Genomic DNA, 144,077 nt, shown 5'->3' on the forward strand with positions numbered 1-144,077 from the left:
CTTTTCCCTCCCACGATAGCACATCTTTCAGCTTCTGAGATTGCTCCTGTCCTCAGAAAGCCTTGGACTGAGCAAGTGAGAGCTGTTAGTGTTGGCCTGAAGTCCTTCCTGGTGACCAGCCAACATTGTTCTGCTCCTTGCAGGGGTCCCACTGATCTTGTTTGCCTCTACAGAACTTCAGCCTTTCACCTGGAAGATGCCGAGATCCTGCTACAGTCGCTCAGGGACCCTGCTGCTGGCCTTGCTGCTTCAGACCTCCATGGAAGTGTGGGGCTGGTGCCTGGAGAGCAGGCAGTGCCAGGATCTCACCACGGAAAGCAACCTGCTGGTATGTGGACCTCGGGTACCACTTTGGTTTGGGTAGAAGATGGCTTTGGGCTTAGGACAGCTCAAAAGGAAAAGCAGTTGGGGGGGGGTGGAGATAGGGAAATTCAACTCCATTGATTGGAGTGACCCAGAGCAGCAATAGAACTTTTCCCATAAGGTTGGAAATAGACAAAGGAGAGAGAGGAGGTAGCTTAAGAGAAAAAGAGGTCTGGCCCGTGATTTCTGCCCCTATCGTCCTCACTCCCCACACTGTTTTCTGTGAAAACCCCTTGTCATATTTGTCATATTATATTTTAGACAGAGCCATATTAACCATGATTGTTCCCTTAATTGATTCTATATCTTTACCTTTTAGCTCCCAAATTAACTCCTCCTTTACATATAAGTGAAAACTTACAATTTTACTTCATATTTCTTTATTTTCTTCCAGTCACAAAGCCATTGCCAGTTAGGTATCTCCAAACACAGCGTCTCCAGAGGGAGAAGGAAAGACCAAGTACTTTTCGTGTGTGTGTAACGGTGCCAAATATCTCATGCTGTGTCTAGAAGGCAGGCTTCCTGCCAATTCCTTTCCAGTCATTCTAAAAAGAAAGTCAAAAGCCCTCTGGGACAGGCTGGAGCTCCTTCCAGGTCACCACAGGGCGTGCACATAAATGCCAGGTGCCTGTTACTACTATCAATAGACAGTTGAGGCTAGGTGGTGGGAGCAACCTCCTCAAGACAAAAGGGCAGTGTGTTTTAGACTCAGAGGGCCCAAGGAACACCTGGGAGAATCCAGTTCAGAAAAACCTAAGACTTGATTTTGAGACACACATTGCATCACCTCTTCTGAGATCTCACCAGAAAGAGGGGAGGGTGTGCTAAACAGGATCAGAGTCATAGATTCTATCCCCACCTCTGACACCTTGACCAGATCTTTTTCTCTTTCTGACACCCCTCCCCCATTTCATTATCTGTCCTGGGGGAAAGGTACTTAAATCACATTGCTTTTACCATCCATTGTTAATATTCTGCATTATTATAATTCTGAATCCCTGATGTAGAAAACCCTCAACTGGAAAGAGTGGGTAGGATCCGTCTGTTTTTCTCCTCAGCAACTTCCAAAGATTTAAAAGTCTTAAGGGTGCAACCTGCGGGTAAATAAAGCCCCCTAGTCGAATCATCTAGGGCCAGAGTGCCGAGGCACAAGCATTGCGTTTGCGGAGGTAGAAAATACCTGACCTTCCAACCTTCCAGTCAGAATGAGGTGGCAGGAAAACGAACTAATTTGTGTCAATTCTGATAGAGACGATGAATGATCAACTCAGAGTAAAGGGCCTAGTGGTTGCAGGGCCGGAGTAGACAGGAAACTCTAGATTACTGGGGTTAAGATTGAGGCATTGTTGAAAATTCAGGCCCCAAAAGCCAGACATCTATAACCAGGAAAGATTCTCTCCCAAATTCCAGTCCCATGCCCCTCCTGTACTGAAACGGAGCCACATTTTGCATCATTAAGTGACCCCCTTTTGGTGCATATGGTAGCAAGGCCCTCATAGTAAAAGCCAAGGAAACAAGGAATCGGTAGGGGTGCTTGCTGCCATCTAGGCAAGAACAACTTTGTGCAGGATGTCGGTGGGACCTGGGGGACCCGGTGCCGAAGTGCAGGTGTCCAGGTGCTGGGCGCGATGGCCTCGGGGCCGGAAGTGATTCCAGGAGCAGGAAAGGGGACGATGGCCACAGGGCCTGCTTGGTCTGGCTCACACCTCGGGCTCTCCCACAGGCTTGCATCCGGGCCTGCAAACTCGACCTCTCGGCGGAGACACCCGTGTTCCCAGGCAACGGGGACGAGCAGCCGCTGACCGAGAACCCCCGGAAGTACGTCATGGGTCACTTCCGCTGGGACCGCTTCGGCCCGAGGAACAGCAGCGGCACGGTACAGAGGCGCGCGGAGGAGGCGGAGGATGCTGCGGCGGGGGACGATGGTCGCGCTGAGCCCGGCCTGCGCGAGGGCAAGCGATCCTACTCCATGGAGCACTTCCGCTGGGGCAAGCCGGTGGGCAAGAAGCGGCGCCCAGTGAAGGTGTACCCCAACGTAGCCGAGAACGAGTCGGCAGAGGCCTTTCCTCTGGAGTTCAGGAGGGAGCTGGCGGGCGAGCGCCCCGACGGCTTGGAGCACATCCTGGAGCCCGACGCCGATGTCGCCGAGAAGGAAGATGGGCCCTACCGGATCGAGCGCTTCCGCTGGGGCAGCCCGCCCAAGGACAAGCGCTATGGCGGCTTCATGACCTCCGAGAAGAGCCAGACGCCCCTGGTGACACTCTTTAAGAACGCCATCGTCAAGAACGCTCACAAGAAGGGCCAGTGAGGGTGCAGGGGTCTTCTCACCCCGAGCCCCCTCCCTGCATGGGCGAGCTACTCGCCGCCGACCTCAAGCCTCCTAGTTAGCCTGTAGTTAGGAAATAAAACCTTTCAGATTTAACAGATGGCTCTGACCTTTAATATAGACCGCGTGAATAAAGTCAAAACACACAGCTGTCCAATGACACGACCACGTGATCAGGTGGTTGTTTAAAGAAAACATATCTCTACCCACTTGCCCGCAAATGACTCGGGGGTGGGGGTGGGACAGATAGTTTGGGTGGCTCAGGGTGGATTCTCTGTCCAACATTCTTGCGGTACCACCAAGGCCCACTCCCCATTGGGAAGGGCTTCTGTGTGTGACCTTAGGCAGGTCCCTGAAACCTCCCAGGATTTAGTTCTCACCTGCCCCTTCCTTCTTGGCATAAGGGCTGTGGCAAGAATAAAAGAGATGACATTATTTTATCAGGAGAATGTGAAAGTTGAGAGTTGACAGCAGTTTCAGTTTGGTTATTCACATATACTCAAGGCACACGACCTTGCCTTCTGTATACACGGTGGAGAGAGATGCTCGAGTCTTGAGGTGGTTTCCTATCTTGCTGTGTCTCCCCAGCTCCCCCATTGTCCAACTTCAGTCCTTCATTCCCAAGTTCTCCCTGAAGACCTCCACTATCCTAGTGCATTAACTCACTGGCCTCCAGCGGCTCTCCTGCCTATGCAAATTGCGTTAACACACATATTTAAAAAGCTTGTTGGTCTCATAGTCCCTGGCTTGCCAACCAAAACAGTATCCCCTCCCTCCCAATTTCCTAACAGTTGCAAACTTTTGAGGCAAAGTTTGTAGAGCCCATGTCAACCATGTCCACTCTCCTACCAAGCCTGCTAGCTCATGCTTCCTGGGATTAAGGTCCTGTTTCGTGTCTGTTGGTCTCATTGTTACCCTTCAATTCCTCACTGCACAGACCCCATCTCCACTGCCACCTTTGCCCACCTTTGCGCATCTTGCCTCTTCCAATGCAAGCCTAGGCTCAAGACCACCTCTACTAGGCCAGTTCTGCTCTCATGCAGTGGCCCTGTTCATTTTCGGGGCTTCTGTGGTCAGCTCCCTCTGTGCTGGAGGGCATGCTGTCTGGCCGGGAAGGCAAATTACTTGGTGTGTGTCTCTGCTGTCTGCTTCTCTGCAGGCGTGTGTTATACTGCTTCTGTGTCCTGTGTCGTCACAACACGGGCCAGAGTTTTGCAGTTCATTACCATTACAGGGAATGAACGTGTACCTATCGCTAAATTAGACATCCATGGACCACACACATCAAAGCCTGGTGTATTTGTTCATAACCCCTTATATTTGATAGGCGTTCACAAAACCACAATGAGCCCTGGAAGTTCTGGTGTGTGGGGAGTCAGAAATCTTGATTAAGCTCTCCCTAACATGGGTCGTGGGAAATGAGCTAGGATGAAGAATGGCCTGGGCCTTCCTGAGGATGCTCCCTTGCTGGGAATCCTTGCTTCAGGTTTCCATCTCTGTGACATCCTTGCCTCCCCCACCGTTCATTAGAGCCAGGTAAAGTGGGGGTGGTTAAATGCCAATGGCACTCTGCTGATTTTTTCAGATTCTAACTTTATCTAAAACAAAACAAAAAACCCCAGCCATTTCCTTTTAAGAATTTCAACAGACAGCCATATGGTGACAACATTAACATTTATTTGAAAAGGGCATTGTGCAGGCCCACTGGGAAACCACAGTTAATGTCTTAAAGAATGACTTTGGAATAGTCCTTCCAACATGGTTCTCCCCCGGCCCCCACCTCCCTGGAAGGAAAACTAATTAGATTCAACAAGTTTAAAATACAGGAAGCTGCCACAGGTGCCAATTCTGTACTCACATATAAATAAGTCGGCTATAATATATACAACGTTGGCAACTACAAACTACATTAAATACATGCACTGACATAGGCACTACACACTCAGCCAGGTCATGAAGGTCTAAAAGAACTCAGACACATTGAGATGGATGGGCTGGAGCATCTATGGGTGTTCAATTTTATATTCCATATACCAGATCCACAGCCATGAAGTGTTCAGAGGGCAAGTAAATCAGGTAGTGGCAGCCTACACCTTTAATCCCAGTACTCCGGGAGGCAGGGGTAGGCATATCTCAGAGTTCTCAGGCCAGCCTGGTCTACAGAGTGAGTTCCAGGACAGCCAGGGCTGTCACACAAATAAACCCTATCTTGAGCACCCCCTCCCCCCAAAAAAGAAGGCAAGTGCTGGGCTCAGGAGAAGCTATGCTCCCTGAAGGAGCCAGGCTGGTGCCAGAGGGCAACCAACATAGCCATGAAGTTTTTCCGTTTACCCCACAGTTCCTCCTCATCACTCCACCATGTAGCAAGGATCAAGAATAAGACCTCCCATGACGCCCCTTCTGCAGTGGCTAGATCTAGACCTAGCTTGGGTTACAGAGCCATAGACAGCAGACTTTTACACTAGAGAGATAATAGAGGCAACAGCTTTCCTTGAACCTTAGCCCAAGATTCCAGAGGACAAGACCCCTGTTTCAGTGCAATCTACTTGCCAGAGGTCAAGGGGAGCAGACACTACCTGATACGACCCTCCCCCACCTCGAAGTCTGCTTTCAAACACAACCTTCAGACTCACAACTAGGGCGTTCTCTCCCCCAGACCCCCAAACAGGGCCAGTCACCCCTTCTTAGCAGCATTCCATGAAGCAGGCTGGCAGCCCAGGACAATAGAAGAGCAGCTGGAGGACACTGGGCCCCCTGCCCCAAGAGTCCGGAGGAACCTTAGGGCTTTTCCAGATCCTACTCCCGCAGTATACAGGATGTGGCTGCTCAGACCACCGTCCTTGGTCCCAGGCCCATGATCCGTCCCCTCCTCCTGCTTTGTGTACTAATTTGAGGCCCGAACACAGGACGTTTTTAGGTTTTCTTATGAGGTTACTGAGGAGTCATGAAACCATTTATTTCTAGTGATCGAAGTAAAGAGGAAACAGGCTCAGTACAGGGAAACAGCAGCTGTTTCTGGAACGAAGGCATTTTCTGTTGATTTGCTTCTTACACTTGTTTATGATCTACCAAATTAACTTCTGAACCTCAAAACACACTCACACCTATTAGATTCTGTCAGCAGGATGCCACCCTTTGGCCCTGGCCTATGAAGCCAGAGCCCTGGGTGCTTTGGTGGGGTGGGGACCAGTTGGCCTTAGTGACTTTGCTGGCTCCTTCTGGCCCTGGTTTACAACAGAGAAGGTGAACAGAACAGGGCATGGACACACTGCTGTAGACACCAGAGGCTGGAAAGGCAAGAGTCACACTGGGTCCCCTCCCTCCAGCTCCCACCCACTCTGCTTTGCCTCCGTTCCCCAGCCTGGTGATGGAGTGACAGACTCTTGTGACCATCATCCAGACTTCCTGTGACTTGTCCAGGATCAGATTCCATTCCTTGTCAACAGGCAACCCAATAGTCTACTGAATATAAACTTCAATCTACTAAGAGGAGGGCACAGATGTGGCCCGCTCTCTAGAAGCAGCACATCCCTAATAAGCAGCCATGGTGTGGAGAAAAAGGAAGCTCAGAGGAGGATCGCAGAGCAGCCGAGTCTGCAGCATTGGAACTCTGTTCCCCCTTTTCTGTTTCCAAGGCTGGGTTGATGGACAGAGTATCTGAGTGGGGCCTGCGTAGGCCTCTGGTTCTGATGCCTGCCTCTAGAGAGACTCCAAGAAAGAGGCTCTCACAATTCACAAGGGTCAAACTACCTAGGGCGGGGCGGGGGACACTGATGTCACTTGGGAACAAGAAAAAAAATGGATGCGCTCTAATCCAAGCCAAGCCTGGTATAAAAGATGTGGCGGGCAGGTGAAGAAAGACACGTTTTTAGCTCAAGGCTTAGATTTTCTTAGTTTCTAAAGAGTTACTAGCCTTCATGCTTTTTTTTTTTTTTTTTGAAAAAAAAAAAAAAAAACCTGGCTTCTTAGTAAAGAGCTATTAAGGAGAAACCTAAGTCCATGCTTATAAAGTTGGATTGAGGGACAACCACATAGCTCCAAAGTCAGGGGCGGCCTCGTTCTCAGGGACATGAGATCATGTAGGCCACACAAGAGCCATGAGTCCACAGGCAGAGACCACGGGAAAGAGTTACATTAGAAGTGAAGAATCTATGGGGTTAGGGTCAGACAGGTCCCATCTGTGACATTTAATATATGTGCAATGGGGAAGTACATGAGTTCCAGTCCTGCCCTAGTAGGTGGGCAGGCTTTCACTATGCAGGATCACATCCAGGGCTGTGATCTAGAGTGTCCTGAGAAGCCCACACCCTCCTTAGCAGAAATGGCTCCTTTATGGTCCCGGGTCACACTGCCTAAAATTATACCCTAGAAAGGATTCCTGCAAGTCAACAGATCAACTCTCTTTTCCTAAAAAGCAAAATCTCTAGAAGCAGCATTGAGCCTGAGAGGAAAACAGCTCAGAAAACTTACAGGAAGTTTGGAAGGGAAAGAACTGTCCCGGACTGTGGGGGTGCTCCACTGGAAGAGGCCTGGGATGCTGCCAGAGGCATCCTGGGAGGTATGAAGACACCCAGAGGGCTTCAGGAAAGGGTCATCCACTCAGTCCTGGGTCAGTGCTCCCAGAATACATGAGCCACATGGACACAGGTAGGTGGTCCATAGGGGAAAAGGAAGCAAAGGTTTCTACTGCCTCTCCCCAGGCCACAAACAAGGCCAGTTATTCCCAATGTCTCAGACTTGGCCCAGAGAGGGAAAAATATCATTTCAATCCTAGCTGTTAAATCTCTTTCCTTGAATCCTAAAGTGCAACTTGTTCGATTAATCCCATCACACACACACACACACACACACACACACACACACACACACATTCCTGCTGCAAGCATCTTCCATGGGAAGTGATGTGGACAGGCCTCAAGGCCCCTGGCATTTCCTCCCCGCTTTCCAGTCATCTAGGACCAGCTAGCCTGCTCAGCTGTCTCTCAACCCAGAGGATGTGGAAACACGGCGGGATATTTGGAAGAAAGGTATCAGGGAACACACTTAACAACCCGGGAAAGATCCAGAAGAGAGAGAACCGCAGAAGATCTGTCACAGCTTCCTTGGGACAGAGGAGCTGAGAAGGTGCAACTTGCCACACTTGTGCTTTGCAGAGCTGCCACCCAGCCGGGGAAGAAGCAGTCCTTCTCTGTCCCAGCCCGCTGTTCTCCCGCCAGCCCCTCTACCCCAGCTTCTTCTGTAAGCACCCAGCAACCATTAATAGTGGAAAAAGAAACAGACAACTGAAAGTAGAGGCTCAGCCAGACACCCAAGACTAAGAGGTGGGGGCACACACCACCGTCCAGTTCCCACACTGTCACTTTCTGATGAGGGGGCTTTCCTCAGTTTCCCCCAGCACCATCTCTGGCTTTCTCAGACCATCCACGTCTTCATCAGGCTCCTTCCCCTGGGGGTGTCTGACACTCCCTCATGGACACATTCCCAATGGAAGCTTCCCAGGTCCCTCTTGCTTCTCAAGGGAGACACCCTCATGATTCTCTGTCCCTGGCTGATACGAAAGGGAAGACAGATGAGATGCTTAGCCCCAGCGGGCAGGAAACTGGATCTTCCTCACAGAAGACCAGAAGTGAGCAGGAGGGCCACGGAGGACCAGAGGCTCCATCTTTGCTCAGCTTGGGGAGAGCCACTGTCTGAGGTGACTTTCTCTGCTCTCCCAGTGTGATTTCCACACGGTGAGAGTGGGCAGAAGGGTGGTCCTCCCGGTGTCCTCTGAGGAGTTCCGTCTCTTGGAATTCAGTACACGCACAGGTCAGGAAACTTCATCTCATAGACAGGGATGGAATGGTTCTGTGGCTGGCCATATGCTGCAGTGATGGTCCCTGAAGGGCTTGGAGGGGGCCTGGGGACACATGGAAGAGAAAGGTATGAAGCAGGGACTGGGGTCCTACCCTTGTGCCACTGAACCTGGCAGTCGCTTTCCGGGCCTCTCTAAAACTCAGGCCGTTCCCCGAGTCCAAGCTTCCTGTAGGCTTCAGTGGCTCTCAACCTTAATGCTGTGACCCTTTAACACAGCTCCTCCTGCTGTGGTGACTCCCATCATAAAATTATTTTGTTGCTACATCATAACTGTAATTTTGCTACTGTTATGAATCATAAATACCTGATACTCAGGATATCTGATATGTGACTCCCAAATGGAGTCATGACCCACAGGTTGGGAACAGCTGCTTTTTGGTAACACAGGTGCTTGTCTGGGACACCATGACTCATGGCCTTTTCTAGACCTTACTAAGTCAGTTTCTTGCCCACGCTGTGGTGGCTGGAAATAGAGGTTGAGGGTGGAGGGAGGGCTGCAGGCAGATGTGAGAAGAGGATTTAGGATAACGGCCCTGACCTGTGATGCTGGACACAGAGGTAGGCTCCCCTGTCTGTGCTGCCACTTACCGGATGGTGATTTCAAAGATCTGGTTGAGTTTGCTCTGCAGCAGGGATGCCTAGACACAGACAGAAGGAAAGTGAACGTTGGGCTCCAAGAGAGCTGCCACCTCACTGGCCACCTGAGCAAAGGACACTACTGCCAAAGTTTCTGCGATAGCAACAGTGGGAGGGTAGCCAGGTAGATGATCTTAGCCCTGGCACCTGTCTATTGAATGTGCACATCCAGATCAGGGACGACCACCCTTCACAGGCTGGCTGGGGACCTGACAGTGGGCTAGGAAGACCAGAGAGGGCTTGGGCAGGCTTCTGCTCCTTAATATGGGGTAACAGGATCTGTTGGGCTTGGGATCAGGAGACTGGGGCATGGGGTCAGGAGACTAGGGCTGATGTTACTCTTTCTTGACATGAGTCCAGCACTTGGGCTTCCTCCTAGATCACAGAATGGGCAGCCAAACTCTCAAAGTGGGGTGGGAATAACTTAACAATAGGGAGCACAGGCTTGGGAGATATGTGTTTTTACACAGCTGCAAAATAATGTAGATCTTATATAAGCCACACGCCTGTAACCTCGGCACTCAGAAGGCTGAGGCAGGATGGTTGAATGCTGTGGTATGAGCCTGGGCTATATAGTGAGTTCAAGGCCAGCCCAGGATGCTACAGCGAGACCCTCATTTAAAAGAACCTGCTGGTTGGTGAGAGGGTTCAGTGAGCAAAGTGTGCACTGCATAAGCCTGGTAGCCTGAGTTCAAGCCCTGGAACCCACATAAAGGTGGAGGGAGAGAGCAAAAGCCCTTTGACCTCCATATACATACACATATACACACTGGATAATAATCCACCCTGGCTGGCCTGGGATTATCTATGACAACCAGTCTAACCTTGAATTCAGAGATCAATTGCCTCTACTTTCTGAGTGGTGGATTAAAGTATGAGCCACCACAACCAGCTGGCACCCTCTTACCCCTTCCCCCCCACTCCCTGCCTGTCTTTTTTGTTTTTTTTTTGAGGTCTCACCATGTAGCTCTGGCAGGCCTGAGATTATCTATGTAGACCATGCTGGCCTCAGATTTACAAAGATCTGCTTGCCTCTGCCTCCCAAGTGCTGGGATCAAAGGTCCAAGACAGTGGGTGATAAATAAAAGCCCAGTCCCTGGGCTCAGGGGAAGCAATGTAGTGGAAGGCACTGGGGGAAACGGCAGTGCACTGTATACTGGAACCAAAACCCTAATTTCTGCAGGACAAAGAGCTCATGTCTGAACTCAGTCCTACCCTGCCTGGATCCAAATCTGCTTTCTGATTGGTCAGGAAGGCACCCTCTGGTATGTTACTCACCCGGGCCCCACAGTGAGCTGCAATCTCCTCGAAGGGCGCCTTCTGGAATTTCTCTACCACCTGTCGTCGCCGCTCACGCTCCTGTTCCTCAACTGCCACACTGTCCACTGTGACACAGACAGCTGGGTTAGAGCTCGGGATGAGTTAGGGGAAGGAGCTCGAGGGAGATGGACGGGGTGGGCTCTTGGGATGAAAAGGGGGCGGAGGCACGGAAGGTGTAGAGACCCCGTGTGTCCTCACAGACTGACTCTTTCTGCTTCTCCCTGAGGCCCCGCCCTCTGAGAATCAGCTAAAAGAGCCCGCATCTGGGCTTTAAAGACCCACGTGGCTACACTCCTGCTGGGTCCCTCTTAGTACTGCCAGGGTAGTTTGAAAAAGCACCTGAGGCTCAGCGTTGGTGGTGCATGCCTTTAATCGCAGTACTTGGGAGGCAGAGACAGGAGGATCTCTGTGAGTTTGAGGCCAACCTGGTCTACAGAGTGACAGGACAGTCAGGGCTACACTGAGAAACTCTGTCTCGGAAAAAAAATTAAAAAAAGAAAGAAAAAGGACCTGAACAATGGAAAAGGCAGCTAGATGGTAAGAGTCAGCACAGCCCCTCAGCTGAGCAGTCTGAGGAAATTTCACTTAAGGCTTTACACAGTCTGCTTGCTACTCAAAGAGAGTTAGCACCAAATAAAGAAAAATAGGGACTGGGTCTGGAGGATAAATAAGGATCACTGTTAGGGGGTTAAGGAGGCAGGCGGCACACTCACTCACTCACTCACTCACTCACTTATTATTTATTCATTTATTTATTTATTTATTTATCCTGGCTGTTCTGGAGCTTACTACATAGTCAGGCTGGTCTTGAACTCACAGAGAACTCATAGTTGGCTACCTCTGCCTCCAAGGGCTGGGATTAAAGGCATGCACCACCACACCTGGCTGAATGCATTTATAATAACAAAATACTGAAGAGGCTTCACACAAAGTCCATTTAGTGGCTTTATTTGCCATCGGTTAGAAATAACTTCTTAATAGGGACACTTCATGAGCCAATCCTACATACAAAGAGGTGACTGGGGTTAAAAGTCTATGGCCCTTATTGAATGAACGTTAATACAATTTCTTCTCATGCCTTCCCCTGGACTTCTTGCCCTTTTGTGTCATCTTTCACACAGAATAAGTTTTTTTTTTTTTTTTTTTTTTTTTTTTTTGGTTTTTCGAGACAGAGTTTCTCTGTGGCTTTGGAGCCTGTCCTGGAACTAGCTCTTGTAGACCAGGCTGGTCTCGAACTCACAGAGTTCACAGAGTTCCGCCTGCCTCTGCCTCCCGAGTGCTGGGATTAAAGGCGTGCGCCACCACCGCCCGGCAATAAGTTTTATTTGTACAAACCAGCCACCTGGCTCTAGCCCTCGAGTGGAAACTTTCAGAGATAGTAGTCCTTAAAGGCAGAAAGGGGGTGCGTGACATGCAGTCATGACACGCAGTGATAGGCAGTCCCACCCCCACTTCAGGGAGTGGAGACTTCCAGCTGCAGCTTGGGGGCTGCTGAGTTTCAAGAAGACACCAGGTCCATGTCAGCCCCAACCTCCCCGCTCCTCAGTTTCCTGGGATGCTGTCTTACCAATGGCCTTCTTCAGTGTCTCATAGGTGATCTCCTCGGCAGGAACTCTCTGAAGAAGAAGGAACAGACATGTTCAGAAAGGTGAGGGAGAAAAGGCAGCCCCTTTGCTTCTTAGGGGAATGTCCCTAGGACACCCCCATTCCCAGAGGTGTTTCCAAGCATGTATGGAGAAAAGAAAATGAGGCCAGTTCCTCACCAGATTCCCTCAGAATAGAATTCTCTTCTCTTTCCCCTACTGTCCCGTCAAGCTCCATGGGAGGAAACCATCACGTGATTAAAAAAAAAGTCCTCAGAGAAACAACTGGATGTAAGAGGCAGTTGAGAAATACAATCTCCAAAATAAACTCCGAGAACTTCGTAACATTTTGAAGGTATTAAATTATACCCCGAAGTGATGAATCTTAATACAGTAAGTCATGGGAGGTTAGCAGTAATGGGACCTCTATTGATGAGATTGGTCCCAAGACTAGAGGCAAAGGATCTCAACTTCTGCAGAGTCTATGAAAGAGGGAGAAAAATAATAAAACTCAAAGAAGGGAATTCCATGGATGCATGGCCTCAGAGAAGATGCTGAAGATAATGAAGTTTGGACCAGAGTCCATGAACTTCGAACCAGACTATGAGCTTCTTGGTGTAACCCCCATGATAAATCACATGCCATCACAAAAAACAAGGGGGAAATGTAGACAGGAGAGAGTGATTTAATGGGACAAAGTTTCACAAAGAGACACAACTGTGCTAAATGGTTCCTTCGAGGGAGAGGGGCCCAGATAGGTCCCCGGGTGATGATTGTGTTTGACCGCCTGATCTGAATGTGATGGCATGGGCACACTCAGCTTGTGAAAATTCTGACAGTACAGTTCTTGATTAGTTTGCCATTTGGTAAGTGTCTGACTGGAAAGGACAGACACGAGATAAAGACATTGAGCAAATATTGTCTGGACATCAATAGCATGCAGAACTCTCAGTAGGTCAACAGAAGCTGCCAAATTTGTTAACAAAAGAATTACATGCCAATGTAATATATATAATGTAGATGAATAGAGGATTCATCCTATGCGCGCGCGTGCGCGCGCACACACACACACTCGCACGCATGCACGCACGCACGCATACATCATCCATCCATCCATCCTTCCATCCATGGTCAGTGAAGACCAATGCAGATAAACTCCAGGCATTAAGAAACCACAGGGTAAAGGAAAAGGAAAAGCAAGTTCTCCAAGTGAGAGCAGGCAGAGAGCTGTGTGTGGAGGAAATGGGACCTCGCTGGGCTTCAAGGAAGAAGACTTCATAGGTCCAAAGGTCCAAGCATCTACAATGGAGAAGAGGGCAGACTCTGGGAGGTTTTTGGCACCAGTGTACTTGTGCAAACAGATGAGTGAGTGTGGCGTGGAGGATACTGGCAGCAGTGCCACCAGCAGAAACGTATAGGGTGGCATGGAGGGTAAAATGAACACGGCTGGGCCAGCCCTGGGCACTAGGATTAAGGTTTGACCACATCAGCATTGATTCATCACTCACAGTGATGGCAGTCAGCCAGCACAGGATCCTGAACCAGGGCGCCATGGGCTGAAGCAGTGGAGCATAGGGAGGGCACAGCTCTGCATCAGTTGCCAGGATGCCCCTGGGCTAAGCTGAGCCAAGGAAAGAGCCAATATGAGTGTCCAGGAGGCCACCAGTGAGTAGGGTAGGCATTTCTCCTCCTTAGCTTCACGAAACTACTGAACTTTATGGGAAAGTCCCCTCTGCAGCGTGGGGAAGCAGTCAACGAACTCCAAGGCTGTGACACACTAGAAGTTCTGTACTGTGGGGCAATGGTCTTGTACCCTGTAAGGATTTGTCACTTGCATTGGTTTAGCAAAACGCTAATTGGCCAGTAGCCAGGAAGTATAGGCAGAGCAACCAGAATAGGAGAATTCTGGGAAGAGGAAAGGCTCAGTCTGCAGTTGTTACCCAGATGCAGAGAAAACAGGATAATGCCTCGCTGATAAAAAGTACCAAGCCATGTGACTAACACAGACAAGGATTATGGGTTAATGTAAGAATTAATTAATAAGAAGCCTGAGCTAATAGGCCAACCAGTTTATAATTAATGTAGACCTCTGTGTGTTTCTTTGAGACTGAACAGCTGTGGGACCAGATGGGACAGAAACCTCTGTCAACAGTCCTGTCTTTCATGACTGGAAGGGTCTCTGAGGGCCCCCACTTCCAGTTCCTCACTTTGCTTGACTAATTAGCCAGTGTCAGAGCTTCTTGTATTCCATGGGAATGTTCCAGAGCAGCTCTGAGTGTCCAGGCTTAGAGCTTGGCCTTACTTATAGGGATGCTTAAAACCTTTAAGGGCTTTTCTATGTTCTGATCATACCTGGGGAGAGATCCAGTGTTCTCCACAGCTGCCCTCAGACTCCCCATGAGTCTTCCTGTCCCATGAAAATGGATGTGCTCAAGAACTCCTTTCTGCAGATACTTTAATGCGCTGTAAAGGGCTCTGGAGTACTTTAGCATCCAGTGTACTGACAAAACACTCACCTCCTCTTTCTCTGGGCTGTTCCTCGATTCCACCTCTACCTGAAGGGAAATGGTCTCTCCAATGCTCTTCCTCTTGGACAAACGATCTTCATCTGGAAAAGAAGAGCCCAGAAGCTGGGTTTCCCAATCCTTGATAAGCCACTGGTCTCACCCTCTGTGCCTTTATATAGTCCTCAATGGCTTGGTACATACGTAGGCTACACACGGAGCTTCCAGAAGCTTCTATTTGCCATGGGTCTTTTTTACCCATCTTAGGGTGGCCAGGTTGCTTCTTTTGGTTAAGATTTTTGCAACCATGTGTGGAAACAAAGGAGCTGCTTAGGACCAGAAAGCATATCTTAACTAGCGTAAGCTGGCTGCATTACCCACTAGCAGCGCCAGTAATGGTCACACACACAGTGTTCCCTAAGTGCATTTGACTTCATTACCCTACAGACCACACAACCCTCTAATGTAGGAATCTGTAGTCCAGAGGCTTGCCCAACATGTTTTTAGAGAAGTAAGTAGCACAGACAGTCTTGAAATGGGTCCCTGGTTCTGTAACTCATGTGTGCTCTTTCCAATACTATAGACCAGCCCTCTACAAGTCAAGTTATTCTCATGGCCCAGTTGATTTCTGAGATCCCAGACTGAGGAGGAGGAGCATCGGAATAGCGATCTCACCATAAATTCTGCTATGTTTCTCAGCCCTTATATAACATCTAAGATGCCATCACAAGTGATTCAGGTGTCTTAACCCCCTTACCCAGGGCTCTTACATTGCAGGAAAGGCAGAGGTAGGGTGGAAGCCTTGCCCGGAGCGCATACCTGTCAGCTGAGGGATGTAGGGCAGGCAGAGCCTGTCCGAATTGTAGCCGCTGCCCCCCAGGACCTCACTGATTTTGCTCTGGCGGAAGAGAAACTCTATCACCACGCCATCTAGATTCTGAGACAGCCTGAAGGACAAAGAGGCAAAGTAGAACTGTGGGCAGCTAGAACAATCCCTGGATGACTATCACAATAGCAACACAGTCACTATGCAAAATGACAGAGAAATAGAAGGAAGTTCCCCTGGTCCCTGTTCCTCTGTGGACACCTACTATCCTACATTTTATGCAGAAAACTTCAGTTGCATACATTTATGCCCACACATGAATGTTCCCTTCCCTAGCACACTCTTCTGTGCTTAATTTTGGGTATGTATATCTGTGCGCAGGTGTATATGCATATGTGTCTGTGCAGATGTGTGGAGGAGACCAGAGGTCAATGTTGGGTGTTGTTCCTTAGGCAACATTTACATTTGCTTTGAGACAGGGTCTCTCACTGGCCTTGAGTTTACCAAGTAAGCTAGGCTGGCCGGCCAGTGAGCTCACACACCTGCATGTCTCCACCCCAGTAGGGGACGACAAGCATATGCTACCACACCTGACTTTTTTTTTTTTTTTTTTTTTTTTTTTTTTAGAACATTACAGTTAGCGAATGAGAGGCCACGGTTTAGAAGGTTAAGTCCTGCTGCTGGACACCTTGTTTTTCAGAATAGCTTTCCCCTGAGTTCATGCGGAAGCACAGTGGCCATTAGCACTGTCTGAAGGCAGGGTCCTGTCAGGGGCGACTCCTCTAGGATGCACCCTCCCTGGGTTTGACCAAAGCTCCTGGAGTCCACCTCACCTATGCAGTACAGTACTCCCTGCCCATCACGGCCTGCCTGAGGCCTGATGGTATGGCAGCTGTGAAAGGGGTGTGGTAATGTGATGGGGGCCAAACTCTGCCCAGGGTCAAAGTCCCCTGATGTGTGTCCTTGCCTGGCCTCATACTGCCCACTCTTGCGTGTTTGACCGCATCCCCGGTACTGTCTTTACCTGGGCCTTTCCACAAACACGTCTTCGGGAAGCATGTATGGTGCTTCTTTTTTCCTGGTCTCTATCACCTGGAGTTCGAAAGGAAACAAATGATGAGAGCTGGATCCAGCAGGGCCGGGCAGTTCAGAGCGCGAGCAAGGGAGAGCTGGATCGGGGAGGGGCAGGGCCGCGTGGCTCAGAGCAGGGTTGGGCTGCTCAGAGCAGAAGAGAGGGAGAGCTGGATCCAGCAGGGCCGGGTCGCTCAGCGCTGGAGCCAGGGAGAGCTGCAGCCTCACGTCAGTACCCTCCCGCACCCCCCTCCTCCGAGCCGCCTTGGAGATGCAAACACAGAGCTTCTCCAGGGAGAATCCAGATCCCCAGTCGTCGTCAGAGCTGCCCGGGGAGATGAGTCGTTGCTCAAGCTGTCGCCACTGATGACGCACATGTGTCAAGTGTCCTCCAGGTGCAGGGGACTTCATTCCTAAGAGGCTGAGCTTTCTTTTTTAGTCCGTGAGAGAAAGGGGGATGCAGGTGGCACCACGTGCTGAGACTGGCTGAGGGAAAAGCGGCTGATAGCAGTGGCGGCTTGAGATCTCCTCAATAGCCTTTGCAAGTGTTTCTGGAGGAGCTGTGAAAGTTACTGAAGTGTCGAGAAGCCAGAGATGGCTGGCGTGCGGGTGTGAGCATGTGACTTGGCAACAGCCACTGTTTCTAGTAAAGAGGACTTCTCGTCCGCCCTTATCAGCCCCAAGCCTGTGAAGGTCCAACTCGCTTGGGAAGTCTATGGTACAATGGTACAGTGTCTACCCTCATGGCCCCAGGCCAGTTTAGGCCAGCAGAGACCTGGAATTTTAAAGTTAATCCTAGACATCATGAGTCCACCTAAAATACTTAAGATTTTAAGTCAGGAAGAAATCCTTATGTATGTGACTATTTTGCCTGTATGCATGTATATGAACTATGTTCATATGTCCGGTATCTGTGAAGGCCAGAAGAGGGTGTCAGATCCCCTGAAACTGGTGCTATAGACAGTTGTAAGCTACCACGAGAGTGCTGGGAATGGACCCCAGGTCCTCTGCAAGAAAAGACAGTGTTCTTAATTGCTGAGCCATCTATCCAGCCACCTTCAGAAGGTTTAAAAAACCTTTATGCAACAACTGGGGTTGATTGACGAGATTGGCTACTAGGGAATGCCAAGGTTGGGGCAGATTCAAAATTTAATTAACTAGGCAACAACATGGTGGCATTGGAGGGAGATGCCACTGTTCATTCTCTTCCACTATTCATACTGATATAAGGGTTACATCCATGCAGAGGGAGCTGGAGTTTGTTTTAAAATATTTCAGCAAAGGAAAAGGATATGATCTTAATAAGCAAGTGTGAAGAATTTTCACAAGTATTTAATTGGCATGGCTGGGGTTCACAGTCCTACTTTTGCTTTTGTGGTACTGAAGGGTTCATGACAAAAATCTTGTCTTTTTGTTTTGAGACAGAGTTCTTTTCTGTTTAAATTACTTGGTGCATGTGTCCGTGTGTATGTCCGTGTCCATGTCTGTGTCCGTGTGTGTCAGGGGCGTGCACACACCATAGTTATGTGTGGCGGTTTTGGGAGTTGGCTTCTGCCTGCCACCTTGCTGTTGCCGGGTCTCTCCTGCTTTTGCCACTGCAGCTGGACCACGAGCTTCTGTCTCATTTTTGTCTCTGACTCCCATTTTGCCACAGGAGTGCTAGGATTTAGGTGCCGACGGCTGCATTTGGATTTCTCATGAGCTCCAGGATTGAACTCAGGTCCATGAGGCTTGCAGGGCAAGGGCTTTCACCTAAGAGTTTCAGTGTTGCCCGGACTGGCCTTACCATCAGCCCCCTAGATGGCTGAATTGCAGGTCTGTATCACCATGCTCAGCTTCCTAAAACTTTTTGTTGGTGGGGAGGGGGGCCTCATGTGGCCCAGTTTGGCCTTAGACTTGCTATGCCAAGGTTTCCCTATCACTGAGACTTGAGTGCTGGGATTATAGGCTTATGTCACTATACCCAGATTTATGTGGTCTGGGAATTGAACCCAGGAATTTATGTATGCTACGCAACCTCTTATTAAGTTGCTTCTGTTCACGTGGTTGGAGGACTGTGTGCCATGTGCTACCTTAGGACAGTGGGTAGGGGGCAGGTATAAGGGACCCTTTACTCAGGAGGCTGAGGACAGAGGAGCTTCCTCCAAAGCCTAAGTCTAATGCGCCGGGGCTCTGTGAGTTCTCAGGATCATGAGGACACCAACCTCATGGATGTGCTGGCAGAAGGCAGGCACCGTTGTGAGCTGACTGATGAGGTTCAGGTAGGCTGCACCCAGAGCATAGAGCGCACAGCGGTTATAGGCAGGCAGATTCTCTTCATTGACTTGGGCCACGTCCTGTGGTGACACAGACAGGCTTTCGGCGTTTTCCCGACAAGTCATATGAAAGTCCACACCCTCCCACCTGCCCTTTCCCCAATTTTATTAGAGATGGCTCATCTTTCTAGACTAAATCTTTGTCCCATAGCCTTCTGGGAGGGAGAAGTCATCCTTAAAAAGCTAGAGAGAATGGCCCCTAGGATAATCCATGGACTGGAGATTCGTTAATCCCTACTAGGCAGAAGCAAGAGCCTCGTCTCGGCACTCTGTGGTTTCAGCTGTAGTGACTGCCACTGTCCAAACCCTCCTCATTAGCACTGAGCCCACCATTTAGCCGCCATCTCCTTCAGCAGAGCTGAAGCTTAGCTGATCGGATTGTCTCATTGAACTGGGTCCATACGCTAAAAGCCGTGGGAATCACTGGGAGGCTGGGACTCAGAGAAGTGTCCCAAATTGCACCTCTTAGGGTAAACAAAGAAAATTATAACATCTAGTTAGCCTGCAGAATCTAGCATGGTCACAAAGCTGACCTAAGACACCTGTCACTAAGTTCAAGAATGTGATACATGCTTGGCTTCAGGACCCGGAGACTGCAGCCTTTGAGGTCTGAAGGACCCACCTTGACTTCCATGGCACTGCACTACTACCCTGGCAGACCTTCAGAGTCTCAGGTCCTACCTAGTACCACCCTGGCTGCCTATGAATCACAACAGAGACACAGGTTCCAGGCTTGGGACACTGGCTTTCCAGTTTGGGTAATGAGCCTCTTTGAACAAGCATCAGAGACAATTCTGAACAAGTAAATCTGAGAGGAAGAGGATTTTTAGATGAACACATTTGCTACCGGATCACTTGGGGCTTTTGAACGCCCCCTTTGAGAATTTTTGGGGTATCACTCATACCCCATGAGGGACTTGAAATGCTAGGGGTTCAGGGGTCATTCTGGGTGACCTTGTATTCTCTTTACCTCAATGATGAACAAGAGTCACAAATTAATTCATTTCTGGGGCTTCCCAGTCTAGACCACAGTTTGGGTTATCATGAAGGAGTGACCAACCAGAGTACAGTGTCCCCAGACACCAAAACAACTGTCACCACAGCAGAGTATCCCTATCTGTACCTGGCTAGACAGGCCCTTCCCATCTTTATCTGGTCCTCCCCACATCCAGCCCTACCTGAACGGCCAGCACCAGTCGGATGAGGTCCACCATCACCTCCTCATTGGCCAGCTCAATGCTGATGAGTGCCAGCAGGCCGTAGAGTGCCTCATAGTGCTTCTGGATGTTCGTCTCCTCCTTACAGCTTAGGTAGATGTGCCTGTATAGCTGCTGGGAGTGCTGGGGACAGGGGCAGGGGCAGAGGACAGCCGTGGTCAGTGGGGTGGGTCTGGGTGGATGGGGAGGAGAACTGGGGAGGAGGGTCCGTGTGATGGGGAGGTGATAGCTGTGTGCAGACACCTCCCCCCCCCCCCATCCTCAGCAACGGACAACTCTGGCCAACTGAAGAGGGAGGAGGCAGGCTCTGGGACCAGTGGTCACACAGTGGTTTAGATGCTGGAAGACTGGGACTAATAATCCTGACCTCCATGGGCTCGCTGTGTCTTCTGGTCATACTCACCTTCTTCATGAAGACAGTGTCCTGCCGGGAACACTTGTCCACTTTCAGCTTCAGGACCGAGATGTCACTGAGGGTGCTATGAAGGGACAGAGGAGCCTCTTAGCCCTCCGAGGCCAACCTGAGTCCACCTGATGTCACCAAGCTTTATTCCCTGGCTCTTAACCCAGTCTCCATTTTCCCACATTCCTGTTTCTTTCTCTTGAACTCTATGCTGATGCACACTATCTCCAGCCTCCAGCCCAGGCAGGACCACGCTCTGGCTCCCGCTGTCCTAGACTAAAGCCAGGGTCGGGCTCTAGTTGGTCTCACTGTACCCAAACTGCCCTCCCACCTGGGTGTGAAGTTGCTGGCCAAGAAGACAGTCGCACTGGGGGCTCCCCTATCATGCATCTACTGGAGGAGGGAACCTTGGGCTCACCTGATGGTAGAGAATTTGTGGCGGTTGCCGTGGCGATCAATGAAGCTGATGAGAATCTCTAGAACGAAGAGGCGGATTTCGGCATCCTCCATGAGGGCGGTGGAGAGCAGGCGGTCCAGGAAGTTGCTAGGCAGGGCTGACATCATGTTGCTGCACTGGAATCCTGTGGAGACCTGTGAGGAAGCCCGGGACAGGGGTGCTTAGGAACACCGTCACTCCGTGGACATGAGATGGAGAAGCAGCCAGGATTTGGTGTAGTGTCTATCCTCTGTATAGAGCCCCCTGATACCCACCTGGAAAATCTACTCAGTGCAGCTCAGCTGACATATAGGTGTATGAGAACAGTATGCAGGAGCAGTAAGAGCTAACAACGAGTAAGGATTAGCACCAGAGAAAGGCGAGAGTCAGGGTATCTGCAAGTCCTAGCTGGCCAGGGAACAACTGGTGAACACCCAGTTGTTCTGTTGCAGTGCTTTCTTAAGATCAGGAGTCACAAGAACTTAGAGGGCAGAGGAACTCACAGCTGGGCAGCAGGGTCCACTCACATACCCGACAGTCAGCATAGCACTGTGACAATGGGCCTTCCCACTCAAATCGGTCAGCACAGGTAGCCACGTCACACAGGACGCCAAATGCTCAACAACAGCAAGGGGCATTTTCTATTAAGTTCATATTGCAGAATGGTACCCCTGATGATTTGGAAGGTTTCCACGGAGCTGGTCCAGCCCAGAGCATCAAATGTTCTCTGAAGGGCACATGAGTGTTCCCCAGACTGTCACATAAGACACTGGGCACAAATTAACAAGGACCAACTAGGCAAAACCACAGGATTACAAAGACCAAGGGGAGAAAAGAGAACTAGATATGGGCAGAAGAACAACAAAGGGCTTCATGAGAGGACACTGCGTGGGGCTGGAGGTATACTCAGTGGAGGGGCAGTCCCCAGTACTACCAAAGCAAAGTGACCAAACAAACGCGTAGAAGGAAGAGGGTAGGAGACGAGGGAAGAGAAGCTTGCATGGAGTGAGGGGGTCTGGACAGACCAGTGTGTTGGGAACAGAGATTGGAGCCGGTTGGTACAATGAACAGTTTGGAGCAATGGCTCTTGACCTTCCTAATGCTGTGATCCTTTAATGCAGTTTCTCATGCTGTGATGACCCCAACCATAAAATTATTTTCATTGCTACTTCATAGCTGTGATTTTACTATTGTTATGAATCGTAATGTAAATATCTGTGTTTTCCAATGGTCCTAGGCGACCCCCGTGAAAGGGTCCTTCAACCCCCAAAGGGGTAACAACCGGCAGGTTGAGAACTGCTGGTCTAGAGAGAGGAGGAACCCCGGGAACTTTACTCTGAAGAGCCTGAAATTTAGATGTTCACATTAGAAATTGAGGTCTCCTCTGAGATAAGGAGCAAAACTGGAAATGGTATTTCTAGAAAATTCTCCTGGTGTTTATGATGGTTGAAGGTAGATATAGAAATACTGAGGAGAATAACCTAGTTGTAAGATGTCTGAAGTTTAGGCTAGGGCAGGAAGCTTGTTGCAAAACCAAATTTCAAAGCTGGGGATGGCAGTGCACGTATGCTTGTAATCCCAGCACTTAGTGGGTTGAGGCAGGAGGATCTTGAGTATGAAGTCAGCATAGGCTATGTAAAGTCCAAGGCCAGCCAGGGTCACAGAGGAAGGCCCTAAACAGATCATACAAATACATATTTGTGTTCATATTGCATACACAAACATAGATTTTAGAATCTCATAGGGGCTGACCACTCACACTCCCCGGGGAACCTACATATTGTAACCAGTTGGTCATAGGAATGGTGTTTGTGAACAACAGAGCTCGACTCCAGCAATGGAAGCTGGGGTTCAGAGATGCACAGAAGACACAGCAGAAGGAGAAGGTGGTGGCGGGAAGGTGAGAGAGATATCAATGGTGAAATGGGGGAACCAGAGGGACAGGACCTAAGGAAGGGCACTGGGTGGTCATAGGGGACCACAAGGTCAAGACCCACAAGGCTAGCTATAGCGACAGAGCCACCAGTAGCACATAGAATCACCATTTAAAAATAGCATTAAGCTGGGTGTGGTGCGGCACACCTGTAATCCCAGCACTCAGGAGGCAGAGGCAGGACAATAGCTGTGAGTTTGAGGCCAGCCTGGTCTACAGAGTGCCAGGGCTACACGGAGAAACCCTGTCTCAAACAACAACAACAACAACATCAACAACAACAAAGCGTTACATTTCCACCCCACTCTGAACAACTCAGTGGAGCTCAGGCTGGGTTTCGTTTCCTCCCTTATACCTTTAATAGCAGCGCATATCTGTGCAGTTTGTAACACACATTACTGCCCCATCTTGGTTCCCTGTAGGGGGCGCTCACCTGAAGGAGAGACTTCAGCAGCATGATCTGGGTCAGCCGGTTTCTATTCTCCCTGTGGAGGAGAGATGCGTGTGCTCTCCGCAAGATGGCAATAGGGTGCTCCCCCGTCCCCACTTTCCCCACGGATGAATTTTCTCACCAGGGGCTTATCTTTTTGGGTTACCCAGGAAGCCAGACTGGGGACCCATGATTTCCCTAATGTGAGGAGGGAACCTACTACCCTCCCCCCTGCCCCACTGCTGAGGGGGTCTTTGAGTCAAGGGAAGATCCACAGAAGTAAGAGTGGATAACCAGGAACTAGACAGTCTAGGCTGGGAGAAAGAAGGGAGTGGACTAACCCTGTCCTTCCTGTCTCCACTGGGTGGTGCAGGGAGGGTATGGGGACTTTGCTCATGATGAAGAGGATCACCTCCGAGCGCTGATAGGTGGGCAGCGTGCTGGCAAATGAGCCTATTAGGACGAGAACAGAGATTTAGAGACCCCCCCCACCCCAGGCTCAGCACATTTAGTTGAATGGGCGGAGAGTGAGGCTCACTGATGCCCAGGGACAGTGCTCAGGCAGAGGACTGAGACATTGCCTTCTGGGGGAAAGGGATAGTGGAGGATTCCGGAGGGCTCTTCTAGATGCCACTTGTTCTTCCCTTGTTACTGAGGTTGTGGTCACTGTCAGGGCTCCTTTACTGGGGGATAGGGCCTGGGGCGCAGGCAGCCCTACGGTTTCATGGCTCCACCTCTGAGAGTGAAGTCCATGGGAATTAGAGTTTCATATTTCTCCACATCCGGGGTACAAATAGCCTCCATAGCTTTCTTCATTCCTTCTTTTCTTCCTTAATCCCCACCTCCCGTCTAGTGGCCCCACCGTGGGGAAACACTACGCATGCCTAATGAGGACCGGGACACAGGAATAGTCCTGGCCTGAAGGCCTGGTGGAGGGACCAGCCAGACATGTGTATCATAGGCTGCTGTCTCCATTTCCCACGATGTTCCTAAATAACAAGATAGCGCTAACTGATCATACAGCAGATACTAAAGTGGAAACCTGTTGCCCTGATTCCTCCCCCTAGAACTCTTCCCTCTGCAAACTTTGTCAGGGTACTTCCTTTCAGCATAGTTCTGTCCCATAGGCCAATGCCCTAGGGCCCTGGCAACCTCTCCCCAGAGCCTCATCCGGCTCCGAGCCTCACCGGACCCCTCCCCATTTAGGTCCTTTCCCAAAGCCCCGCCCTTCTCCGAGCGTCACAGGGTCCGTCCCTCCCCCAGAGTTCGGCCCCTATCCAAGCCTCACCCACCACCTCCTCGGCCCCAAGCTAAGCCTTGGTTCATAGGCGCTTCTCCCTTAGCCCCGCCTCCAGATCTTTGCCCGTCCCACTTCTGAGCCCGCCCCCAAGCCTCAGTGGCCCCTCCCAGTCCACCCCAACCCTCCCCACCGATGGTCTTGATGACCGCCTCCTGGAACATGCGCTCCTCATGTTCCTTGATGATCTTGGTGCCCAGGCTGACAGCGCCGTCGTAGCTCCCTGTGAGCGCGTAGTCGATGCTGAGCCGCAGCTGCCGCAGCAGGGTGTTGAACATCTCCAGCACCGTGGGCCCTGGGCGCCAAGAGGGAGGGACCCGCAAGTCAGGACAGGCATCCCTCCTGCTCTCCCTTATACCTAAAGCCCGCTCAGCCAGTCGGTCCTAAATCCAACGCCTGCCCCTCTCTCCAGCTCCTGGCCGTTTGCTCTGGACCCCCTTACCGACAGAGCCGGTGGCGGCGATAACCGCAGCTTCCGATAGGACCTCCACGATGCCTGCGCGCACAGTCGCCGCGCTGCGGCTGTTGGCGTCTAGGTGGCTCAGGAGCTGCTGGATAACCAGGTGGGAGTGCTGCGGCTGTGGGGGAGGAAGACGTGATGGTCCCCCAAACAACCACCCCAAAGGCCCGGCAGCCCTCTGCGGGGACCCTGAGGCGGAGGGTGAACCAAAATGTCATCCCACAGCCAGTGGACGCTGCAGGTGGCACCCAGACCGCTCACTCTTACAGCACTCCCCAACCCCCATCCCGGCCCACATCCCGGAGCCAAATCCCAGGGAATCTGCGTTTGCACAGTTTTTTTCCTGGTTCCTTTTACTTCAAAGGGGACCAGAAACCCATTTCAAAATATTGTCTTTCATTTCTCCCTGTCCCCAGGTCTTACTGGCAAGGACCATGAGAAGCCACATGGTTCAGCTCCGTGCTGCACAGTGTGGCTGGGGGCCCAGTGCCAATTCAAGATCTGTCTGATAGATAACACCGCTGCGGAGATGAGGGCGGGCCAGAAGGAAGGCAAGGCTGTAGAAGTCGGGAACGCTCAGAGAACCAGCGGGTGCAGGCTGCTTGTCTTTTTGCGAGATGTAATTTTTCTCTAGGAATTCGTTTTCATTGTATTTCATAAAAAATGTTTGCCTAGGACGTACTAAACATTAAACTGGCCTTCCTTCACAGTCAGGTGACACAGCAGGATCTGTGGCAGCTAGGGCTTTTTTTTGGGGGGGGGGGAGTTAGAGAACACGTAGCTTCCTACTTTGTGTACTGTCCCGCACCTGGGAGTGCCCCGGGGGCAGTGGGGAGCGGTGACATTGGGAGGGGAAGGGGGTACAAGCTGGAGCAGGGAAGCTACCGCACCTGGATTGAGTACATGATGATTTTGAAGCAACGAGTGGCGAACACCTTGGGTTCCCAAAGAGAATGGTTATCCAGGTGGCTGCAAGGGAGAACACAAGGGGGGGGGGGGGGCGGTGACTAGGAAACTCAGAATGACCCAGGGAGTATTGCTGAGCTTGGAGGGCCAGGGGCACCTCCTGAGAGCCCCTTGCAGTTCTCAGTCAAGGAAGGGCTTACAGTATAGCTTGACACAAGGGATGAAGCTGGCCCTTTCGTTCAGTTTTGGGGACCCCTCTATTGCTCCTCACAAACAGCAGGTGCCCTTTGCGTGGTAGCCTTGCTGTGTGATGCAGGGTCTGCAGACACCAAAAAGGGGCTGACCTCACCACAGTATGACAGCTGTCCCATCTCCTTTCCTCTCACAGGGGCAGAGGGGACCAGGGGCAGTTGGCAAGGAGATATGGGCAGGGGACCTGGAATAGTCAACTCACATAAGAACAGGCTTGATCGCGTTTTTTATGTTGCCAAAGGCTGCCCGGCCCAGCAGCTCCCGCAGGCACCTCTCAGCCAGCTCTGCTGGGTTCTCCTTTTCCTTCTCCGGTGCTTGGAGGGGCGAGGGAGACCGGCTGTGGAAGCAGAGCCATGTGGATAAAGGATGGGGTGCAAAGTGGGGAGCCAGGACTGTATACCTTTGGGTTTCTCTTCAGGACAAGCAGGAATTTGAGATAAACTACAGCAGGTCATAGTCATGGCTGTCAGCAATTAAGCGGGGTAAGGAAGATGGGAGTAGAAGATTGGGGGAGCCTATAGAGTTATTTTCATGGGAACACTTCAGGGTGGGATGGATTGCCTCTGGAGGCCTGCAGATCACGAGGGTCAATATATACCTAAAGGTTGGCAAGGGGGGAATGGGAACTGAAGAGGAAAGTGGAGGAGACAGGCGGAAAGAAGGAAACAAATGGAAGGGAAGGGTGATTGGGTAGGGAGTGACCTAATGACATGCAAATCTGAGGGTACCTTCTCAGAACAGAATTCCCCATCTAAGAGACAACTCCAGATTGGTGAGCTGTTACATCAGAAAAAACCACCAGGGGGCACACTTTCCTCTGCTAGTTTAACATACCAGACCCTAAAGGAGAGCTTTTTTTACTGAGCATCTAAGCACAAAGCCAAGGTGGGGGAGAGTAGAGGGAACCTTCCTCTCCATCCCATTCTCCAGGAGAAAGTAAGGGTCACTGAACGGGATGAGTCTGATGTTTGGGAGCTCCGAGATTAAATTCCAGTATCTGCAGCTCTTAAGTGGCCATAGCTAATCAAGCAGTAATGTTTTAAGGTTTGCAACAGCATCAGGAAAGGAGACAGTAAGGTCCCAGGGAAAGTCTTTAGCATCTGGAACCTTGAAAGGCATTTACACCTCTTTAGCTTGCTGCTTCCGGAGGGGCACGAGGGTAGTCTGTCCCTCGTCCCCTTGTGTCCTGACCAGCTTACACGTATACCCAGGCAGCACAGACCCCTTGCTGCTCCTGCGTCCTTATTTGAGAATGGAAGGAGATCAGAGGCCGGCAGAAGCCAGACCCAAATGCAAGGAGAAACCAGCCTTGTGCTCACTGTGGAACAAGTCACAAAGCCAAGATTCCTGACCTCGCAGCTGGCTTTTACCTTCCAGCCCAAGCTAGCTCCGGGAGCCTGGGTGACGGTGGTGCTCTGAGAGGGGAACCCAGCCCCACTCACCTCTCCGCCTCTTCTACGTGCTGCAGATTGAAGAGCAACGACGGCACGATCTTGTCCATGTGCTGTGGGTCCCAGATGTTGGCCTGTAGCTCGTCATTCACCGTCTTCCTCACAACCCCTTGCAGGCCTTTGATGCCCGACATTCGGATTCTGTAAGGAAAGAGACCGAGGCATCTCCACATCCTGAGCATCTCCACGGCCCCGAGAGGAGCACGGTTCAAGCTCTAGGGACCTAACAGCTCAGAAGGCTCCTCTATCTGCTCCTCCTCACGGGCTTTAACATGGTTGGGACACATTAATGAGCAACTTGACTCTTGTCCTCTTGTAGCTTAGAAGCCAGTGGGGAGAGGCAGACAGAGTCAGCGATGTAAGAGAGGAACAATGAAACTTGTTAAAGGGGGGGCTGACAAGCACAGGAGGGGCAGAGCAGGATACAAAAGGATTGGGGGGAATGTGGGGACAGTCAGGCGGGTTTCACTGATGAGAGCAAAGTGAGCAAAGCCGTTGCAGAGGGGAAGCAGCGAGCTGAGATCCATGGAAGAAGTCTTCCATCACGGCACAGACCGTGCAGAAGTTCTGAGGCAAGAGTGTCCTAGACGGCATGCCAGGAGAATGGGTCAGTGGGAGGACCCAGAAGGTGAAGTGAGGAAAAGCCAGAGTGAGGACTTGGGCTCTGCTGATGGATGTAGATGCGGCTAAGCAGGTTGTTCCTGCAAGTGCACATTTCTATCTGTGAGTGGAGGGGTTGTGTGTATGCACACTTATGTGTTTTGCTCCTGGCCCTCAAGTTCAGCTCAGGAGACCTCCGTTATCTTATATTTTGCCCTATGTTCTGGCCCAAGATTTTTCCTCCAGAACCATTTGCCGGGAGCCGCCCCATTCTGATTGACACTCACCCATCCTGGCCACAGCAGGCCAGAAGGGGAGTCAAGGAAGACAGACTGGTCAGCCAGTGCTGAAGCCCTTCAAGGCCCCTTGATGGCTCTGCTGGGAGCCCCGTAGGCGCTTGGCCTCCCTCTACTCACTTAGTCTTGATTTCCAAGTCGTCATGGCTTGAGTGGCACATTTCACTAAATCGGGACACAAAGAAATCATAGCTCCGATGATAAGATGGGGTGTCCTCTTCAATGTTGGCGAACTTCACAAACTATCAGGGCAGAGGAAGAGAATGTGCATGAGGGCCAGTTGCTCCGCCCCTTGGGACATTCCCAAGCACCTATTATGGAAAAAGCCACAGACCCAGGCATCTGGGGACCAACTCCTGCCTGTAACAGCACACTTGGGAGACCTGAGTTCATAGGTGACTCAGCTTTCCTGTACACAAAAAGCTGGCAACTGTGACCTTTTCTGTTGAGGGGGACGGAGGAGGAAGGAGAAAGCGAATGATGGCTCCCCCTAAACATGGCTGCACAAACCCCTGGGGGATGAATGCACAGGGCACGGCAAATTAGGCACAATGCTGAGACTGAAGGAGAGCTGGGTCAATGCATGGAGCACCTCCTTGGCTGAATTCTGAGACAGGAGAGCAAATCCGAGCATTTGACTTCAAAACTGGAATCACATTTTACTGTTGGAATTTTGGGTGTCAAAAGCTTGTCATGCTGGTAGTCTCCTTCCCACCCCCTTTCTCTGTGGACAAGATCTCACGTAGCCGATATTAGCCTTGAACTTGATCCCTACCTTTACCTCCCAGTTGTTAGGATTAAAGGGGCCTGCCCTATGCTTAGCTTCAGCGCTAATCTCTGGCAGCATCCTCTGCTGCTGGATCATATTGCATTGTACACTTCCAGTTCTAAAGAGGGAATTCATTTCAATAACATCCCCCAGAGAAGCAAGCATTGCATACAAAATAAACCGCTTGAAACGAATATAATTTATTTTGCTCGATATTATGTTAGGTTAGTAGCCCCGAACAACTCTGAAAGAGGATTAGATTAATAGCTAGAGATACAGCTCAGTTGACAGATTGCTTCCTTAGCATGCACGAGTCCCAAGCTCGTGCTATCATTTCTCAAGGTATCTAATTGATTTACTTTCATAGTATTTGGTATTAATTGTTAATCTGTGTCTAGTTAACTACTTAAAAATTGCTAATTTAGGCTGGGCGGTGGTGGCGCACACCTTTAATCCTAGCACTTGGGAGACAGGCAGAGGCAGGCAGATCTCTGTGAGTTTGAGGCCAGACTGGTCTACAAGAGCTAGTTCCAGGACAGGCTCCAAAGCTACAGAGAAATCCTGTCTTGAAAAAACAAACAAACAAAAAACAAAAAACAAAAAAACCCAACCAACCAAACAAAAACCCCTAGATGCAACAGCTTCCATTAGTCTCCTCATTTATTACAGTTTTAATTTTTTTCTTTGAGAATTTAATATATCATACAATATTTTATCCTATTAACCCCCAACTCCTTCTCCCACTTCTTCCCAGATCCACTTGCTTCCCACCCACTCCCAACTTTGTGTCTTCTTTTTTTTTTTTTTTTAAACCTCACTAGGTCTGAATTGTGCTGCTCATGGGTATGGGGCTATCCACTGGACTATGGCCAACCTTCCAAGTGCTGGGGTGAAGGAGTGTGCCACCATGCCCGGCCTTTGAGTCTGGTTTTTAAATGCTGGCTTGACCTATATAGTCCAGAAGAGTAGCGGGTCCTCTGCCTAGCACCTGGCCCGTCTCATGCTTGTTTTTTTTCCCCATGGAACACATGGAGCTATTTAACTTTGAGCCTTTACTTCCTTAAGGTGGGCACAAGGAGTATCTTAACTACTTGGGACTTCCCTTAGCTTAAGCTATGCACACACTCTCTTCAAATAATGTAACTAGCAACCGGGACCTGTATCAAGCTGCCCCCATACCTGCTTTAAACAATGGAAACAATAAAATAATAAAAATAGCATCCCCCTGACAATGCCCCACGTTTATGGAACCAGGGTCAATGGTCCTAGCTGGCCTAGACTGTTTTGAGTGGCGGTGTAAAACAACTGTGCCTTCAAGTGAACTTCTAGGGTGAATCCCCTGCACAGCTATCTCGTGCCCACGAATTATTGAGCATGCATATGATTAAACTCAGCTGTATTATGGGAAGGAACATGTACAAGTGAGCAATGGCCTACCCAACCCAAGCCTGTCAACCAAAGAAGAGAAATACCCATACTTCACCTCCAAACTCCTCCTCTTAAACTTAGTAAAAGGAAGCCCACCAGGCCCCTGCTCTCTTGCTGTGGATTTTAACCTATTCTACTACTCTGCTTTAAATAAGTTTTCTGTGCTACTTTGCAATCTGCGTGGTCTTTATTCTCAAATAAGACAGCAACAATCTGGAAATACCCAACCCAGACCCTAACTCCTGGCAACAACCTTCTCTGTGAAGTGGATATAAGGTCGTCACGGCCATGACAGGACAGACATGCAGAAGACCTCAACACAACCAGGAAATGACTCCATGGCGGTCATGGTATTGTTTATTCTCAGCTCCATCAACTCTGGTGCATGTAGGTTTGATGCACTTTAACCTCTGTCCTCTCCTATGTCCACTCTAGCCTAGAGCCTAGATTAGGCAGCACGGACTAGCGAAGGTAACACCCTGAAAGTGTGAACTAGGAGCCGGGTGCAGTCATCCAGACCTGTATTCTCAGCACTTGGGAAGTGCAATTCTAAAGGATCAGGAGGCCATGGACAGTCCCCCCTACAAACTGAGCTGAGGCTATCCTTGGCTACACGGGACTCTGTCTCAAACACGCACAGAACCCAAAACACAACAAAAATTCATACCCAGAAGGCATAGAGAAATGGAAAGAGAGTCAGCTGCTTCTCCAGTGACCCAGTCCCCAAGGGTGGGTGTGGGCATGGAGCGAAGGATGGGAGCAAGAGTTCAGTGGTGACAGCCAAGCCCCCTGTGCAGAGGTCACCTGAAGCAGCAGGTTGGGACAGAACCCAAGGGACCTTCCGTGGACCACTTCCAGGGAGAGGGAAGGAAGCCGAGAAGGGTGGGGAAAGCAAATCCAAGACTGCTTGAATGCAATGTATATTTTCACCTCCTCTTGGGGACTTAAACTTTCCCAGCTTCTTCTGCAGGATCCAGCTCAGCGGTCACAGGGAGCGGCATTCTCGGGGATAACACATGGATATGTTCCACTCTCCCGCAGGAAAACGGCACTCCACATGCAACTCAGAAAACAGTGTTGCACTCGCGAAGTGCCCGGGCCTCTATGCATTGCCCCTCCCACTTGATCAGAAAAACCAACTTCAGGAAGATGCGTCCCAAAGCTTGTTTGCTTTGGCTTTAATGCACACCTCACTCGGCTGCAAGCTTTCAAGTATTCAAAAGGCACCAAGAAGTTAAGAGTCCTGAGGAAGCTGGGCAGGGGTGGGGCACGCCGTTAACGCCAGCATTTGGGAGGCAGAGGCAGGCCTGAGTTCGAGGCCAGCCTCGTCTACAGAGTGAGCTCCAGGACAGGCTCCAAAGCTACATAGAGGAATCCTGTCTCGAAAAAAAAAAAAAAAAAAAAAAAAACAATAAACAAGCAAACAAACAAATAAAAGGCTGGGTGTCGCTGGGGAGGCTATAGGCAAGAGTAGTTGGTGTCAGTGTGCTCTGAGAGACACATTAAATGGTCTGTACGCTTACACACTGTGCTTCTGAGGACCGTTATGCCTGCCTTGCCTTGCCTTCTCCTACGTTACATCTTCTACCTCCCTGTGTGATAGCATTCACAACTGCTTCAAACCCCAGCCCAGTCCAGATAATACAGCACAGAATCTCCAGACCCCTGAGTTACTCAAAGTTGTAGACGCCCTGTTTCCTTATAAAGTGACAGATTCTGAGGCTCTGGACAGAGACGTCCCAAGGGACACCATTTTCAGCCGACTCCCACACCCGTTATCTGATGTAATTTTCCATCAGTTAGCGAGCTTAGCAGGATCCATACTCACCCCATTACAAAGAAAAGGAGTGGAGTAATGGGAACACTCATCCATTGCTGGTGGGAATGCAAACTTGTGCAACCACTTTGGAAATCAGTGTGGCAGTTTCTCAGGAAATTCGGGATCAACCTACCCCAGGATCCAGCAATACCACTCCTGGGAATATACCCAAAAGATGCCCAATCATACTACAAAAGCATTTGTTCAACTATGTTCATAGCACCATTATTTGTAATAGCCAGAACCTGGAAACAACCTAGATGCCCCTCAATGGAAGAATGGATAAAGAAAGTGTGGAATATATACATATTAGAGTACTACTCAGTGGTAAAAAAACAATGACATCTTGAATTTTGCATGCAAATGGATGGAAATAGAAAACACCATCCTGAGTGAGGTAACCCAGACCCAAAAAGATGAATATGGTATGTACTCACTCATTAGTAGATTCTAGCCATAAATAAAGGATATTGAGCCTATAATTCATGATCCTAGAGAAGCTAGATAGGAAAGTGAACCCAAAGAAAAACATGTAGTTATCCTCTTGGATATTGGAAGTAGATAAGATTGCCAGGCAAAAATTGAGAGCTTGGGGGAGGGAATAGGATGGGGGTAAGGGGAGAGGGGGAGATAGAGAAGGGGAGGATGGGGAGAGCTTGGGGGAATGGGACAGTTGGGATGGAGGAAGAGTGGATATGGGAGCAGGGAAGTAAGGGAAGTATATATCTTAATTAAGGGAGCCATTTGAGGGCTGGCAAGAGACTGGACTCTAGAGGGGTTCCCAGGTGTCAAAGGAGATGTCCCCAGCTTGTTCCTCAAGCAGCTGAGGAGAGGGCGCCTAAACTGGCCCTATACTATAACCACACTGATGAATATCTTGCATATCACCCTAGAACTTTCATCTGGCGTTGGATGGAGATAGAGACAGAGACCCACATTGGAGCACTGGACTGAGCTCCCAAGGTCCAAATGAGGAGCAGAAGGAGGGAGAACATGAGCAAGGAAGTCAGGACAGCGAGGGGTGCGTCCACTCACAGAGACAATGGGACTGATCTAATGGGAGCTCACCAAGGCCAACTGGACTGGGACTGATGGAGCATGTGATCAAACTGGACTCTCTGAACGTGGCTGACAAGGAGCTCTGACTGAGAAGCCAAGGACGATGGCACTGGGTTTTGATTCTACTGCATGTACTGGCTTTGTGGGAACCTAGTCTGTTTGGATCCTCACCTTCCTAGACCTGGATGGAGGGGGGAGGACCTTGGACTTCCCACAGGGCAGGGAACCCTGACTGCTCCTTGGACTAGAGAGGGAGGGGGAGGGGGGAGGAAATGGGGGGAGGGAAGGAGGTGAAAATTTGTAAAAATTATATAATTTAATAAAAAAAAGAAAAAAAACAAAGAAAAGGAAACTAGGCCTTTACCAGTGACTGGATTACTGTAGGTTAGCTAACTTGTGAATGGGTCCCGCTGGGCCTCAAATTTGGGAATTCTGACTTTGCCCTTTGAATTTTTAAAAACACATTTTAAAAAAGATCAATTTGTAAATGGTGTGGCAGGGGGGGAGAGGAGAGAGAGCGTGAGAGCATGTTCTCTCTCTCTCTCTTACACACACACGCACACGCACTGATGGAGGAGAGTCAGTTAGATAGACATCCTTCATATCTTTCAAAGACTGCAGAATATGGCATTTAATGTTTTAATAACTTAAGGTTTTCATGATGAGACACATCTGCTCCTGGCAGCACCATCTACTTCAAGAGGAAGATGGGCATCGAAGAGGCTACTTATGGAGTTTGTTAGCCATTTGGGCAAGAAACTGCTCTTGCCTGGACTGTTGCATAAACTGGACATAGAGAACCCGCAGAGAGAGGACTGCTGAACTTGCCTAAAGGTGAGATGATCTTTCGGGGTTCCTGATTCATGAAAGAGTCTGCGAGACATTCTGCAGGACACAGCAGAAAGTGACTGAACTGTCTTTGGAATTTCCTGCTTCATGGAAATGTCTGCTGGACACTATGGGCCTGTAGGCTGAAGATGGATGCCCCTACGGTACAGAGGAACTTTGGGTGACTGTCCAGGCAGCGAGTTGTCTCTGTCACTTCTAGAGTTTAAAAGTTACTTATTTCTTGTTTACTTAGGTAGTATTATATCCTTCTGGAGTCTTTGATGGAGTTGAAGAATAAATAGGTAGTTATAGTTTTCCTTGGTTATTATAAAAGATAAAGTAGATATAAATATTGTAACTATAATTCTTGCTTGATAACTGTTATGCTATATGTAATTTTACTATGTTAAAGTTGAAGCCTTTCTTTTTTGTTTAAACAGAAAAAGGGGAAATGATGGAGGAGAGTTATCTGTCTATGTTACTTTCATTGGTTAATTAATAAAGAAACTGCCTTGGCCCTTTAAGAGACAGAAAATTAGGTAGGCGGAGTAAACAGAACAGAATGCTGGGTAGCAGGAGTGGGGAGAAGCTTCAGGCAGTCACCATATGCAGTCTCAATGCTTCTCCTCTCTGAGATGGACGCAGGTTAAGATCTCTCCTGGTAAGCCACCCCTTGTGGTACTATATAGATTACTAAATATGGGTTAGTCAAAATGTGAGAGTTAGCCAATAAGAGGCTGAAACTAATGGGCCAGGCAGTATTTAAAAGAATACAGTTTCCGTGTAATTATTTTGGGTAAAGCTAGCTGGGTGGCGGGTCGCAGCCCCACCTTTCATTCTACAATGCACACGCATGCACGCATGCGCACACACCCTCACAGACCAGAGGCTTTAGACACCCACTGGCACTGGAGTTACCCATGGTTGTGAGCCATCTATGTGGGAATCAAACTCGGCTCCTCAGCAATAGCAGTATGCACTCTTGACCACTGAGCCATCTCTCTAGTTCCCTGAATTTGCATAGAAACTACCTGGACAACTTGTCAATCTCTGCCATCTTCCCTCCCCAGGCTGACTGAACGATAGGGCTTAGGTACCTGCATTTCCAGGAGCCCTTCCCCTCCACTTACTACCCTGAGGAGTCTGAGCTGGGGACTCCTTTGCCCCAGAGTGAGCTAGTCCACAGCTATGACCATGCTTAAGGCTAGCTGCACAGGTCGCTGACCCACCTCCTCTGAAGGACAGAACTGCTGTGACTTGGAGTTTTGGACCGAAGGTTCAATGTGTGATCTTGCCACAGCTCTATCTCTGGAAGATAGTGCTCAACTCTCAAGTCCAGGACTGCCCAGGAGGCTCCAGTCACGAGGCTCAGGTTGTGCACAATTCTGTCTTCGTTCTTCCAGGACTCCAGCTGCTACAGGGAATGGCGCTAATGTCCTTCAGTCCCGACCTCCCACACAGAGAGCACGCGCTGTCTTTCTAACAGGAAGGCTAGCGTTGGGGCTAGCTAAGACAGAGGCACCTTCTCCACACCAGGCTCTGTGAGCAGCATCCCCAAGACTGTTTTGATAATATGATAGATGGAGTGTCCTCTCTGAGCCTGGAAACATGGTGACTCGGGCATGGTAATCCAGTTACTTACATGACCTGGTCAGAGAGTGCTGGCTTTTGGTGTCCCTGTGGGGGGCAGCTCTTAGCTCATTCCATGCTGCTCCTGAGTCCTTCAGGAGTTGACATGAGGGATCAAATGGGACATGCGAGGGGTCTCCATTCAAGTCTCACATGGGGTGCTTCATGGGGGCTGTGGACATGAGGCCATACCCATGTCCTGGAGGGCCCAAACCAGGCTAGGACAGAGTTAGAATTTGTCTTTGTTAGGGTTCCTGTTGCTGTGAAGGGATACCATGACCATGGCAACTCTTTTTTTGTTTGTTTGTTAGTTTATTTTTGTTTTTACTTTTTCAAGAAAGGGTTTCTCTGTGTAGCCCTGGTTGCCCTGGAACTTGCCTTATAGACCAGGCTGGCCTCCAACTTGGAGATCTGCCTGCCTCTGCCTCCAGGTGCTGGGTTAAAGATGTTTGCCACAGATGGGCAGTGGTGGTGGTGCATGACTTTAATCCCAGCCCTTGGGAGGCAGAGGCAGGCCGATCTCTGTGAGTTCGAGGCCAGCCTGATCTTCAAGAGCAAGTTCCAGAACAGGCTCCAAAGCTACACAGAAAAACCCTGTTTCAAAAAACAAAACAAAACAAAAAGATGTTCACCATCACTTCCTGGTGGACCATGGTAACTTTTAATAAGGAAAACGTTTAATTGGGGTTGGCTTATAGGTTCAGAGGTCTCTTCCACTATCGTCATGGTGGGAGGCATGGTGGTGTGCTGACAGACACAGTGCTGGAAGAAAGTGACACTGGGCCTGGCCCCCAGTGACACACTTCCTCCAACAAGGCCACATCCCCTAATAGTGCCACTTCCTGTGAGCCTGTGGGGCCATTTTCACAAACCACCACAGAATGGTCTAGTGGGACCTTTCCCTCTTCCTCCTCCTCCTCTTCTTTTTGCAGTGCTAGGGAACAAATGCTAGTCCTTCCGCTCACCAAACAAGCTCTCTCTACCGCTGACCCGTAGCCCAGTCTTGTGTGTGTGTGTGTGTGTGTGTGTGTTAAATTTGTTTGGCTTTTTTAAAAACAAGGTCTTGCTTTGCAGCTCAAGATGGCTTGAAATTAATGGTTCTCTTTCCTCTACCTCCTAAGTGCCAGCAGTACAAACATGTACCACTGTACCTGGCACCCTTATTAGTATTTTGAGGTTGGGTTTGCAGCCCAACTATACATTCAAATTCCAGCTCCACCAATTATCAGTAGGGTGACCTGCGGCAAGTTCCTTAAGCCTCCTTGGTCTCACCTGTCCCACCTATAAAATAGAGCTAATGAGAACTTTTCTTATATGCATGCTATGGCCAGAATGGCCACCCACCCTGCCTGTCACTTTTTAAAAATAAAAGATTTATCTTTATTTATTTATACGTTTGCATGTGTCTGTGTGTGTGGGGGGTGGGATAAACTCATGGATGCAGGTGCCTGAGGAGGCCAGCAGAGGGCATCAGGCTTGGTGCTGCAGTTATAAGAGATGATAAGGACCCTAGAGTGGGTCCTCTAGAAGAGCAATCAGTGCTCTTAACCACAGAGGTATCTCTCGAGTCCCAGACATGGCTTTTATTAATGCTAGTTATTTAATGCATGAAATCATAAAAGAATACATTTGAAATTTTGTTTCTTTTTCTTTTATAAGACATAGCCATGATGAAGAAGGTCTCCATAACAACAAACTGACAATTCTGAACACATGACATTCAAAGGCCAGAAGCACACTGTTAGGGCCACCCGTTCAAGATCAAAGTTCTGGCTCTTTCTATATAACAAAGGGTGCCAAGCTTGCTGGGGCGGATCACCAGCCCTCACAATGCCTCTCACAAATGTGTGGAAAACTGAGGGTGATTAAGAGCTTGGGTAACAAAGAAAGCGTCTACTCCAAATAGTGACATTGCTCAAACAGCTCTCCCTTGGCCTGACGAGGGAATCTGAGCCTTGCTGGGCTCACTCTGGCACCAACAAAGTGTCTCCAAGCAGAGTTAGCCCTTCCCCCTTCCACAGAAGGCGCCGAATAACTCGGTTGTCAAGAACAGGACAACAGAGAATTCGCTGGAGGGGGTAGAGGCAGGACTTCACCTCTCTTGCAGCCTGGGGGCTGCTAGTCTTTCTGTTTCACCCCCTCTTCTCTTCATCAAGCCCATCCTCGCTAGACAGCATCTCTTACAACCACTGGTGTGTTTTGACTTCCGCATCCTCTGCTCCTGTCTATAAATATATATATATATATATATATATATATATATATATATATATATATGTTGGATTGTTGTTCCATTTTGTCTTGTAAGCTCCCCCCATCGCACCCAGAGTGCTGTGACCACAGGTCCATCCTACTACATCTGATTTCTCTTTTCTTCTCCTGGCAGGAAAACCTCCTTACCTAAGATGAAAGTGCTTCGCTGACTATATAATACGCAGCTCAAAGGAACTGGATGCTGGGGAAAGAAGGAAGGCCCCACAGCCTCTCCTTCCTCTCCCTCCAGCTCCTCAGTTCTCACAAAGCTTCGGATTCTTGGGAAGACTATGTCGACATTCCTGGGCTAAATGTCCTAAGGCAGAGCAAGGCAGGCACGGGGTCCCTACGCATCTAAAATGATGTGAAACAAGGCTCTTCTAGGGATCCTTGTAATAGACACTGGCCAGAGCATCCGGATGAAGGACAATACTAGGACAGGCTGCCTCCAAGTAGGAATCCTAGCCCACCCTGCGCAGGTTCAGCTGCCACTTGCTGATTGTCATCACCACAGCACAGCCGCACGGCATTCCACAGCCTGCTCCCGGCTCCCGGCTAAGGTGTTGAATCACGGGGATGCTGAATTCAGAGAAGATGGCATTTTCAAGGCTGTAGATAATAAAGACCTGTCCTGGGCTAGGATTCTCTTTGAGAAAAATAAGAGCTGCCGGCCACCTGCTTCTGTGGCCCCCGTGGATCCAGGGTGACTAGTTTATTTTCCGTTCAGATGCTCTTTCCCAGACTATAGTTATCTTGAACAAGACAACTAAGACAGCAGTGCATGGAGCTGTTGCCGGAGCAACAGGACAAAGGGCTTCACCCTTTCCTGCTGTATATGTAATTTGTCAGTCAGCTGGTGGGAAGGGGAACAGAGGGAAGGCAAAGGGGATGGAAGGGGAGGGGAGAGGAAGGGGAGAGAAGGGGAAGGGAGAGGAGGGAGGGGAAGGGAGGGAAGGAAAGGGCTGTCACTTTGGGCTTGGCAAAATAAACTGAGATTTTATTCTAGTTAAAGCAACTCTTCCATAAAGCAAGAGAAAAGTCATAGCCTGTGTGATTAAAATTTCAGAAACAGTGCTGTGTTCAGTAGGTATAGGGGCTTGCTGCCAAACCTGATGACCTGAGTTCAATCCCCGGGAAACATGAAGATGTTAAGAAGAGAACTAACTTTCGTGAGTCGTCCTGACTCTGACGTGCTCACAATGGCAACCTCATGCCCACACACAGACACCAAGGAAACAATAAACATAATAAAAAATTAAAGAAATAGCCAGAAACATCTAGCTGGGAACACCAAGGAAAAAACTTCCTTTTCTATTCTCTCTGCAGAAAGATAATGGACTCACTAAAGTTATAAAATGGTTGCATCTGCCGGGTGGTGGTGGTGCACGCCTTTAAATCTCAGCACTCAGGAGGCAGAAGCAGTCCAATCTCTGCGAGTTTAAGGCCAGCCTGGTCTACAGAGCTAGTTCCAGGGTAGACCCCCAAAGCCACAAAGAACCCTGTCTTGAAAAAACAAAACAAAAAACCCAGAAAAACAAAAATTAAAAAAAAAGAGTTGCATCTAAGTTGTTTACAGACCTGGAGCTTTAAGTAAGTTAAGGGGAAGGACTAAGACAAATGGCAAGATATTAAAGAAAGCACCCATAACATTTGAGAACATTTAGACACACATTATAGTGGGACTTCTTAGCATGCCAACTTCTCTCATAAATTATAACATGTCATGGTAGCATCCGCCTGTTACTGTAACCAACAACAGAGCCAAGGGGACCCACACAGACCAAGTTCAATCACTGGAAATTTTGGTAGAAATGCCAAAGCCCACAAAAATCAGCCAGCTGGGAAAAGGCGGACCTAAATCCACAGCCCGTTTCGGCTTCCCCAGTCTTCCCACTTCTCTGGGGCTTTCGGTGCACTCTGCTCTCTAAAGGACATATAACTGAGCTCAGCTTCCAAATGGTGTTCCACACAAATGCTGAGTCTTAAGAGCCCTGGGCACCTATCTCCACTTTCCACAGAATGACCCAGGTTCAGTCCTGCCCTTTCTATTTCTTGGGCCCTCACTGAAAATTATTTGTGAGGACAATTTAATAGAGAAAACATTAGAGGTTACCAGTCTAAAGAGCATGACCTTATTTATTGAGAAGTGGGTTTTGTTATGTAGCCTTGGCTGGTCTTGAACTCACAGAGCTCTACCTGCCTTTGCCTCCCAGCGCTAGAATTAAAGATGTGTACCACCATACCTAGCCCACAAATTTTATTTTATTCTTGAGATTTATTATATCATATTTAATTATGTGCATATATGTGTGGTTCTGTGCACATGAGTGCTGGTGCCTGAGGAATCCAGAGATGTCGGGTCTCCCTAGAGCTGGAGGTACAGGTGGTTGTGAGCAACCCAAGATGGGCGCTGAGAACCAAACACAGGTTCTCTCTGCAAGAGCACTGTGCGCTCTTAGCTACTGAGCCATTTTTCCAGCTCCGGGAAGTTCTAGTTTTACACAGTATTTTCTTAAGTCCTTATGTAAATAGTGTATTTACTGAACTTAAAAACACAATGCCTCGTTGCTCACACAAAGAGACACACTAAAACACAAGAGGTAGTCTGTGCTTAGGGCAGCTGATCTTAACCTGTGGGTGAGACCCCCTTTGGGGGCCACATATCAGATATCCTGCATATCGGATATTTATTTACATTACGATTCATAACAATAGCAAAATTACAGTTATGAAGTAGCAACGCAATAAACTTGTGGTTGGGGGTCACCACAACGTGAGGCACTGTATTAAAGGGCCGCAGCCTTAGGAAGGTTGAGAACCACTGGCTTAGAATCAGAAGTCAAGTGATGACGGAACTGCCGGGCCCAGAGGTCTTCTAACCTATGCCACCCACCGCGCCCCTACCCCTTACCGAGTTGGTGCCGAGGATCTGCAGGTTGGGCTTCTCCGACTCCAGCAGCTTAGCCACCATCTTCAGGAAGCTTTCCACGAAGAGATTGATGCTCTGGCAGTGGCACGCCATGAGCAGCTGGTCCAGCGCCTCCATGGCGATACACACGTACCTGAGGACCGAGGCATAATGGCTTCACTTGGTCTCGCGCTCTCCCACTGCCACACCTGGCTAGGGCTGTATCCGGGGAAGGAAATGCCTCCCTCCATGGGCTGCCAGTGTCTGAGCCGTGTTTCTAACAAGTGTTCACTCCAGACCAGAACTGAGAATCAGGGTGACTCAGAGCTGCAAGGGGGACTTAAAAATGTTAAGGTGCTGGGTGCAGGTGGCGCACGCCTTTAGACCCAGCACTGAGGAGGCAGAGGCAGGCGGGTCTCTGTGAGTTTGAGACCAGCCTGGTCTACAGAGTGAGTTCCAGGACAGCCAGGGCTACACAGAGAAACCCTGTTTCGGAACAAAAAGAAACAAGTTCAGGTTCCCCAGTCAAGCTCATGTGCTACCTATACAACAGAGAATGAGCCCCAAAGATCAGCTCTCCCTCACCAGTTCAGATCAAGTTCATCTTTGAACATGACGTGGACATTTATAAACTCTTGATTTTCTATGGTCTTAAAAAAAAGTTTGGGTCTATTAGGAGGGATTACCTGACCTCATCAGGCCCAACAGTACTTCTGTGGCAGCCATTCAACTGCAGAAACTGTGTAGTAAACACATGTAGTAAAAACATGGCCTAAGCCACAGCAACTTTGTACATCCACACAAAGTATTAGAATCCACGGTGTCTTCTAAACTTGTTTTTTAACAATTTTTTTTTAAGACAGGGTTTCTCTGTAGCTTTGGAGACAATTTTTATTTTTAAAGATTTATTTATTTTATGCATATGTGTGCTTTGCCTGCATGAATGTCTGTGTACCATGTGTGTGTGTGGTGCCTGTAGAGGCTAGAAGAAGGCGTTGGATCCCTTGGAACCGCAATTACAATTGATTGCGAGCGGCTCTGTGGGTGCTGGAGATCAAACCTGGGTCCTCTGGAAGAGCATCCAGGGCTCTTAGCTACTGAACCATTTCTCCAGATCCTAAATCTGGTTTTAAAAACAGCCATTGGACACCGATGCTTAAACATCTTTGCACTAACTTCTGTACAAAATGGTCATTAAAAAAAGCCTCTGTACTTTGAAATCTTTTATACTTTTATAAAATTTATGTCTTTAATCTCTATAAGCTAAGTCAGATATTGAATCCTTTAATATTACTATATTCAATTATTAAGGATTATGGAAGTCATCTCTGGGCATTCTAAAAGATGTCATCCTTTTATCTATAAAGTCCTTTTTTTTTCCTTGAGGGGCCAGGGTGGAACCCAAGCTTTGCACATCCTTGTTAAACACACTATCCCTGAGCGACAGCCCCAGCTCTCGGTGGTGGCTTTGGAACACAAAGGCAGCATTGGCTCTCAGAACTCATTTGGTGAGTAGGAGCCCTGGGTTAGCATTCCTCCTACCCAGGACAGACATGCCTCACGCACCATAACCTTGACCTCCATAGACTGGCGTAGTCACAGCCAAGATGCCTCCGGCAGACCTGGCATTTCAGAGACTTCAAGTCACCCAAGCTGGAAAAGAAAACTGGCTGGGACCCCCGCCAGATGGGACAGGCCAGAGAGGGCAGGCAGGGTTGGGGGGAGGCTTCCCTGTAGGGACATCTGGATATAGTCAAGTCACCAACCACGGTTAGAAAATAACGGTAGGCAAAGAGAAACTCACCCTTTTTAAAGGGTCATACCAGCATTTTTTTTACTGACATTTTACTTTTCCTGGAGTTTAAATGAAATTAATACAGGAAGGGGTGGAATGGGAGGTAAGAGAAGAAACTAGAAGGCCTCCCAAGTCCTAGAACATTATTGTTCTTTCAGGGTGTGTGTGTGGGGGGGGGTCTAGAACAACCTGATAAGAAAAATAAATAAATAAAAACAAAGAAAACCTCTTCTTTCTTAGAAGAAAAACCAAACTTGGCATTGACCAATACTAGAGATTCTGGTATAAAGTGAAAATCACGGTAGAATTGAGACAGAAATGAAAAGAAATAAAGACATATAGGGCTTCGTTCCCTGAACGTGCTGCCCTTGATGCTCCATTTCTTTTTTTCTTTTTTTAAAGATTTATTTATTTATTATGTATACAGTACAGTGTTCTGCCTGCATGTGTGCCTATACACCAGAAGAGGGCACCAGATATCATTATAGATGGTTGTGGGCCACCATGTGGTTGCTGGGGATTGAACTCAGAACCTCTGAAAGAGCAGCCAGTGCTCTTAACCTCTGAGCCATCTCTCCAGTCCCCAATGCTCCATTTCTGACCCCAGTGCTAAGAACAGCACGGTTTTAACTATGAACTTGAATTTGGACCCCCAATGATGACCTCAGTGTTTGTCCTATTTTATTGCCACCTTCGCCCATGTGCCCTGCGTGTCAGACCTGTGCTCTCAGGACAGAGGATGGGACTTTTGGGGGTACTGTCCACCAACAGGATTCCCATGACAAGAACCATCATCAGAGATCTGATGTTCTTTAACGTTTGTGAGTCTAGACTGGCCTATATGGGTACTAGGGTGGAGCCAGGCCGTGGGGGACAGTATAGGCTGCTGTTGCAGCAAACACCAGCGCCAAGTATACCACGTGGGCTCCCCACACGCATGATGAAGAGGACAGGATACAAGTGACCTGGAACAGATTATTAATCTCAGGCAGCAGGGGAGGACGCCGGGCAGGTAACAACGGGAAGACCCCAGACTCAGGGACCAACAACAGAGGTGAATGACAGCCACAGAGAAAAATAGCTAGGGTGCCTGGTGCCTACGAGCCAGATGAGAAGTCTCTGTGAGTTCTGGGGAAGGCTGGTTCTGCTTGGACACCTTGTTCCGGACAGAAGTAGCCAGGGAACTCAGGGAAAGGTCTGTAGCACAAGGGGAAGTATGGACAGAGGAGGCTGGGAACTCCACCCAGTTGGTCAGGGACCCTTATTCTGGGCATTCTGTGTATATTTAGTCAGCCCATTCCTCAACTGAACTTTTGAGGTTTTTTTGTTTGTTTGTTTGTTTTGTTTTGTTTTGTTTCCGAGACAGAGTTTCTTTGTAGCTTTGGAGCCTGTCCTGGAACTAGCTTTTGTAGACCAGGCTGGCCTTGAACTCACAGAGATCCGCCTGCCTCTGCCACCTGAGTGCTGGGATTAAAGGCGTGCGCCACCACTGCCCAGCACCTTCTGAGTCCTTTAGGAGACCAGGAGCAGGGCGATAGTTTGCGCCCCAGCTGAGGAAGAGCGGGCCCAGTCTCTCCACCTAGCAGAGTCTGCAGTGCTAACTGCGGGTTAGCCCACTCTCCCACCAACTTCAGATCCTTCTAGAAAACAATGCTGGGCCAGGGTCCTCAGGCTGCAGCAGCTCCACCTCAGTCTCCATGCTCAGTGCTCAGTGCTGGGCTGGGGCAGAACTCCAGACACTGTCTGATATTACATGCTACACACTGCGGTCCATGCTGGTGCCCTTGGTGGACCTGTCTCACTCAGCACTGTCCTTCCCTCCCTGTCCCCCTGTTTCTAGGGACGCTGAGCTGATCCGGAAAGAGAATGAGAGAAGCATAAGAAACGCTGGCCTTTCGCTCCTCTGCCTATCACCACCCTTTATACCAAACACCTTGAGGTTCCGCCATCTCCGTGCTCACAGCTGACATCCTTCTGGGGCCAGACACTCATGAATCAGAACCCTTTATCTAATGACAGGGTGACAGTGCAGAAAGGCAGTGGCCATGAGCAGGTGGTTCTGGGGCTCTCGGGGACCCACATCCAAGGTTCACATTGATAGAACCAAACCATAAACAGACACCCTTATGCTAGGAAGACACACTTCCTCTCACTGTCTGATGTGAAAATGCTACTCTTCCAAGGCCTCCACCCATGACAAGGACGAGACCAGCGGCTTGGGCAGGGAGCTACAGGAGGGCCAGGAGAAAGGATTCTAACAGACATTTCTTCAAATGTTTATGATCAAAGTCCTCCTTCAGGCTTTAAATACCTAGATTCCGCAAGGCTATTTTTAACAGGATGATGCCAATTTTGAATTGTCATTCCGCGAGCAGAGGAAGGATTCGAAGAGGCTCTGTCAGCTATGGACATTTTTAATCACAAGAAGCATCACTGCAGAGAGCCCAATTCTGCAGGGCAGAATCGGTGTTAAATGTTTAATGCTATTACTGGCACATTAGCTTTCGGTTCAGTCTAGGATAGAGCCATTTTCGCTTGCTTGAATGTGCTGTCCAGTACGTCAGGGCTCTTTATATAGTCAGTATGCAAAGCATGCACGCTCCTCCTCTTATTGAGTGGCAACCTACTTTTATCATAGAGAGAATGATCACGGAAACATTAGTTCTCATTTTGTTTTCACATAAACGGTAGCCTAATTTAATTTGCCAGAGTGGGAAGTAGAAAAAGACAGGTCTCCTGAGTAAATTGGGAACATGGGGACCTTGGGAGAGGGTTGAAGGGGAGGGGAGAGGCAGGGGAGCAGAGAAAAATGTAGAGCTCAATAAAAATCAATTAAAAAATTTAAAAAAATGATTTGCCAGAGCTAGGGTAGAGTACATCCTTAGTACACACAAAACCTTTTCCTAAGCCCAACATTTACCAACGACCCTTGGTTTCTCAACCTTAGGACCGTTCAACCAGTATGTGTGGTACTGGTTATATAATAGGTGTGGTGGGCATGGCTGGAAGGTGGAAGACCCTAGAAGTTGAGGAGCTTGGAGTTGATTTTTTGTTTGTTTGTTTGTTTTCAGGACAGGGTTTCACTATGTAGTGCTGGCTGTCCTGGAACTCACTTTGTAGACCAGGCTGACCTCCAACTCACAGAGATCCACCAGGTTCTGCCTCCCGAGTGCTGGGATTAAAGGTGTGAGCCACCACTGCCCAGCTCTGGAGTTGATTCTAAAGACTGAAGATCTTAGTCTTTGAGTTTGAAGAGCATGTCTAACTCTTAAATATCATATAATTATGATAATTAATATCTATTGGCCTGGGAAGATCAAACAGGAAGACTGAAAGCGGGAGACAAGTCCCCTATTGTAATTTGAGCTAACAGATTCAAAGCCTGAACCAAGAAAAAGGCAGTAGCGGGCTGAGGATGTAGTTCCATTGACCTAGCATGTATAAAGCTCCGGGTTTGATCTCCAGAACCACAATAACCCGTTATGGTGGGGCATGCCTATGACCCCAGCACTGGGGAGGTGAAGGCAGGAGGGTTAGAAGTTCAAGCTCATCCTTAGTTATACTGAGGTCAAAGCCAGCCTTGGATACATGAGACCCTGTCTCCCTACATCATCACCATCATTGCTTGGCCCCCCCACACAAAATAAGGAAAAACAAAACAACGTTAGGATCAGAGGGAAGTGGAGAATGGAGAGAAAGACTCGGGCAGAGCAGGATCCACAGGAACCATGGCTACCCATCATGCACTCAGCCCTCTGTGTCGTGGGTAACACTACCGGGGCTTCTCGGGGTGAGCTGTTTGGCTGTGAATTGTGTCATGATGGCAGGGCAGCGGCAAGTACAATTGCGCTGTAGTCCACTCTTACACTGTGGAAGTAACACATGCCCAGCAGTCGATGTTTAGGGAACAGAGAGAACACAATGAAACAAAGTCCTCGAACTGGGCCACTCCCAGGGTGAATGCTCTGATACACTGGCATTTGGACTTGATTTTTTTAGCCACTGAAGTTTGTTGATTTTTTTTTTAACTTGACCTTAAATACTACGTATGTGGCCTTTATAGTCTGTTTTCGTTATTTTTAATATCATTGATAGTGATCTTTATAAACACCATTTTTATTATCTAGATAGCATCTTATCAAATGATATGAACCATAACTTACTGGTGTTTTCTTTTGCCAGACACTTAGGCCATTTCTAGGGTTTTATTGTTCTAAGAGGCACCGTGGCCTGGGTGTGGTGCCCCCACGTTTGCATTCCAGTGCTATGAAGAGGAGGCAGGCCAGAGGTCATCCTCAGCCACACGGCCAGGTCGAAGGCAGCCTGGGCAACCTGAGATTCTGTTGGTTGGGTTTTGGTTTTTTGAAGTGGACAGAAAACGCTGCAAAAAACATCTTCTTGTAGACGGCAGAGGCATTGAGATGGTTTCCTTGGGAAGCAATGGACAGGAAAGGACACGTATTTCATGACCTGGAAAATTTCAGCCAATTTGTTCTCTTTCCAGGAAGGTGTAAAAATGCCTTTCCCCCATCTCCCAGTTAATACTGAAACATTTACTTTTAGAAAAATGTGATAGGATGACCCGGTAGTTTGGGCATGGACTGTAAGTCTGAGCATCATCAGATGACACTGGCTCTCCGAGTAGATGCTTTGCAATCTTATCTTTTCCCCGGCCATCCTCTCCTGACTCCCCAGGACTATTTCTGCGATGGTACTAACATGAGACCTGAATCTTTTGTCTTTTTTTTGTTGTTAATATATATCTTTTGTGTTCAGTTTTAAAAATCTGAAGCTTTCAGCTGAGCAGTGGTGGCACACACCTTTGATCCCAGCACTCCGGAGGCAGAGGCAGGCGGATCTCTGTGAGTTCAAGGCCAGCCTAGTCTACAAAGCAAGTTCTAGGATAGCCAGGGCTACACAGAAAAACTCTGTCTTGATAAACTAAAAACAAAACAAATAAAAAAAATCAGCATTTAAACAGCTAAATATATTGATCACTTTAAGATTTCTTCTCTCTTTTAAACACACAAAGTCCTTTCGTCTCAGACAATAATAAATATTTCACTAAAATATATTTTTGTCTTGTTTTGAGATGCAGTTCACACTTCCCCTTCACACTCACATTGCTGGGGATGACCTTGAACTTTGTCACCTTCTGCCTCCTGAGTGCTAGGATCACAGGTGGACTGGTTTATGCAACACTAGCGATTGAAGTCAAGGTTTCTAGTCTGCCAGACACCCGAGCAGCTAAGCTCCATTCCAGCCCTTTCTCTACGGTGTGTTTTTTAGTGAACAAACCACCCCAACCTTTCTTCTCAGCACACATTTGGTTCCACCTCACTTTCTCAGACCGTGAGGGGAGCCGGGCTGGGGAGAATAAACACACACTGAGAATAAACACACACTGAGAATAAACAGGCAGACTGACTGTGTAAGTTCTATGGGGACACGCAATGACTCGATGGATGCCACAGGTCTACTCCTAAGAGCCACCAACCCCTCTTCCTAAAAGTCCAGACTCATCCAAGGTGACCTGCCTCGGGGGAACACATAAACCCACCCTCCTTGGTTCTAGTTTTGTCTTTCCCAGTCTATCCAATAACTCAGACTGTAGCTTTTTTCTTGAAATGTTATTACACTATCTTACCCTAAAAATATAATGCAGTTTCTGAAAATCCATCTTGTTCCCCCTCACGTGCCTTACCCATAGCGATGGCGCCCCACGTCTCGGATGAGCCTCTCGGAGAGGTAGGCACCGATGCGATCCAGCTTCTCTGGAGCTGAGAGGGCATAGAAGGTCAGCTTCTCCATGTTGGTTTTCACCAGACCATCCTGTAGAAGACGGACAGCTCGACATCACCGGTATGGTGAGAAAGCGCAAGTCTGGAGCAAATATCAGTTCAACTAAGCTGAATATACAGGGTGTCTATTATGCAGGTGCTGGGCATCAGGCTCACTGAAAGGATGAAAACGGCACTTCGTCCTCCAAGCATGGGGCTGGGGAGAACCTCCTAGCGTAGAGCTTGTTGGTGAACGAGGGTCTGAGTTCAGATTCCCCAGAACCAAAGAAAAGCTGTGCACAGTCCTTGTAAACTAAAAGCTTCCTGAGAGCTGGGTGGGTGGGGGAACATGGAGCTCCCTGAGGCTCTCTGGTCCCAGTTTAACCACAACAGCAAGCTCTTGGTTCAGTGAGAGACTTGTTTCAGAAAAGCGTGGTGGAGTGTGATAAAGGTATGTGATGGCAATCTCTGGCCTCCACATATGCATGCACAGACAAGTGTACCTGCACACATATGCACACATACATGTACCACATACACACAAATATTGACAGAAGGTGGTCTATGTGTCTATGCATTAATGTGTATATACGTGTGGGTGCAGTGACACATACTGGTATGGATGAAGGATGTAGCATCACTAAAAGTAACTCAGAATTAAGGTGTCACCACCAAGACACAAAGAAGGCAATTCTGCAGCTCCTAGGGAATTCTCCAGAGGATAATGGAAATAGGAACCTCCGGCTGCCCATCCGGAGGAGGCCAGGAATTCTCAAATATCAAGGCAAATGCATCAACTCTTGACATCCTCAGACCACAATGCATAACACAGTGTGACACACAGAGTGACAGCTTGGAAGCCACACAGCTAGGTCTCCTGTGCAATGCACAGCCAGACACCTGACAGTTGCCAGAGGGAGCCGGGGAGAGACACGGGTTCCCGAGGCAAACGCTAGACAGGGGCACGTCTTCACAAGATGACAGAAAACATTTCCATCAGGAGAGTGAGCAACTGAGACAGGAGTGAGAAAGACGTGTCAACCATGCAGCAACAGCCTGACACATCCCTAGCAGCCCGACACATCCCTACCAAGCAGCCGTCTGCACAGCCAGCCTTTAAAAGAGCCAGATGTCCTCATTCTCCATGGGACAAAGGCACTCATCATTCCTAGGCTGGGGACCAGGAAGAGCCACTGCCCAAAGGCCTTCCCCAGTCAACAGTCCATCTAGCCCTTCCTGTGACCTACCTCAGGATCTTCAGGGAAGATATTGTCCACCAGCCTCTTGTACCTGGGACGAAGGGCGCCACAGCAGCCGCACACACCTGGGATGGGGAAACAAAAACAAAATCAAATCTAGGAATGAAGCCTTCTCATGAGGCTGCAGAAACCGGGAACCCAGGACCTCTGAGGAAAAAAAAAACCAGGGCTGAAGGGCCAAGGGCCTTGTTCTTCCCAGAGTGGAGGTCTCCCACTGATTCCCACAGGCCAAGACATTGGTCTTTTGCTTGTGTCTTCAGTTTAGGGACTGGGCAGAGTGGGGTGTGTAGGGTAGGAAACCAGAGCTCAGAACACTTGAAGGGTGAGACCTCATGAGTGGGTGGGAACATGTGAAAGCTGGGTGCTGCCATGCCACCACCCTACCATTTACACACACACTTGCACACACACCTACACATATGCCACCACCCTACCATTTACACACATGCACACACACACCTACACATATGCCACCACCCTACCATTTACACACACACGCACGCACACCTACACATATGCCACCACCCTACCATTTACACACACACTTGCACACATACCTACACATATGCCACCACCCTACCATTTACACACATGCACACACACACGCGCACACATGCCACCACCCTATCACTGACACACACACACATACACACACACACACCATGAATTTCTGGGATCAGACTATAAAATCTACCCCCGCAGCCCATGAGTTTTGAGTGTCCTGGGAAGATGAAGACCACGTGGGGGGTGACTGCTCCTCCTGCCCTCACTGGCTCCCAACTCCCTATTTCCTGAGCCTCATTCTCCTCCAGGGTCGGTTCCTGTACCCTCCCTCTGCAGAACAGTCATGACGCGATGATAAATGGATAGGATTATTAACTACTAACAGACAGGAATTTCTAAAGCTTTTGTTTGTGGTATTTGAAAGTGCACAGAAGAGCTGGTCTGCTTCTCCTTGCCAGCCCTTCCCTGGTCCCCTGGCCAAATGGAAAAACTAAGAACAATGTGGCAGGGCTTTACAAAGTGAAGTTTATTCCACCGAGAAGCCCAAATGACCCTGTTCAGGATATGTCACACTGGGAAAGCAGATGGTGTCCAGAAATCAACAATAAAACAACCTAATGGATCAAGGAAGTGGAAACATCTAGAAACTGTCCTCTTTAGCCTTCTTCCAGGCAGGACCATCCTCTGCTGCATCCCAGATCCTTTGTGCCGAGAGTTGGGGGAAGGTAGAAAGTGGAGGGGTAGAGGTAGCACAGAGGAGCCCATGGGGGCTTGGCAAAGTCCATCCTGCAAAGAAAATTAATGCCCCCTCCACCTGCCAATTATAGATGAGCTGTGTTTGCACACACACGCCTTCTACTTGAAATGCAGATGTTTGCTGGGAAGATTAGGGGTCACTGAGAGAAGACTGAATTGCTGCCATGGGAATTCCGCCGCCGCACAAAGCACTCCGCAAGGGCCTGTGGGAGAAGCAGTGAGGGAGCTCCGGCTGCGAAGTCTGGTTGGCATCCAGCCAGGAGGAGGAGACAGCCATGGTTTGGGCTTCAGACTTCATGATTTTGGTTCGTAGGGATGGATGTGAACTTGAAGAAGTTCAAGGCAGTCAGGGCCAGAGTGGCAGGGAACCGCTGTGTGAGTCCCACCCATATCCCACAAGGAAGCCTTGTGACTCCCCCACTACCCCAGACTCTTCTAGTCAAACGTTTCCTGGGTTTGCCTTGGCTTCTCCTCCTTGCTCCTTCCTAGGCGAAAGCATTTAGGGCCACGTCCTGTTGGCACCCAGGATTATTTATGATGGGACATCTCCTAAGGGGATACATTTCCTCTCAGGGTCTCAAAGCCCAGGGTTTAAGCCTGTAGGCTATACTGTTATCTGTCTGGCCCAGCTTTCTGGACACTTTCTCCAAGTGCCCAGCTAGAACATATGGCAGCTTGTTAAATCTCTAGAACAATTCCATAGGGTGAATGTGTATTATATTTATCCCTGCTTTACAAATAAGTAAACTGAGTCATGAAGAGGTTAAATGACCTGCCTGGAGCTGCACAGTGGTAATACATGGCCAACCAGGATTTAGTCCCCCAAAATCTAACTTCAGAGACCAAGCACATAACCACTGTACCGGTGCTGAGTGGGTTACAAAGTTAGCAAGCTAGGAAAACTCAAAGCCCTGGTGCAACAGGAGGATGCAAAGAGATAGGGCAGGAGAATGCACATGAGCATGGGATGCCCGAGATGCCACATTCCCACCCATGGCTAGGCAATACTGATGCTCCAGGTACTGGCGTCTCTTGGAGTCTGCAAATCAGCACAGCCTGGTGGCTAAGTAATTTAGGCTCAAGAGAGGCCTGGGTTGAAACCCCAGTTCTTCTGGTTACTTACTGTATGACCTTGAGTAATTCAACCCAGATCCACAATTCCTCATAGATACATGGTAATGTTCCCACTTAGGGGACCTAAGAGATATTGCATCTTTCTTTTTTTAACATCCTAGAAGAAAAGACAAGACACAAAGACCAGGCAGGACCAGGCTGAGGATGGCTGTGCACAGCCTAACAGCTTTGAGACACCCGAGTAACCACTCTGATGTGAGGCACAGGATGGCACAGGGATGTCTGCCAGGGAGCTGTGTGGATGGGCCACCCAAGACTGCTGATGAAGGTCAGACAGAGCCCAACAAGATGTGAATACCTCCTAGAAGGAAGAGGGTAAGGTGAGAATGTGGGGTTCGCATGTACAAACAAGAAACCCAGAGCACAGGCTAAGACTGAAGTCCGGGGGTCATGTGCCTGTGTGGAGTCACTGAAGCTGCATGGTGACACACTGGGACACCACAGGAGATGGGTGGGGTGGGAGAAACAACTGCTGGGGGTGGGTGGGGACGGAGAATAGACACACATAGCCTGTGATATCCACCAGTCTTCCACAAAGCATGTCACCTTCATTCCCTCGTTATGTCTCTGTCTCTTTCTTAGGGTCCTCCAAACCTAGACGCCGGAGCCTTTGGGCGGCTAACACTGGTCTCCGATCTTATGAACAGCCCCTGAACACTAAATTCCCATCTCGGAGATCTAATTAACCAATTCACAAGCTGCTGGTGTCTGAGAACGTACAAGTTTTTGGTTTTGTTTTGTTTTAAAGCCCGACAGGCAAAGGGAATGATCCCTCACTGTAGACCCTCCTAGACATTTGGGTGTTGGGGTGTTTATGAGAAAACTGGCTCACAGGCGTCTGAAACCTGTTGGGTGCTGGAGTTTTGTTTGTTCTTCAACCTTTACAGGGTTTAAAATAAGGTAGAGCTGTGAAACGAACACCCTGGTGTAAGAGGGAAGAAAAGCTCAGAAACAAAACAGTAGTTTTGTCAGAAGTAGGTTCACCAAGCCGGGCGGCGGTGGCACAGAACGTAATCCCCGCACTCGGGAGGCAGAAGCAGGCAGAGCTCTGTGAGTTCGAGGCCAGCCTCGTCTACAGAGCAAGTTCCAGAGCAGGCACCAAATCTACAGAGAAACCCTGTCTCGAGAAAAAAAAGTAGTTTGTCACACAGTAAGTATAAAGCTGTGTCCTATAGAGGAGTCGGCAGGACACTCAGCCCAGGGCTGGGCTGCACGGGCTTCTTGTCTGTTTGCTTTTAGAGACTGAACAATCATAATTACATAGCTAGAGGTTGTTTTTTTTTTTTTTTTTTTTTTTTTCTGGAATCTCAGCCATAGGACAGTAGGCGCTATATAGCATCTGCACTTCCTGGGCAACCTGGAGATAAGGTGAGGGTGGGGCGGGGCCGGTTCAGAGCCAAAGCAGGTAAGGGAGGTGCTGGGCAACTCACAAGCCTCTCCCTGAGAGTCCTACCCAACTCACAAGCAAACAAAGCAATACGATGCAACTGAAAACAGCTCATTGGAACGAGAATTCAATAGGCTTGTCTAGTGTTTCTTTAATCTTGCTCCTGAGAGCACTGATTCTTGATGTTAGCACACGGAAGCGGGTGGAGATTAGCTCGAAGCCACTTGCCTATATTGTACCTTTTAATTCTTGTCCATTTTATTTCAAGGAGAGAACTGCCCTCCACCAGGGTCATCTCTCACTCTCTGGAGATTGTACCAGGTGGATGCAATCTCCAGGCACCAAAGGCAACTTTCTAAATACTCTTCTTGTCACTAAGACCTCACTTGCTTAAATTTTTTATACCTATTTTAAGGGAAATGAAGAAAAGTGGCCTGGCCAACTTCCTGTTATATATGTGTATATTTATTTGTGCATACACACACACACACACACACACACACACACAGGAAGATACAGACACAGTATCTTTGGATACTCAAAAATCAAATGATTAACAGACTTTAACAGACTGTCTAGTTACAAGGTTGCAGGGATACCCAACAACTTGAAAGCTAAGTATGGTCAGACTGCCCTGGTCCCCTCTCCTCCTTCTTCCCTAGGACTCATCAGCCCTGATGCAAGGACATCTTTCAGGACATTGGCGTTGAAGATCCCCTCTTAGAGAATATTCTCCCAACTATTTTTTGGGGTGAGGGAAGCTTTGTTAACTTATCAAGGAGGTTTGCCCACAATTAGCCTAACTGGGGGAACTTCCCTGGGCCCTGTTCCCCTTTTATTTTCTGCACCAATTCATCCATTTTCACAGCATGCTCCCAAATGATTCCCTCCATCCGTGTCCACATTATGTTCCCTGCAAGTCAGCTTGTCAAGGCAGGGGCAGTCTCTGCTCCAGCCCAGGACCAGGACAGGTGAAGGTGGTTGGAGGTTCAGGTACATACTTTCTGAATGAAGCAATGATTGTGACTCAGGAGAAGCCAATGGGGTTAAATTGAAGCCAACAGGAACCCATTATAAGGCACTCAGCAACAGTTCCATAAATGCCTGCCTTGGCCGTGGAGGATCTTGGGAAGGATCTTGGCCTTGAATCCTACAGGGTTGCCAATGCCTCCAGAATTCTGGTCCAGATCACAGCTCAGGGCTCTGAGGTCCTATCTTCTACAGGACAGGGTCTTTGAAGTAGGCATGCTGGAAATGGGTAGCCAGAGGTCAGAGAGTTCTCCTGCCTGCCCATGCCACATACCCTGGCCTTCTCCTACCTTCTGGCCTCTGAGTGGCTCAAGTGCCCCCATCAGACGATGCTTTCCCACTGAGGAAGGACAGGGGTTTTAAATGCTCCTCAGGGACTGACGGGCAGCCATGGTGAGAGCACTGACCGTCACTGGTTGTTCTGGATCTGATGGCAAAGAAGTCCAGCTGCTGGCAACCTCATCTGGCCTGCCGGCATTGTCAGCCTTGCCAGCTCCTGCCCGCTGCAGCTTTTTCTCCTGGGCTCCGCCTACTCCCATCCTGGGTTCTTGACCAATCTGTTCTTTTGGACAGAGCTGCCTGTGCCAAGTGGAAGATGGAATCGAAATCCCTAAAACTAAACATGACAAACTTTTCAAAATCTAGGCCTCCCCGGGTGACTCCCTCCTCTCAGCCCATAGGAGCTGTAGTCCAGGACCCAAGAGTCCATCCCGTCTGTATTCCTCGCCCTCCTGCCTTGCCGCCTCTGGCTCCCTCACGCTCATCTCTAATATCCAACAGACCCCAGGGTTTACCACTTGCCGTGGGCTAAGCCCTAGCCAAGAACTTTGTAAGTATTTCACGTAGAACCTGTCATGACCCAGTAAGACAGAGGGAGGATCCAAGAGATGATCCTGTCCAGGATCTCACAGCATATGTCTTTTTACCAGGAGGCTCCCTAACTCTCTCATTACTATAATTAAGATGCATCTTCAGCCACCGCCCTCCCCGCAAGGCTCGTTCTGTATTGTCACTTGATTAGAAACCTCCTGGATGCTTGACATTGTCCCATCAGTCTGGCCATCAGCTGTTCTTCTTGCTTTCATCCATTTCTGATGTAGCGTTAAGGTGACTCTGGCTTAGTTTGCTTCCCAGCAGAAGAGTTAGGGTGGCTCCATTTCTGCACCGAAATTTCAACTCCAGCACTTAGCATTGAACCAGGGAAGCCCACTCCAGGCGGAGGGCATCCTGCCCTTCAGCTATCCTCCAATGTAGTTGATTTTTATGCTCTCTGCCTCAAAGGCTCAGGACCATGGCAGAGAACAGACTGCATCATAGAAAGTCCTGACAGGAACAGGGGTGGAGCATGCTGCAAACGAGCTGACAGGAACACTGGGTACGAGCTAGGGTAGGAGGGTAACCAGCAGCACAAAACACCCTGACTCAGGGCCCGGACCTCTCTAGTTGCCTCCATCCCTAATGCCTCTGCCAGCATCCATCCGTCTCCTCCGCCAGCTGGAATCTGTGCCTGTGCACACTTTGCACTGAGCCACACAGGTAGAGCCGGGCCGTTCAGGCTGTTATTTCAGTGACTCATCTTTTCTTCCTCTAGAACAACTGTAAGTTGCCCAGGTCTTGTGTCTTGCAACCCTGACCTCTGTACAGTACTCTGAGCACAGCATGCCGGGAGGAAGGCTGACATGCCTGTGACTTCACCTGCCTTTGATCAGCGTGAGACCCAGGGAAGTCCTTCCTTTCCTCTTGGCTCTCGTTTTCTGTCCTAAAAACATGAGCTCCATTATCCCCATTCACACTCACACACACACACACACACACACACACACACACACAACCTTTATGCTCAAAATAGCCCATATTTATTTTCTTCTATAATCTTCCTATAAAAACAAGGGCTAGACTTGGTCATCCCTACCAAAATAAATGGAATTAAAAAAAAAAACCAGCAAAACAATTCACAATAAAGTCTAAGCCAGGGCTAATGGCACAGACAGCCCTTTCAGATGAATTGGAGGAAATGGGACAAAGTTCAGAGAGAAAGGCGGGTCACCCCCATGTGGTACATCCCATGAGGACCCAGCTTGTGTTCCGTGAACACTGATTAGACTCCAGCAGCTGTGCAGCACTTGCTGGGCCGTGTGGCCAGGAGAAGGAAGTTAAATATAAACACAGGCAGTCACCAGGGGCCCCATCCTTTAGTTGGAGACGTGAGACCCCCACAGAGTTGTTGGTGGGTCCCAATGAGTCCAAGAGTCTGTCAGACTGAAGATATCTCTGAGCTGAATGAATGCAGAAACCCACCCAGCGAGGCAAGATTTGAATTGGGTCCTTAGAGAGACAGCATACGATAAGAACTCAAGCCACTGATTGGGGGCGGGGGCAACAAACTTACCTAAGCCTATTCTTCCTTTCCCTCGCTTCGAATCTAAAAAGACATGATGCTCTTAGGGACACATTTATAAAGAACCAACAATGAATGAAAACCCTGTGATCGCATTATCTGGAGATAATGACTGACATGGTGGGGCTTTTGTTCTAGGTTTGTTTCTGTGTTTTCACTATGTTAAAAAGACATGACATTCGGGTCCCACGGGCTGTAACTGCCAAAGCTTACTTTCTTATTGTATCAGGAATACTGTGACCTTCTCGCTAGATATTATTTTTTTGCTCAAACTTAAATGACTGCTTATTATTCCATCTTTTGACCAGATGCTGATTTATTAGATCATTCCCTGTTGTTCCTGATGTCTCATTACTCAGAGCGAGGCGGCCATTTGCCCTGGGTAATTAAAGCCAGGGAGCCACACAGGCAGAGCCCGGGTCTGCTCGGTTGGTGTTAAGGACACTGATGGCACCATGTGGCTGCAGGACGGGTGTACGGTTGGGAGGCACAAGGGTGGGCACCAGCACCTGTCTCTCACCCAGGGAAGATTCTGGATGGAGAACAAGAGAAGATGCAGGTGAAAAGAATTCGGGGAAGGAACTGGTTTCTAGACAGAGCTCCCTGAAAAAGGGATTCTGCAGCAGCTGAATGCTCCCCAGGGAGGCAGCAGATGCTGGCAGGAGCTGGCAGGAGCAGGCTGACCTTTCACGCACCAGAGCCTCCAAGATGCTCACCGCTTCCCAGCCAATCTTGGTTAATCTGATTGCCGCCTTAATTGAGACTGGGAATCTTAAAAGAAACGTGTCTGATTGATTTCATGTCAGGATTTCAGTTCCTTACTACCTGTGAGCTTCCCCTGAGGGTTTTAGCACCACTTTCCAAATAGATAACAAATAAAACCAAACGGAATCTCTTCCAATTGTCTGACCCTTGGGACCACAGTCGGTAGGAAACGTTTGTCTCAACCATTTCCACAGGGCCTGATAGACTGGTTTTCGAAGCCCTGCCCAGCTCTGATGGCTGTACAAACCGAAGCAAGGTATCTAAGCCTTTGTGTGCCTTGGCCTATGCATCTGTGGAATTGGACCCAGGATGTCTGCTTCTCAGGGCTGTAGCAGAGACTAACATGGAACAAGTGACGCCATTAGCATAGTTCCTGCTACGAGATAAACACTCAGTCACTATCAGCCATCACCACCACCACCAAATAGTACTGCGACAACTGATTATTATTATTATTTAGCTTTTTGTTGTTTGTTTGTTTTTTAAAACAGGGTTTCTGTGTAGCCCTGGCTGTCCTGGAACTTGCTTTGTAGATCAGGCTGACCTTGAACTCAGAGATCCCACTTGCCTCTGCCTCTTGGGTGCTGGGATTAAAGGTGTGTCCTGCCACTTCCCTTCTTAGATTTATTATTTTATGTGTATGAGTGTTTTGCCTGTATGTACATATGTGTATTGCTGTATCTGGTGCTTGCAGAGGCCAGAAGAGGGCATTGAATCCCCAGGAATTGGAATTACAGAAGGTTACGAACTACAATGTGGATGCTGAGGACCAAACCTGGGTCCTCTGGAAGAGTAAGTGCGCTTAATCCCTGACCGGGTCACCCCTCCGTTGTCGTTGTCGTCATCATCATCATCACCACCATCATCACCACCACCACCACCACCACCACCATCATCATCATCACCATCACCATCATCATCATCATCATCATCACCATCACCATCACCATCATCATCATCACCATCATCATCATCACCATCATCATCATCATCACCACCACCATCATCATCACCATCATCATCATCATCACCATCATCACCACCACCAGCAGCAGAGTCAGCACCAGCAGCAGCATGCACCAGTCAGCATGCACCAGCACCACCACAAGCAGCATCGCAGCAGTCAGCACCACCCCCAGCACACATCAGCACCAGCAGCATCACCACCACCACCATCATCACCACCACCACCACCATCATCATCATCATCATCATCACCACCACCACCATCATCACCACCACCACCACCATCATCATCATCATCATCACCATCATCACCACCACCACCACCACCATCATCATCACCATCACCATCATCATCATCACCACCACCATCATCATCACCACCACCACCATCATCACCATCATCACCATCACCATCACCATCTTCATCTTCATCATCGCCATCATAGGCAGAGGCTCTAACCCAGGCTGGCCTTGAACTCCCCAAGTAGCTGAGGAAGGCTTTGAATTTCTGGTCCTACCTCCACTTCCCAAGAGCTTGGGTTACAGGCATGCACAGCTCTGCAAGGCTGATGGTTTACGCAGTGCTGGATATGAGTGGGTTATGGATGTATGACATGGGATCCATGCATGCTAGACCAGCACGCTACCAACTTAGTTACATTCTCAGTTTCAAGTAAATATTATTAACGTTTCTACGGTTGGGGAGAGGTCACAGTCACTAGCGTGTTCCACATGTACTGATTTGGATCCACAGTAATGACTCAAAAGCTGAGCGTGGTACTCTGTGTCTGTAACCCGAATAGAAGGGGCAGAAACAGCCATAACCCTGGGGCTTGCTGCCCACGCCAGCCTCGTCAACTGGTGAGTTCCAGGTTCAGTGAGAGACCCTGCACCAGACAACAAACCCAGCAGCAACCTTTGGCCTCCACCTACACATATGCATGCACACATGCATACACAGATGCCAACACACACACACACACACACACACACACACACACACACACAATGTCTTTCCAAACTTATCAGAAAGGTGTCAGAATAGAAGCAATTGAAATAACAGAAAATAATTGGCCACTACAGCTTTCTATCTTTACCTTAATTTTTTTAATATGTAAAGATGTATGTATTCTATGTGTATGAATGTTTTGCTTACACATATGTATGTGTACCACAAGTGTGCCTAGTGCTTATGGATGTCACAAGAAGGCAAAGAATCCCTTGAAACTGGATTTAGGTTGGTTGTGAGTTACCATGTGGGTGTTGGGAACAACCCAGGTCTTCTGAATGAGTAATCACTGAACCTGCAACTCTATGTTGTATGGTTGGCCCGTGTCTTTATTACGGTTCTATTGCTGTGATGAGACACCAGGACAGAAAAATGAGTTGGGGAGGAAAGGGTTTATTTGGTTTACACTTCCATATCACTGATGGTCATCGAAGGAAATCAGGGCAGAAACTCAAACAGGTGGAAACCTGGAGGCAGGAGCTGATGCAGAGCCCATGGAGGGATGTAAACGGAGACTTCTCGCTTGTTGCCTGGCTGCTCAGACCCAAATAATCACACAGAAACCATATTAATTACAACACTGTTTGGCCAATATCTTAGGAACATTTCTAAACAACTCTTACATCTTAAATTAACCCATTTTTATTAATTTGTGTATCGCCACGAGGCTGTGACCTGCCCCGGATTAGGTTCTGGCATTCTGGTGTCTTTCTCCTTTGGCAGCTACAAGGCGTCTCTCTGACTCCACCTACTCTCTCTATATATCTCTGTTCAGAGTTCCTGCCTGGCTTTACTCTGCCAAGCCATTGGCCTAAACAGATTCTTTATTAACCAATGGTGATAAAACATATTCACAGTATACAGAGGGGAATCCCACATCAGAGGGGTGCTGCTTACTGGCTTGCTCCCCGTGGCTTTCTCAGTCTGCTTTCTTCTATAGCTCAGGACCACAGTCCCAGAGATGTCACCACCCACAATGGGCTGGGCCCTCCATGCCTTATAGGCTTGCCTACAGCCCAATTTTAGGGACACCATTTCTTAATTGGCATTCCCTTCTCTGAGATGACTTCAACCTGTATCAAGCTGACATAAAATGAGCCAGCAAGAGTATGAAGCACAAACAACCATTAAGAAAGCCCATCTTGGGCTGGAGAGATGGCTCAGAGATTAAGAGCACTGACTACTACTCTTCCAGAGGTCCTGAGTTCAATTCCCAGCAACCACATGGTGGCTCAAAACCACCTGTAATGAGATCTGGTGCCCTCTTCTGGCCTACAGGCAGGATACTGTATGTATGTATGTATGTATGTATGTATGTATGTATGTATGTATGTATAAACAAACAAACAAATAAATAAATAAATAGAAATCCCATCTTAAACCCAGGTGATGCTCATGTTCCCTGATGCCCAAGGGCAAAGCTCCGAGTACAAACAACAAAAGGGGTGCCAACCACCATCAGCAGTAGCGACCAGCATGGTTTGAGCTCACCTGCGCTGGCCACTCTGCTCCCTTTCTGTGAATCTCTACACAGTCTCTGAGGTTGGTAAAATTGTCCTTGTATTTCAGATGGTGGTGAACCCAGGCTCTTCTCCAACATGCTGACTTGTAGAGATTGAGGTCTCTACTGCAAATACCTCATATTGTTGCTAGATTAAAAAAATAGAAATGTGAATATATTCAAAAGGAGTATGAAACACATTAAAGTTAGTTCACACGCATGCATAGCCCGGGTTGCTGAGGAGACCGGAGCTGGGGTGGGAAAAGTGTTGGGGAAGTTCACTGTACTGTGAGAAAAGGCAGAGGAGAAGCGCACGTCCCTGGTGCACTTAGTTCTCATTCTGTGCATGCCTCTGTGTCCGTGTCCCCACTGGCATGCAGCTGGACGTGAGTACAGGTGTCCATAGAGGCCAGCAGAGGGCACAGGGGCTTTCGGAGATGGAGTGACAGGATGCTGTGAGCCACCTGACTGGGAACTGAACTCGGGTCCTCTGCAGGAGCAGAGTGAACGCACACTCCTAACTGCTGAGCTGTATCTTCAGCCCCTGAGGGTGTATTACTCTATGTGCCTACCTTGAACATTTTACATTAAAACCCCAAATTCTCATGAGGTTTTATTGCCACTCTTCACATGGAAAACCAGAAGGGTGTTTTTTTTTTTTTTTTTTTTTTTTTTTTTTTTTTTTTTTTTTTTTCCCGAGACAGGATTTCTCTGTAGCTTTGGAGCCTGTCCTGGAACTAGCTCTTGTAGACCAGGCTGGTCTCGAATTCACAAAGATCCACCTGCCTCTGCTTCCTGAGTGCTGGGATTAACAGAAGGGTTAATTTATTGGCCGAAGATCTCACAAGCAAGGAAAGGGATCAAGATAGCTCTCAAACTTCAGAGCAATTGTTCATAGGAAGATCTGAAGTGAGAAAGAATATGTCATGCAGGTATGGAGAAAGTGTGTTCAAGTAGAAAAAAGACAAATTCTGGGATGGAATGCTTTTTTAAAAGTTGTTCACAGGCCGGGCGGCGGTGGCGCACGCCTTTAATCCCAGCACTCGGGAGGCAGAGGCAGGCGGATCTCTGTGAGTTCGAGACCAGCCTGGTCTACAAGAGCTAGTTCCAGGACAGGCTCCAAAGCTACAGAGAAACCCTGTCTCGAAAAACCAAAAAAGTTGTTCACAGCCAGGCAGTGGTGACATACGCCTTTAACCTAGCACTCAGGAGGCAGAGGCAGGTGGATTTCTGTGAGTTCTAGGACAGCCAGGACTGTTACACAGAGAAACCCTGTCTCGAAAAACAAAACAACAATAATAAAAAGTTGTCCACAGAACTAGTGAGATGGCTCTGTGGGTAAAGGCACTTGCCACCAAGCCTGGTGACGAGTTTGCTCCCCAGAACCCACAAGGTGGAAGGAAAGAAGCAGCTCCCACAGGTTGTTCTCCAATTGCACTACAATTTGTATGTAGTATGCTTGCACCCATCAAGACTCCCACACACCCAGTAAATAAACGTAAACAGTAAAATAAGATATAAAGTTATTAATAAGTGAGGAAACTGAAATCACTTTTGCGGACGGAACCAATGGTCAATGTCAAGTTCCTTATACTGAACCCTATCAACCCATAATATCAACACTGGTGGATGCTGTGTGAAGGGTACATGGGACTTCTCTGTATGTTTCTTTACAGCTACCTAGCAATCTATATTTCCTAATAAATTTTAAAGTTTAATGTGATAAAGGTAAAGAGGACTCACCAGACTAGGCTAGAACTGTGCGGCACAGCTGCCTCATTCGAGCCCTTAGCAGGCTTCCTCGTCCCCAGGAGGCGCACAGCGTAACTCCCACAATTAAGTTCCAAACACGTGGCCTGCTTCCCATTTTATATGCATCCCCCCTGTCAAGTAGCATTTTGAATGGGTGTTTCAAACTCCAGGGAGACCCACAAGAATTACTGCATCTTTTCCAAATTCTTTGACATTTACCTTACTTACATCTTCACGCAAAGGCATGAAAAAAATAATGTTGGAAAGAATGTATGCCTGTTACAATGTTCCCATTTATTTATTTATTTATTTATTTATTTATTTATTATTCATTTTATATTTTTGAGACAGGGTTTCTCTGTGTAACCCTGACTATCCTGGAACTAGCTGTTCCAGGTTGGTCTCAAACTCACAGAGAATCTATTGTCGCTGCCTTCCGAGCGCTGGGATTAAAGGCGTGCGCCACCTCCAATCAGCATTTTTCTAGAGTATTCCCTGAGGATGAATTTCTAGAGTCCAAAGGTACATGCAGAAGTAAGACTCAAGCATCTGAACTGTATGTTCAGGAGCAGGATGGGTCCCCACAGGAACAGGTGAGGACTGCAGACTGGGGGCGCTTTGTTTGCTGGGGTAACGAGGGAGAGGAAGGCAGCCTGGGGTCCAGCGTGTGTGTGTGGCGGGGGGAGTGACTTCTAGGCTCTCAGAAGAGAAACCAGACTATGGATTCGAGTGTAGAGTGAACAGAAGGGAGGCTGTTACAAGGAGCCGGAGCCAGGGTGGAAGGCTGGAAGAAAGCAATGGGGAGCCCAGGACGAAACCCTGACTAACAGCATAGAGAGGGAGATGCCAAAGGATTGGGGCTACCGACCAAAATGGTGACTCTCTATTTCCATGGATGCATTGGAAGCTACCCTGGTCCTGAGAGCTGGGTTAGAACACATCCCACCCATGCGGGAATGACAATATGTATCTTTAAAAATCGAGTGTGTTTAAACTTTTTCAATTTATTTTATTTATTTCTAGCATGCATGGGAGCAGGGGCGTGCATGTGGAGGACAGAGCAACCGTGGGAGTCAGTCCTCTCCTTCCACCATGTGAGTCCCAGGGATCGAACCAAGGTCACCAAGCTCACACAGCACTGAGCCATCTCGACAGCCCAGAACGACAATGTTGATACTCTCATATCAACAGAGTGCCTCGCGAGGTTTGAGAAACAGGCATGAGACGCAAGGCAAGTTGGGTTCAGAAAATTACCACATAGCCTTCAGGGAAAACAATAGAGAGAGGCTTCCAACACTGGTAATCCATTTTGCTGGTCCCCCCAAACATAGGCACAGGACATGCTTTCACCGTGATGTCTGCCAACAAAGGCATCCCAGTGAAACTCGGCCACATGGCTGAAATGTGTTTGAATAAATAATTTAAGTGCAAACTTCACTGGCATTATTTTGAAGACAAGGAGATACCATGGAAAAATTCCTAGGGCTTGGGGGATGTTTAATAAAAAACACATACAATAGTCCCTGGGTGTCTGCAGTTTCTGAGGTTTGTTATCCATCTTGGTGCGAAGACATTAAAAGGAAAACTGCAGAAGTACGTAAAACTCTGAAGTTCTAAGTAGCTTGCTATTCCGAGTGGCATAATGAAATCTCATGGGGGGGTCTCCCTCCACCCAGGCCAGGATGTGGATGACCTCTTTGCCAGCGAATCCACACAGTGTATGCTATCCTCCAGATACCCACACAGCAGACATCCTGATTGTCAGGCTGACTACTGCAATACTGCAATGCCTGTGCTCGACTAAACCTTTTTACTTGATAATGGACCCAAAGTGCAAAGGTAGCAAATGCTGGCAACTCACACAGTATATGATATAGTTGTTCTGTTTAATTGTTGTCATTAATCGCTCACTGTACTTAGTTTATAAACTAAATGTATCCAAGGTATGTATTATAGGAATAAGACACAGGCTACTTAAGATTCCATACCATCAAAAAACAAAACAAAACAAAACCCAAACATTTAGCTATGGTGCACGTTTTTAATCCCAGGACTTGGGAGGCAGAGGCAGGTGGATTTCAGTGAGTTCAAGGCCAGCCTGGTCTACAGAGTGAGCTCCAGGACAGTCAGAACTGCTACACAGAGAAACCCTGTCTTGAAAAACAAAGCAAACAAAACAAACAAGCAAACAAAAAGATTCAGTACCATCTATTGCTTCAGGTATCCAGTGGGGTGGTGTGTGGGGTAAGGGGAGGGTATATGGGGTTGTGCATCCTGGACACTGATGAAGTAGCACATTATAGTGGCAGAAGCACGTGGCAGAGGCTCCATGCTTCATGGCACCCAGAAGCAAGAGAGGGACTGGCATAAAGGGGCCTGGGATGATGAGGAACTTCCTCCAACTAGAGTCAACTTCCTCACTTTCCAGAACCTCTCAAAAGAGCAATAGCAGCTGGGGATTGAGCCTTTAATACATGAGTCTTCTGAAAAGGACATTTTATAGCTAAATGAGTAGCATGCTTAACTGTTATCTAATTATTAAATGAGGACAGAGGATATCCTAATGGAAAGTAGGTTGATTGCTGGAGTATCAGACTATGATGAATTTTAAGACATTGGGCATGCATTTATGTGTATTTATGTGCATATATATATATATATTACACATACATACATACATATACACACACAGACACATATATGGTACGTGTGTGAGTGCTGGTGCACGCATACCATAGAAAAAGTGTGGAGGTCAAAAGAACTCTCAGGGCTTGTCATCCACTTCATTTTGAGTCAGAGTCTCTAGTTTTTGCCACTGCACAGCTTACTTTCAGTCATGTGACCTCAGCTCTTCCAGGTGATCTACCCATTTCTGCTTCCCATCTCACTGCTCAGGCTCTGGGATTACAGAAGCATGCTATAGCAACGCTGGCTCTTTATGTGGGTTCTGGGGATCCAGAAGCAGCTCATCAGGCTTGCGTGACAAGTGCTTTACCCTCTAAGCCTTTGCTGAGCCTACGTCTCAATGTCGTGTGCACACCGTTAGAGCCTACCCACGAGAAAGAGTAGCCACCTCCATCCCTCTGCGTCCTTGTCCTGCTCACGCCTTCATTCCTTCCTTTTCTCAGGTTTGTCTCCCACTCCTGGCTGCAGGAGCCGCATTTCAAATGGCAAGGGTACCCCTATTTTCCTCGTCCATCAGAAACTCCTCCAGTGTTGAAGTGTTACCATTGAGACAGAGAGTTTTTCTAGGTAGCCCAGTCTGGTCGTGGACTTGTTGTGACATCTGAGTTGGCCTTGAACTTGCAACTCAGCGTCTCACAAACGCTGTAGGTGTAGTGTGCCACCACACCTAGCCTTCAGGTTCAATTTTTAAGACCATCAGAAGCCCTCAGTAATCAGGAGTGGTGGCGACACCTTTAATCCCAGCACTCGGGAGGCAAAGTGGGGTGGATCTGAGTTCAAGGCCTACCTGGTCTAAAGAGCGAGTTCCAAGACAGCTGGGGTTACATAGAGAAACCTTGTCTTAAAATATCCCCAAACAAAACAAAACCTGACCTGGAATCCTAGTAAGTCTATTTCAGTGTGCTTTGAAATTAGTTCGGGAGATATTGCAGGTGTGGCTCAGTGGTAGAGCACTGGGCTGACAGAAAAGGCCCTGAGTTCAGCCTCCAGCAATGAAAACAAACAGGAAAGGCAGGCCAGTAGGATTGAAAACACTGGAGAGAGTGCCCTGTGTCCCTTAGAAGCTGGTAATGACGTCTCATCTCAGTGTGATTATGCTGGCTTCCTCATCCAGCACCGAGTCTCTGTAGAGCACTCAGAGAGTGATCCTGGTTCATAGCACATGATGAATGCTTGCTTTATTCAACACCCAATACCCAGATGTTTGCAATGTGTGCCTTTAACCCCATTTTTTAAAAAAAAAATGCTTGTGCCCCAAAATGAATGTAGTGAATTAACCTGAGAAATATAACTTCAAAACAAGACCCTCATAAGCCAGGCAAAGTGGTGCACATCTGCTAACCCAGAATGCAGGCAGCTGAGGCAGGAGGATTGCCATAAGTTTGAGCCATTCTGGGCTACATGAGAAGACACTGTCTCAAACATAACACAAGGTAATAATAAGCATTCTGGATCTTCCTGGAGCCTGCACTCAGCTCAGCTTTCAGGAGTGCTGCTGTCTGTGTCTGTCACCGTGATTTGTTACTGATGTCTCAGTATTTTCAGACCTCATCTCCGTCCCTTTGATAGAACCTAGGCTTTAGCTTCTCGGCATGAGGAGTGATAAATGACTAGAGTAGGACACAGCTCCCAGCTTCCTATCATAAAATACTTGCTGGCGCTTTGGTGGTGTCTCAGACTCTCAGGGCTGACCTCACAGGGGCCCTGACCCTGTCTGGGTCGGAAATTGGGATGAGAGAACCCAAGAGACAATATGGAAACCTAGACATCCCATGACTCCATATCTATCTCAGCTCACTTGCCACAGGTCAGGAGAGGCCTTGGTGGCTTTGTTTGGAAACTGCTCCTCCTCAGGAGAGGACTAGGTTACCTAAGCAGGGAATGTCCACGCGGCAGCCGAAAAAAGGACATGGAACTGAATGTTGCCTCTGACCGCTCTGTAAACACTCTGGTAATTTAAAGGAGAGCTGCAGGATAGACACCACTGGTGTGCAACAAACCTGGCATGTGTGCAAATATGAGTGTGTAAAACAAGCTATAAATGCTGAAAGATCCATACGAACCCAAACCACAAGGTAATGTTGGCTACTGGCTGGAGCTAGGTGACCGACTGATGAAGGGGGAAGGGTCTTAGAGTGCACCCCATAGTACGGTAGTCACTTGCATTTTTAAGTTTTATTTTACTATTATCTGTTTATCAGATGAGATCTTGCTAAGTTTCTCAGGCTGGTCTCAAATTTTTCAACCTTCAATTCAGTTCCCTGAGTAACTGGTGGTACAGGGAGAAGGGATCTTGCTAAGCTTTGTGGTGGCACATACTTTTTATCTTAGCACTTGGGAGGCAGAGGCAGGTGGATCTCTGTGAGTTCAAGGCCGGCCTGGTCTACAGAGCTAGTTCCAGGACAGCCAGAGCTGTTAACCAGAAAAACCCTGTCTCAGAAAACAAATCAAGACTCTGCCCCTTAAGTAGATCAGTTTCATTTGTGTGTTCAATAGCCAGAGACGAACGAGACTGGAAGACCAGTTGGTACTAAACTACAGCTAGACCAGAAGAGGTCCCAGTGTGTTGTACTGCAATAGGGTAGTGACAATTAGGTGCTTATACATGTTATAAAGCCAGAGGAGGAAACAGAGGCAGGCAGATCTCTGTGAGTTCCAGGCCAGCCTCAACTATATAGTAAGTTTCAAGCCAGACAGGGCTACACAGTGAGATTATTTTTGTTTCTGCTTCCTAGTTTCTACATAAAGAAATGACAAATCCTTGGGGGTGGAGAGATTACTCAGTAATCACTCAGTAAGCACTAGCTGCTCTTGAGCAGGTCCCAAGTTTGATTCCCAGTACCCTGACTGGGTGACTTAAAACCAATAACTCCAGCCGGGCGGTGGTGGCGCACGCCTTTAATCCCAGCACTCGGGAGGCAGAGGCAGGCGGATCTCTGAGTTCGAGGCCAGCCTGGTCTACAAGAGCTAGTTCCAGGACAGGCTCTAGAAACTACAGGGAAACCCTGTCTCGAAAAACCAAAAAAAAAAAAAAAAAACCAACAAAAAAAAAAAACCAATAACTCCAGCTCCAGGGGGCTCGAAGCCCTCTTTTGGCTTTTGAGGTCACTGCATGCACATGGCGCTCATACAGACAAGCAGGCACAGGCACATATACTCATGATTTAATAAAACAAATGACAAACATTTGAACCGATAGTTTAACCAGATTTAAACATTATACAGTCTATAATGGAAATATTGTGTGGTACCCCATTTATATGTATAATCCTACGCCTTTATGTATCAATTAAAGACTAAATTTTAAAACTGTTTTAAACTACAAAAAAACCCCATAAACAAAAACAAACAAAAACCAGCCATGCATAGCTAGCAGATACTATATTGAACAGCAAAGACAGGTAACATTTGTGTCTTTCTAGTACGTTCCCTCAGACAGCTCTGATTTGGGGCTTTAGTTTTTAGTTGTGTTCTGCCCCCAATAGAAAATGTTCTATAGATCATTCATCTAAATTAAAATAAGTATAAAGTTTAGTATCTCTCATTTTTCTCTTAAAGTTAAATTGAAAGTCTCATAATTTTTTCTGTACTTTAGCTCAGCTCAGCTCTTACTGAAATTTTGGGTTGAAGGCGCTGATCTATGACCTGGAAGTTATTTTATCTGTTCCCACACACGTGTATGCAACCCAAAGGCATTAAGTGCATTAGATGCCGATGACGGTAAAAAGAAACGGGAAAGAGTTCTGTAGCCGTGGAGGGACAGCGTGCGCGCAAGCAGCCAGAACGAAGGGCGGTGTCAGAGCCAGGTGTGTCAGCAGACCAGCACACGTCAGACGTGCTTTAGTTAGACTTTCTCATGGACAGGGGCAGCAGTAACGTGCACGCGAAAGGGGAAGGGGAGCATTTTCTCAGTTAAGGCTCCCTCTTCCCAGGTGACCCTACTGTGACAGGTTGACAAGACAGCCACCCAGTGCAGATGGAGGCGAGTGAGCAAGGCTCCTGGGGAGGCTTTTAGAGCAGAGCGGGGCGGGGCACGCATTGTTCTGGTCTCCGAGTGTGTGACACGGATGAGCTGAACCACAAGAAGCAGAGCCCACCAACACACAGTGAGGACATGAGGGGCCTTTTTTTTTTTCTTTTTCCTTTGTTTTTTCGAGACAGGGTTTCTTTGCGTAGCCCTGCCTCTCCTAGGACTCACTTTGTAGGCCAGGCTGGCACCTTGAAATCAGAGATCTGCTTGCCCCTGCCTTCCAAGTGCTAGGATTGAAGGTGGACACCACCACCGCCTGGCTAAATCATTCTTTAAATATTTATTTTTATGATTTTAAATTATGTGTCTATGTCTGTGGGGGGGGGGGGTAGTACCAGCAGAGACCAGAGGTGTCGGGGCCCTGGAGCTGGAGTTGAGTGGCTGCAAGTGGGAGCTGGGAATTGAAGTTGAGTCCTGGAAAAGTAGTCCAAGCTCTTAACCACCGAGCCACCCGGGAAAGTGAATTTCAAGAAGGAACAATGGCCAGAGAGGAAGAGACAGTGAGAATAGGGAAGGAGAGTCTCTATGGGGCCTGGCCACTGAGCCTTCACTGGCCATCTTCTGGAGAGCTCTTGGCGGGGAGTGACATGGGGATTTCTGAGAGAGGAAGTAAAGAACGAGCAGGAGCTGGGCGGTGGCAGCACACACCTTTAATCCCAGTACCTGGGAGGCAGAGGCAGTTGGATATCTGTGAGTTCAAGGCTAGCCTGGTCTATGAAGCGAGTTCTAGGATAGCCAGGACTGTTTCACAGAGAAACCCTGCCTTGAAGAACCAGAAAGAGAGAGAGAGAGAGAGAGAGAGAGAGAGAGAGAGAGAGAGAGAGAGAGAGAGAGAGAGAGAGAGAGAGAGAGAACGAGAGAGAGAGAGAGAACGAGAGAGAGAACGACTAGAAAAGGAGGGCAGAGAGTCACTCAGCTGCAATGACTGCTGGCTCAGGGAGGTCACTCAAATGTCACACAAATTCCAGATGTAACGACAGCTCAGCAGACCAGGATGGGGCATGTTTCTCCAAGCTGCACACCCCTGGTTAGCTGTGAGTCCCTGGGACTGCAGGTTGCTTCCAAGAGCTAACTGCACAGACTGTTGGGAGCCTCTCTGCCCTGGGCCAGAGTGGACTTGAGACATGGCCCAACACCTTCTGGCTTCAACTTAGAGCCTTGTGACCCCTAACTTCTCTTGTAGTTGTGTATATCAAACTACACAGGAGAGCTGGTGTTTTACTCAATGATTGGATAAACAGTATTTGCCAGAATCGGCAGTCTATCGATTACATCTATAGAAGTGTTCTGTGAGCTTCCTAAGCCCCACGACTGACAATAAATGAGAGTTCAGGTGTAAGGAATTCCATACGTGTGTGTCTGGCTCTCTGTGAGGTAATCCGAGCTTCTCGTGGGGATTCATTCATCCAAACACCTCGAGACACTGCCATGCTCTATTTGCTCCTTCCAGCTGACACGAACTGTGTGGTAAAAAGCATGCCGACAAATAACTCCACTCTCAGAGAGCCTGTGGCACCAAACATCGAGTGCAGACAAACACTAGAGCATCAGCAATATCACTGGTGATTTGGTTGAAAGTTGGGAGCCAGGGATCAGGATTTCTTCTTTCCTAAAATATACCCAGTTTCCTATTGTGGTCAACAGGCGGCCCAGAAGAAGCAGGGCTACTCACTCTGCTAACGAATATAGAAACCCGAGGAAGCCTCGTTGTGGTGCTGCCAAGTTGACTGAGGGCAGGAATAAGCGCTCTGACTGTACAGAAGGGCAACAGATTTGAGACACGGACTCTTACAGGCAGGCCAAGAATCCGAGATCAATTATTCAGGCTTCCAAATATCTAACCAGAGAGTCTGTTGCATCGTGTGTGTATCACCAGAACACAAAACAGGCATTGTGCCCAGCACAGATAAAATGTAAAGGCAGGGCCCAGGGTGGTCTATCCTGAATGAGAAGCATCAAAATTTTGGGGCGGGGATGGGGCAAAGTACTAGGTTGAGCCGTACTAAAAATGCCAAGTAAGCAGAGGCCCAAGCAGAGCCAAGACCCACTTTCAATGGAGCAGCGCGTTGATGCGCATGGGTGTTCTCTTACACCTGACTGAGGCACAAAGTCTCTCAGCAGATGCTGCAAGTAGCAAAACGCAGACAGAGTGGGAAAACAGTTCCTTCGACAGCTCTCGTGAGGCGAGGTGTCTTCTCCTCTCAAGCAGATCACCAGACCCCTGGGGAGGGGGGCCTTTGTCATCATAAAGGACTGACTGTCCGGAAGATGGGTAGCGGCTTCTCCTGGTAACCTCCACACCATCTACCGCTAGTCAGCATGGCACTCTGTGTCAGGGACCCTTAAGTGGTTTGAATGCCTTTTTCTTTAACCCTCCCAAGGCCATCGAGGTGGGTCTGTTGTCCCATTTAATAGACGGGGAAAATGAGACACCAAGCAGGTATTTTCAAAGACACCCAGATGTTAATAAAGCAGCTGAAATCAAACCCAAAGTGATGGGTCTCTTGGGGGGGGGTCTTTCTACTTATCCTGTCGGCTGAAAGGGAGACATTGAGATTTATTTATTCCAGTGTGTCATCAGAGAGAGATTCATCTCTTAACCATGGACACACAGGTATCTGTGCAGAGATGTCACCAGGCAGCACATTATTAAGATGTTAGGCAAGTCCATTAAGTGCATCCTCAGAAGAATGACATCACTGTGGGCTGAACCTGTCACAGCAGCCCCAAGGAGGAAATGGAAAAGCCAATCTTTCCCACAAGCTGGCTCTGCTCAGTCATGCCTGTTTTGGGCTGAGACGGCGCTTAAAGCCTTAGAGTCAGGCCTTGCCATTTCTGGTCCCCTGAAAGAAGCAATGTCAGTCTCTCTGTTCCCAAGGCAGACTGTCCACCCAAACAGCCCTGTTCGTGGGCCCTCTGCCCACTTACCCTGCCAGCACCATCAGCCTCCCAGCTGCCAACGGACTGAACTTCCAGGGTCAGCTTCCTCCACTTGGTGCTCAGCCTGTTAGCTGCCTTGTATCATGGGCTCTGGCCGACAGTTCTCAATGAACCCTTTGACTAGGTTGCCAAGGGTCATCTTGGGCTATGGGTAAAAGTCATGGTGCAGGCTGGCACAGACCCTATTTCCTCCCACTCCCACTGCCTGGGCTACAGAGCAGCCTTGTGATTGTCTGTATGCTTGGTTTCTGCTTTTCCTGGGTTTTCCTACTCATTTACCATGACATGCAAAAGATGCAGAGTCTGAAGAATTAACCAATCACCCAACAGACAGGACATCTCCCAGTCCCTAAAAAGTTCACTTCCCAACCAATGCCTACATCCAGCTGAGGTTTGAATCCTATCCGCATAGATTTTTCGTGCATGAATCCTCGCATAATTACTTCTTAAACATAATTAGAAGACTCTAGATAACTGCCCACAAGGCTGTTGGTGATGAAGAATACTTTTAATTATATTTATGCCCCGATATTAAAATGCTCGTTATACAAACTATGAAAAAAATTTAAAGTAAATTAAAATCGTCCACGGTCCTCTTGGCCAGGGCTGGAGCTCTGGAGTGTTTCTGTCAAGGCCAAGACCTGTTGCTCCTGGGTGGAGCATTAATTTCGTCCACTCTTCTCTCCCCACTCCCTCTCCTCCTCCCCCTGCCCTCCCCCTTCCTCCAGGCTTGCTGCTCAAGCTCACTTCAGAGCAGGCTAACAGAACTGCCCTTGCAAAGTAGTCCAATCAAAGATCAACCCATAATTCAAGGACCAGCGGCTCAGTTGAAGTTAAGATCCCAATTTGCATGGCTTTTCTCTGGAGAATGCCTGGCTCTCCTTCCCCAGCAGCAGCCACGTGGGCCTCTCCCACCATTTCGCTGCCCAGGATACCAGCCAGTTCCTAGAGACACTCCCCAGGTGAAGGGTGTGTTCGCTGTGAAAGCAGTCCGCCCTAACATACGCCTCAGATCTGACCATCTTCCCTCTGTCTGCTTGCAGCAGCAGACACGCCCTTAACCTGATTTAGGTAAAAATTTCATGTCTTTAAAAATGGCACTTTAATAGCATTCTTAATTAGGGATGGAGTTGTCTGGAAATCCAAAGAATATGAATGGGGATGTCTGTTTCTGAGCCTCAGTTTATAGACACCCCAAAATAACAGGTGATTGTTGCGAAGTCATCAGCATGGGCAGTGGTGAGGGTGCGAGGAGGTATGAAAACGGCGCCACGTGCACGCACGCACATCACGCACACGCACACGCACACACACATCACGCGCACACACATGCTCACAAGACTTTTGTAAGATGGCAGTAAAATTTATGTAAGCTGGGTACTACAGCTGCTGCTTGGGAGGTTGGGTGGGGTCAGCAGACCGAGCCAAAGAGTTGCAGGTCAGTGTGAGCAACAGGTGTGACCCTGCCTCAAAGGGGAGAGGGGCTGGAGGGGTGGCCCAGTGGTTAGAGCACGGGCTGCTCTTCCAACAGAACCCAAACTCAACTCAGTACCCACATGGTGGCTCACAATCGTATATCCTCTTCTGGTGTCTACAGGCACTGCACACACATGGTGCACATACATGCCGCAGGCAAAACACCCAAACACATGGAGAAAAATTTAAAATTTAAATTAGGTAATATAAAACTTTCTCATCTTAATTATTTTAAAGTGCACTTCAGTGGAATTAAGTCTATTCACGCTGCTGGACAGCCATCTCCACGTCCATCTTTGCTTTTCATTAAAAAACAAAACAGCTGGACAGTGGTAGCACACGCCTTTAATCCCAGCACTTGGGAGGCAGAGGCAGGCAGATCTCTGTGAGTTCAAGGTCAGCCTGGTCTACAAAACAAGTTCCAGGACAACCAGGGCTACACAGAGAAACTTTCTCTCAAAAAAAAAAAAAATAGAAAAAAAAAAGCACAGCTCCCCTTTGCCAGTAGCAGCACCCCCATCTGAGGACCTTCAGATCTTGTTTTCTAAGATGTAGGGCTTGGAGCTTGCCGATTGGCCTAGAAAGCCCCAGGGATCCTCTTGTCCTGGACCTGGCTTTTTATGAGGATCAGGTAAGAACTTTACCAACTGAGCTAGTTATGCCCCCAGTTCTTTCCTGCATTTTTGTGAGTACCTGCCCTAAGAGATACGAAGGAGCATATGACAACAGCTTTGAGTTGTGTCTTGTGTGTTGGCTACTCACACATGGAAAGAAATGCCCTCACCCTCACGTGTTTTTTTGAGTTGGTATATGGCCTTTAACTCTCTATTCTCCTGCCTCGGTTCTCAGCTGCGGCACTTCCTTCGCTAGCCTGTAGAGCCGTCTTCCGGGAAGTCTTTCCAGGATCTCTGTTGGGTCCTCAGTCCACAAGTTTAGTTGATGAAGCTGTCTTTTCTTCCATTGAGGGATTGAACACAGGCCCTCATACATTCTAGGCAAGCGCTGTACCCGCTCTCCCTAGTCAAGTCTCTTGTCCATTTTAAAATCAAGGTTGTTCATGTCTCCTGAGCTTCGGCATTCCTTATAAACCCTGTAACTTATCCTTTATCTAATGTGTCACCTGCCAGGATCTTCTCCCACTGTTACCTTCTCGGTTTCAGTGTTAGGAGTGTCCTTAGAGACACAAAGTTTTTAATTTTGATGTAGCCCAATTGGAAATGGTGTTTTTAAGCATTCATGTTAAGCTGGGTGACTCTGCACATCACAAGACATCTAACTTTCGAGATTTTATTATCCTTAAACGTGGGAACAAATGTAGAGAGGATCACTCATCCAGCAGGAGTTCGGATGAGACTTGAATGTTATGTAAAACAAGAAAACTGGCCCCAGACAACCGGGCCCAGCACATAGGTCAGCATGACCATCCCATTGGTCAGGGCCAAGAACAGACACTGCCAGTGAGGAAGTCGGTGCCAAGCCAGGCTACACAAAGTGACTGGTTCCTACTAAGACCATTCGTTTACACCCCTCCAGCCACCCCAACTAGCTACCCAGCTTTGGGTGCACACAAGCCTCAGAAGCCTGAGTCGGGATAAACCAGCTTTGCCAATCACTTCACAAGCCGTAAGAGCTCGGAAACCCTTTGAGACCATCCAGTCCGGCGCTTCCTCTTTACAGTTGGAAAAAAACTAAAGCCGAGGGAGGAAGAGAATCCTGCCCAAATCCACACAGCAACAGAGCCTGAATCGGCTCCGTTGGCCAACTCCCCGCCCCCACGCACTCCAGAAATGTCCTTGATGAAGCAGAAGGACAGTGTGGCCGGTGGCCGGCACCACCCACGCTTTCTAGAACACTCAGCTCTGTTCTCCAAGACTACTGTCTGGAGGAGACATTTCTAGCAGTCCTAAGGAGTAGCTTCCGGACAGTTAGATGGGTTTCCTGTCTTTACCAGCTGGCGGGCTCAGACCTGCTAGCTAGGGCCGACACTCTCAGGAGTTCAACGTGAACAGAAGATCCGTCTATTACACACAGTGCACTCTCCCCAGCTCCCAGACTGAGGGTGCATAGGCCTGTCATTTATCAGGTACATTGTGGCCAGCATGTGCCTTCAGGCACCAAGAATAACATTTACTGCCTTTGCCTCGAGGGGCCTTTCCATCTTTGTTTTGTGATAGAACACCCAAGTGATGGGAACAGAAATCAAGATAAAGATTTGCCCACCCCTACACCACTAGATGACCCTCCTATTTGAAGAGAAGGATTGTGGCATTGTTGCTGGTCTCTACAAACCCAGGAGGAAATACTTGAAAACGTCTGGCCTCCTTGACCACATCTCACAAGTAACCAAGGGTTGTTTCCTAAGACCGAAACCTCAAAGTGGAAGAGGAAGCCAGATGATTATATACAGTGGTTGGTTCTTCTATGGAATCATCACCAGTGTGGGAAAGCACAATTAGGAGGACGGCACATTATGGCTATCATTCCAGGATTGTCTCTGACCTCAGCGAGACCCCCTAGCCCCACCGTTACGCATTCCCTGGAAGCATGGGCCGATGGGCTGCTAGACGTGTTTGTGGGCATGAATGACACAGGCGGTGGCTTTCAGGTTCAGGGCAAACCTGTGAGTTCCCACCACATGCCCTAGTTTTCCACCTGAGCACACAAAACTGAATACGATAGAGCCTGCATATACACAGAGGCTGTATGTGCAAGAGGCCTACAGATCTGTTGTGTAAGGACATAAATAACATTCGCTGTGATGTGTAAATGGCCAAAGTAACAATAAAGGATAAAGTACCCCGGGGGCATGAAGAAGGCTTGGTGGCAGAGCTCCAGATTTTCCCAGCATCTTCTTCTATGCTTCTGTTCTAGAAGTTTCTTTGGTGCGCGGGTTGTGAGTAGGTAGGAGATTAACTGGCATGATGTCATTTTAAGAGATGTTAAGGCAAGGTCTGTACAAATGTTCTTGTAATTTGGGGGTAGTCCTTCAACTTCACACAGGCTAAATGAGGAAAGCTGGGCCAGGCAAACATCATGCCTGCCTGAAATCTCAGTACCCAGGATCAGCTTGGCAGTGGTCAGCCCTGCGTACCTCCCAAGACTGTCTCAGAAACATGAATTAAGTGTCTAGAGTCCTGTGACTTGACAGTGTTACTCAGTTTGTCCCTTCCTCGGTCTCAGCCAGGCGCATCTAGGACGTAGTTACACAGTCTATGCATGAGATCCACATAGGATACAGGCCAGCTCCACATCGCCTGCTCCAAGTTGTCTGCCTAGACCTGAGGGTGGAGGGTGAGTTCTAGTTCACAGGCAAACCGAAGCACCTCTTATTCCAGAAGGTTCTCTGTTCAGGCCAAACACTGGCCGCTAGACTTTCTTTTTTTTTAATCAGGGTATCATATAGATCAGGCTGACTCCCCACGTGCTCCGTAGACTAGGATGACCTTGAACTCTTGACCTTCCTGCCTCTGCCTCCTGGACTGGAATTACAGGCATACAGCACGCGGGATCAGAGTCCTCTCTAAGGTCGCTGCTGTCCTAACACTGCCTGACAGTGACCGTCTTGAAGGTGACAGCCCCGGTCTGCTCTGTCTGCCTGTGAAGCATGTGCCGTCTCTTGCCTGTCCTCTCCACCACCGCACATCTGTTTTTGTGTCTTTTTTACGTATTCTTCAGTCCTCCAAGGTTCTTCCTCTAGCCCTTTCTTCCTGACAAAGCGAAACAACGTTAAGAACAGACTCCATCCAGAAGAGAGTGTCTGGAGCCCCAGAACGGTAGTGTGTCCCTCTTGGAAACCTTGTTCAGGTCTGGGGAGTACAGAGCAGTGAGCACCACAAGGGAAGGCCCTATCCTCTAGAAGGCTCGCATGCTCTGGGGTCAGTGTGATGGCATTTGGAGTTGGAAAACCCAAGTTCAAATCTCAGCCTCATCCCCAAAATAGGTGGCCAAGGCAAGTTCATTCAGTTTTCTAGACCTCGGTTTTCTCACTTTGAAAACAGAAATACTAATCCCAGTTTGTAGAATTTAAGCAAGAGAAGTCAGGCAGCCCATAGTCTCAGCTACTTCAAGATGTTGCTGGCAGACCTCAGGACGGTGCTCCCTCCCACCTTGTTAGATAAACTTCATGCCATTTACTGAGCATATCCTTGTAAAACATGCGAAAAATGAAATTATACCTATTATATTTGTTTAGTGTGTGTGAGGTCAGGGGACAAATAGTGGGAGTTGGTCCTCTTCTTCCACCACGTGGGTATTGGGCATTGAATTCAAGTTTTCAGGCATGGTGGCATGCACCTTTGCCTGCTGGGCCATCTCAATGGCCCCTTAATTCACAGTCTTCACACACACACACACACACACACACAGATACACACACACACACCCCATTATTTTGTGTCCCCTTTGATGCCCTGTATTATATCATACATGGCTGGTATACCACAAATAAATGATAGTTTTGTCTATTTTCAAAATACAGTATCAAGCAAATAAGAATCAAATGGTTAATATCCTTAATAAATACAATATTCATAGTCTTACAATTTATTGAAACATAAGTGCTCAGAAACACAGGAGATGTTAGTAACAAAATACAAATTAGGGGATGAGGGAGACGGCTCAGTTGGTGAAGCTGGCAAGCATGAGGACATGAATTAGGGTTCCCAGCATCCACATAAAAGCTGGGTATGGTAGAACATGTCTATAACCCCATCTCTCGGGATGCAGAGATGGAAGGGGATCCCTTGAGCTCAATGGCAGGCAGCCTAGCCAATGAACTTCAGGCTCTTGTTTAAAATCTCAAGATGATAGAGGAGGACGCTCAGGGTCAACCTCTGGCTTCTTCACACGTGTGCATGTGTGTATAAGCCCAATGCCAACAAAGACTACACACACAGAAGGCAAGCTAAAAATGATGTGATCACCTTGGTCGGATTAACAAAGATAAGAAGGAAAGCGGACCTCAGGAATGCTAAGTGATGGCTCTATCAGCCACACCCTTAGCCCTGAGCATTGACCGGAGCCATCCCCACACCTCGAATCTTTCATACTTACTGCCTTTGAGGGTAAGACAGGCACTCCGACAACTACCAAAGGAGTGTTACCTACACAAACTGAGAGCTACAGTTTGACAAGACTAACAAGTTCCTAAAGTGTTCATGGACTTACAGTCATTCCTTGACTACGGCCTAACAGAAAGTTCCAGAGTTCAGAAAAGGCTTTGGCTAGCAGGTGCTTCTTCATTCACAGTACCATGGTACTCGCCTTCAGTCCCAGCAGGAGAATCTGAGTTCCACGTCAGCCTGGTCTACATAGAGTTCCAGGCTGCTAGGGTGTTAACACCTAGTTAAAAAAACAAACAACAGGGGCTGTAGAGTTGGCTCAGTGGTTAAGAGCATTGCCTGCTCTTCCAAAGGTCCTGAGTTCAATTCCCAGCAACCACATGGTGGATCACACCCATCTGTAATGAGGTCTGGTGCCCTCTTCTGGACTTCAGGTATACACACAGACAAAATATTGTCTACATAATAAATAAATATTTAAAAAACAAACAAACAACAACAACAAAAAGCTAGGACTGCTAAACAGACTCAGTATGGGAAGGGCTTGGGCAAACCTGGCTACCAGAGTTTGATCCTCAGAAGCCATGTAAAAGTGGAAGGAGAAAACCAGTTCCACAGAGTTGTCCTCTGACCTCCACAAGTATGCCCTGGCATGTGTCCCCTCCCCACCATGATGTACAAACACTCAGCAGTAATACACCAAAACCAACTTTAAATGGCAGCTCTCTGGTATTGGGTGACTACAGATAATAGTAATGGACTGTTTATTTAAGATTTATTTTTATTATTATTATTATTGTTTGCTTGCTTTTTTGGGGACAGGGTTTCTTTGTGTAGCTTTGGAGCCTGTCCCGGAACTCCCTCTGTTGACCAGGCTGACCTCAAACTCACAGAGTTCTGCCTGCCTCTGTCTCCCAAGTGCTGGGATTGAAGATGTGGGCCACCGTAGCTCAGCTATTGTAGATTTTAGTGTAGAACAGGGAGCTAAGCGATGGGAGACTGAATGCAGAGCCTCAGGCATGCCAAGTGCCGTCCTGGTCCACTGAGCTACAAGAACCCGCTCTCAAATATCTATTTTAAGTGATAATTGGCAAGTTTTCATTTATTTGGGGCTGGGGGAGGATGCATATGTGCCATTTGGGAAAACCAACATGAAATTATGTAAAATAAGTAGTTCCAACCATGTAAACAAACCATAGAACAAGTATCAAGACGTTTGTTATAACTAGCTATAGTTTCAGGTTCTCTAGAAAGATCATTAGTAGTAGTAAAGGAAAACATAGGTCATTTTTAAAAACTACGTTTCCATTGTTTGAACTGGGGAATAACATAACAAGCATTGTTCTTAAGCTATGAGGCATAAGTTTTTGTTCATTTTTTTCTCCTCTTTTTTTTCCCTTCGGTATTTCAAACCAAGGTTTCTCTGTGTAGCCCTGTCTGTGCTGGAACTCACTCTGTAGACCAGACTTGACTTCCAACTCCGAGATCTGCCTGCCTCTGCCTCCTGAGTGCTGCAATTAAAGGCATTGTTCTACCACCACTCAACCCTCTTTTATTAAATTAAGAACCAAAGGAGTATAGGGAAAACGGTTCAGAGGGTGAAATGCTCCTTTCCATGCAAAGAGGAAGACCTGAGTTCGTATCTCCAGAGCCTACATAAAGCCAGGCACGGCAGCACACACCTGTAATCCCAGCATTCTCACAGTGAGACAGGAGTCAGGGACAGGATAGACCTGGATGCTCACAGGCCAGCTAGCCTGGCATACACAGCGAAGGGGCAAACAAGACAAGGTGGCTACTTCTGACTGTCACACATGTGCCATGGCATGCATGGGTGCCCCCTCCACATATACACACATATGATATATGTGTATGTATGTGTGTGTGTGTATATATATATGTATATATATATGTATATATATATATAATAAAATTAAGAAGCAGAGAAGAATTGAGGAAAGGAGAAGATGAGGGCAGCTCTCATTCAAATTAATTTTCATTGTGAGGTGGGTGTACTTTTTAAGAGCATGCGCGTGCGCGCACGTGTCTGTGTGTGTGTGTGTGTGTGTGTCTGCACCCTCGAGTGTGCTAAGAAAAGCTTCAGTTCAAGGTTACTTGAGGGGAAGAGTTGGGGTCAAAACTGGGGTGGGGGTCCTCAATGTGCTTTCACTGTTGGTGGCCTAGAGTAACAAACTCTGTAGACCAGGCTTGTCTCCGTGTGCAGGGATTAAAGCTGTGCTCCACCGCTCAGCTCAGCAGTTTATTCTTTAGAGTTTGTCTGTTTTGTTTTGCGGTACTGGGGATCAAACCTTAGACTCAACCACTGAGCTAATCCTAAGGCCAAAAGGTAGACCTGAGGGAGCAGCAGTGAGGGGATGATTTTCTGCGTTCTCTCTTTTCCAGATCTTCTGTAAGGTGATGTTAACTTCGTGTTTTTAATTGATATAAAAGAACAGCACAACAGCCTGAATAACTGGACTATGAGCATCAAGACACAGAAGACAGGCTCTCCCCGCAGGGACTCTTCCAAAGGGAACTAAAGAATGGGGATATAGGTAATGAATGGGAGGGCACACAGCTGAAGCCATGCATGCTACCATGAGCTGCAGGAGGCTCAAGATATGCAGGGGGGCTCAGTGTAGCTGTGTGTGTGTGTGTGTGTGTGTGTGTGTGTGTGTGAGAGAGAGAGAGAGAGAGAGAGAGAGAGAGAGAGAGAGAGAGAGAGAAGCAGACAGATCTTTGCAAAGATGAGTCTTGCACCTCAAGGAGAGTCGGCCTGGCCCTGCAGTTCCTCTGCTCCATTTACAGCAGCTGTACAGTGTATGTGGGATATACTGAGAACCATTTTGAAAGCCAGAAACCACTGCTCTCCCTATAGTGACCATTCTCCCTCACAAAGCAGGGAGGGAGGCACGAGCCAATGATACAGAGGAACTAGTTGGAGCAGCTTTGGCTCCGGTGGGACCAGCGTGCCCAGACCACAGTGTGGTGGGGAAATCCTCTCTATTCTCTTTACTCTCTGTGGCCAACTGCTCTCAGTCTCTGGAGGCACTCTCCTCGGGAGGCTCCATCTACCTCAGTAGAAGAATGAGATGCTCTCAAGGCTCTGGCCCAGGTGAGAGGAATAGGTTAAAGCTTCATTATATAATCCCAATGAAAAGAAAATGGGATCCACTTTTGCATGGAACTTGTCTGGTGACCTGCCCCCCTTCCCAGAACAAAGTACTTTTCTCCTCCGTGGCTCTTATCAATCCACATTCACAGTATAATCAAGACCAGGCCAGGTGGCGGTGGTGGCACAGGCCTTTAAACACAGCCCTCAGGGCAGAGGCAAGTAGATCTTTGAGTTTGAGACCAGTCTCATCTACAGAGTGAGTTCCAGGACAGCTTGGGCTACACAGAGAAACTCTGTCTCAAGAAAACAAACAAAAAAAGACTACAGGAAGAAATCTGTGTCCCTTTGGAGAGCGATTTTAGAAAGTAACTGAACAGTGGTAGTGGCCTGCGTGGGTCAGGAAACGGGAAAGAAAACAGTTCAGGCTGAGTGTAACGCCACAGCAGTAATGCCACCATTCGGGAGGCAAAGGTATGAAGAAGAGTTCAAAGCTAACTTGGGGTACACAGTGTGGCCCTTGCCTCAAAAAAAGAAGAAAAGAAAGAGCAGGAGCTGTTTAGTGACTCGTAGTTAGCAAGGTCAAGGTGATCATGAAGATCTGCCTGGAGCTGGCAAGGGGCGAGAACACAGCCTGAGGACGAGACACAGTGACTGAGTCACCAAAGTATCTAAAGCTCTTCCATAGCCTCTCGTTCTGCTCCTCCTTATTGTTCATCGGTTCATAAAATGCCTGGTGGCGTCTTATAATATGCACCCATCTGAGACATTAGGGAAAGGGGGACAAGGGTCAGCACTGAGTCAAGAGGCCAGGTGTCACCTTACCTTACTCGACCCGTGTCACCCTGGACAAGTCACTGAGAAAGTTAGGGTGAAAACCAATCCATAGGAAGTCCACCTGCCATTACCACTCACATCGTTTGCCTTTTCTCTTTTCTAGATAGTCTCTCCCTGTGCATCCCTGCTAACCTGGAACTCACTACATAGCCCAGGTTGTTCTCAAACTTGCCTCCGGAATCCTTGCATGTGCAAGCTCTCTCTCTCTCTCTCTCTCTCTCTCTCTCTCTCTCTCTCTCTCTCTCGCTCGCTCGCTCTGACCCTACTCCTGTTCTTTTTATTACTGACTTCTAGGGAGAGGACGGAAGAGCTCTACAGCTCCTTTCTTTCCACCAAGGCAAGACCACCCTAAAATGCAGACAGACAGGCGAGGTTCCCCTGGAATGCAGGTTCCCAGACAACTCCAGATTCCACGCTTTGTGGGGGGGGGGGCAGTTTCCACACAGCACTAATGTGACTTCCCTGAGCTGTAGGCAACTACCCAGAGGAGCCCTTCATCACAATCTTTCTATGAATCATTCAGGGTAAAGTCCCTGCTCTGTTTGCATCTGGGGAAATAAAAACATTATTAAAGAGAATTGAGATTTCATAGTGCAGCTGAAAATAGCACGCAGTTAAGGCTGGCTCCCCAGATCCTCCTTCTGTTCTAGCCAGCTCTTTCAACAGGAGCAGACCTGGAATCCCCACACCCCAATTCTCAGACACCCGAAGTAAGTTACCACATTACTAGCTGTACTGTGGTGACCCAGGGCTGCTAATTCTGGCCCATACTAATGTGCTTGTCCTAACTCCTTCCCTGCTGCAGGTGCCCCTGCAGTCACATGCTTCTCTCAAGTGATCTGCAGCTTTAGGCTGCTCCCTCTGCAGAAAAGAAGTGTGTGTGTGTGGGGGGGGGGGGGGGAACAGAATAAAAGAGGTATATGGCTCTTCCATCCTCCCAGCAGGCAAATGTACAAGTCCAGTCACCTTCCTTCAGCGTCCCCACTGGTCAAGTTGCCCCTCCCCCACTTGAGAATTAATACTCGCTATGAGGGCCTGCTGGTATCTCTACAGAGATCATAGTGGGGCTGTGTAATCAACTAGGCAGGGAAGGAGATGCATACAAAAGTTGAGTCTTTGTCTTTCTTCTAAATAGGGGGCCCACCAACTGCTGAGCCTTTCCAGCATGCTCTCAGCGTCCTCGGTGCCAACAAACTTTGTGACTCATGTTCTGTTTGCAGAGGCAGCCAGCAGTCTTAGAGATGGGTTAAATTGGGAACATGCTCTTCTAGATCACTCACCCTTCAGGTGCAGCCTGAGCCCTTACCCTGCAGTAGGAGAGGGAGTGAACACGGCTCTAATTCTTTTGTTGGCCCAAGAATAACTACTGGAAACCCGGGCTCTAATAGACTGTGTCCATAGGAATACACGCACACACACATACCCCAGGTAAGCTCTGCAAGTCAGCCCATTTCTAGCCTGGTCCAGATCGCCAGGGTTTCTACTCTTAGGAGCTGCAAAGTGAGAGCTTTCCTCATCCACATTGCTTGCAGAACCAGCAGAGTCGTGCACCCTGAGAGTCTTGGAACTGTCACACATCTGTGGGGACGGTAGCTATGGGATTGGGAGACACCCTCGAAGCTACATCTTTTCCCTTCGGCCCTCCGCAAGGCCAATCTGGAAGTTGGGAAGCCTGCATCCCACCAACAACCGGGATAGGTAGAGGCCAAGTGCACCCAGCTCGGAGAGATGAGCCTCCAGCGCCGGATTGCTCCCCAGCTCCTGCACCGCCGGTGCCACCTCTCACATCCAAGGAGCCGGGCATTAGGCCGGCAGCGAGCAGCTCCTCTACAATGGACCAGTTTCGCGCATCAAACTCCCAAGCACAAGCCTCTTTGTTAATTCTGCAAATACTGTCACACGATCGCCTCCACCAACACTCCTTGTCGGCTCAGCTGACGAGACATTCGCTTTTTCCAAAGCTGGGTGTCTCTCCACCATTCAAGTCTCTACCCGGCGACAGACCACCGCCCTTTAGCGCCTGCACACGCCGACCCGAAAGACCTCAGGGGACCAGATAGTCCCCCGGCCCGAGGCATCTTTGTCCTCTCGGCACAGACACGCGCTCACAGGGCGACAGAAACAGCCAGCCTGGCACCAAGTCGGCGCTCTCGCTTTTGGCCGGGGGCCACTCCGGGGGACAAAGGTCCGCGTCCTGGAAGTTTGCGGGCCCGAGCCGGGGCGCCGAGTCCTCCTTACCGTACATCTCCGCGGGGAGCGCGCCTCCCGGGAGGCCGGCGTCGTCGCGTCGCTGGCAGCTAGTCCACGGCCGCGCCTGCTTTTCATTCACAGCCCGGCGGGCTCAGGCGGCGACCCGGGCGCGCCGGGAGCAGCCGATGGGGGGCCGGCGGCGGGCGGGACGGAGCAGGACGCCACCCGCCCATTCAGCGCCGAGGTTGGCCGCCGCCTCCTGTTCTGGTCCGCAGGCTAGGCGGCGCGCAGTGGGCGGAGCTGTGTCCTGTCACGCCCATCCCGCTTGGCCACTGGTGGGCTGCCTCGAGAACCCCGCCCCAATTCCTGCCCCCCGCCCCCATCCTGGGGCGCGCCTTTTGCCAACCCGACGTCCCCGGGAGCCAAGATTCTGATTGCCCCGGTCACCTAGTAAATCTGTGGATTATCCACCTGAATTCCAGGTCCTGGCTCAACCCTTATGCAGGTCGCTGACTTGTTCCCCAAACAGAGGACCCCTCCGAGGTCAGCAGGTGCACCCCCTCCTCCAACTCTATCCAGGCTGCTCGGACTAAGCCTCGGTCTTTAGGGAGTAGAAATTGAGTTATAATCTTCCTCTATCCGTGGGTCCCCAAATTCTAGCGCAATCACTCCTTCGACTCTCTGACCAGGTGCTTGCGACCTGGGCCAGGTATTCAGGAAATACATCCCGCTTTCAACCCTCAAGGGTTGCAGGAAGTCCGCTTGATTTTTGAGATTTGCAAGCTTTGCAGCCAGCATCCTCTCCAGCGGTGCCCAGGAGCCGATTTGAATTTGGTGTCTTTCACCTGATCTGACAGAATGAGAAGCAGACACAAAGGGGCAGAAACCTCAGGCCAACGCCCCAAGCCGTCTCTGCCTTCTATTTCCCTGGCCTTTCTGTCTCTATTTCTTAATTTCTCTGCTTGCCCCTTGGTGGAGGCTTTTCGTTTGCTTCCCCGATCATAAAAATTAGAGAAGGGCCTGAAAGATAATGTAATGACCTTCATTTTATTAAAAGTTGGTTTAACCTTGAGAAGTTAATTTTTGTTCTGTTTCCTACATACCCAAACGCTGTGAGTCAAAGTACTACCCTCTTCGAGTCTTGCTCCCTGCGGGAACCTACAGTACATAGTGGGCACCCACATATTTGTTTCCCATCAGAGAGAGAGAGAGAGAGAGAGAGAGAGAGAGAGAGAGAGAGAGAGAGAGAGAACCTGTATATGGAGACAATGCTCATTGCACCCCAAACCCACATTTTTCTTTGCTTTCATTCTCCCAGACACCCCCCAAACACACACCTCCCCCATCCTCTTTTGGTTTCTGTGGTGGTTTAAATAGGAATGGTCCCCCACGGACTCATGTGTTTGAATGCTTGGCCCATAGGGAGTGACACGATTAAGTGTGGCCTTATTGAAGTAGGTGTGGCCTTGATGGAGGAAATACGTCACCGCAGGAAGTGGGCTTTGAGGTCTAGTGTGGCATTCTCCTTCTGCCTGCAGACCAAGATGTAGAACTCTCAGCTCCTTCTCCAGCACCATGTCTGCCTGCACACCACCATGCTTTTTGCCATGGTGACAATGAGTTAAACCTTTGAAACAGTAAGCCTGGCCAGTTAAATGTTTTCCTTTGTAAGAGTTGCTGGGAGACCGGGTGGTGGCGCACACCTTTAAATCCCAGCACTTGGGAGGCAGAGGTAGGTGAATCTCTGTGAGTTTGAGGCCAGCCTGGTCTACAAAGTGAGTCCCAGTACAGCCACAGCCAAGTCTACACAAAGAGAAACCCTGTCCCCCTCCCCCCAAGAAAGAGTTGCAGTGGTCACAGTGACTTATCATAGCAATAGAAACTCTTACTAAGACAGTTTGTTGTTGTGAACAACAAGATGACCAAAAAGCACTTGGGGAGGAAAGGGTTTATGTCATATTAAACTTCAGAGTGCATCATTAAGGGACATTAAATGAGAATGGTTCCCATAGGCTCATATATTTGCATACTGGTCTCTAGTTGGTGGAACTGTTTGGGGAGGATTATGGGGTGTGGCCTTGTTTGGGAGGTGTGTCACTCAGGGTGGGCCTTGAAGTTTCTTCCAGTTGACTTGCTCTCTGCCTCATGCTGGTGGTTCTGATGTAAGCTCTAATCTAGAACTGTGCCTGCTTGTCTGCTGTCGGGCTCTCACCATGATGGCTGTGGATTCTGCTGCCCTCTGGAAATGGGAGCCCCATATTGAATGCCTTCTTTTAAAAGTTGCCTTTGTGGGCTGGGTGGTGGTGGTGCACACATTTAATCCCCAGCACTCAGAAGGCTGAGGCAGGTGGATCTCTGTGAGTTCAAGGCCAGACTGTTATATAGAGTGAGTTTCAGGATATGCTTTAAAGCTACACCGAGAAACCCTGTCTCAGGGGAAAAAAAGTTGCCTTGGTTATGATGTCTTATCCCAGCAATAAAAAGTAACAGGGTTCATCCCTAAAGTTATGTGGCCAGGAAGCATTTCTCCAGTGGTGTAGCTGCCTGCATGTTGTACAAGAAGCACCAGTGAGGCAGCTTTTAGAGTCTCCCGTGCTGGTTGGGCTTTCCAATGATGTAACTGCCTATTTATCCATGCTCCTGTAAGTGACTCCAAAAAATCCCTCGATTCTCCAAGAGAGCTCGGATGGGATTGTTTCTTTGGTCTGGTGATGTCCACACTATCTAGGCTGAATAGAAATAAACTCTCAGGGCCGGGCGATGGTGGCACACGCTTTTAATCCCAGCACTTGGGAGACAGAGGCAGGTGGATCTCTGTGAGTTCAAGGCCAACCTGGTCTACAAGAGGTAGTTCCAGGACAGGCTCCAAAAGCTACAGAGAAACCCTGTCTTGAAAACAAAAAAAAAAGAAAGAAAGAGAGAGAGAGAGAGAGAGAGAGAGAGAGAGAGAGAGAGAGAGAGAGAGAGAGAAGAAATAAATTCTCAGGGGAAAAAACAAAACAGATAAAAAACAAAGTGCTGAACTCAAGAGTCCCAACCTCCAGAGCAGGGTGACTGTGAGGAGAGATGAACAGAAATCAGCTACTTGGGGGAACTATGGGATGCGGGGAAGTCAGAATTGGGATTTCTATCTTAAATGGTTCCTCTTTCCTTACAGAAATCTCAAAGAACTTTATGGGTTGAACAGAAAGTAAAGTGAAAGAAATTGCATTTACCAATGGCCCAATTGCATTGGGTCTGTGTCAGAGCAGCTCTTACATAGATCTCAGTACAGATTTTCCCTTGACTTATGATGGCCAAACACTGCATTTTGTGGCGGTAATACACCTTCAGTAGAAACTGTACTTGAAATTTTGATCTTTTCTCAGCCTAGCAATATATTGCAGTTTAGTCTTTCTTGCTACTGGGCAGTGCAATAAGCCACCAGCCCTCAGTCAGCCCTTGGTTCATGAGAGGAGGTAAGCAGGAGCCTCCAGTGCATTGTGGTCCATGTGATGACATAGCTTGGCCGAGGTAAGTGAATTTTCTGCTCGCAATGCTTTTTCCTTGGTGTGCATGTATATGTAGGCTGTGCATGCATGTTGTGTCTGTGGGGACATACACGTGTATGCACATGCGTGCGAGGGTCGGGGCTGATGTCAGGTTTCTTTTTCTGTTGCTCTCCATCTTATTCATTGAGGCAGGGTCTCTCACTTGAAACCAGAACTTGCTCATTAGACACCCATCTTGCTCCAGGGACCCTTGGCTCCTCTTCCCAAGAGCTGGGATTACACGGCTGCCATTCTACCCCAGCTTTACAAGGGTGCAGTGGATTCAATCTCTGGTCCTCACATTAGCGCAGCAAGTGCTTGGCCAACTGAGCCACATCCCCAGAAGCTCCTACAATGACTTCATCAGAGTGTAGCACCATCGTCTGTCCAGGAGCATCCAGCTGCTCTTTCTGCCCTATGGCTGGAAGATTGGGTGCAGAGAGGTTAGACAGCTTTCCAGCAAGAGGCTGCATAGGGGTTCGAGCTCAGAACACCACCAAGAGGATTCCTGACCAGTGTGAAGCCTGGCCTTGCACACTGACACACGTGACTGCACTGTAAGTGGGATGGATTTTCCTGGCAGTTAAGGTGTCCAGCCTCCTTCTCCCCCTTTTCCTGCATTAATTCCCTGCCTTATTTATTCTAGTTATCTATACTAAACTGGGTCCTTTTATATGCACTGTTGTGTTCTTTTAAAAATGCTATGGAGTCCCAGGCGGCAGCTGTAGGCAAGCAGCAAATGCTATAAAGTCCCAAATGGTGGTAGCAGGCCATGTGGCCGCAGACAGCAGGCCCTGCGAGCAGCCAGTCCCAGGCAGAGAAGGCTGTCGGTCTTAGAGCAGTGGCCTGAGCAGTGGTGGCGGCCCATGTGGTGGCAGGTAGTGGGCTCTGGGAGCAGCCAGTCCCAGGCAGAGATGGCTGCCGGTCCCTGAGCAGTGGCTGGTCCCAGGCAGGGAGACACATGGCGGGCGGGCAGAAGACAGAGACATGGTGAGGTTGAATATTTATTCAGGGGAGTTATGAAGGGGGAAAGGGGAGGGGGAGAGAGAGAGAGACAGAGAGAGAGACAGAGAAGGGGAAGCAGAGAAGTGGGGAGAGAGGAAGATGGAAAAGAGAGTGAGCTCAGGCCGGAAGCTGAAGATCAGCCTGCCTCAGCGGATGGGGAGGGAATGGGCGTGGCTTGTCTCTTAAAGGGACAGGAACCAAAACCATAACATGCACCCCTTCCTAGATCTACCAGTTCTCCAAAGGGGGGCTGCAGAATCTGAACTTTTTCCCTCCTCCCTCTACCCCTCAGCCACAGCTCCTGCCCCTCCCCCAATGCCTGAGCCCCAACCTGAGGCTAATCAAGGGCCAACACAGGCTACTCGAAGCCACCAAGGGGCAGTAGGGGCAGTACCCCAGCTAGAACACTCTCCCTGCCTCACAGGCCAGCAGGGCCGACATGAGGATGGAAATCGGCTACATGATTGCTCTGGGATACTGGCTCAGGCCCACAGCATCAGACGCGACCTGAAGGGCATTCCTATCCCAGACATGGAGGTCACCTGGTTCACAGATGGCAACAGTTAGGCGCAGAATGGACCAAGGTACATAGGGGCTGCGTTGATGACGACTACAGAGGCAATATGGGCTGAACATCTACCACAGGGGACCTCGGCACAAAAGGCTGAGTTAATAGACCTTACAAAGGCCTTACAGCTGGGGAAAGGCAAAAGGCTAACCATCTACACAGACAGCAGGTATGCCTTTGCCACGACCCACATCCACAGGTTATCTACCAGGAGAGAGGGTTGCTAATGGCAGAAGGAAAAACTCGTAAAAACAAACAGGAGATTCTGGATCTCCTACAAGCATTGTGGGGGGTCCACAAAGTTGGCAATAATACACTGCCCAGATGCCAAAAAGGCTCTGGAACAATACAACTGGGAAACAACCTGGCCAATAAAACAGCAAAAGAGGTGGCTTCAGCCCCCAGAGCTAGGGTGACTTTAACTGACCCAGGAGCCAGGGGCCTACCCCAAAGCCCCAAGTCGACACCTGAAGATCTAGCCTGGACACACACTCTCCCCATGATCCAGCGAATAGAGGAATGGTGGAAAACTGCCAATGGGCGAGTCATCCTGCCCCAAAGGCTGGGATATGAGATACTTAAAAAAATACACCGCTCCTCACCCCTGGGGACACATAGAATGCTGGATCTGTTGCAAAGGGACCAGCTCAAAATTCAAGATGGTAGCCAGATTATGGAACAGATAGTGACACAATGCCAGGAATGACAGCTGACAAATGTGGTTGCTGCGGGAGGACCTTCTGCTCCTTCAGCCAATAGTCGCTGAAGTACGAGCCCACTGTGCTGATGGTGCCCAACGTCTGCTCCTTCAGCACAGTGGGGTGGTACTTCAGCGGCTATTGGCTGAAGGAGTGGAAGGTCCTCCCGCAGCATGCGGTGAGCACCCCCTCCAACCCAGGGGCCCGTCAGAAGGGAACTCGACCAGGTATGTCCTGGGAAGTAGACTTTACTGAAATCAAACCTGGAAATTTTGGATATAAATATCTCTTAGTGTTTATAGACTGTTTTGGGATGGACTGAAGCATTTCCCACCAAACACGAAACAACTGCAGTGGTAGCAAAGAAGCTGACTGAAGAAATCTTGCCTAGATATGGACTCCCAGTCATGAGAAGGTCAGACAATGGCCCTGCCTGCACCTCTCAGGTAAGCCAGGGACTAGCCGCTGCACTGGGGACTGATTGGAAACATCATTGTGCATATAGACCCCAAAGCTCAGGACAGGTAGAAAGGAAGGATAGGACCCTAAAAAAAAGGCCTTGACTAAATTGGCCTTGGAGATTGGGGCTGTCTGGGTAACTCTCCTTCCCTTTGTCTCTTTTGGAGTCAGAAATACCCCTATCGAGTAGCCCTGACTCCTTTTGAAATTATGTATGGGCACCCTCCCCCACCGTGATTCCTAGCTTACAAAACTGACCTGATTACCGACTTAGATGATCAGGACTTGTTCAGCGCCATCCAGGGGCTCCACTCAGTTCATAAAACCATATGACCTAAGCTTAGGGCGATTTATGAAGCTGCCTCTGTTCCATCTCCTCACAGATTCAGGCCCGGAGACTGGGTTTTCATCCGGAGGCATCACCCAGATGGAGCAGAGATGCAAGGGGCCCTACATGGTTGTCCTGACAACATTAACCGCCCTCAAGGTGGAGGGTGCTGTAGTGTGAAAGCGGCCGGGCTGCGTCCCACCACCCGGCCACCGGCTAGCTTTACACCCGAAATAATTACACGGAAACTGTATTCTTTTAAAACACTGCCTGGCCCATAGTTTCAGCCTCTTATTGGTTAATTCTCACATCTTCCTTTAACCCATATTTAGTAATCTGGGTAGCACCACGAGGTGTGGCTTACCAGGAGAGATCTTAACCTGCGTCCATCTCGGAGAGGAGAAGCATGGAGACTCCTATGGCGACTGCCTGAAGCGTCTCCCCAACTCTACTTCCTTGTTCCCACAATTCTGTTCTGTCTACTCCACCTACCTAATTTTCTGTTCTCTTAAAGGGCCAAGGCAGTTTTCTTTATTAATTAACCAATGAAAGAAACATAGACAGATAACTCTCCTCCATCACGGTGCCACCTCTTGGGTCCATTATTCACATGCCCACCCAGCCGATCACTTCACCCTACAAGAGGACTCTTGTGGTGAGACCTGGGGGCATCCAGATACCCCACCAACCCCCTAAAGGTCGGCTCAAGTGTCGTTCCTGATCTTGTTGATATTGATGCTGGTTTCTTCTGCTCCTGCTAAAGAAGTCAATCCCCATGTACCCTTTAAAGTGACTTGGGTTCTCGAGGATGGAGAGTCTTACGAATCTCTGTAACAGACTACCTGTGGAGCCCCATTGAACACCTGGTGGCCTGACCTATATTTCTTCTTTCATGACCTGAACCATGTCTATAGAGCATCCATGTCTATAGAGCAACCATGTCTATAGAACCATGTCTATAGAGCCAGGTGAAGGCCAGGAGGTATGGTTTTTACGTGTGCCCAGGTCACACTAGAAATAGGAAGCAGTGGGGAGGCCTGGAATCCTCTTTCTGCAAAAGCTGGGTCTATGTCTCCTCTAAAGATGGGGAATGGAGATGGGCTATAAGCAGACCAGACTTAGTCACTTTTAAATATATAAGACCAATCTAGTATGGCCCCCCTCTTCCTCAGCCTGACAAGCCCCACAGGACAGGTGACCTAGACGAGATAAAAATTACTTTCACTGATCAGGGAAAACAGGACACACAATGGTCATCAGGCCTACGTTGGAGTGTAATATACTATAGATATGGGGGACATGTCCCGACCACCCTTGTAATTCAGCTTAAGATAGAGCCAATAAAACCAGCAATAATAGGCCCCAATAAGGAACTGGATCCAAATCCTACTCCCCTACCCACAAAGAGACCCATGCCCCAACAACTGGCTGTAACCACTCTTCCACCTAAAACACCAGCCCCAGATGTTTTAGGTATTACCACGCCTTCAGTGCCAGAGTAACACCCCCTCCCGGAGCTTCTGACTAAGACTTATCTAATCAACTCTTGTTGGCTCTGTTATGATGCAGCTCCCCCTTATAATGAGGAAATTGCTGTCCAGGGCCTTATTTGAGAAGCAGCTAAGTCCAATGAATGTCACTGGCATTCACTACACTCTCTAATCCTGGAACAAGTAACAGGGCAGGGGTTTTACATAGGTAAAGTTCCTTCTGCCAAGGCTTTTCTTTGCAATTCACCTTATCCCCTCAGAACCGGTGCAGAGCACCTAATCCCCACAATGACACCTGGTGGGCATGCTCCTGGGGTTAACTCCATGTGCACACACTACAGTTCTAAAGGACTCCAGTGGATACTGTGTCCTCATCAGACTGGTACCCCAGCTCCTTTACCATGACTACCAAGGTTTCCTGGATAGAATGGGGCAGGATGCTGGTCTGACTAGAATAAACAGGGAGCCCATGAGCACTCTCACACTCAGCATCCTCCTAGGGGTGAGCCTCACAGGGTTGGGACAGGGACTGCCTCTCTTCTGCCCTAAAGTGAACACTACTCTGCTTTTGAGGCTGACATAGAACGCCTAGAGACCTCAGTCTCCCACTTGAAGGACTCAATCTCTCACTGGCTGAAATGGTTTTACAAAACAGAAGGGGACTGGACCTAACCCTTTTACTTTTTGTTTTATTTTGTTTTGTTTTGTTTTTCAAGACAGGGTTTCTCTGTAGCTTTGGAGCCTGTCCTGGAACTAGCTCTTGTAGTGTAGACCAGGCTGGCCTCGAACTCACAGAGATCCATCTGCCTATGCTTCCTGAGTGCTGGGATTAAAGGCATGCGCCACCACTGCCAGGCTTTAATTCTTTTACTAGGATTAAAGGAGAGATTGTGTGCTGCCCTGGGAGATGAATGCTGTTTCTATATAGACCATTCTGAACTTCTAAGGGATACCATGGCCAAGGTGCGGGAGGGACTTACAAAGAAAAAGAGAGAAAGGGAAGCCAACCAAGGATGGTTTGAATCCTAGTTTAATAGTTCCCCCTGGTTGACAACTCTCATCTCCACTCTAACAGGACCCCTAGTAATTTTGCTGATACTGCTGACTTTTGGATCATGCATACTCAGTAAGCTATTCCAATTTATGATGGAAAGACTGGGGACAATCCAACTTATGGTGCAGCGCTCTCAGAACCATAGACCCCTCAGGACAGAAGATACCTATGAACTTACTATGAGAGACCCACGATTGGGTCGATCAACAAGAAAAGGGGGGAATGCCGGGCGGTGGTGGCGCACGCCTTTAATCCCAGCACTCGGGAGGCAGAGGCAGGCGGATCTCTGCGAGTTCGAGACCAGCCTGGTTTACAAGAGCTAGCTCCAGGATAGGCTCTAAAAAAGCTGCAGAGAAACCCTGTCTCGAAAAACCAAAAAAAAAAAAGAAAAGGGGGGAATGAAGGGACAAAACCAACTCTATTTTGTGCTAGGACCCAAGGTAGCTATCAGTAAAGTAGGAAGTTCCTTAGATGGCAGCCCAGATGCTGAAGGTTGATATCAGCAAAACGGAAAATCCCCTAGACTAGAACCAATCAGAGAGTCACCCACACCCCTTATGTCCATAACAATAGATTTGTGTTTTTTTGTCTTTACAAACCCTGCCTAAGAACATGGGGCACCTCCTCCAACTCCTGCTGCATCGGTGTGGGAAACAAGGTCCCTATTGCAATTTGTACTACAAGATTAAACCTTGCTTTTGTATTTCAGTGAGTCTGTGTCTCTGGTGGTCTTCTTGGGGTCTCCATGACCTGGGCACTACAGTGGAACTCTGTGAATTCAAGGCCAGCCTGGTCTACAGAGCAAGTTCCAGGACAGGTTCCAAAGCTACAGAAAAACCTTGTCTTGAAAACAAACAAACAAACAAGACCAGTTTGCAGGGCTGGAGAGATGACTCAGTGGTTAAGAGCATTGACCACTCTTCCAGATGAACCTGGGGTCAACTCCCAGCACCCACATGGCAGCTCACAATTGTCTGTAACTCTAGTCGCCAGGGATTCCCCACCCTCACACAAATATACATGCGGGTAAAACACCAATGCACATACAATAAAAATTTTTAAAAAAAGGACTGGGTTGCTCAGGCCTTAGAAAAGATAATTATTTAGCCAAACTGCACCCTGTTCCATGTGGTTTCCCTTTAACAGTGCTCTTTGTGGCGACAGCTCCAATGGTCCCCTCTGCTAGTTTCCATACAAACCAGAGTTTCTCTGTTCCACAGAAGGAATACTTAGAAGCAGAAGGCAAGCTACAGCTGTCACATATAGTCCAGAAACCTTTCCTCACACCCAGGACACCAGTATCAAGGCAATATCCCCAAGGCCTGTCTTCGAGCACCCTGACAGCGAGCTTCACCAGGCCCCTTCGCTCAGTTGTATGCACCCAAAGCCTCTGATCTCTCCATCAGCTGCTGTTCTCATCCTCATCCTTGCTTCAGGCACCAGCAGTGAGCAGGGGACAGCTTTAAAATCCTACCTCTCAGGTGAAGGGAGAGAGAAAAAATGACAGCTTCAGAGGGAAAAAACCCCTGAGACCTAAAGCCAGGCTCAGCAAGACCCAAAGGGGAGAATTTACTGGGAGAATTGCCATGCAGCTGTCAGCTCAGAAGCTGAAAATAGAATTCAAGAGTCCTGACACCAGGCTGGATGTCTTGAACCCTGGCACTTCTCCCTAAAACAGGTTAGCTACCTTGACCTACTTTCTGAAGGCCACCAGGAAGAACAGCCTATATAAAAAAGAATTGCCTAAGGACAGGAGTGGAGGTCTCCAAGGGCTGAAGAGTGGTCTCCACAACACACCAGCAGCTCGACAGCCAGGTAGGCAGGGTGTGTGCTCTGGTCACCGAGGTGCCGTCAACAGTCTCGGGCTGCGTGAGGCAGAGCTGCAGTGCAGAGAGTAGACCTAAGCAGCAGGGGCAGGCCAGATTTTAGAATCAGGTTTGGTCAGGTTGCAAGGGTAGTCTGAGATGTGAATGACTAGCCTATAGAGCTATAAAAACACCACCGTGGCTTCCCGGTCTTTCTCCCATCCCATTCTCTTTTTTTTGCTGTTTTTGTTGTGAGGTTTTGGAGACAGAGTATCTCTATGTAACCCTGTTGTCCTAAAAAGATCTGTAGACTAGGCTGTTCTCGAACTCACAGATACAGCCGCCTTTGTCTTCCCAGTGCTGGGATTAAAGGCATGCACTACCACACCCGCTCAGCACACCCTCCCTCATACTCCCTCTGGTCCCCAGAGACTCTTTCCTCACATGAAGTGCAAATTTATAACCACTTATTTCTGGCAGTGCCCAACAATCTGCAAACCCGTTGCCCAGCTCAGATGAAGACCAGGGAAATCCCAGTTCCTGATTTCCGGCCGTGGGTAGTAACTTCTCACCATGTACGATTCCCTCCCTCCAGTCTATGTGATGTCTGATCCCTCTGGGAGACCCAAGCCTGCCCATGCTCAGAACTGGAACCCTACGGCGTCGTTTCCATCTTATTGGTAAGAGACGTGGCTTGCAATTGAAAAAAGAATTGGAAGGAAACAGCTGCCCAGAGAGTCACCTACAGTTCTCTAAGCCACCGAATAGGAAACCTGCATCTTACTGTAGCTGGGGGAACTGGGGTGGTCTGAAGGGTGGCAATCCTGACCCAAAGATGATTCAAACACATGGAGGAGACCCAGCAACCCTAAACTTGGCTCCAAGAATATATAGGAGTTGCCCTGAATCACTTAAGCCAAGCCATGCTTCCCAGATCCTGTGTGTACGCTGCCTCAAGTTAGCCTTGAACTCAGAAATCCCCATTCTTCCCCACTTCAGGAGGGTGATGCTTACAATCACTTGCTCTGTCTTTGATACCTTTGCAGTCAGACAGCCCTGGCCATGTGCACTGTCTCTCAACCTGGCTCTGTGTGGCCACACAGCTAACTCATCTTTGATATTCAGTTCCAATGATCAGCTTCTAAATTTTTAGCCAAAAGCTTGCTTTTCCAGCTCATGGGTAGCAACTCATTTCAGCCATCCAACCTAGTCCAAAGAAGAGGCTGACTGGAGCAAGTCAAGCCACGTTGGAGAGGTGGCACGGGTAGCAGCCCTGACTGCTCTTCCAGGGGACCTAGAATTGATTCTCAGCACCCACACGGCAGCTCACACCATGCATAACTCCAGGTCTAGGAGATCCGATGTCCTCTTCTGGCATCCATGGGTGCTGCATGTTTGTGTGCGCAGACATACACGCAGGCAAAATGACTATACACATAAAATAAAAATAGATAGCCGGGTGAGGGTGGTACACACATTTAATCCCAGCAGTTGAGAGGCAGAGGCAGGTTGATCTCTGTGAGTTCGAGGCCAGCCTGGTCTACAAGAGCTAGTTCCAGGAAAGGCTCCAAAGTTACAGAGAAACCCTGTCTCAAAAGACCAAAAAGGGTTTTTCTGTGTAACAGTCCTGGCTGTCCTGCTCACAGAGAGAGAGATCCACCTGCCTCTGCCTCTCAAGTGTTGGGATTAAAAGCTTGCACCACCACAACCGTCCTAGTCTTTTTTTGTTTGTTTTTAATTCCAAGTAAAAAAATAAGAATACCAAGGCATCTCTGTAGCAACATGAAGATAACAAAGTCTTGAAGTTTTAAGTCTGGTAAGGTAGGACTTTTATTATGAAATATACCTGTACTGAGAGCACTTTGGTAGAATACACAGAGAGGAATAAGAGTATCCTTGATGTCCTGAAAGATCACAGTCTATCGGACAACATAAGTCGATGCAGAACAACGGTTGTCAAAAGAGAGATCAAAATGGATTCCTAGAAGGGGTTGGGCATGTGGCTCGGTTGGCAGAGCTCTTGCCTGGTTTAGTGGTAGTTTTAATTGTCACCTGAACATAGTCTTGACTCACTTGGGAACAGAGTCTCAGTGAGGGACTGTCTACACCCGGTTGTTTCAACTTCGGCCCAGAGGCTGTGCCTTAATCTACTGCTATCTCAGCTAGCAATTGTAACTCTGCAGTTGCTGGCCTGCTTCTCTGGTAGCGGCCTGGCCTCTCAGGCTGCAGCCTGGCATGGAATTCTGTTCCTGCAGACTCTGACCCAGTCACTGCTGTTATTTATAAATAAGACTCGAGATCCAAAGAAAGGCTGGGGTGAAAACCTGCTAGCTCAGAGAGGTTGACCAGCAACTAGCTAGCTAGCCCTCTCTCGTTGCCGGTGTCTTACAAAGGGAGCCTCCTTCTGCTCCATCAAACAACAACAACAACAAAAACAGCAACAAAAAACATTGCCACTCCAGATCCCTCCCTACTCCTTCCAGTGTGTCTCCCTATCTCTCCCAGATGCCCTCTGAGGCTCTATGATCACTTCCTGTCCATTCAACCTCCTGACCCAAGATTGATCTTATTTAATTAATGCAAATGCAAACTCAGGGTTAACAGTGTGATTAAACATCCCCCCCCCCAAAGATTGGCCTGTGGGTGTGTCTGTGGGAGATGATCTTGACAGATAAGAGGAAGGTACCTAACATCTATAAAGCCCTGGGTTTGCTTTCTAGCGCTACAGAAACTGGGAATGGTGGTGTACACCTTTCATCTCAGCTCTCAGAAGGTGAAGGCTGGAGGATCAGGGGTTCAGGGGCATCCTTAGCTACATGATTTTGAGGTCACCTGAGAGTAAATGAGGTCTTGTCTCAAAAAAAAAAAAATCCAACGTGGGGGGGGGGGGGGGGGGGGGGGGGGGAGAGTCCCAGGAAAGGAACTCCACCTGGGTGGAGTGGTTAGAAATGAGGGAGACTTCTGAAAGGAATGAGCTGTGGAGAGGTGGAAATGTGGGTTTTAGAGAATGTGATGAGCACAGGCATGTGTTAGGAATTACACTTGAGGAAAGGCGTACGGTTCATTTGGTTAGACTATACGCCGACCAAAGAGAGTAGATTCTGACCCAGCCACGAGGGCCTGGGGAACCAGAAAAGGAGAGGGCCCTTCATTCAGTAAGGAGGTTTTTCCAATAGCTATAAAGAGAATTGGGTCACCAAAAGTGTGAACTGCTGAACCCAGACAAAGAAGGAGGAGAAGGTCTAGGGTGGAGCTTATGCAATGGTGAGGTCATTGTGACCAGACCTGACTCATGACATAGTTTGTTAGAAAGAGAGATCCAGGAACAAAGCACCAAAGAACCTGGGCACAGGGGCACACATCTGTAACTCCAGCATTCGGGAAGTTGAGATAGGAAGATCATGAGTTGAAGACCAGCCTGAGGTACAGAGCAAAACCTTGTCAAAAAAAAAAAGATGCATAACAAGGTTATACAGAACATTTTCTTGCTTCCTAATCTTTCAGAAAGGCGTGGGAAGGGATTAGAAAGCTCATCTTCATTCCTGTACATTCCCTTTCTCCCCCACTTAGGAAGTGGGCCTTAGCACGGCAAAAAAAAAATGAGTCATGCTCCCTACCTGGGAGGCTCTGGGGGGTTTTAGAGGGCTTGGTCAGGTTCAGGAGATGGGAAATGACACACTCATTATTCAGAGATGCCTCCAGCTCCCAGCTTCCTGGGCAAGAGATTTTCTGGCTTCCATACTGCCTGCTTGACAGAAAGGTTTCTTACCCAGAGGCTGGAGGTCTCTACCCTCATCCACAGTTCTATATAGGCCCACTTGGAAAGGTCTCTGGCACAGAGTAATATAGAGAGTTGAACTCAAACCTGGCTTTCACAACAGACTCCAAACAACTCTTCAAGAGCTGTGCATCCCTAACCAGCAGCCTAGGTATTTCAGTTCAGCTAGCAAGACCAGGATACCTCAGACCATCACGGCCAAATACCATTAGGTAAACTCCCCATGTCCCTTGGGGCTTCTCTCTTACCACAACCTTCTGGGTAAGTTTTTTTCACTCCCATAACATCCAAAAGACACTGACTGTTTGAGCCCAGTCTTCCCCAACTTACGTCTCTTACAGTCTTTCTGCCCTCTCTTCTAGCAGTCCCTGAACCTTAGAGCGAAGTGGGAAGCTGTCCATGTCTCATTCATGGTTGAGCATGCCAAACGTAGTCTCTGCACTTTGACCAGTTGTAAGCTTCTGCGTTAACCACCTACCGCTGCACAGAGCAGCTGTGATGTGGGCTGAGAGCCACACTGATCTATGGGTATAGGAATAGGAACATAGAAGGCAGTTTGAGATTATGCCCACTTAACAAAATAATAACAGTAGGTTCACCCCTGGGGACCTGTGAGCCCTATGGGGTTCTTGGTCAGATCGACGCTTTCAGGCATGTATTTCCTCTTATGGAGTGGGCCTTAAAGCCAATAAGAAAGCAATTGGTTACTCCCCTAACATTTATGACACTATGGGCACATCTTGCCAAGCTGGTTATTATTGTGGCTCTCAGGGTTTATACTTCTGCCTGTACTGGTCTCTGTATGTGTCTGAATATGTGTTTGTATCTCTGTGTATATATGTTTGCCGGTTAATTTTCTGGTTAATTTGAGCAACCTAAGGTCATTGTGGAAGAGGGAATCTTCAATGAGAAGATGCCGCCACCTAACTGCCTGTAAGCAAGGCTGCGGGGCATTTTTTTCAATTAATGATCGATGTAGGAGGCAGTGTCACCCTTGGCAGGTCATATAAGAGAGGGAACTGAGCAAGCCATGGAGGAAAACCTGTAAGCAGGCATCCTCCTTAGTCTCGGCTTCGGTCTCTGTCTCCAGGCTCCTGTTCTGCTTGAGTTCCCGCCTTGGCTTCCCTCAGTGATGGACATGGGAATCTGTGAGCCAAATAAACCCTTCCTCCCTCAGTTGTTTTTGGTCAATGTTTTAGCACAGTGACAGAAGCAAACTAGAATAATGTGTGTCTGCGTGTCTGTATGTCTGTATTGGTCTCTCTCGATCTCTCTATATCTATGTGCATGAATGTGTATGTGTTGGTTTGAATGAGAAGCAAGCTAGACTAACGTGTGTCTTGTGTGTGTCTGTATTGGTCTCTCTCTGTGGCATCGATGTGCATATCTATCTGTATGTGGTGGTTTGGATGAGAATGCCCCCCCATAGGCGCATATTTGGCTGTTTGTCCTTAGTTGGTGGGACTATTTGGGAAGGATTGGAGGTGTGGCCTTGTTGGAGGAGGTGTGTCACTGGTGGGGGGAGGTTTCCCACACCACTCCCAGTTATCTCTTCTGGCTCCCCCTCCCCAGCTACTTCTCCAGCACCATGCCTGCCTGCCTGCTGCCATGCTCTCGGCCACGATGGCCATGGTCTCACCCTCTGAAACATAAGCAAGACATCCAGTTAAATGCTTTCTTTTATAAGTTGCCTTGCTTACACTGACGTCACTGCAATAGAACCGTAACTAAGATGGTATGTGTGTAGCTATGTGTCCCTCTCTCTCTGTGTTTCTCTTTCTCTCTGTGTGTCCCTTGCCCACAGTGTGTGCTAACCATTCCCTCTTAGGTTATGCTTGATAATTGGCCTCCTGGCACGCTGGCCCCTAATTCGAGTTATATACTTGGAGATAACGAGGATTGGAGGATGTGGATAATTGGCTTCCTTCTGCAAGAGAGCAAGCTGAGGTCCCTTAGGTTCATCTTCGTGGACAGCAACAGCAGCCTCATTAGACACTGGACGAGCCTCTGTTTTGGATGGTGACGGAGACAGAGTGGCTGCTCCAAAGCTTCCCAGGTTCTTATAATACGGGTGTGTTATCGTTCCAGCTTTGAGGGACAATGCTTTCCTGTCCAGTGTCCTGATTTTCACAGGGGGACCTGGTGAGCTATGGATTTAGCTGACTTTGTAACAGAAAATCACAGAAACTTTGACACAGAAACTGGCTTCCATTCACCTCCACCACATGTCTCTAAGAAATTAGATTCCTTTTTATTATATATATATATATATATATATATATATATATATATATATATTAGAGAGAGAGAGAGAGAGAGAGAGAGAGAGGGTCTCTCTTTGTAGTCTTGACTGTCCTAGAACTCACGATGGAGACCATGCTGGCCTCTAACTCAGAGATCCACCTGTGTCTGCCTCCCAAGTACTGGAGTTGAAGGAGTGTTCCACTACACCCAGGGTGAAATTAGATTTCTTTTGGAACTGTCCTTTGAATGTGCCTTAGGTCAGTGCTTCTCACCCTTCCAAATGCTGCAACCCTTTAATACAGTTCCTCATGTTGTGGTGACCCCAACCATAAAATTATTTTTGTTGCTACATCATAACTGTGATTTTGCTTCTATTATGAGTCATAATGTCAATGTCTGGGCTTTCCAATGATCTTAGTGAGCTTCTGTGAAAGGCTTAAAGGCTGGGGTGTGGCTCAGTTCCAGAGTGCTTACATAGTGTGCGCAAGGTCCTAGGTTCCATCCCCAGTGCTGCTGAAAGCTCAGTTCCAGAGTGCTTACATAGTATGCACAAGGTCCTAGGTTCCATCCCCAGTGCTGCTAAAAGTAAAAGCAGAGATAAGGATATTGTGGGGATGCTGGTATATGCCCATAACACCAGTACTCAGAGGTGGAGGCAGGAGGATCAGAAGTCAGGTGGTCGTCTGCATAGTGAGTTCAGGCCACCTTGATCTACACAGCAAGTGCCAGGCCAGCCAGGGCTGCATAGTGAAACTTTCTCTCATTAAAGAGAGGGGTAAGAGAAGAGAGAGATTAAAAGGAAAGAAAGGGGGCCTCACGGCAACCTGCATTATGATCTAAGATTCTAAGGACCTAAATTTGTTAATTTTTGTGCCAGTAGATTAGAGCCAATGAAAGAACTCTTTGAAGTTCTTTGATTTCTATAGTTCAAAGAACACATAGTTGCCTTCAATGATAAGCGATCGCAGGTAATTTTTGCCTGTTCATTTTTTACCACCATAAAGAATAGAGAGTATCATCCTATATGCTAACATTGAGGAATTTATTTTTATATATTAAATTCAGGGAAATTTACTCCTCAGGGTTCTTAAGTGACCAGTCCATCTCAGACCCTTTCTTACCCATCCCTAAGATTTTCCTCATGACTGTTTCTCTTCCTTAGTTAAGGCTCTTGGTCTCTCTCTCTCTCTCTCTCTCTCTCTCTCTCTCTCTCTCTCTCTCTCTCTCTTTCTCATGCACGCAGGCACACACACACACACACACACATACACACACACATACACACACACACAAAGAATCCTACCATAATCAAACAAATAAACCAAAACCAAACCAAAATGTACCTACCCCCAAGAAATACCACTTGGATGGTGTAAGGGCAGTTCACAGAATCAATGGGAAGTCCCAAATTTCAAGACCAAACACAGCTAGGAGGCGGTGAGAGGACTCATCAAGTAACACTGCCTGCCTCCAAGCCTGATGACCCGAGCTCAATCCCAAGGAACCCCATGGTAGAAGATAACAGACTCCTGCAAGGTGTCCTCTGACCTCTACACACGTGCCACTGCAGTGTGCCTCTGCCCCCACAAATAAGCACGTGTAATACAAAGTTTACAAAACCCCACAGGAATTAGACAGAAGCGGTCTTCTTACAGACCTGACCATCACTGTGTTAAACTTTTTGTTTTGTTGTTTGAAGACAGAGTCTCTCTGTGTAACCCTAGCTGGCCTAGAACGTGTTTGTATAGACCAGGCTGGCCTTGAACTCACAGGGATCCACCTCCCTGAGTGTTGAGATTCAAGGTGTGCACCACCACACCTAGATCACTGTATTAAAAATTTTAAGTTTTGTTGTATTTGTGCTTGTGTGTTCCTGTCTGTGGCTTACACGTGGTGCTTGAGGAAACCAGAAGAAGGATCCTGTTCCACTCCTCACCCCCCCCCCCCCCACCCCTAATCCCAGAGCCAGAGTTGTAAACCACCTGATGTGGGCACTGGGAACTGAACTCAGGTACTCTAGAGCCATCTCTTCACTGATGAGCCATCTCTCCAGTCCTGAATGGCTTTTGATCTGATCTGATAGTCCAAGCTCATCCATCAGACAAAAGAAAGGCCTAACATAGAAGACAAAACAAAAGACACAGAGAGACTTGCAGGAGGTCAAGAATGAGATTATTTTAGGAGCTTCACAGAAAACACAAAGAGGGACCTGGATTTCCACTTTGGTCAATTTCCTGTTTGTCTTAATGTGCATTAACAAAAACATATAGTTAGCATGTTAGACTCCTGACTTGGTGTTGTTTAAGGTGGATCCAGATACTTGAGTTTTTAAAAGGAAGTCAAATAGAAACAGTGAGCCGCTGGTATTGTGGTGGGGTTTGGAGACTGGCTGGTGGGAAGCTGAATTAGAGTCTCCTGCAGCCCAGCAGACAGCCCCCAACCCTGACTCTCCAGCACTTTCAACTGTTTCTTTGCAGGGTTTGCTCCAAGCTTGTCCTCTTTGGTCTTGTTCTTGGTATTTAATTTTTCTTCTGCCTGTGTGTGCATAGCTTGCTTTCCTCACTTCTGCCTCAGCTCTTGTGGTTTTCGCCTCATGAGTCTGCAGAGGTCCTGGCAGCAACCTTTGCGTTTTCTTTTCTCTTCTCTTCTCTTCTCTTCTCTTCTCTTCTCTTCTCTTCTCTTCTCTTCTCTTCTCTTCTCTCTCTTTCTTAATATTTATTTATTTATTACAAATACAGTGTTCTGCCTGCATGTATGCTTGGAGGCCAGAAGAAGGCACCAGATCTCATTATGGATGGTTGTGAGCTGCCACCATGTGGTTGCTGGGAATTGAACTCGGGACCTCTGGAAGAGCAGACAGTACTCTTAACTGCTGAGCCATCTCTCCAGCCCCTTCCTCCCTCCCTCCCTCCCTTCCCCTCCATCCCTCCGCCTTCCTTCCTTCCTTCCTCCCTCCCTCCCCCTCCCTCCCTCCCTCTCCTCTCTCTCTCTCTCTCTCTCTCTCTCTCTCTTCTTTCTTTCTTTCTTGTTTTTTTTTTTTTGTTGTTTTTTGAGACAGAGTTTCTCTGTGTAGCTTTTGGAGCCTGTTCTGGAACTCACTCTATAAGACCAGTTAGCTTTGAACTCACAGAGATCCTCCTCTGCTCTGCCTCCCAAGTGCTGGGATTACAGGAGGGTGCTACCCACTACCTGGCTTTATTTTTATTTTTTAAAAATTATACATGCAAGTCAGGCATGGTGGCTCATGCCTGGAATCCTACCTCTCCAGAAGCTGAAGAAAAAGGATTGAGCCCAGTGGTGGTGGTACACGCCTTTAATCCTAGCATTCAGGAGGCAAAGGCAGGCAGATCTCTGAGTTCAAGGCCAACCTGGTTTATAGAGTGAGTTCCAGGACAGCCAGGGCCACTCAGAAAAACTCTATCTAGAAAACAAAAATCAAAGAAGCAGAAAGAGGACTTTTTTTCAGTTTGAGGCCAGCCTGGGCTAAAGAGCGAGACCCTGCCAAAAAAGAAAAGAAAAAGAAAGAAAAAAGCCCATAACCCCATCCCCATACATTTTTACATCTAAAAGCTTTACTGAGTCCCTTCAGGGAAGCCCAGCAGCAGAGGAGAGTCATCTGACAGTTGCTTCACTTTCCCTTCCCCGCCTCTGGGCACATCCTTCACTCAGACCCTTGTCTGACTCACAGCCATTGTCAGTTCTCACTCCAGGTCACATTCCATAGTCCCAGTGGAATTGGAGCAAATAATTCAGTTCCAGGAGCAGTCGCCCGGTTCAGCAGAGTGGCCAGAGCGTCCATCCTCCCCGACCACAGCAGCTAGGACAAACCATTCAACCAGACTTCAGGGGCCAGACTACAGCAAGCACTGTGGAAGTGGGGACCCTTCCCAAATGTAGTAAGTGCATTCCTGCAGAGTCTGTAGACAAACAGGACACACAGACAAGCATGCATACACTTGCACACAGTGACTCACGCACGCAGTCACGCACACAGTCACGCTCTACCACCAGCCAGAAAGATAACCTGTTTGGAGCAAGATCTCTATTTTGCCTCTAGCCTCAAGCTAGAGAAGTGTGGGTGCTTGGGTCTGCAGGACAGAGGATTAAGGAGCAAATATCTGAGATAAGGAAGCATTACGTGTTTGCTTCCTTCTCACTGGGGACTCACAAGAAGCTCTCCTCGCCAACCACAGGGTTAAGGAACAACCAGTAGTATTTCAACTTAATCCTGAGATACTACAATATCACCTGATCATTTTAAAGCAAAAAGTGAAGGAGAAAACCAGGGTGCTCCCAATGGGATATCCCAGGTGCCATCTTGACTGGAAGCCATAGGCTTTCTTATCACCCTGAGAATTAACTCTGGTGGCAGGAATTGCAGAGGTTCAAAGGAAGTTTTCAGAAGTGGTGGAACTCACTGGAAAGAATTCACAAGTGAGTTCTGTTACCATCCTTCTGAAACATTTAAAAATAAATCATAAAAACCATAATTGAATAGTTCTAAAAATGAAGATCACAGAAGGGGAAATGTGACATATTCGAGACAAAGTGAAAGATTACATTCAATCAAAATAGAGCTCATCACATTTGTGGGGTCAAGCCTCAACTACGTGTCAAACGGCCAGGGTATGAAAGGATAAGAATAGTTCCGTATGTTCGAAAATATGGACTGTGACTGAGTACAAGTCCGTGGAAATTAGGATTGAAGGCAGATCCAAACACCTCAAATGAACAAAAGTTGAAATACTGCAACTGAAAGCCAGCATCAATGGCTTAAAAAATAGAGAATTCAAGAGGAAAGAAAAAACTTGCTTGCACAATAATGAATCTGTCGTATTACTTACAATATTTGGCAATAATTTAGATGCAGTGCCAAGGCCCTCACATAAAGATATAATTATGTAAACAATGGCATACTGAAGAATGATTACTTATATAGCCCCTAAAAAGGAATAAGGTGTGATGATCATTGAAATGTGTATATTTGAGCTCTTCTGGTCTCTCTGGCCTCGTCGGCAGAAGCAAGATGACAAAAGAAATGTCACCCTTTGGAAAGTGCCGCAGTAAGACGCACATGTTGTGTGGCCGCTGTGGCTCTAAGGCGCACACCTTCAGAAGTCGGCCTGTGGCAAACATGGCTACCCAGCCAAGCACAAGAGAAAAATATAACTGCAGTGCTGATGCTAAGAAAACGAAACACTACCGGGACCGGGCAGACAAGCACCTGCTAGCTGTCCATAGACGATTCAGACCTGGATTCCATGAAGGGACAATCTCTAAACCCAAGGGGCAGCTGTGGCAGCATCCAGTTGATCTAGAGCATTTCAATCAGTCATAAGATAATGTTCTGGTTTCACAGAAGAAAACAAAAAAGAAATATGTGTATTTGAAAGAAAATGTCGACAGGTGTGGTGGCCAAGTCCCAAGGATCCCAAGAAGACCGCCCAAGGATCCCAAGAAGACCGCCAGAGATACAGATGCATTGAAATGCAAAAGCAAGGTTTAATTATGCAAATCAAGATTCAGTCCTCGTCTCACACACCAACACAGCAGGAGCAAGAGAGGTATCCCTCCATTCTTAGGCAGGGTTTTTAAAGGCAAAAAAAAAATAAATAAATAAAAAATAAAAAAAAAAATAAAAAAAATCACATATCTATTGTTATGGGCATAAGGGGTACCTGTGACTCTCTGGTTGGCTCCAGTCCAGAAAATTTTCTACTTTGCTGATATCAACCTCAACAGCTGGACTGCAGTCTAGGGAACTTTCCCCTCTGCTGATAGCACCTTCTGCAGTTGGGCTGCAGTCTAGGGAACTTTCCCCTCTGCAGACAGCACCTTCAGCATCTGAAGAAAGTTTTCTCGATCCTCTGCAGCAAGCAACAGGTCATCCACATAGTGTAAATAGACTCACCTCTGGTTTTTGGAGTTGGTATCCCCCAGGTCTTCAGGTAGAGCCTCATCAAAGATGGTGGGAGAATTTTTGAAGCCTTGAGGCAGGCGGGTCCAGTCAGCTGCCCGCTGATTCCGATCTCTGGGTCCTGCCATTCGAAGGCAAAGCAGGCTAGCTCTTAGGGGGCTAAGGGCAGGCTGAAGATGGCATCTATGAGCTCCAGTACAGTGTACATTGCTGGTCGGATGAGGCAGGGTACTCAACAGTGTAATAAAGGTTAGGGACAGGAGGGTGTATGTCCATTATTCTTTTGTTGACTTCCCTTAAGTCCTGCACTGGGCGATAGTCCATTAGTATGAGGCTTTTTTAACTGGCAAAAGGAGGCATGTTCCAGGCAGACTGGATAGGATTTAGGATCCCAAGCCTAAATAGCCTCTGTAGGTGTGTGTGTGTGTGTGTGGGGGGGTGATGCCTCTCTTTGCTTCTAGTGGCATGGGATACTGCTGGACCTTAACGGGATCCGCTCCTGCTTTGATCTCAGTGTAGATTGGGGCCCTGAGGAGGTTCCAGTCCCATGCCTCCTTCCTCTGCCCAAGCCAGAGGGAAACCGCTGGAGCCAGTTCTCTATATCAGGCTTTGGTGCTGTTGGTTCCTGGTAGGGTCCGTATTCCTCAGCAAGTCCACTAGTGACCAAGACTGGCTCTCCATTCTGATGGACCAGTTTGGCTCCTTTCTCAGAGAAATGAATTTGGGCTTTTCATTTTGGTTAAGAGGTCTTGGCCCAGCATAGGGTAGGGACATTCAGATATTACTAGGAATGAATCGGTTACACATCCCAATCCCAGGTCACACTGTTCTTTGGGTAGTCCATGAGTAAGATTTGGTCCCTGTGGCCCCTTGGACCCAGCTTATTTTGATGGACATGGGTCCCTAGGTTTTAATAAGACTGAGTTTTCTGCTCCAGTATCTACCATAAAATCAGTAGGTTTCCCCTCCACCTTTAGGGTTACCCTAGGCTCAGGAGGGGTCTGAGCCCCATCCTCCCCTAGTTGCGTGTCTTCTGCCCAGGCCACTGGAAGCACTGGCTGTGCAGCCCCCTTTTCTTAGGTCCCCAATAATATAATAATTATTATAATAATTAATTATATATAATAAATAATAATTATAGCCCCAATGTCCTTCTTCCTCACAATAGGCACATTGGTTATTGCCTACCTTGGGTTTGGGTTGTAGTCTCCTTTCAGCACTCTGAGATGGTTTGGGCATCTGGTGCCTGTCGTCATCAGAGTTCTTTCAGGTCTTGTCTATGTTGTGCTTGTTGCTGTTCCAGGATCTGGGCCAGGCTCCCTTTTCCGGGTTTCTAATTTGTTTTTTCTCTCTCCTGTAACCTCTCACTCCTCCTTCTTTTTCTCCTTCTGCTTCCTCTGTCTCCTCTTGTTATAAACCATTTTCAGCCGATGCCGCTAATTCTCTAATTTTTTTCTCCTAGCATTTATAAATTTTTCTAATGTCAGTAGCCAGCCTGATTATGTAGGCAAACATCAGCATTTAGGTGGATTCCTCCGTTTGTAGGTCGTATGAAGTGTATTGCCGGAATGCCTCAAGTAGTCTTTCTAGGTAGGCTGCTGGACTCTCTCCACCCCCTGCCTATGTCATAAACTTTGGACATATTGGTAGGCTTACAAGCTGCCGCCTTGAGACCTGCCAATAGAACCTAGTGATAGATTTGGAGCCTCTCCTTACCTAGGGCTGTGTTTATAATCCCATTCGGGTCTGGTGGCAGGAAAATAGGCACTAATGAGAGCGGGACTGTTATAGGAGCTCCTGCAGGCCCTGGAAACCAATTTTGGGCTGCCTCAAGGATCCTATTCTGCTCTTCAGTGGTAAACAATATTTTCAACAGTTGGATGCAATCACTCCCAGGTGGGCTGGTGGGTGAAGAGGACAGTTTCCAATAGGTTAATAAGATCTTGAGGTTTTGTCAGAAAAGGAGCATTTTAGGTACACATTGTATAGATTGCTGGTTGCGAAGGGCCAATAGTGAAAAGGCTGATTTCTGTTCTCAATCTGTAGGCCCTGCTGGCCAGAGAGGCAGGGCAACCAAGGTTTCTACCTGGGGTACCACCCCATTGCCCCTTGGTGGCTTCGAGGTAGCCTGTGCGGGCCCTTGATTAGGCCTCAGGTTGGGGCTCGGCATTGGGGGAGGGGCAGGAGCTGCAACATAGCAGAGGCTGGGGAGTGTAGGGAGGAGGAAAAAGTTCAGACTCCTCAGTCCCCCTACTTGAAGAACCGGTGGCTTGGAGTCTTCCTTTGGCTTCAACCATCACCTCAAACAGCTTGTGTAGGGGCAGAGGCTGGGTGAGGGAGGTGGGTGAATGGTTAAAAAATATATATATTAATCCAGGGGGAGGGGGCCCTGCAGCCCATCTAACCAACTCTCTCCCAAGTTACAATGTAAGGGATCTGATCTAGTACTCTTATCCTGGGTGAAAAAATGGCTTCTCCACGCAGCGTATGGTGTCTAGGTCAAACATTCCCTCTGGAGGCCAGCCCATGTCAAAAAAGGACCATTCTGAGGAACCAAAAATTACCCATTTTCCTTTCTTAATGTCTACACTGTTCTTATGGGTGGTGTTCCTGACCTCCCGCCAATGTGTAAATGTCAAATCTAGGGGGGTTGAAGAAACACTCCACATCTTCAGCCCATTAGTAGGCAGTTGAACAAATGGCAGACACACAATTAAGACAAGGGCTGTCACACAGACTACAATTAGACAGAAGACTCTTTTAAAAAAAAATAGAAATCATTTTAATGAATGAAAGTCACATTCTTTTGGTTTTGGTTTTTTTTTTTTTTTTCAAGACAGGGTTTCTCTCTGTGTAGCCTTGGCTGTTCTAGAACTCTGTAGACCAGGCTGGCCTCAAACTCACAGAAAGTCACATTTCTTGACATAAAGGTCTATTTTTGGGTTTCAGTAAATCCAACTCCTCAAGTAGAAAATAAGCTTGTAACATCAAAAAGAGAAATAAAATATTGAGGCTTGGCTGTATAAGGAGTCAGCTGTTTCTTTTAGGCCTTTTAAAAATAGACAGAGGATTCTAAATAGATGACTGTGGTCTACAGATGAACCTGGAACGTGAGTCCCCAGCGAAGGGGGCTCAATGATTCCAAAACCGAATGGATGGGGAGGGAGGTCTCTTCCTCATCCCCCAGATCAGAATTACTGATGGAAGTCCGCTGACTTCCCAGATGAGGGCCCAGAATGTCTCCTGGTCCCTCCAGGTCTGCCTTGTAAGTGCATCCACCAAGGAAAGAACTGACGGAGAGCTGAATGCAGCTGCTACTGAAATCAAGTTACAAACAAAAGACAGACAGGGCTGTAACTCACCCCTCCAGCCGACTTAAACCTTCGTGGTCTTGGGGTCTTACAGGTCTTATGATGATCCCGTACGAGCCCCCAAATGTAGTACCCAAGTCGCAGGGACCCCAAGAAGACCATTAAAGACACAGACTCATCGAAAGGCAAAAACAAAGTTTAATTATGCAATTGCATTCGGACCAATTCTTACACACCTACGCAGTGGGAGCCAGAGGAGTATCCCTCTCTTCTTAGGCAGGGTTTATAAAGGCAAAAAAAATCACAAATCTATTGTTATGGACATAAGGGGTATAGACGGCTCTCTGGTTGGCTCCTCTCCAGGGGATTTTCCACTCTGCTGATATCGACCTCGAGCAGCTGGGCTCTAGTCTAGAGAACTTCCCACTTGCTGATAGCACCTTCTGCAGCTGGGCTGCAGTCTAGGGACCTTCCCATTCTGCTGACAGCCACCTTCAGCAGCTGGGCTGCATAGTAGGGAACTTCCCATTCTGCTGACAAACCACCTTAGGGCCCAGTACAAAAATAGTATGGTTGGTTGTCCCATCATAGGAAAGGAGTATATAAGTATAATTTCAAGTGAGATAGATCCGGTAATGAGGGTTAAAGTGAGTCCAGAGGGGGCTAGTTAGTTAAGCAGTTTCATTTCTAATCCAGTGGAGTTAATAAGTAAGAATGTGTAGGCATACATAATGAGGCAGGTGTGGGGGTAGAGGTTCTTTGTTTCCCAGAGAGCTATTAGGGTGAATTATGTGGTTTGACCTTCCTGGATCAAATTTTTAGAAGCTAGAATAAGCAGGTGGTAAGATTCATCTTGGAAGCTTTTAAAAACGCCTGTCTGTCAAGTGTTAACTATGCTTTTGCATTAATTTAATAGCACTGGAAATAATTATAATTAATGCTGGGTTTTTGTTTTGTTTTGGTTTCAAAAGGCTCCAGAAGTCTCCCTCGTGAGTGATTGCGTCGGTTGTAGACCCCATCCTTTGCTCTCTCTTCTTCTCCTTCCCCAAAACAAAACATTAAAATCTGACTTATTTATTTAGCATTAATAAAAAAGGAAAAGAAGGCGTCTGTGCAGGAATGGCCACATGTGCCCAAGCACCTGCTATTTTTAGTTCATTTTCCCAACTCGACTGTCTCACAAGGTCCTCTCACTTGCACACACTCTGCTGTCCCAACACCACCACAAAGGGATCCGTGGAACCGTGGCGAACCGAAGAGCACCATAAACTAGGATCCTAAACTCATGTCTTCCTCTTTTCCCCGCCTTGGTGTTTCCTCGATAGTGCTGGTTGACATAACTCGTCAGCCTTACATCAGAACATGAAGGCCGTGGCAAAGATTGCCCAGTTATTTGAAAATTTTTTTTACAAAAGTGTTGAGCTGGGCAGTGGTGGAAAACGCCTTTAATCTCAGCACTCCAGAGGCAGGAGACAGGTGGATCTCTATGAGTTCAAGGATAACCTGGTCTACACAATGCATTCCAGGATAGCGAGGATTACACAGAGAAATCCTAACTTGAAAAAAACTAATAAACAAAACAAAAGTTGATTTTTTCAATTGCGTAGAGCTAACAATAGTGATAAGCTTATTTCTATATTTCAATTTTGGTGAGCAGGGGGGTGGAGTATGTGCAGGGGTGGGTTAATGGGCGTGGAAGCAGCCTGATGGACAAGCAGAGGCAAACTCCTGCAGCAGGGAGCAGCAGCAGCAGGTGGTTTTTTTGCAGAAGTGGTTTTTTAAGGGGAAGTGGGGGGAGTCTGTGCTAGGATGAGTTGGTAAATCCTGATCGGTCATATTAGCCAAATAATGAATTATGACTGTTGGAGCTTGGTGTTTAGTCTCAGAAATGAGTCAGTGGCCAAATAAAGGAGTAGACCTTGTGGGCTAGCCTTTAGTAATGTGATGCAATGGTTTTTAGCAAGGGGGAGGAGGGAGGGAGGAAAAGGGCAAAAGCTGACCATGCCATGCTAGCCACGCCTGGGCCTGCTAGAGAGCCTGCAACCGGGGGTGCTGGGAACCCAGCCCATCTCCTCTAGAAGAGCAGCCAGTGCTCTCGATGTTTAGCCAGCTCTCCAGTCTCCCCCACTTTTATCTTACGTTACATTTATCCAGTATTTAATATGTTTTAAATATTGAGCGCTAGTAAATGTGAGTTCCATAATGACATCCAAACCTTGTAAACTTCTGTGAAAGGTTGAGGTGCTGGAGTCACCCTCAGTATAGGTGAGGCCCCAGGTTCAACTCAAGCACCACCAAAACAGATATACACATAAGCAATCTGACCCATTACTCCCAAAAAGAATACTCAACTTAAAATTATTAAATAAAATCATAATACAAAAGTGTGTGTTTTATAAGAGTCCACTTGTGAGGAACGCAAGCATCTCCATATCTATTCAAAGAAATGTTGATGGCTGCTCCTAGTAAGAGGAGGGAATTGGCGACTTTCATTTAAAAATTTTTCTTCCACATGGTTTCCAATTTTGTGCTGGCTTTATAACAAAGAGAAAAATCAGAGTTATTAATAGAAAAGCAGTATCCAGGCGTCTGGAAGAAGCTCTCACGACACCAAGGGCAGACAGGTCAGGAAGGGGCAGCGCCGGCAGCTGCAGTGTCTAGAGTATGTTCAGTGAAGGCCTTGTTGAGGTTAAGAACAGCTTCTCGAGAGAATTGTCCGAGAACAGATGGGAAATGAACTGAGCCCAAGAGATTGGAAAGGCAGACGCGACAAATCTCATTATTGCTTAGCTCAGGTGACTCCCGTGACATTAGAAAAGAGAGGTGACCAGGACCACACACCTGGAAAAGGCTCCTTAGAGGCCTCTGCTCCAATCTTTTTGTTTCTGAAGAAGAGCCCCTAGGCACTGATACACTTCCCTCCTAGCTGCCCCCGTGTGGATCCAGGAGCGAACTCCAGCATTTTGAGTCCTGCATTCAGCCAACTTCCCAGCCTCTCAGAGGGGTCATTTAAACCTACCCTAAAATTTCTGCCACTATGAACATTATGAAAGTGTCTCCTATATCTTTGTGCCGGACTGGCAACTGACTTCACTCCAGGTGGTCCTGGTTGCTTTGACTGTTGTCTTGATTTAGAATCTCCGCAGGGGCTAGAGGGATCCTCCATGGTTAATGCTCTTCCATAGACCTGATTTCAGTTTCCCAGCACCAGTGTTGGAAGTTCACAGCCGTCTGTAACTCCAAGACCAGGAGGCTGGATACCTCTTCTGCCCTCTGTGGCACACTCTTTTCCTCCAACTCATACACGAAAGAAAGAAAAACACATAGAATCACCATGAAAACAAATATCTGGGCATGTCTGTGAGAGATTTTTCTGCTGTGGGCAGCATCATCCGTGGGCTGGAGCCTCAGACTGAATGCAAGGGAGACAGCAAACTCAGCACCAACATTTATCTCTCTCTGCTTCCTGACAGTGGCACAGTGCTACAGCCTGCCACTCCCTCGGGCTGCTTTGACCTTCCCACCATGGTAGATTATACAAACAAGCTGGGAGCCAAGATTACTACCTCTTTCCTTTAGTCACTTTCGACAAGGCATTTTGGCACAAGCCATGAGACAAGTAACCAGGACAGTATCCAAACACTAAACGGATTCCAAATATCTCTCTATTTCTCTCACTCTAGCTCCCATCCCATACAATGAACTGTGTCCCTCCAAAACCTCAGACATTGAAATTCCTGCCCCTGCTTGGTGCATGGAATTAGATGGGAATTAGATGCAGAGGGTGGGGCCTTCACAAATCGGTGTCCTGATAATAGGAGCCCCAGAGAACCTTGTCTTTTCTCTGCAGTGTGAAGTCAGCCAATGTGTATAGGTAACAATATCTGCAATCCACAGACTCCTGACAGACCCCCAGACACTCTGGCACCCTGACCTTGGAGCCTCCAGAGCTCTGGGCAGAGCCTTTGTTGTTTGAGCCCCCAGGCAATACTGTTCTGCTGTGGAAGCCGCACCAAACCCATTGATTAAGCTGATGTCTTGGCGTCTGACTTTCTTTAATTCTCCTTTTTCATACTACTGTTTGCTGTGTTGGTTTGTTGTTTGTTTTGAGATAGTACAAGCCCTAATTGTCCCCTGGAACTAGCTCTTATAGACCAGGCAGTCCTCGAACTCACAAGATTCACCTACCTCCTGCCTTCCGAGTGCTGGGATTAAAGGCATGCGCCACCACCGCACGGCTTTCATTCCTTTTTATAGTATTTAAACATTAAAAAACTCTGTACCTAGTAGGTGGTGGTGGCACACTCCTTTAATCCCAGCACTCAGGAGGATCTCTGTGAATTTGAAGCCAGCCTGTCTACAGAGCGTGTTCCAGGACAGGCTCCAAAGCTACACAGAGAAACCCTGTCTCAGGGGAGGGGGGAAAGTCCCTAGTACCATACAAGAATAAAAGCATCCTTGGGCCGTGGAATCTGTTCAGTAGGTATAACTTGCTTGAGTCACAGCATGAGGATTTGACTTGCAATCCAGAACCCACATAAAATGCCAGGAATGGAGCGGGATGTCTCAGTGGTTTAAGAGCGCTTGTTGTCATGGAACTTGCTATGTAGACCAGGCTAGCCTCTAATAACTCGGAGATTCACTTGCCTCTGCCTTCCCAAATGCTGGGATTAAAAAGGTGCTCCACCATGCCCAGCCACAATTGCCTAGCCTCACTTGTTCTTCCAGAGGACCCAAATTTCATTCAACAACGCGCCATTCATGACCATCTGCAACTCCAGCTCCAGAGATCCAACTCCTCTTCTGACTTCTGTGGGCATCAGGCATGCACATGGTGCACAGACACACAGGAAACAAAAACACTCGTCCACATGAAATAAACAAAAAACTAAAGTGGAGAGAATTAGATGAAGACATTGGCTTCAGCCTCCCGGTTTCCTTAGACGTGTGAATGCAGGTGCACACCTGCATGTACCAGATGCACATATGCATGTAAACACACCTGTGCACTACACATGCACACATACACACAAATAAGTAATAAATAAGAACCAATTACTAAAAAGGAAACACAAGAGAAAACCAATGTATGACATTTAGTTTATATTCAAATTCTCCAGTTGTCCCCAAAATGTCTTTGAGAGCTGTTTCAGTTCTTGTCAGGACCTCCTCAATATCACATATTTTGTTTTGGGCTGTGCTCCTTTGAATTTAGAGCCATCCCCTTTCAATTTGTTTTCATTTTTGTTCATTTGACGCTGAAGTTTTGAAGGATTTCAACCAGTTTTCCTTACATATCACCAATTTTCATACAAATATACATTCATACATACATAATACATACATTCTGGCTGCTTCCACATGTTTAGACTGATGTCAAAAACCATCTCTGAAAAGAGGGCTATATGTGAGAGATGATGCATCCTTTCTTTTGGATCACATCAGAAGCTTCTACCACATGCTGAGTTTGGCTTCCTCCTTCCTTAGGGGCAGTGGCCCTGGATCCTCCCTTTGCAAAAGGGTTGTGTTCTCCCTTTGTTCTTTCCAAGAGTGATCCTGAGACTGTGTGGGGAACGTCTCACTATTTTTTCTTTCTCTTCTTTCTTCTCTTTTTCTTCTTCTCCTTCCTTCTTTCTTCTTTCTTCTTCCTTTCTCTTTCTTCTTTCTTTCTTCTTTTCTTTCTTTCTTTCTTCTTTCTTTCTTTCTTTTTTCTTTCTTCAAGACAAGGTTTCTCTGTGTAGCTTTGGAGTCTGTTCTGGCACTCTCTTTAGACCAGGCCAGCCTCAGACTCAGAGATCTGCCTGCCTCTGCCTCCTGAGCGCTGGGACTAAAGGCGTGCGCCCCCATGCCTGAACTGGGGTTGTGAAACCACTCCTGATGACATCAGGCAGCATTTCCCTTGAGAATTCCCATCTTACCTCCCGAGCTCTTCTGCAGGGGACTTCTGACTTCTTCCTGCCTCACTCCAGTTCCACTGTACTCGGTCAGCTGCTGGAGTGAGCACATGCAATGGCGGATCTGGACATGCTCGTGTTCAGTCCTTTGGGGACACACTGGGTTCTCCAAGCCCGTTATGGGGTTCTGCAATCTGGTTGCTTCCTATCTGCTCAGGCTCAGCTTTCTGTGTGCCCCTCTAAGTCTCCATCCGAATGACTTTTAGTTCTCCAAGCACACCACCCCCTTCACCCCTCACCTCTGCTTGCAGGTGCCCCCTTCTCCCTGGCCTACACACACACACCTTCCAACCTCATCTGACTTCCCTCTTGACCTTGACGTCCTGTTGAGTTCATTCTCCTCTGAGGCCTAGTGAAAACCTGCCTGAGAGTGGAGTGAAGCCCACTCAAAGGCAGAAATACCCACGAAACTAATGACATTATTAAACCTTCAAACACCCAGGAAATATCTTAAGTCAGCAAATTCCCTTCCTTCTTGCCTTCAAGCAGACAGAGTCTTAATAAAGTAAGTGTTCAGAACTTTTGTACTTGGTTAAGCAAGCAAAGAGAGCTGGATAAGAAGAATTTACTTCCAATTGGTCCTTTGTTTAAAAGATAATAATAATAGAGACGCTTGAGCAGGATGGCTCAGTGGGTGAAAGCACTTGATGCCAAGCCCAAGTACCTGAGTTCAATACCAGAACCACACTTTGTGGAAGGTGAGAAACTGAACCAGCTCTTACAAGTTGTCTACATGCTCACTATAGTACGCCTGTGTGCTCACACACATCCACACAAGTAATAAATAAACAATGCAAGAAAAAGCTTACGCTTTGGAGACAGAATCTTTCCACATATCTCGGCTGACCTCCAGTCTTCCATATAGTCCCAAGCTGACTTCCTTCTCAAGATTCTCCTGCCTCAGCCTCCCAAGTGCCAGGATGAAAGGTGTTGCACCAACACAATCTCTGGAGCCCTGGAGCTCATCATCAGCACCCCCACCTTCACCCAGAGCTCTGGTGCCAGCCAGAAGACAGCGTTTACCTGGCTGCCTCTTACTTGCCTCAGAAGGAAAAAGTATATCTGAGGATCCGGCTCTTCTCTTCATGCTCCCCTATTGTGGAATATTTGTACACCGTGTGAAAGATGTGTTACTGTGATTAGGGTAACACAAGGCTGAGCAACCAATAAATAGCTAGGCAGAGAGATAGGCAGGACTTCTGGGCAGAGAGAAGGGAAGAGGAGTAGGAATCTAGGCACATGAGAGATACCAGGAGACACGGAGTAGAAACAGGAGGTGCAAGATAGAAGAGCAGGTAATTTCACACGATAGAACATAGATTAATATAAGTGGGTTAATTTAAGTCATAAGAGCTAGTTAGGACAAGGCTAAGCTAAGGGCTGAGCTTTTGTAATTAATAAGAAATCTCCGTGTCATTATTTGGGAGCTGGCTGGTGGGACCAAGAAAGACTTACCCCCATTCCCCATGTCCTCTCTTCCAAAGGAATGAAAGCAGACTTAGATGGCGTGCTGGGAATGCCCATAGCCAGGATTGTCCCTTGTCTCTGGTCCGGCAGTCTATTGACCCCTTCTCACCACACACAGCCATCATGTCTGCTTTCTTCTGAGACGCACAGAAGAATCCACCTCCAGCCCTGGATATCCAGAGTCATGAGGAGGGGGAGGAGCAGTGGGAAGGCACTGGGTTATCTTTGGACATCTGTCCAACACCTCTGAGTTTACAATGTCAAGTGCCCTTCTGAGCACCCTTAACGGAGATATTTTCCAGACTTCTAAAGTTCTATATTCGTTTCTACTAATGTATAGTTTAAAAATACTTTTGGTAGGCTGGTGTATGCCTTTATTGCCACCAGCACCCTGGAGGCAGAGGCCAGAGGGGTATTTAAGGAAAGCCTGGGCTACAAATGCCTACATAGTTCAGAGAAAAATTGGGCTAGAGTGAGACCCTGTCGGAGAGAGAAGAGGGGAGCCCAGCTGTGTACCTGCAGGAGGATTTTTATGAGGGAGGGGAAATAGCTAAGCTCTTCGGAAAAGTGGTTTTCGTGGCTTTAGTTTGAATTAGCTTAATTAGATGTTTTTCTCATAAATACTATCTAAAAGAAGCTGCCCCATGGGAACCAAAGTTATGAAGTATAGGACAAAGAAGACGTTTGGCATATGAACCCTTGCTTTCCAGGTCCTGGTGCTAGTGTTACTGGATAGTGGTGTGGAGCATGAACTTCCCTGGGTGCAAGTGAATCTGAGAATGAAACCGTGCAAAGGGGTGGGGGCCGGGCACGGAAGAAAAGGGGACACTGTGGTACACTACAGTCCTATGCAACATCACTGATGGGGAAGTGGCTAGCCTCCCCAAATGTCCTTTTAGAGATGCAAAGGGGAATGTTGTAAGAAACCCAGCCTTTAGGTTATTTGGTATGGGGCCACAGCCATGCCCCTTTCTCTCCTAGGCCCTAATAAGCTTGGACCTCTGTTTTTTGAACAATTGCCACAAGTTTTCAATCCCTAGGGAGGAGGCAGAACTCTGGCTCTGAATGATGCAAACAGACAGAAGAAAGGAGAGTGTGTTTCCTCAGACTGCTTCTGGTTCTGGAAATACGGCTCTAGCCGCAGGTGGTAGGAAGCCACGCTTTTCTAGGCACTTGCAACACTGCCATGCCTTTTATTTGAAAAGCTAGTGGTCGCACTGGAAATATGAGTCCACACCTCTACTCCCAGCACTCCCAAGGGGCAGAGGCAGGCAGATCTCTGAGTTCCAGGATGGCCTGGTCTACAGAGAGAGTTCCAGGACAGCCAGGGGCTACATAGTGAGTCTCTGCCTCAAAACTATAAAATGCTGCTGCTGGTGGTGGTGCACACCTTTAATCCCAGCACTCGGGAGGTGGAGATAGGAGATCCCGGCCTATAAGCTCGAGTTCCAGGAAAACAGTGCTACATAGAAAAAACCCTGTCTCCAAAAACCACCGGGCTGTGGTGGTGCACACCTTTAATCCCAGAACTGGGAGGCAGAGGCAGGTGGATCTCTGTAGTTCGAGGCCAGCCTGGTCTACAAGAGCTAGTTCCAGGACAGGCCCCAAAGCTACAGAGAAACCCTGTCTTAAAACAAAACAAAACAAAACCCCCACAAAAACCCAAAATCAAAGGAACAAACAAAAACACAACAACAACAAAAAGATAGGGTCTCACATAGTCCGCACTGACCAACCTCAAACTCGCTGTCCTAGCTGAGGAAGGCCTTGCACTCTGCACCCCTATCCCAGGGCTGGGACTGCTAGCCTGCATCACCACGCCAGTTTAGGCAGGATCCAATCCAGAGCCTCCTGTGTGCTAGCAGCTCTCTGTTTACTGACCTGCTGCCCAGCCTGGGTCCCTTTTATGTTCGACATAGGCTGTTGAAGAAGATGTGATAGCGTGACAAACCTAAAATTCAGAAATCAGCCTCCAAGTGGGGCTGGGATGGAGCACGAGACTGGGAGAAAGAAAAGCTTATCTTTTCCTTGTAGGATTGTGAGCAGCCCTGACTGTTCCTTTAAGAGCCCTTCCTTGATACAATTTTGAGCAAAGGAATCTAGAGCCACCACCTCACATTGGATGTTAAGAGCCAGAGTGCTTCTTCCCCAGGGGAGGCAGGAGCACTGAGAACAGAGGATGGCAGAGCAGAGTGCAGAAGAAGGTTGGTGTGGGGTGCTGCAGGATGGTGAAAATTTGCCCTTTATGTCCTGCCTGTGCCTAGTGACACTCCAAGGATGTCATTAGCCTCAGAGCTGTCCCTCTCCAGTCCTGCTTAGGGCAGGCACCTCCTGAGTCTCTGGGTTTCCTCCCTGCCCTCCCTGCACAGCCACCAACATCAGCATCAGCAGCCAGCGCTGATTCTCCCTAGGTGGCTGCTGCAGCCCCGCCGCTACCACAGCCGTCACTGCCCTCGGTCTCAGCAACTTGGAAGCACAGAGGTTGTTGCCAGCTGCTGGAGCTCTTTCCCTCTGATCTCTCCAGATGTCCCCAACAGCCAGAGGAAGGCTGAGCCCACATCCCTGACTAATGATCACGCCTTCAAGAATGGAGGCAGCCTGTGACTCAAACTGTGGAGGCACACACAGCAAGGGGAAGAAAGAGTGGGTGGGAGACAGGAGAGAAGCAAGGAGGAGAGAGCCTGGGGCGGAAGCCGGATAAAGCAAAGGGACTTCGGTGTGCGCTTGGCCCCTGTAAAGAGCCTCTTTACTGGGGTCTCTGCAGCCCCACTCCAACAGCCCGTCAGTCCTTTCGTTATCACTTTGGAAGGAAGAGGGGGCCAAGGCTGTAAAGGGTGTTGTAACTGCAGGTCAGGTAACTGGTAACATGGTCTCATGCCTACCCCACATCCAAATGCAGATTTCTGTGGAATGGGAACTCCCCAAGGAGCAAGAACCATGGATCCTTTTTACCACACGGAAGTGATTGTGTGCCCCAGCTGTCCTGGTTTGGTCATTGTCAAGAATATGAGTCTGGAGATGGCTAAGTAGCTAAGGACACTTTTCCAGAGGACCCAGGTTATTTGTTTGTTTGTTTGTTTGTTTTGTTTTCGAGACAGGGTTTCTCTATGAAAACAATCCTGGTTGTCATGGAACTCACTCTGTAGACCCAGGCTGACTGTCGAACTCACAGAGATCTGCCTGCTTTTGTCTCCCAAGTGCTGGGATTAAAGGCATGTGCTGCCACCATCTGGCCGAGAGGACCCAAGTTCAATTCCCAGAACCCACATGGCAGTTTACAATTTCCTCTAACTCCAGTTCCAGAGGATCTGGGCACCCTCACCAGACATACATGCAGGCAAATCACCAATCAATGCTCATAAAATAAAAAGAAACAAATAATTATTTTAAAAATGAGTCTAGCTGTGCAGTGGTGGCACACGCCTTTAATCCCAGCACTCGGGAGGCAGAGGCAGGTGGATCTCTGTGAGTTTGAGGCCAACCTGGTCTACAGAGCAAGTTCCAGGACAGGCTCTAGAAACTACAGGGAAACCCTGACTTGGGGGGTGATCTTAGTTTGTCTGAGAAGGATATAAAATAGGATATTTTGAGGAGTATTAAGTCCAGTCTTGGCGCAAGATAGCATCATGTTGTAGGAGCTATCATCTGACAGCTGTTATATTTGATGACTATTTATTGCAGCCATGTTAAAAGAGGCAATTTGTTCTGAATGCAGTACATGTGGACACAAGAGAAAGAAAGGAGAGAGAGGGGGGAGAGGGAGCGGGAGGAGAGGGAGAGGGAGAGGGAGAGGGAGAGGGAGAGGGAGAGGTAGCGAGTGAGCGGGAGAGAGAGGAGATGACTACAGGACTACAGCGTTATTTAAAGTATATCTAATCTTGGGCGTGTTGGCACAGCTTACATACCCGGTACTCAGAAGGCTGAGATAGGAAGATTGCAGGCTTGAGGGCCAGCCGAGATTTTACAGTTTTTTGCCTTGAGGTCTCTGACCCATCTTGAAGTAATCTCTGTGTGCGATGTTAGGTAACAGTCCAGGCTCATTATTTCGCATGAAGATAGCCAATCTTCTAGTGGTCACTGGTTGCAGAGACTGCTCTCCACTCAAGGATCTTGGGATGCCTCTTAAAGATTATTGACAACATACGTGAGAGTTAATTTCTGGACTCTCTCTTCTGTTGGTCGATGCATCTGTCTTTATGCCAATACCCCACTGCCTTGTTAGTGTAGCTTTTAATAAGTTTTCATTGAAGAAAGTGACTCCCCAACTCTTTTTCTTTTAAGATTTTATATATGTATATATTTAGTATATATAATTATATATATATGTATTTATTGCAATATATATCTATATGTAGATATAGATATATAGATATATCCAAACACACAATTCTACAGGCTTTGTTAGAATTAGACTGAATCTGTCAATCATTTTGGATAGAAATAATGTCTTAGCAACTTAAAGTCTTATAATTCATGAACACAGAGATGGTTTTCCATTTATTTAACATATCCCCCCTTTTGAAATTTTTTTTAAGATTGATTGATTGATTGATTGATTTTATACAGTATCCTGTCTGTAGGCCAGAAGAGGGCAACCAGATCTCATTACAGATGGCCGTGAGCCACCATGTGGTTGTAGGAATTGAACTCAGGACCTCTGGAAGAGCAGTCAGTGCTCTTAACGGCTGAGCCATCTCTCTAGCCCACTCCTTTTGAATTTTAACCACCATATCAAAATTTTTTCTTCCTTTCTTTCTTTCTTTCTTCTTTCTTTCTTTCTTCTTTCTTTCTTTCTTTCTTCTTTTCTTTCTGGTAAAGACCTAATTCTCTAAACACAGAGGAATTGATCTACGCTCCTGTATTGGTTTGAGTGAACCTGTCCCCCGTAGGTCAGACATTTGAACACTTGATTCCCAGTGGGAGGTGCTGCCTGGGGGTGGGGGCTTAGGTGGTTCAGCCTTACTGGAGGAAGTTCATCATGGGGGGCTGATGATTAAAAGCTTCACACCCCTTCTAATCCACACTCTGTGTCCTCAGGGTTGATGATGTGAGCTCTCAGTTTTCTGTTTCTGCTGCCATGACTAGACTCACTGCTATGCTTGCCCATCTTGATGGACCCAGCTCTTGGGAATTGTAGGCCAAATGAATTCTTCTTCCTGTAAGTTGCCTTGGTCACAATGTTTTATCCCAGCAACATAAAAGTAACTAATAGAGGCCCCCAAATCCTACCCTTTCCCTCTGCCCGTCTCAACCCTTCTGCATCAGGAACGGGTCCTTTCTTAATGTTTTCTAAGAGATTAGTTGGCCTTCCCTCAGCAGGAGAAAATTCCAACAAGAAAGCTGATGAGGTGACTTGGGGATAAAGTGAGATGGAAAATTTGCTGATGTGCAGACGTCTCCAATTCAAGACCCAAGATGCCTTTTTATTTCCTCTTTAGAATGCGAAGCACACAGCATTTAAAGCTAACATTCGTTGTATACTTTAGGTTTGCTGGCAACAATAATCTCAGCCACAACAATGCCGATTGCCAATATGCTTTAGAAGAAGACAGAACCCCCACAAGAAGCGCACTGATGTGTGCTACACAAAAGATGGACCTTGAAAAATTATGTTATAGTGAAGAAGGGGGCTGACCTCAGAAGAGCAGATTGTTGGTTCTAGTTATATGCAGCATCCAGACCAGGTGTCTCTACACACCCAGGAAAGCGATGAGTGTCTTCCATGGGCTGGGAAATGGGTGTTTATGGCTCTAGATGGCAGTGGGACCTGGGATGAAAGGAGCCCATAAATGAAGCAGAGTAAGTCTCACGCAATAGCCAACTTTATTCAGAGCATCAGACAATTTTTATACTCTGAGGGTTTAGAAGAGTTGCCAGACAAAAGAGTCCAATCACAGGACAAGTCATACGTGGCCACTGAGGTTGTGTAAACAAATAACAATGGCCAGTTGTAATGAATAACCCAGAGCAAACTCACTCCTCTCCACTATACCTTGGAGGGCATGAGCGTATAATCCAAGAAAATCAGGTCACGAGACTCTTGTCTTGGGGGTTTTTCCACAAGCGCTCAGATTCTCTTCACAGGGCTCCATTCCTGGGTGGGGTTTTTTTTTGGGGGGGGGGGAGGATAATGAACATGCTATAATATTAGATGGCAATGATAGTTACAGAACTCTGCCTACACTGAAAATCCCACATAGCAAGCTTTAGAAAGTGAACCCATGGTTTCTGTGCTTAGGACATGGGTTCAATTCCAGTACCCACATGACAGCTTTACAACTATCTGTAACTCCAAGGCCTAACATCCTCACACAGATCTACACAAATGCACATAAAACAAAATAAATTATTAAAAAAGAGTGAATCCATGATATGTAAAATTCCTATATAATTTTAAAGACTCATAGATGTGTATAAACAAAATGGAAATGTCCTACATTCCAATAAAATTTTACTTATAAAAAACAGTAGATTGGCTGGCAGATCGTATTTTGCTGTGCCCTGCCCTAGACCTTAGCATTCATATCATAACAGAAAATTCATTTCTAGCACCCAATATAATCCCTTCCAAGTAAGCAGGTGTCAGCGTAAGTATTCGCTGGGTGAATGAAGGTAGGCTCCGTTGGTCAGCATGGAGTTGTGTCTTCAGAGAGTGCGTGGTGACTTTCCTGCCGGCCTGTGACCCACTTTCAGCAGCTCCTCTTCCTGATGATCCCAGTCCTCTTCCAGTCTCTCTTCCAAGATGGCATCGTCTGCCCACTTGTACCTGCTCCTGATAGGTTTTGCTCTCTTCCTTCGATTCTCTGTATGATTTCAATTTATGCTTTTATTCATTTAACAAGTGTTTCTAAAGCATGAGATATTGCCTCTACCTTAAAGAGAATCTCTGGGTCTGTACATGTCTGACATGTACATGAGTGTGTGCCAGTGAGGGTGCATGTAGGTCATGGTGTACATGTGGAGGTCAGAGGACACTGCAAGGTGTTGGTCTTCACACTTTACCTTGTTTGAGGCAGGATCTCTTCTCCCTATGGCATACCCAGGCTCACTAGCCTTAACTTCCAGGGATTCTGTGTCTCCAACTCCATATGCTGAGAGTATAGTCTTGTGCTACTGACTTTGGGTTCTAGGGATCCAGCCCCAGGCACTTACCCTTGAACTTTTCCCATCGAGCCTTCTCTCCAGTCCTTCCTCTGACTTTTTAATCCCCATTGCTTTCAATGATGTGGTAAAGCTTCAATGTGAACTTGACTTCCATGGTCCCTACTTTGTGTGGAGTCAAACTCGATTAAAATCCCCCCAAAACCCAAAACATTTGAAAGAAAATCAAATTCCATAAAATTCCACCCTACCTCTTGACTCCATGTCTCCTCTCTGTCTCTCTCTTACTTCCCCTGAGCCAAATATCTGTGGGCTTTTACAAATGAGTGAAAGATTAACATGGGCCTTATCCACTGCTCTTTCATAGTTAGAAGCAGCATATTTACTCAGTTGTGGAGAGTACAGTTCTTTTTGGAAGTCTCTAGGGATAATAACAGATTCTGGTTATTCATAGTGTGTGTCTGAAAAACCCTTAAGTTGAGGATGGGGGACTCTATAGAAGTGCTTGTCATATGCCAGAGAGACTATAGCCACTGGGTAAAGTCCTCGTCTATAGGCGCTGACCAGATGATCCTCGCCATGGCTGAAGCAAACAGGGAGCCACCCGCCATCTCCCCAAGGTTCAGACAGAACCAATCGGGACCAGAAAAGTGCTAAGGGGTGAGTGGCCACATATTCACAGAAAGTAAGTCGGGCTTGTGGCATCGCCAATGTGAACCCCATTGACTCTCCAGGGCTCCAGATCTTGGCTCAGGGGTGGGAGATGTCTACACACCACCTTTCTTTGCTGCCCTCAGTGTATAGTTTTCTCCCCCGTCTTCTTCTTCCTAACGGCCAATCTTGGTTTCTTTGTCAGTTCTTTATCTCCCGACAGCAAAAAACTGATAAAGCCACAAATTGTGAGAGTTCAGTGGGGGCCTTTGAGATCGTGACGTCTTTATTAAAGCTCTTCAGCTCAAAAATTCTACTCAGCCAGGCATGTGTGGCGCCCACCTTTAATCCCAGCACTAGGGATAGCAGAGGCAGGTGGGAATCTCTGAGTTCAGGCCAGGCTGGTCTACAGAACTTAGTCCCAGGATAGCCAGGGCTACACAGAGAGACACTGTCTAGAAAAACAAACAAACAAACAAACAAATATAATACAAATTATACCTCTTCTTACATGGAATTCACCCCAATCAAAATCCCCCTGGTTCTCTGAGGCCTGTCCCATAAACCTTGAGAAAGCCCACTCCACACATGACTGAATCTATTTTTCTTTTCTTCATGACACGTGGTTGTGAATTTGTCATTTGTACCCTGTCCTCCTCCCAAAAAACTATCCACCCATCTGGATATATTTTCTCAAAGAGCAAGAAGCTTCATACCAAGCTGGTATGTTTTCTCTTGTGAAGCCTGTGTCCCCTTGCAGGGCAACCCTGGAGTTGTTGCCCTCGCTTGGGGCCACTCTCAGCCTCCAAGCTTTCTGTTCCTACAGCACGGCATTGCCATGTGTTGGCTTTTCTAAGACCCCTTCCCCTTATGATGCATCTCTCCGGTTTCTAGTGCCCACCAGCTTGAAGCTGCGGTTCAGTACCCCCTGGATGTGGTCTGACGGTGAGCCAGCAGGCTTCCCCTCGTTCTGGCAGAAGCAGGCAAAAATCTACTGTCTGGCTTGCATCTACACTGGGAGATGGTTTTTTCTTACCCAGTTTCAATGTGTTTATTAGTTTGGTTCTATTTCTGTGATCTCTGGTATTAAGTAATCTCTTCTCTCTCAGATGCAAGTTGGATACAGACATTTTTAAAAAATGTTTTTGCTTTTGCAGTGGTGGCTTGTTCTTATGCCTCCTTTGCTCCCACCGAAGTTCAAAGTCTCCTTGATCGGCCGAAAGGTCTGAACTAAACCGCATTTCATGGTCACCTGAATGAGGAGCAGGCTGTCCCCTGCTAGTATTCTGTTTTCTCTCCTACGAGATAGTACAAAATCAAAATTCTGTTCTTTGCTGCCCTCTGACTTACTGTTTGCTTACAATAGCTTGATTCTCATTATTTTTTGTTGAACATAATGTTTTTGGACAAGCAAGCACAAGATACAAAATTCTGTTTTTTTTTTTTTTTTTTTTTTTAAAGCATATCTCCAATGCTTGGTCATTAGTGTTTGTTCTGCTGAGGCAGGATTTCATATGGTAGCCCCAGGCTGGACCTCACTATATAGCCGAGGATGACCTTGCATTTTCCTCTAATCCATTCTGCCTCTACTTCTGGAATGTTGGGATGTCCAGGTTTTTTCAGTTTTTATTTTTTGACTGGGCCTCACTGTGTAGCCCAGGCTAGCATTGAATTTACGCCAATCCTGACTCAGTCTCCCAAGGGCTAGGATTACAGGTATCAGCTACCATTATCTCCTTCTCTTCAGGAAACCTAGAATTCCCAGAATCTCTGTTTCAGAATCACACACATACATATTCTTAGGACAAACAAGGGAAATCACACATGCTGTTCTGAACCTTACTTTTTTTTGTACACCCCAAAGCTGATGGGTAGTTCCTTCTCAGTGACATGGAGCGGCCTCCTTTTCTTTACTAGATGTCCAAGGCTGTGCCCTAAAACCAGTCGAACTTCTTCTGATGGTCATGGTGGTTTCGTGATGGTCCAGTCTTCGGTTTGCATGGACGAATGATTAAGCAGACAAAGAGAAGCATATCAGCTCGTATGTATCATTTGTACAAGGCCATAACTGAATCCGTAAGGTTTTGTCAGACCAGAGGGGCTCACAGTCACTGGGTGAGGGGGTGAGTGACTCTTGCAGACTCTCTGTCAGACCTTCAAAGCAGGCTCAAGAAGACAGCAGCATCCGTGAGATAGACGAGGCCTCTCTGCAGCTAACTCTGAACCCTCATTTCTATGTACCCCTGGTCCTTTCCACCCCCTATTTCTATGCCATATGTGATTTTAAAAAATATGAAACAACAGTAGAAACAAAATAAAAATTGGCATAGACCGGGCAGGTTGGCACAGGCCTGAACTCTCAGCACTCAGCAGGCCGAGTCAGGAATATTGTGAGTTCAAGGCCAAGCCAGTGCTACACAGCAAGAAAAAAATGGCATAAACATTTTGAAGGAGGTAGAAAGGATTTCAAACATGTGTCAGCAGTGATCTTAAGTAGCTGGTATAAAGGTTAGAGTTGGTGAATTACAGGCAAGGAAATAGAGAGGGCGAAGGCAGGGGAGGCAGCAGCCCACACTTAGTGTGAGAAGAGGCAGTAGTTGGGGACAAAGGCATCATGCTAAGGAGCAGGGGTACAGGAAAGAGGGGCAGACCAGGAGGACCATTATGATGCAGGGGCTGAATCTACAGGTGAAAATCCCGTACCTACCCTTGGAAGAGTTAAAATGTGTCTTCATATCTGGTAGGGCATGCTTCCCCAACATATCCTTCTTTCCGACATATCCTACTATCAAACCTTTGTTCTTCAAGTATAACTTCTAATCATCTCCATCACGGTCCTTTTTGGGAGTGTGCTTACAACAGCATTGACTCTGTAGACTAGATGGAAGTGACATTTGTTTATTTTGTTAGTTATTCATTGAGTATGTGTGCTGGGAATTGAACCCATAGCCCCATACACTGACATTTCTGTACTTGTAGTTATTTTTCAAGACAGGTTTCTCTATAGCTTTGGTGGCTGTTCTGGAACTAGCTCTTCAAAACCAGGCTGGCCTCGAACTCACAGAGATCTGCCTGCCCCTGCCTCCCGAGTGCTGGGATTAAAGGCGTGCGCCACCACCGCCCGGTTACTAATTATTTATTTAATGTCCTTCAGTGAAGTTTATCTTCTCTTCCGGATTGTACTCACAAAACACTAACTGAGCTTGTATCCTTCAGCAAGCCTTCTAAGTGCCTGGAATATAATGAACAAGCGAGACGCAGGGAGTTTGCTGCCTCGTGAAGGGAACAGCCTGGTGAAATAAAAACTGCATCCAGTGTGACGGGCACCATTGGAGAGGAAGTTCCCAGGGGTTACAGAAGCCCCCTGGAGCAAACTTGGGGTCCATGGATACAAAACAGGGGTGATAAATGGTTTCCTGGAGGAAGGAGCTTGCAACCTCATTGCTCACTACTCGCCTGTTGCCAGCTTCCTGTCGCCATCAATCTTTCTTTCTGCAGCTTCTCTCCCCTTCAAGGCCTCGTTAAGCGTCCTCCGAGGCCTCACACAGGATCTCATCTCCTTATGGTAAAGATACTGATGTAATAGAGAGGCCAAGCTGATCCAGACTTAGCTTTGCCTGTGCACATACGTGTGCATACACCGACGAGGCTGAGTCATACAAAAATCACTGAATATTTAAACCATTTTAGCCCACAAAAAAAGGCAATTCCATATGGCTCAACCATATGACTCGAAAACCTTGCCTGAAGCTTTCCCTCTGTGAATCCACATGCAAACTTACAGTTTAGCTCAAAGAAAACAACCAACATGGCCGAAAGTGCTTTCTCATGTCTCCTCCAGCGTCGCAAACATGTGCGTTCTCATTTGCATGTCTCATACCCTTCATACACACACACACACACACACACACATAAGCTCGCAAAGTGACAAGCTCATTCACACATGTCCTCACACACCACCCAGACAGTCCACACACACAAAACCAACAGATGCACAAGACGCCAATGTGTACAGCTCTTTGACACACGATCGTCAGAACCAACAGAGCGGCATACACAACCGCCTCCGTGTGTGCTTGCCTCCGCGAATCCACACCCAGATAGATCAGAGCAACTCTCGAACACAGTGAAGGCAGATGCACGCACACCCTCGGGAGCACTTCACCCACCCACTTCTAATGTGTCTTTTGGTAGACCCAGAACAATAAAGGTGCTATAAGTATGTTTAAAATAGGAATTAATAAGCTCCGAAGAACTCTCCTGAGAAAAGAGTGTGCTTAGCACACGGCTCCTGAACACTCACTGTGGCTATGCCAGGGCCTTTAGGTTTCCCTTCAGAGCTGAGGTTCCAGCATACGGCGTTTAGTGAGCGAGACGTGAAGAGTCCTCCACGAGAGAAGATCTCTTTAGTATCAGATTCCTATAGGGATAACAGTGCTGTTGGGTTGGGTGGAATGGAAAGCAGTAACGGAGTGGCCTGGAATTGGTCCAGGGCTGTCAGTGTTGACAGGCAGAAGTGAACCGTGTGTGACGAGTCACGTTAGCAGGGAGCTGGCTGAGTGGGGTCAGAACCCGGGGGAGAAGTCTTGTTGCAAGACTGTTTCTCGTTGCATGTGCTGCACTTCCCAGACTCTGCTTCTTTCTTGTTTCCACGCTGTCTCTGTCTGGTTTCCATGGACACCAAAATCTGTTACAGGAGCAGCGTGAGAAATGCAGCAGAGACAAACATCAGGCTCTGACTTCTTTCAAAGTCACGAAAATCAGGGAGAAATTGTTTCTGTAAACGATTTTGAATTAAGGCGTGATAGAGTAAAGTGCTTGGTTGTCCAACCAGCGTATTTCCACAAAGTGAATGCATCTGTGTAACCACAGCCAGATTCAGACATAGACCATGTCAGGCATGGTGGTACATGTCTGTAATTCCAGTGTGGGGGATGCTGAGGCAGGAGGATCACAAGACGTTCAAGACCAGCCTCAACTATACAGTGAAATGCTGTCAAAATAAAAGAGAAAGAAAAAAAGAGAAAGGCAACGATGACAACAACAAAAATTGAACCCGGCCAGTACTCACATCTTATACTTCTTCATCCACTGTTCCCAAGACAACCATACCCGTATTCCTCACACATGGGCACATTTAGTCTGGCTTAAACTTTATATGACAAAACAAATTCGTTGTGTCTATTGTTTTCCTGTCAGCTTAGAGACTACACCTGAATCTGCTGTCTGTGGCCACTCTGCAGTCAGCGCCCCACTACTTAGGCCTTGGCCTGCTGGGACTTCTGGTTCCTCCATGGCCAGGTCTGCGGCAGCCACCAAGTCGCTAACATTCTGCTCACCAATAAAGACTCGGGAGTCAGGTGCTGGGGTGGAAACCTGCTAGTTCAGACAGGCTGAGAAGCAACCAGCTGACCCTCCTTTTTGGCTGGAGACCCAGCAAGAGAGCATCTCTCCAGCCATCCCAAACAAAAAGACCTCGAAACTCCAAGTCTCTACTCCCGTGTGTCTCTCTACCTTTCTTCCTGACTCCTCTGTACTCTCTGTGGCTATTTCCTGCCATGCTGGCTCTGCCCCCTGATCCAAAGTTGATTTTATTAACACAGTCTTGGGTTTCACAGTGTGATCAATATTCTGTAACAGTATTTTTTTTAATTTGACATTATTTAAGATGGGCAGTGGTGGTGGCACACCTCTAATCCCAGCACTTGGGAGCAGAGGCAAGAGGGTCTCTGTGAGTTTGAAGCCAGCCTTGTCTACAGAGTGAGTTCCAGGACTGGCTCCATAGCTACTGTTGAGAGAGAGAGAGAGAGAGAGAGAGGAGAGAGAGAGAGAGAGAGAGAGAGAGAGAGAGAGAGAGAGAGAGAGGTATTTGACATTATATTCTGAGGTTTCTGACAGTAGTAGAGAGTAGCATATCTGGCCACGGTCTAGAATTGCAAGCCAGAACAGTGGTCACATCTGCAATCCCAGAACTCAGAAGGCTAAGGCAGGAAGGTTGATGAGAGTTTGAGCATGACCTCGAGTTATATAACAAGTTTTGAGCTATCCTGGACTATATAGATTGAGACCCTATCTGAAACAAACAAACAACTAAGCAGAAAACAAAAGAGGAATTGCATCTTGAGCATATAAGTTAGGTCGAGTGTCTCTCCTCCAAATATCCCAAATCCAAAATTTTCCAAACTCCAAACTGTGTTGAGCACTGATACGAAGCCCCAAGTGGACAGCTTCACACTGCATGCTTTCTTCCTGCTGTACAATTATTATTTAGTGTATAAAATTATCTTTAAGGCTGAGAGATGACTCACTTGGTGAAGTATTTGCAGCAGAAGTGTGAAGACCTGAGTTTTTAAAAAAACATTTTTAGACTTATTTATTGTCTGTGGACATATTTTGCTTGCATGTAAGCATGGATACTGTGTGCACACCTAGTGCCTGTGGAGGTAAGAAGAGGGTGTTGGATCTCTTAGAACTGGAGTTAGAGATGGTCATGGAACCACTATGTGGATGCTGGGGTCTGAACCTGGCCCTCTGCAAGAGCAACAAGTGCTATTAACCACTGACAGTTCTCTAGTCCCAGGACTTGAGTTTACATGACCAGGAGCCATGTAAAAGTTGTGCTTCTAGTCAGCCTAACTGAATTTGTGAGTTCCAGATTGAGTGAGAGACCCTGTCTCAAAAAATAAGGTGGAGAGTAATTGAGAAAATATTAGTGTGGACCTCTGACCTTCACAACCATATGTATGTGCACACATTCAGATACATACACAAATGAACAAATATACATATACCACACACACACACACACACACACACACACACACACACACTAATTACCGTCGAACTGTGTGTACCAAGTGTAAATGAATTAGAAAATAATTGCATTCTGAGGCTTGGCCACTACCCACAAGATGTATGCGTGTGTATTATTATTTTTTAATCCACAAACTAACAAAACAAACCTGGGGCTGGAGAGGTGGCCCAATAATTAAGAGTATATACTGCTCTTGCAGGAGACCCATGTCAGGTGGATCTAATGCCTCTGGCCTCGAGGACACTTCCATTGACATGAATGCTTACGTGTACATAAACACACTCATATAGTTTTTTTTAAAATTATATTTAATGAAAAATCTAAACTCCGAAACACTTCTGGTCCCAAGCATTCCCAATAAGAGATACTCAATCTGTGTATGACATAGTTTACCCATCTACCACTGTTAGAAAATTGATGAGTTTTTTCCTTTTTTTAAATACTTATTTTTATTATGTATACAATATTCTGTCTGTGTGTAAGCCTGCAGGCCAGAGGAGGGCACCAGACCCTATTACAGATGGTTGTGAGCCACCATGTGGTTGCTGGGAATTGAACTCAGGACCTTTGGAAGAGCAGGCAATGCTCTTAACCTCTGAGCCATCTCTCCAGCCCCCGAGTTTTTTCCCTTTTTTGTTTTTACATATGTATACATGTGTAAGCATGTTCATACATGTGTAGGTTTATGTGTGTACACATGCATGCTGAGATTGACATTGAGTGTGTCCCTTAATCTCTATCTTATATACTGAGGCAGGGTCTGTTACTTGATTCTAGCAACCTACGGGGCATCCCAGGGTGCCTCCTAAGGACCTGGCACCCTGTCCTAGGCACCTGTCCACCAGTTCCTTGGTGGGTTCATGGGATTTTCTGTCAATATCACTGTTAGTTGTCATGTGTGCCTTATTAATGTACCCACTACTTAGTAGCATCAGACTTCCATTGCCTGGCACTTCCAAGATGTCTTAATCCCAGAGCTGGCAAGTAAGGCTGCTTGTCATATGTGAATTCAGCTGTGGGTATGCATGTGGGTGTGAGTGCTTCAGCTCCGGCCTCAATGATCTCCAAGGACTTCTTGTCTGGTAGTTGAATTCCAAAGGTGGGTATTACAAGGACGCCTGAAAAATAATGCATTGCCTTTTACAACCAAGTTTAAGAGGTGGTATAATACCAGTAATATAATAATTAATATAATATAACATAATATAATATGGTCAGTCATAGGACCTTCCAGATTCACTAGAGTGGAAGAATTGACCTTCTACCTCCCAAAGACTATGCTTGTAATCCCACTGCTGGGGAGGTGGAAATGGGAGAATACTTGGGGCAGCCTATTCTGCTTGGCAAGTTTCAGGCCAACAAGAGACCCTGCCTGTCCCTACAAAAAAGGTGGATGGTTTCTGAGGAATAAAAACTAATGTTGTTCTCTGGCCTTCATATTCACACATATGTACATGTGTGTACACACATATTCATACATATTTAAAAAGATAGTAAATGCTTAAAATGATCCATGTTACATTATATGTACTTTTTCCACAATAAAAAAAAATAGTCACCTGGAACTAGAGATATTGTGACAGGCATTTTCGGAAAAGACAAATTGACACACGCTCAATGGAATGGTCAATAACGGATTAGCGTCTGCTGTCTGGAGGGCAGCGTTCATCTCCATCTCCGTCTCACTTCCCTGCTGCTGTAATCAAATACTCTGATAGATACTCTGAGAAATGGTTTGTTTGTCTCCCAGCTCCAAGTACTGCCCACCATGGTGGGGCAGTCAAGGCAGGAGGTACTTGAAGCAGCTCAACACATCAAATCCACAGTCAGGAAACAGCAGCTGGGCATAGTGGCACTTTAATCCCAGCACTTCAGAGGCAGAGGCAGAGGCAGGTTGATCTCTGAGAGTTCTGGGCTGGCCTGGTCTACATAAGGAATTCTAGCACAGCAGAGCTATATAGTGATATCCTGTTTCAAGGAGAGAGAGAGAGAGAGAGAGAGAGAGAGAGAGAGAGAGAGAGAGAGAGAGAGAGAGCAAGAACAATGCATGCTGGTGCTCAATTTACTTTCTGCACTTTGTATAATCCAGGATGCCTGCTGAGGGACTGATGTGGGATTCCCCTCTGTATGCTGTGAATACGATTGGTTAATTAATAAAGAAAACTGCCTTAGCCTGTTGATAGGGCAGAATTTAGCTAGGTGAGGAAAACTAAACTGAATGCTGGGAAAGAGAAGGCGGAGTCAGAGAAGTTATGTAGCCCCACCAGAAACAGACGCTGGAACTTTAGCTGATAAGCTGCAGCCTCGTGGCAATACACAAATTAATAGAAATGGGTTAAATTAAGATGTAAGAGTTAGCCAATAAGAAACTAGAGCTAATGGGCCAAGCAGTGATTTAATTAATACAGTTTCTGTGTGATTATTTCTGGAGGCCAGGCGGCTGGGATGAACAAGCAGCTCCTTCAACAAGGAACTAGCCCTGTTCACAGTCAAGATGGGTCTTCCCTCGACAGTTGACAGAATCTAGATAATCTATGTCTAGAGGCCAATGTCCCAGGAGACTCTGGATCCTGCTGAGCTGAGAGCTGACACTAGCCATCGTACCCTATGGTTTGGTCAGAGTTTACTCAGAATGAAGCCTCATACGAGAACAAGACAGAAGCACTAATCAGAGCCAGGATGTTCCAACGACCTTGTGTTAGTGGGAGAAATGTATCCTCTTGCCAGGTGTTTCCACAGGCTTTTCCTCCCCGCCACCATCTGCCAGACTTCTGGGCAAGCGTTCCACCGCTGAGCTCCAGCCCCAGCTCGGCTGTTGGCTTCCATTATTCTTCAGATGCCCTAGGACATTGCTTGCCATCTTGCCACAGCTCCTAGTACTTGGTGGGAGAGCTGAGGGTTTTCACTACCATACCGGAAGCAGATCTCCTCAGAAAATGATTTTGTAGTCATAAAAGAAACCGAAGACCAAAGAAACAAAACAAACTGCTCAACGACAGGAATTTGTGCTAACTTTTCACTGTGTGGATTAGTTCTCCAGGGGAGCAAAACAAATCACCCCAAAGTTAACAGCTTCAAGCCTTAGACACTTAGTGTTTGAAAGTTTTACAGCTCACAGGTCCAAGCATGAAATAGCCAGGTCTTCCAGATGGCCATTGAACTATAGGGTGTCTATTTCTCATCTGATGCTCAGGGGCATCTTCCCAGCCCAGTTAGGTGCTGGGCAGGATTAGCCACTGTTTTGAAGAACTGAGGTGGTGGAGATCAAACCCAGGGCTTCATGCATTTGAGGCAAGTCCTCTGCCCACCACTGCACAGCCCCAGCTCCTGACTTGAGACTAGCTGCATCTATAAAATTCCTCCATCCCAGTAGTCATGAAGCCAGAACATGAGCAACTGAGGCCAGCCTAGGCTAGATGTTAGGATCTTGTTTCAGCAATCTGAAAAGATCCTTCCAAAGTAGCACCTGAACTGGTGTTTGATTAATGAACTGGAGAAGATGGGAACAGCCCAGGGTCCGGGAATCTTGGAAGTCATCTTGGAGTTATGCCTACCAGCGACATTATGCTTGTGTTTAAGAGTTTTGCATTTTAAACACGCAATGAAATGTGTATGGTTATGGACAATTGTCTCAAAATAATCTGAGTGTGAGAGGATGAAACAAAAATGGGCTACGTGTTGGTATCGCTGGGGCTGGGGACGGAGCACATGGAATGCTCATCCCATTATTTTCGCAAATGCGTGAGTTTTGTCGCATAAACCATTCCAAATAAAGAAAGCTAAACAAAATTTCCAAATGTTTTTTCATGAAGCAAGCGTAATAACATTTAAGCCAGGAAAAAAAAATAACGTAAAGTTAGATAATATAGTGATATGTTTCTTAAGAGAATTATTTAACTGCAATGTTACTTAAGCATGGTATGCGGTTCAATGGCAGAGCACTTAGTTCTCATGCACAAAGCCCTGGCTTCAATCCTAGCACCATTGCAAACAAACCAATGAGAAGAATGCTGATGCAGAACTATCCCAACGTTGTCTCACAGAATCTGCTAACAAAAGTGTGGCTGTGCGTTTGCCTTTGGCCCTGTTAGGTCCACCTTTTCTGTTGCCATGTAGGGCTCGGGTCACAGCTGCCTACAGCTCCAGGAGATCCAGTGCCCTCTTCTGGCATCCACAGACACTGCATCCACATGAACATTAAAAACAAACATTTTAAAAAATGGGGACATTAAAAATACTCACACAGGGCTGGAGAGAAGATTCAGTGGTTAAGAGCACTGCCTGCTCGTCCAGAGGACCCGGGGTTCAATTCCCAGCCCACATGGCAGTCCACACCTGTCTGTAATTCCAAGATCTGACAACCTCACACAGACATACATGCAGGCAAAACACCAATAACAATGAATTATAAAAATAACCCCTTATCTGTACAAAATGCTTAGGAGAGAGCTTCAGTTTGCTTTTTGTTATGAGATAAACACTGTAACCAAATGCAACTTGAGAGTAAATTGTTTATTTCGTCTTATATTTTACAGTCGGTTACCAGGGGAAACCAAAGCAGGAACTGAATCAGAGACCATGGAGAAATACTGCCTATCGGCTTGCTCCTGACTAGTTCAGTTTTTTCTTTTTCTTTTTCTTTTTCTTTTTCTTTTTTTTCTTTTTTCTTTTCCTTTTCTCGAGACAGTGTTTCTCTGTAGTTTTGGAGCCTGTCCTGGAACTAGCTCTTGTAGACCAGGCTGGCCTCAAACTCACAGAGATCCGCCTGCCTCTGCCTCCTGAGTGCTGGGATTAAAGGTGTGTGCCACCATCGCCTGGGTCAGCTTGCATTCTTATATAATCCTAAACCACCTGCCCGGGGATGGCACAAGCCATGGAGGACTGGGCCCTCCCATGTCAATCATTCATCAAGAAAATGTCCCACAGATACATGTCCTGTAGACATACAGGCCAATCTAACAGGTGCATTTTCTCACTCGAGGTTCCCTTTTCCAGAGGACCCTAGCTATGTTAGGGTGATAATAAACAGGTTCCCTTTTCCAGAGGACCCTCGCTATGTCAGGTTGATAATAAACAGGTTCCCTTTTCCGGAGGACCCTAGCTATCAGGTTGATACTAAACAGGTTCCACTTTCCAGAGGACCCTAGCTATGTCAGGTTCATAATAAACAAACAGGCAAAAGTGACCAGTACAGAGGAAGACAGACTCAAAGAGGACGAACAGTCCCAGGAAGGGTCTCTTTATACAGGAAAAGGGCCAAGGACTGAAGTGGAGGGTGATAGCTTTGAAAGACTGTTCGTGCTTTATATACTAAATGCGTCATAACATCTATAATAACCAGACAATGGGATAAAATTAAAAGACAATAGATACGAACCTAACTCTCTCTCTCTCTCTCTCTCTCTCTCTCTCTCTCTCTCTCTCAAAAAATGCTTTATTTTGTTTTGAAAAATGTACATTGGTGTTTTACCTGCATATATGTTTTTGTGAAGGTGTCAGCTCCCCAGGAACTAAGGTTGCAGAAGGTTATGAGCTGCCATGTGAGATTAGAATTGAACCTGGGTCCTGTGGAAGAGAAACCAGTGCTCTTAACCCCTGGTCCATCTCTCCAACCCTTACCCAACTCTATTTCAAAGAAATCTTAAGTCACATTGAAGGGAAGAGAAACAATCTAAGCCAATGGCCCTAAGAACTTCCATGGCAATGCTATCTGCCAGTTTAAGACAGAAAGAGTTGTAGCATTGAATTCTAGCTTAAATATTTTTTTCTTTTGAAATGGCGCGCTACAATTCTGAAACACTTTCTATGCATCGCACCTGAGTAAATGCACTGAAGCCAGCTGTAAGAGGGAAGAGAACAGTCATGAGAGGGAGACTCCCAGAACACATCCTTTAGGCTGAAATGCATACGTGGTGTTCGAAAACACGGGTTTAGATGTTTATATGTATGTACATGCCAACTGGAGGAGCCAAAAGCAGAGACATGCTAGTGCCACTGAGCACACCTAAGGCCTGCTCTAAATGCCACATTGCTTGATAAGGATGTGGCGAGTCAGGAAGGGTTGCTGCGGCAGAAAGGGGGAAACTGCTCGAGAATGGCGGAGACACAGGGGAGCACATGAGCGGGCTGAGGTGTTGCTCGGTGATGGGGCACTTGTCTAGCATACAGTGGTGGGAGTCCCCAGAGCTCTCTGGCCAGTAAGTCTACCAATCAGCAAGCCACTCAGTAAAAGATAAAGGGGATGGTACAGGAGGAAGATGCCTGACCCCGCCCCCAACATTATTGGGACAAATCACACGATTTGAGAATGACTTATAAATTAAGTCAAGCTTTCCTAGTTTTCTTGGTTCATGGTGTCTTTAAAGTCAGAGCGCTCTCTCTCTCTCTCTCTCTCTCTCTCTCTCTCTCTCTCTCTCTCTCTCTCTCTCTCTCTGCTCTGTCTTCTCTCTCTCTCCTGACCTCTTTCCTCGCTCATCTCTCTCTCTCTCTCTCTCGCTCTCATCTCGATCACTCCTCCTCTCTCAATCCTCTCGATCGCATCTCTCTCTCTCTCTCTCTCTCTCTCTCTGTGTGTGTGTGTGTGTGTGTCCTGGCCCAAAGAAACACCTAGGTGCAAGCAAGTAGTTAAGTACTGATAGCCTAATAATTTAGTAGTCGCCTAAAACTGTGTGTAAACTGCAGCAAGCACTTATTGAGTACAGCGCTGTTCCTTCTTTAAAACCACATTATCTGAAAACGCGGCTCGTTATGACATCTACAAGGGATGTGGCGCCATCTACTGTCGAGATTGCAAACAGCACCAAAGCAGCGTTTCTGCAGTTTGTTTTTGTTTTAAATTTATTTTGTTTGCCTTGAAAATTTAGAACCCTACAGACAGCCCTCTGTGAATTCACTGTGGGAACTGGAGGCCTCAGCGTAGTTTGAGATTCATGGGGCCATATATTCATGCTGTTTAAATGCTGAATTGCCTGAATTTTAAAAATCCTTTTACATTTTATTTTTTGTGCATGTGTGTCATGTGAGTGCCTATGCCACAGCGTCTGTGTGGAGCTCAGAGGTCAACCTGTGGGAGCTGGTTCTCTCCTCCACCACGTGGGTCCTGGGGATTGAATTCATGTTGCCAGGTTTGGCAGCAGGTACATTTACCTGCTTTGGCATCTTCCTGGCTCTGTATTGCCTGATTTTGATACATGCATTATTGCTATGTAAGACAAAATCCCTGTTCTCAGAAATACATGTTGAAGTATTTGTGGATTTAAAAATTCTGCAAATTAATTTCAAATGACTGAGAAAATGTGCATGCACATATGTACAGATAGGGAACCCAACCCATGTAGCAAATAGACTGAGATGTTTAACACTGAGGTCTCTACAAAGAGCTCTAAGATTTATTTTTGTGCCGTTCCTAAAACTATTCTTCATTAAATTATTTCAAAATAATATTGATTAATTAACTTATTTTTTGGCTTTTCGAGACAGGGTTTCTCTGTGTAGCCCTGGCTGTCCCGGAACTTGCTCTGTAGATCAGGCTGGCTTCGAACTCATCGACATCCATCTGCTTCTGCCTCCGTGTGCTGGGATTAAAGGCATGCACCACCACCACCACCTGGCTCTAAATACTTGCAGAGATGAACTGCAACACTAAATCTTAAACTTCATAGAATGTGCATTTAGACATTTCTAATGTCTAAACGTTGAAAGTGCTAGTGCAGGGAGCTACAAGCTTTTGTGGAGGAGGAGGAGGAGGAAGAGGAGGAGGAGGAGGAGGCAGGCAAGGACTGGGAGAGATGCGCGTGGTGCGTTTTACTTTGGTATCTGGGGAGCAGACACTCGAGTATTCATTTCTTTCCTTTCCCCCTTCCTTTATTTTATTTTATGTTTTTGAGACAGGGCCTCGCCATTAGCTCTGCCTGTCCTCAAACTCACCATGTAGACCAAGTTGGCCTTGAACTCACAGAGATCCACTTGCCTCTGCTTCCTAAGTGCTGGAATTAATGGTACTAGGTACCATTCATTCTTTTTGAGATAAGGTCTCTCAAAATGTCCCTTTCTGGTCAGGAACTTGATATTTACCAGGCCAGCCTCAAACCGTTCGAGATCTGCCCACTTCAAGGTGCGTGTCACCATGCCCAACTTATTACTCCTTATACCTTTAAATATCCCCAAATATTTCAAATTTATTTTTAAAATTACTCATTTAAAGGGCTGAGAATACAGCTCAGTTAGGAGAGTGCTTGCACAGCACACTCAAAGCCCTGGGTTCAATCCCTGGCACCACATAAAGCCATGTGTGGTGGCAGATATCCTAGGACTCAGGAGGGGAGGAAGGAGGACCAGAAGTTCAAGGTCATCTTCTTCAGCTGCGTGAGTTTGAGGCTGGCCTGTGTTACATGAGACTGTGTCTAAAAAAAAAAAAGTAGACTCTTTATTACTATATAAAAACAAACAAAAAACCACAAGTAAACTTAAGCAGACAGCTACTGTTTGCTGAGAGACCCCCAGGTACAATGCCCCCATATCTGTGGATTTCATAGCCATGCACTGAACAATTTGCAGACTGACATATTTAGGAGAAAAAAGAATGCATTTGTACTGAAGACAAACTTTTTTTCCTTTCACTATGGTGTAGCAACTGTCTACACAGCATTTTCATTGCATTAGTTGTTATCAATAATCTAGAGACAATTTAGAGTGTATGAGGAAATGTGCCCAGACCATACGCAAGTGCTGCGCCATTCTACATAAGGCCCTGGAGAGTCATAGATTTACGGATCTACAAGGGTCCTGGAGCTTCGTCTCAATCATGACTGTACTCATTCATCATCTCCCATGGCCCTTCCCATGGCCACATATTACAAGCCACTTATCAGAATAGCTTGTATCTTTTTTTTTTAAAAAAAAAGCATTTACTATTTTAAATTAAACATGCTTGACAACTGACTTAAAACAACTACTGACAACTCTAGCCTTCACTCTGTCTTCCCAAATATGTTTTACAATGTTTAAAGCCTATGGTAGCAGAAGCAATGCTACCTTCACCTTTGGGATTACTAAGAAATTGGCAACCATCTCTGCCCAGGGAACTAGATAACCATTTGCCAAGTTCTGTTTACATCTGTAGCTGAAATCACTGACTTAAAAAAAAAAAAAGAATATGGTGTCTGTCAGACTGATTTCCATTCAAACAGTTGCTTTCCCATCTCTGAGAATAACAAGTTATCATAGAATTTATGATTCTACCTTATCGTCAGCTCAGGGGAAAGAGAACGGATTGCTGTGTGAAGGGTGGATGTCAGAGGAGGAACCGAAGAGATTAAAGGTATAATCCCCAACCTTCATTAGCTAAGCAAACGTAAGGAACATCCAGCCTGAGTTTTCCTCCCAGGACGGGGCCATTAGACCTATGTCAGAGAGGAGCAAACTAAACTCCCTGCCTCTACTCCAAAAGGCAACTCTGTTTTTCAGCTAGTCTTGCCTAAGGTCTTTTTCCAGAACCAGGGCCTGGCGCCCTCTTCTCATGTCCTGACACCACCTTCTTAGCCGAGCAAAATGGATCTTGCAGGTGACCCTCTACCCTCGCAGGCTGTCTGCAGATTGAAGCAACAGTCCATTAAAAATAACCAGGAACGCGAGGGTAGTGGAAGACGATTATTATGTACTAAACATGTAGGGGAGAGAGAGAGAGAGAGAGAGAGAGAGAGAGAGAGAGAGAGACTATTCCCTAAAAGTCAACAACAGAGAATGAAAACTGTTTACATTAGGTAGCTATGTTGGCTCCTTTTATGTCGAGGAGGGAACCTCCTCCAAGCCTCCATAACATCAGATTGTAGGCAAGCCTGTAGGGCATTTTCTTAATTGGTGATTGATGGGGGAGGGCCCAACCCGTAGTGGGTGGTGCCATCCCTGGGCTGGGCTGGTTAGTCGTAGGTGCTATAAGAAAGTAGGTTGAGCCCGGAGTTGGCACACATCTGTAACCCTAGCACCCTGTAATCCTAGCACTCGGGAGGCAGAGGCAGGTGGATCTTTGTGAATTTGAGGCCAGCCTGGTCTATATGAGCTAGTTCCAGGATAGTCAGAACTGTTACACAGAGAATCCCTGTCTCGAAAAACAAACTAACAAACACCCCCCCAAACAAAACAAAACAAAACAAAACAAAACAAACAAAGCAAAAGAAAAAGGTTGAGCAAGCCAGGAAAAGCAAGCCAGTAAACGGAGCTCTTCCATGACCTCTGCCATAGTTCCTGCCCTAAACTCCTTTGATGCTGAACAATACGGTAGTGTAAGGCAGGTTAAGCCCTTTCCTCAAGTTACTTTGGTCATGGTGTTTCTTCACAGCGATAGTAACACAAAGATAGAAGTACAA

At 47.6% G+C, this 144,077-nt stretch overlaps 2 protein-coding genes across 3 annotated transcripts; one reads left to right on the forward strand and one right to left on the reverse strand.

Moving 5' to 3' along the window:
* Positions 1-196: 196 nt before the first annotated feature.
* Pomc (proopiomelanocortin) lies at positions 197-2,785 on the forward strand. The gene is made up of 2 exons (XM_038320417.1): positions 197-328; positions 2,087-2,785. The coding sequence occupies exons 1-2, from the start codon at positions 197-199 to the stop codon at positions 2,669-2,671; spliced, it is 717 nt and encodes a 238-aa protein (XP_038176345.1). The 3' UTR covers positions 2,672-2,785.
* Positions 2,786-7,163: 4,378 nt separating this feature from the next.
* Efr3b (EFR3 homolog B) lies at positions 7,164-85,794 on the reverse strand. 2 transcript variants are annotated; one of them, XM_038319561.1, is made up of 23 exons: positions 85,588-85,794; positions 49,997-50,073; positions 48,674-48,801; positions 41,178-41,328; positions 28,602-28,723; positions 27,577-27,726; positions 26,337-26,471; positions 25,867-25,945; positions 24,959-25,094; positions 24,650-24,811; positions 23,561-23,672; positions 23,223-23,274; positions 20,839-21,011; positions 20,421-20,496; positions 19,979-20,140; positions 18,690-18,821; positions 16,439-16,506; positions 15,408-15,535; positions 14,601-14,692; positions 12,069-12,117; positions 10,460-10,566; positions 9,134-9,183; positions 7,164-8,588 (listed from the first exon to the last, which is right to left on the reverse strand). In XM_038319561.1, the coding sequence occupies exons 1-23, from the start codon at positions 85,592-85,594 to the stop codon at positions 8,483-8,485; spliced, it is 2,454 nt and encodes an 817-aa protein (XP_038175489.1). In that variant the 5' UTR covers positions 85,595-85,794; the 3' UTR covers positions 7,164-8,482. The 2 variants fall into 2 exon arrangements, with proteins under 2 accessions (XP_038175489.1, XP_038175490.1); XM_038319562.1 differs by lacking the exons at positions 41,178-41,328; positions 48,674-48,801; positions 49,997-50,073; positions 85,588-85,794 and adding an exon at positions 31,609-31,885.
* Between the last annotated feature and the right edge of the window lie 58,283 nt (positions 85,795-144,077).

This window comes from Arvicola amphibius, chromosome 2, assembly GCF_903992535.2.
Source record: "Arvicola amphibius chromosome 2, mArvAmp1.2, whole genome shotgun sequence".
Classification (NCBI taxonomy): Eukaryota; Metazoa; Chordata; class Mammalia; order Rodentia; family Cricetidae; genus Arvicola; species Arvicola amphibius.

What these genes read in the sequence shown, in the direction of transcription:
- Pomc (XM_038320417.1), top strand. Translation starts at nt 197, where the DNA reads ATGCCGAGATCCTGCTACAGTCGCTCAGGGACCCTGCTGCTGGCCTTG. An exon ending in CCACGGAAAGCAACCTGCTG is followed by an intron (nt 329 to 2,086) that starts GTATGTGGACCT and finishes GCTCTCCCACAG; the next exon opens with GCTTGCATCCGGGCCTGCAA.
- Efr3b (XM_038319561.1), bottom strand. An exon ending in GACTTGGAAATCAAGACTAA is followed by an intron (nt 27,727 to 28,601) that starts GTGAGTAGAGGG and finishes CTTTCCTTACAG; the next exon opens with AATCCGAATGTCGGGCATCA. An exon ending in CGCCGCCACCGGCTCTGTCG is followed by an intron (nt 24,812 to 24,958) that starts GTAAGGGGGTCC and finishes CTTGGCGCCCAG; the next exon opens with GGCCCACGGTGCTGGAGATG.